Here is a 144179-nt window from a genome sequence, read left to right as displayed (position 1 = left end):
AACAAGGACGAGTTAACGATATCGTATATAAGATCGAACATATGATGTGGGAATGGGCAGGACAAGCAATGCCAAGGGACGATAACGGATGGCCCTGAGGGTAAGGAACTGTATTCCAACGGAATTTACATGTCGGAGCTGAGGCGAGGAAGAACCAGCTACGACAGCGTTGAGGTTCGAAGTCTATTTGTGCTGCTGCTCGCGCTGCGGCGACCTAGCCCAACTTCCTCTTTCTTGTCCGGCGCCGCGTGCCATGGCCTGCGAGCCGAGCGCTAGGGGCGCATAAGGGCGCCTCCCCCCCTCCCCCCCCTCCCCCCCCCCCCCACTTCCGTAGAGCGAAGCCACAGTATTCGCCCAGCGGATGTGCTTGGAGCGGGGGTAGGAGGATGGTGCTGTGTGTTCGAAGCCGGGTCATCAAATATGTCGGAGCTATGGCGAGGAAGAACCAGCTCCGACAGCGTTGAGGTTCGAACTCTTTATTTGCGCTGCCCGCGCGGCGGCCGCCATGGCCTGCAAGCCGAGTGCGGCGCGAGGGGTGCTATATACACATGGCAGGGGTGGCAGACAGTCGAATGGGCGGATGAGATTAGGAAGCTTGCGGATAAAGGACGTCCGCAGCTAGCGTAGGACAAGGTTAATTGAATATCAATAGGATTGCTGCTTACATTTAATCTGTAGCTGTCTGGATGCGTTGAGATAGATGTTATTGAGTAATATATTCCTTGAATTAACCCTGCTCCACCTTGTGGCATCCTCCTAAAGATTGTGGATGTACAGCAGGTCAAAAGTTTAGAGCCTTTACGGAGTTGCTTCTTAGCCATGCAGCACGGATCTTGTAGACACCGTAGAAACTTTAAACATTGGAAGTAAAAGGACGTCTGATTACGTTCCAGAGATTCAGAACACTGGGGATGCGTAACGAGCTGCACTGTGTTGTTCAGAAGAAAAACCCCTGGGCTTTAGGACTGTACACTGGAAGTGTGCTGTTCAAACGGCTTCCTTAACTAGTACACGCGGCACTTTAGGGATACCGGAATATTCCCTGCTCACCGTAAACATTGGTGAGCGGAAGCCATCGCTGCCTTTCCCTGCGCCAAATTGCTCACTATGGTAACTGTCCTCCTAACTTGATAATTTTACCAAGTGTGACCCTCGTTGGCACTGTAAGAGACGGCTGTAGGCAATCTCCACGGCTCTGCGCCTACTCCGCCGCCTCGATGTGGCAGAAACACCCTCGCTGCTTTCCTGTTGCTATTGCGCGCAAGCGTCCGCCCAAGCAGCACAGTTAATTGGCTAAATATTGAAAATCGATGGTTTAACTCTGCTCCTTTGTAGGACCGCCCTTGGCCAATACGTTTCGAATATTGGGTCGATTACCGGTGCTGCTTGGGCGTGATGTCTGCGACGCTCCACACGCGATGCAGGGTTGAGATTAAGCAAGGGTCGGGCACTTGGGGTGGATCGCTACAGCTAGACCTTGAGAAGAAATTTGGGAACAAGCACGCTCGTATGGGCACACCGAGGAGAGATGAAATGACGGAATCACACCACGGCGGTGGCCTAGGGGTTTGAGCGTCCGCTTCGGGTGCAGGTGGTGCGGGGTTAGATCCCCAGTGGCGTCGGGTAGACAGGAGTGATATAATGGGTGTATGATTCCTCTGGTCTGGTGCGATCGGCTTATCTGGGGTGAAGAGTTTTCTCAGAGACCTCCGGGCCCATCTTGTCGTGCTTCTGGTTGTATGCTTGTCTTTTCTGTCGTCCGTGTTTACGCGCATGCGCTGTATCCAAGTCTGTCGACTCATCTACTCTGCCACTACATATTCAATTTGTTAACAGGTCCGGGAGCCGGGCCGATCGCGACAGCTCGGGCACCACAGTGGTGGAGAGGGAGGACTAATGTGTGTGCAAAGATGCAGTGGTTTAAGTGTTGGTTTCAGGATGTCACCAGAGAGTTTGCTATTCGCGTGAGAGCTTAGGGTGTGGTGGAAGACAACACTGCCTAGCATGCCTGAGCCTTGTGCTGGATAGGAAAAGGTGGCTTGTTGAGCCATAGTAGAATCAGCGCACGGCGTCCATTTAGACATCGTACGCCCAGGTGAAATCAGACGTTACACTTGAAATTATGTCATCGACGCAGGCTTCGCATATAAAATACTGGAAAGACAGGGCTGATCCCCTTAAAACACCAAAGAATAGACAGTACCCTCTGGTAAAATTAGTTAATTTGGTCGTCGGTGTCATGCGGAGTTTGTGCTTTTTGTTCTCATAATGAGCTGCAAATAGGTTCTCTTACTAGTATAAGAGATCTCCGTTCTGCCAAACAAGTAAAAGAGTTCCTGCTCCACGGCCGGTGCACTGAAGTCCAATGTTTATTGTGTCAGCACTGCGCTCTTAGCAGTTCATCGCTACGAATTGGGTCCAGTCAGTGGTCCTAATGTGGTACTGCGAGCGTACATTCAGAAGCACTTGCGTAATAATACGGCGCTCAACCGACACGGCCACCAGATCTAACCAAATATCTTCCGGCTGGATCATGGAGAATTGTTCCTGACCACAAAAATCAGCTTCATAAACACAAACACCCAGAAAGCCACAACATGCAAGCGCAAAATGATAACCACTATCAAGGCCGCCAAGAAAGCAAGTAGAACTGCACAGAGACGATAAGGTAAAACAAATAAGATGACCCTATGGCTTAGATAGTTCACCAGAAGCCGCGGGTAGCCACAGTCTCCCATCGCGGCGGCTGAACTTCCTGCACAAAACCTGCGCAACACACACGGCGCTGCCGACCAACTTTATGCCAGCAACGAGGAAAAGAATGGCTGGTTTGGGTAACTCAGATCCACTATGCAGCTTCGACAAATGATAGAAGGGGACCGTACAGGCACCGAAGCAAGCAGTACTGAAACTGCTGGGTTCCTACCAATCCCTACAGTAAACAATACAGGGCATCCCTAATAAGTACTACATTTGTATTAGAAACACATTGTCAAGCTACGCGTTGAAAAACGCGCCCCAAGTCTGAACTGGAGCGCAGAAGGACAGGCCGTTTGAAGAAAAAAAAGATTCAGATATAAATGCCTACCGGCCAAATACATCAAGTTAGGAATAAAGATAAGGATCACAAGCCTTTCTAGATGGGCTCTGGAAAACACCATTCAGGAAGTAAGGACTCTAATAAGTAACTCTAGCTAAAAATAACGGCAGTTAAAAATCAGAACACCTAATTTTTTACAACGTTCATAATAGCGAAACACAGAACTCATTTCTATATACACGTTAAAGGCACTGGGGGGCTAATTGAAGGTCGCTGGCCCCACCCGGTCGTTCTGTGATGTCAGCAAAATGCTTCAGGTGGGCGTAATAGCTGACGTTCAGTACCGTGCACATCGTTTTGAAGTTATCCGACTCTAGGTCGTAGAGAACCGCGCAGCGGTTCGTGCTGTTCACGGCTAACTGCGGGGAACCATGTGAGAAGATGTTGAAAAGCGTCTCATGGTCGTGGAAAATGTAGAGTGGTGCCGGTGAAGATAGACTTCCAGGAAGCAGTGCTCTGGCCAGCACCAGGCACGAACCAGACAAGGTAGCCACACACGTTCTGCTTCCGCTGCATATGTCCAGCATTGACGCAGTGCCGCTGCGGCCGGTGTCCGGTGATGTTATGTTGGAGAAGCGGTAGATGTACGGGTCGACTCCCACGCGATGCGCCCCTAGTGCAAGCCACGGTGCGAGACTGTAGCCAGTACAGATCTTGTGTCCGTTGGGGTCCGCATGGAGACCATTTACCATGGCGATCACCCGGTTTGCCAGCTCTAAGCAGGCACCCGTGCTCCTCATGAGCGGCTGCAGGAGGTGAGTCTCGAGAAAAATCCACTCCACTCGGTCTGCGAGGAGTCGGACAATGGGATCGGAGATTCTGAGGTCCGGCGGCAGCATGACGGCGATGTCGCCACGCGCTCCCACGCTTCGGTAAGCATACCGAATGGCGCTGACCATCGAGGATAAGGTGGTGGCGTCATCCGCGCGTGCGCAGCCGGGTTCAGGGTGGACCCAGTGTATGGCCGCGCCATTCAATCCTTTGCCCAAAACCATCCGCATCAGGCTGCTGACGAAGCGGGCCATTACAGCGGGGTCAACGCCGAGCCTTGAGAAATGTGCGCTCTCTTGGGGATAGCCGCCGACAGTGAGCAAGACTTGCGTGTCAAACAGTCTTTGACTATTTAGTATTTTCTTTAGGTAGGCCACGCCAATAACATCATCCAAGTTTTCAAGGCGACTACGTACGACGCCATTGGCCACGCCCACCGACCAGTAGACGATTCCGCTGCAGTAGTGCAGGGGCAAATCGACGAGATTTAGGTCCTGTCGCCCTGCACGTCCCAACCGTGAAACGTTGAAGACGCAGAAGATCTTGCGTGACCGCACATGGAGATGACGCCTGACGTACCTTGATGTCGAGGGTGTGAAGTTGGTGCGAATGCTCACCGGCCTTAGGCAACTCCGCGGAACGCCTGGGAAGGGGTCTGCCGTGCTTACACTTGGCGTTAGTTGAGAACTGCCAACATAGGTGAACGTGGCTGTCGATGGTAGCGTCTTGTCGCTAGTGAAAGAGGAAAAATGTGCTCCATTTGCCCCCATGTAAGATAGAAAGAAGAGACCTACGGGTAGTGTGAGCGTCGCCATGGTGACGCCACAGAGCGTCCACACCTGCAGAAAAGTCACTGTTCCGCCTGGTTGGTTCCTTGTTTCCTCTCCCTCGTCGCTGTCCGGTCCTGGAGGCGAAAACACTGCAGGACTCTGTCCTTGACTTTGCAGAGGGCCGGCTATGTGTGCTGCGCGCCCCGGCGAGCGTCTCGGAGAAAAGAAGATTACACCTGGGGCCCCTACGTATGCCTGCACACCAGGAAAGCCAGTGTAGCGCTGGGCCGCTGGAGTCCGGGTGTTGGAGGCCGCCACTGGTCTGTTCCCGCGAATTTCGCCGAACTCGCCACTGCTCTGCCGCGTAAGAGGGACCGACTGAGGTCGAGAATGCAGTACCTTTTCAGGAGTAAGCCTGTAGGAAGAATTGTCCACATTCTTTTGTGGAGTCCGCGTCGGACTTCTAAGATTCTTTCCAGGGCTCCACGGTGGGATCCTTCGGCTCCTGGTGGGGCCCTCTTTCGGACTCACATGGGGCTTAGCATCGGCGCCTTCAATTCCTCCTGCCTTGGCAGGTCTGTCCCAAGGCGATGGCGCTGGTCGTTTCTTACTCGGATGGAGCACGTATCGTCCGTCGTTAGCGTGGTCCGGAGCCGTGTGGTTAGCTTCGGTCCATGGTTTGGTGCGTACCGGCGATTGGTGCCCTGTTCGCGCTTGTCCTTGACGAAGACGATTCACCTGCGGTCTTACAGGTCCTTCTGGTTTATGAGCTGCGGCAACACCGGTCTTTACTCCGGTGGAGGTTGCTTCACCTCGAAGGAATGTAGGGGTGAGCAGTCGAGAGCTAGGTGTACCTGACTCGTCTGGTGACAAGGCAACACTGCGAAGCTGTCTCGCTGGCTTTTCGCTCGCCATGATCACTCCCGTTGAAGAGAAGACGTGCGCGGTTCGTTTGCCCGTAATGGAGAACTTACATCTGCGGTCAGGGCGGGCGTAGGGTCACACGAAAGGATGTCTTGGAACGACCGAGCGCTCGCCGATTCTTTACCTTCTTCCTCTTTGGAACACATGACACGTGCCAGGGAAGTGGCTAATGCAGAGGGCGCACGTTGAGTTATATTCATATATTTTAGTGTTCTTTCCGCTCCCTTATAAGAACACTTCACCCATTTTTATTCCTTACCGCCATAAGCCCGGCTTTAAGGTATCGGCTCTTTGCTAAGCCGAAAAGGTTGTTTTAACCCAGTCGAGTTGGCGCCTGTCCTCTGGGAGTGACACATAATTATATGGTTATGAGCACGCGGTAGCTTCTTCCAAATTTTGTTAGTCTGTAGGTGTTCCCCAAAGGTACAGTTCTCTCCCCATCCCTTTTTACTTCAATTCCGAGCTCTCTTGATGTGACGACATACGTGTGTGTTGACTATATAGCTTTTTTTGGTGCTGCGAATTGCTTATATTGTTTCTAAATGTTGGTAGAGGGATATTTAAATGCCCTTGACTAAAGGATCTGAAATATCCACCTTGTCTTAATGTAAAGCAAATGTGCATTGTGAATTTTCCTGAATTCTCTTCTGGTAGACATCTACTTTGCCTACCGGCATCACGTGATTCCACAACTATACTTTGTTGAGTATCTCGGCATTACATAGAACCCGCTCTCTCTCTCTCTTGGCGGACACATGTAGATAAGGTTGCTGCGAAAAGAGTTCGGGTGGTCGCAGAACCATGTTCAGTAGCGTCTGCTCCGTTGGCGGAGCAGATGATATTAATACGTTTTGTGTCCTTGTCTGCATTAACAATGCATGCATTGCGTGCAGTTTGCTTTGAAGTATGCTGAGTACCTTTGAAACCTCCATGCCCTAGAAATGAAATGCCGTGCATGGCGGCTGTGTGTTTCGTAGGCCAGTCTCCATAGCCGACATACATTATCTTTTATATGCATGACACTGATGTTTGCACGGTGTTTGTGCAATTGCGTTTGATATTAATAACCCTCCTTCTATGCCCGTTCATTTCTACACTGATTCTCTACCTCTGCTTTCTGCCCTGTCTTCAGTTACTTCATTTAACCCGACAATTATTTCCATTAAGAAGGATCTGTATCGTTTGTCTTCTCTTGCCTCATTTCTTTTATTTCATATCCGGGGTCACTCCGGAATTTTTGGAAATGAGTTAGCCGACCAGGCTGCTGGTAGTGATGGGCAATATGGCCATTTTCACACTTCTACCCTTTCACGCCGTTGCTTGGGTTCCCGTTTACACCATTCTTCACTTCTTTTATGGCGAGCTTATTGGCAAAGAAATAATGGCGGCACAGAATTATTTAACTGGATCCCCGATACGCTCAATATTCCTTCCATCCGTCTACTTAGGAGTCCTCTTATTACTTTACTCACTGGGCATGGCCGATTTCCTTTCTACTTTAAAAAAATTGGCCTATCTCTTTCTTCAATTTGCTCATGCGGTGTTTTGTACGAAGATGTCAGTCATTAATTCCGGAATTGCTCCCTTACTGCTCCTTTAGTTTCCCGTTTAAAGACTCTGCTCATCTGACATTACACTGTCTACTTACCCCTCTCTTTTGAATAACCCTGCTGCTTGTGCTGTTCTGATTCAAATGGTTCATCTCATCAGCAGCACAATTCCTACACATTCCCGATGAGTACCTTCGTCACTATCATTTTACTGCATAAGCTCTGTACAGAGAAGTGCTCTGCGTTCCTTTGCTGGACAATGATGTATCTCTCTGTGGTCTGACACTGTGTTTGAACCAACTGTGCCTGTGACTTTATCTGTGCTGACATTTTCTGTGACTTAATCTGTGCTTCTGACTGTCTGTGGTGTCTGGACCAACTGTGCCTGTGACTTTATCTGTGCTGACATTTTCTGTGACTTAATCTGTGCTTCTGACTGTCTGTGGTGTCTGGACCAACTGTGCCTGTGACTTCATCTGTGATGACATTCTCTGTGACGTTATCTGTGCTCCTGTCTGTTCTGCGCCTTTGGGGTTTTATGTTTTTTGTTTGTTTATTGTTTCTATTTTTCTGGTTTTTTCTTTAAATTAAGTTTTTTTTAGCGTTTACCTCCTTTTCTTTCTTTATTGGCTTTAAGCCCGGTAAAGCGTTACTGGTCCGGGCTCCCTCTCTCTTTCATTTATGTTCTTTTTTATTTTTTCTGGGAGGACCAATAAAAGTGTAAAAGGGTGGCGATCCCGGCACCTGGATTAGCTCGTACGCGGCTGCACGACGCAGAGGGCATTCATCGAAAATGCTCAGTGAGGTCGAGTGCAGTCCACGACGCTGATATTCTCCGAGTGTCATCGACCTGGAGTGATCCATTCATTAACGCCGGCTACCTAAATGTGGTGCTATCGCAGCATGAAAAATCGGGGTCCGCAGGAAAGAGGTGCGTCTACCTCAGCGGGGAAGTGCGTCAGTCTTGTAATCATGGCCCCAAAAGAGTAAAAGATGAACTTGTGGTGCATTTTGACAAGAAATCAGCGAAAGGCAAGACGAACACTGCAACAATATACGGCCACAAACGCAGCTTTAAAGGCAACTCGACGAACTCGGCAATTCCTGTCTTTGCGCATTAGGCGTTCATCATTTATGACGTCCATGAGTTTATGGGCTGGAGTGTAGATATGTGCTTTCTCTGCCTCGCGAGAGTAACGTCAATGCTATTAGGTCGATGCTGGCTCTCAGATGGAAGCATGCATTTCTACTCATATGTTTGCGAATTCTGCTACACGGCTTTGCTACGACTCGGAGGAGCGAGGAGTAAAAAAATGATGTTTTATTGAAGAGACACTAGAAGACCGGCGCAACTGCCGAAGGTCCATCTTTCGGCTGCACTTAGGCTCGCATTGTGCTGGACCGAGAGTGCAAGCTACAACTGGCCCCACTAAATCGGAGGTTTATACCTGAAAGCATATTAAACGCATATGACTGGCCCCCAGTTTTACTCTACATAGATAGTCGGGCTAATGCAGTTACCTAAGTGGCATACGCTAGATTACCACCGGCCGTTCTCACTAGTGCTAGGTGTTTTGATTATAATCAATTATGAAACGCCTATTTCAACGTCATATCGTTCCTAATAATACAGTTTGGCTCCAGATGCGCTTGCAGCAGCCGTAGCTTCTACTGGAGTGCTAACGCATTATTAAACTCATTTTAAATATTGGAAAAAGGAATGACGGAAACGAGAGATACAGAAAGTTTGTGATGGTGGTTGTCATATAATTTTGACGCAGATGGCTGCTGCTGAGAGAACGATGACGCAGATGACATATTTGAAAGGAGGCGTCGCTCTATTTAATAGGCCAAGATCCTCTGCCAAGCTAAATGTTTAAGACAACTACACACGTACAGTAGTCGCATTGTGTGGCCAACCGTGTTTGCGTTAGTGTCGGCTACATCGTTCCATAGTATAATTATCGCTCTTTGTTTCCCGGAAAATCCCAGTTTTCCTCTATTCTTGCACCCCTAGCAGATTTCTTAAGGATCTGGTTCAGGACATATTGCACCCTTAAGTTTGGTTTAAAAAGGTTTTGTCGACCAGTCAGCAAAGCTGAACGCTCCGTAATTTATCTACCTGCGGTCTTCTATTTGCTCGCTTTTACAAAGGTATATTCGGTTATTTCTTGATCACTTTATGCTTTTATAATTTTTTGAGCCATGGCAGGGTGTAACCTAAAATGCTAAAAGAGTCACGCCCGAATATTCAACCGAAATGAAGACCGTCGAGGCATAACAGAAGTATTTTTTTGAAGTCTTACTGGCATCATTTGTATGAAGCGCTACTCCCTCAACGGCGTCCTGCTCAAAAGCGGTTGTGCGTGTCGAATCGCTCATGTGTTGAGTAATTGCGGTGTGTACAAAGGCAGGCCAGCCCAGCGGAGACATGTTAGTGCTATACATGACAGCGTGCATCGGAATCTGCCTAGGTGGAGTAGATTTGTACTGCGGAAGCAATTACGCATTGCAGAGGAAAGCTCTACAGCTGCAACAGAAACTTCGTAGTTGAAGTAAAATTCGTCCCGGTGGTTCGGGGTTCGACCCTGAGACCATCGCCTCAACGGGGCAGTCGCTGTACCAACCGAGCTGACCGGGACGGCTAGCATATGGTAGGGCGAGAGCGAATTGATCAACCAGAAGTGTGAACGGTGTTGGTCTAGTGTTTAGGGGGATCTCCCAAGGTGAAGGTTTGTAATAAGGAAGCAATTAGTGATTTGTAGGCTGTGCAGGCTGTACAGCTTTCCTTATGGCAGCGCTTGGGTGGATGCCGATGAGTGGATACTGGAAGGAAAGACAGGAAATGTTTGTAAGAAAGGAGGCAGAAACATATATGGTGGTGGTGGCAGTGGTGCTATTTATGTGTGGGCGAGATATTCCTGTTGGTGACATAATCTAATATCTAATTTGGGAAAGACTTGCTTTGTGCAAACTGCCATCTCTAGACTGTTCATGAAAATAATGTGCAAGAAATGAAGAATTCTTTATCCCGTCCTAAAATTACGGCTAATAATAAATACCTTTTCCTGTAAAAAATTTTAAGGAAACGAATAAATCTTCTACTTTAATAACCCTATTTATATCGGAATCGGAGGTCGAATAATAGCCCCTTTTTTTCTCTGCTTTCGGCAAAAAAAATAGAATAAAAAATTCGGCAAAGACAATTAAGAGTGCTTGCGTGTGGGAATGCGTAAGCATACGGAAGCGCTCTGCACTGACTCCACTGTTAGAGCCGTTTCCGGTGCCGCGATGTATGACACCACTCACACGCACGTATGACACCACCCGGAACGCTGTATGGCGAACGGTTGCTTGGCAATTCATAAGTGGTGCAAAGCACGATTGCTGCGGGGTCGTACACGGGCCATCCGAAAAAATTCATTGAACCTTTAAAGGTTACACTTTAAAGTTGCAGTTTCCTCTGTGCGTAATCCTGAAGCCTCGCATTCAAGCTCGCGCAAATTATAAAGGCCCTGAAGCAGCCGTTTCTCCTCACCATGCCTAATGTGAGACCTCATGGAGCTCATGTCAGTAGCTACGCCACGAATTTCTCGCTTAAACATCTCTTAAGCTGCGAATAATGGGATTCATGGTTAAACCAGATTCCAAAGCTGTCCTCACACGCTGCATGGAGTCTTCCTAGTTCAGCAAGCCATCCATAGAAAACGAAGAAGAGAGCTGTCGGGCTTTGCCGGCTCGTCTCTGCCACTCTTTGTGAAGCATTTCTTATCGGCGCTGAACATTTCTGTTCAGATAAGCTGCACTGCTACATCCTCGTATGATTCCTGCGGTGGGTGCGGCTCCGCTGCTGCCGCACCCTGGCTCAACACCTTATTGTTCACCTGGCATTCCGTCAGGCCTAACTCAGCAGGCCATACCTGGTGTGCAAGCCCTACTTGCTGCCTCAAGCCTGCTGTCTTGCAACCACTCTTCTGCTACAGCTGCATCAGGACCAGGATTTCCTGATCCTCATGGACAACGAACTCCTGATGCTTACAACTCAAGCCGTGATCTGCCACTACCTTCAGGTCAGGACGATTTTCCTGATTCGTCTGGTTCTTCTACTATCATCTACATGGACACTACTGCGAGGTCCGGAGAAGGGTCTGAGAGATTTATTCATGTGCCTTCAAAGCGCCGTCGCCGCTCAAAGCGGTCACTTATGAGTGCAGATACTCCGCATGTACCTCAAACTCCTAAGCACAACCTTACGGATGTCATCAAGCCACTAGATTCCGGGTACCGCATTACCTGCATTAATCCACTATCATTGAGACAAGGTTTAGAATCTGTGGCTCCAGACGGCGTTCTTCAAGTTCGTCCCAACGAGCGCCTAAACCTTCTGGCAGCTGACGCCCGTACAGCGCACGCAACTGAACGCCTGTTGCAAATAACAAGCATAGCTGGAGTTGCAGTTCAAGCCTACGAGCCTCGACCCAGCAACTGCGGCGTGGGTGTCATTAAGGGTGTCCCCTGGATCTCTTTCAATCAGATATCTAGTCAGCGCTGCTACAGAGAGCTCTGATTAAATCTGTCCGCCGACTTGGAAACTCAGAAAATATTCGCACTGTATTTGCGACAGAATCTTCTCCGCATTACGTGATTCTCGGATATACAAGGTACCGTGTGTACGAGTACATTCAAACACCACGGCTATGTACCAGATGTCAACGCTTCGGCCATGTGGCTAGCACTTGCCGACTTGCCTTGCGCTGCTCTCGTTGCGGTGGCAGCCATGACCGCAATGAATGTGCAAGTGATAACCCCCTTTGTCCAAACTGAGGCAAGCAGCATGAGGCGACGTTTTTCCGCTGCACTGCCTACCAAAAGGAGAAAATTATCTACAGGTACAAGAACTTAAATAACACAGACTATAATCAGCAAAAACTGCTCTAATTGAGCAAAACCAAATCCGGGGAAGTCGCCGCAGAAAAAATTCACCGCCGAGGAAGAAAGCTCCTCAATCGCCGGACAAAGACAAAGCCAGTCACCTGAGCATTGAGGACGTGGTTGAATTTCCTCCTCTTCCACCGCACCAAAATGTTGATCCACCTCCTGTGGCGAGTACAAAAGTGAACACCCCACGGCAGCCGCAGTATGGAACCTGGAACCACCCACGTGAAGGATCTATTCGCCAAAACTCCGATAGTACCAGTTCCCTACTGTGCTCGCTTGTTGCGGCTGTCCGTGCTTTCCTTACACCACACTCCTCGCCGGTGGGGAAGGCGATCCTAATGATCCTTGAATTCATTGCACCTCTTCTTGCACAATGGCGGTAGCACTCAATAGACCAGCTACTCTCTCTAGCGCGCAAATCATCCGCAACAAAGCCACCATCTTCCAATGGAATGCCTGCAGCCTTCATCCACGATTATCTGATTTCCGACAATTTGTTTCGAAGCCCCGTTTTCCGGTCATTGCCACCTCAGAATCCCGTCTGCGTACTACTATCCATCTTTCAGGATATACCGTTCTGAACTCGATGACAGTTGCTGACATCAGCAGAGTTCTTTTAGCGGTTCGGAAAGACGTCACCTCCGTTCCACAACCCATATCTGCCGACGCACGGAATGAATATGTCGCGGCCACCGTCAAGATCATGAACCTGTCCTTCACAGGGATCGTCGGGTACATACCGCCCCGTGTCAACTTTGACATCGACCCCCTTCAGGCTATCGTACGCAGTACCCCTGCGCCGCACATCAACGAACATCATCCTGCTTGGGAAGGCATCAGATCAACAGCCAGAGGACGACAGTTATTTGATTTCAAACAGTCCAACAATTTCACTTTCCTCAGCAACGGCCAGGCAACCTTTTATCTAGGTACAAGATTCAGTGCCCTTGACATTTCGATGATTTCTAATCACCTGTCGTCTTCAACAACCTGGAGTGTTGACAAAAAATCTCATGGCAGCGATCATCTTCCTACGTATATAGAGGCTGGTGGTGCTTCCTTAAGTACACAGCGGCGTGTAGCACGCTACACGAATTGGGAACTTTTCGCTGACACAGTTGAAAAAGTGGACCTCTCAAACCTCAATTACGAGATTCATCGATACTGTAGCACGTGCTAAAACGTCCAGCACTAAGGTTACAACGCTATCAAAAGTGCACTCAACTGCACATGCTGAGCGACTACGATCAATTCGCCGCCGAGCAGAGAGACGAGCATGCAGAACAAATTATAGAGAAGACATCAGAGTTGCTAGGCGCGCACAGACACATGTTCAACGTCATTTCCACAAGCTGGCAAGACGGGAATGGCGATCCTTTTGTGCAAAGCTTGATCCCAGAAAGCCTCTTTCTAAGATATGGAGCATTGTACGCAGCCTCAGTAGTCAGCCCGCCCCACAAAATCCTTTTGACTGCGTAGCTGTAAATGCGAATATTTCTCGTCTCGATGCGGCGGAGGCTTTCTGTTCTGAGATCATTGCTCGATTAATGGCCATATCGGTGCCATTGCCTCTCCAAAGATTTACCCCTTCACCTAATACTGCCCTCTTTGATGATCCGTTCACCACGGAAGAACTTATTGCGGCTTTGGCAGCTACCAATAAAAAATTGTGCCCAGGACCGGACGGTGTAAGCTACACTGCCCTTTCTCATCTGAGAAATAAGGCCAAGGTTCAGCTGCTCGCAGTTTATAACACCTCCTTGGAGACCGGCCGCATTGAAACGTGTTAGAAGTGTGCGCATGTGATACCTATCCTCAAGCCTGGAAAACCATCAATTGACCTAAACGCTTACCGCCCCATTGCGCTTCTAAGCTGCTTACATTCACAGCGCAAATACAAACACGGATTTGAGGGGAGACACCACAAAGCGCCGTGGTCGGAAAACTAATGGAGAAAATGGTACACTCCCGCCTTACCTGGGATCTGACTGTTTAAACAGATTTTTGCCCTTCGGCCATGTCCAGTTTCCGTAAAGGACGCAGCAGCATTGACAACGTTATTGCCCTCACAAATTGTGCTAAACTCAGGAAAACAGAGCGGTCTATGGTGATTGCTGTGTTTCTTGACGGGAAGGCAGCATTTGACAACGTCACACATGAAGCAGTTCTTTCAGCTTTACAATCAATTGGCATTGGCGGACGGATGTATAACTGGCTGTGCGATTATCTGCACGAAAGATCGATTTTCATGTCAACAAGTGAAGGTGACACAGCTTTGCATCAAATATCTCGCCGAGTCCCTCAGGGGGGGATTTTAAGTCCCACCCTTTTCAATATCTCACTTGTTGGCTTGGAAAATGCTTGCATCATACAGTTGAAATCTCCCTTTACGCCGATGACATCTGTATGTGGTGTTCCGGACGCAACAGGCGCATTGTGCATGCCCGATTACAGAGGGAAATAGGTTGCATAGGATCGTTGTTAGGTAAGCGCGGTCTCGTCATGTCGCCAGATAAAAGCTCAGCCATTGCATTTTCGAGGCGCGATCTTTCACGCTACGTGCTGAAAGTTTCTGGTACCCCAATACCATACATTACAAGCCATAAATTCCTAGGGGTGACATTTGTCAGGTCATTGTCATGGTCCCCACATGTACAACAGCTTAAATCAAGCTCTGCTCTTATTCCTCTATCTTTCGTATGCTCTCCACCGTAAGAAAAGGCTGCTCTACACCTTCAATACTACGGCTGTATGGTGCCCTGTGTGAAGGCCTCCTACGCTACAGTCGCCCACCACTTCAGGGTATCTCACAAACAAATATCAAACTCCTTGAACCTATGCAAGCTAAGGCCTTGAGAATCTGCCTCGGTCTTCTTAAGACCACCTCCACAATGGGTACTCTAGCAGAGAGCAGACGTCTATTTGCATCAGTACTGTTAACCCAGGAGTTGCTCCGTGCCCAGATGCGGTTCGTGGCTCCTGTACCTCACCATCCGCTCGCAGCGCACTGCATAGAGGAAGTTTCTGACATTCTCCCACTACACTACCAGCGCCCTGTCACGACCTCCTCCCCACCTTGGCTGTACACAGCATGGCAAATCAAAACAACGGTTCCTGGCATCAAAAGAAAAACAACCACACCCGGTCCTGCACTTAAAAATTTTGCCCTTGAACACATTTATAGATGCTACAGTGCGTACCGTCACATCTACACTGATGGCTCCGTCACCTCCGTCTAATCAGCGATTGGCGTCTGGGTTCCGTCAACACGCACCCCAATTTCGGCGTTACTCAGTCATCGCACCTCGACTAATTCTACCGAGCTGGCTGCTCTGCGAGCAGCATTCACTTACATTCTTCAACAACCCCCCCACAGCGTGGGTTATTTTCAGTGCCTCTCGGGCTGCATTACAATTCATAAAGTCATCAGGAAGCCTTAAAGAGCTGATCATCGATGACTTAAACAGATTCCACTCCGAGGCCTGTGAGCTTGGCCATCGTGTTGTGTTGCAGTGGTATACCCGCTGACTGTGGCCTTGCAGGCAACGATCACGCTGACGGTGCAGCGAGGTCGGCGCATGGCGACACTACCATGCCGTTTTCTCGCAGTGATGGTGCGAGACTTCTATCTATAAAATCCTGGCCCACGCAACGCTCTTTGCGGTGTGATCCGGAACATCAATACAGACCCCTTCTTCGTATTGACCGCACTAGTGTCTTTCGCATGCCACGCAATACAACTAGACGTGATCAAAATTGCCTCCACCGAATTCGCCTGGACGTTGCCTGCTCTAAATTCTATTTATATAAATTTGGTGCAATAAGTAGCCCTCTGCGCCCCACCTGTGGTGTGCCTGAGGGTCTGCCACATTTGATCTCCCGCTGCAAACTCTTCAAGAATCATCGCAAGACACTTAAGTGCTTTAGGACTCCTACAGGATGGCCCAGTGCTCATCGAGCATGTCCTTGGACACTGGAGGAACGCGGCTTCGAGTGTGCGCGGGACAAAAGCATTTTTAGTGTTTTTAAGAGACGCGGGTTTGGTGGACATTCTTTGATAATTTTGTGTGTGCGTGTGTGTTCGTGAGTGCATAAGTGTGCTTGTTTTCACCATTCGTCCTTTCTTTTTATCTTTGCCTTTTTGTTTCGCCATCCTCTTCTCTACCCTTCTCTTCTTTCACACTCATCTGGAGTAGCATGCCATACCGACAACCAGGCAGACATCTCCTATTCCATTAAAGTTCTTTTCCTTCCTTCCTTCCTAGTTTAGCAAATATGATTTAAGTTTCTACAGTGCCCACTACGGCTGAAACTTGGCAAGGGCAAATTCTCCAATCCGCGAAATGACCATGGCATAATCCGAGAAAGAAACATGCATGACATCGCTCGAAATGCGCATTTTATTGAGATCTGGGGAGACGTAAATCCGGTCCAGACGTGAATGCGAGGCTCTTCTAATAAATGTGAAGGCTAATGACAATCAGGCATCAATTAAGCCTGTGTTTTCAGTGACACCCGATAACATCCAGGGCCCTTAATGGAGTTTTCGCTTGGCCCTGTACGGTCACGTGGGTCGCACACTCAGGTAAAGTCACCAATTAGTGCCACCTATCGATCACAGTATAGGAGAGTAGCCAAACCCTGAAAGAAAGCTGCTCGCTGCACCCGCTTATATGAAGCACTTACGTTGATGAACCTCCACAATTCGTCATGCAGCCGAAAGTCGGGGCCCTTCTGTGTCAACCTGGTACATTAAGGGAGAAATAGACTTTTCGAAGAACAGAATCCAGCCTGCCGAAATGCCTACCGAGTGAGACGCTCAGAAATTGCAATCTATTAAAAAGGGCTACAGGGTTACTTCTGTAGCCAATTCACTTTCTATCTAGGTCTCTTGAAGAGCAACAATGCCCAGCCGAGTGGCCTTAAACAATCGGCGGAACTATACCTGTTCTGCCTAGACCGGAGCCCACAGATGTTCAGTTCTTCGACGATCAACTACTGCACGTTAGCCATGGTTACCAACGTGCACATAAGTCCACGATCAGTGATGTCGGGCGCCAATCCGCAAGGTGAGACATCCCTATAGAGCTGGCACCCTTTCTCCTCGCTCTAGAGCGCCTAGGAGATTTCTTAATCTTTGACTTTCGACGTCGGGACTTGTGCTTGGATGCAGGGGCAGCGTTCTCCTGATTGTAGGTAGAACTCGGCCACATGCTAAGCTTTGAGGCCGCAGTTGAACTCGGCACGTACGCACCACACTTGCCGTCAGGGAGAGTACTCCCAGGCTCGAAACCAGCCGCCTTTATGGCACATACGACAGCAGCATCAGGAATCTCATCAGTGGAAGTACTTAGATATTTTATTTGGACTACAACAACCTCTACAAAACACGCACGATGGACCAAAGTTGTGAATGTATTGTTTCTGCAAAAGACCATTTCAATAGAATGATTGTACACCTAAAAAAATTTTGCGACCAGAACAAGTTCGAAGCGGAGTGGCACTCACTTTTAGTGCTGTTCTCTCCGTTGCCTTTTTTCTTGTTATTTGTTGCTAAGATGTGCTGTATTGTGATGCCTAAGCTACGTGCTCTGCACTGACTCTTCTCTTGCTTGGTTGCTAAGGTGTGTTGATTTGCCACTGTTGTCTTAATGCTTGTAGACATCGCATATTAATGAATTTTTCTTTAACTGCCAAGTTTCTGATAAAGCTGTGTAGATTTCTATTGTAACCGTATGCCTGCGCTTGGGTGGATGCGAATGTGTAATTACTCCCTTATTACAAATTTACTCCACCTTGGGGGCTTCCTCTAAACATTTGACCAGAGAAAAAAAAAAAGCCGGCAATGGTCTAGTGCTCTCGTGCAGTGGCCAACGAAGGCGATCTGATCGCGCCGCCGTTGGTTCGAATCGCACTCGCGGCGATATTTATTTAATTCATTTATTTATGGTTTGCCCAGGGTCACCCTCAAGGTCGAGGTTTACACAGACCGGTGAGCCGGTTCTGCCCCGTGATTGCTCTCGCACTAAAATTGGAGGGGAGACTTAATCTCCGCCTTAAGAGACTTTGCATTCATAGGTCCCTTGAAGTCCTCATACCACTCCTGACGCAGCGGTTAAGCGATTCGCCACTGCCCTGCGATGGGAGCCTATCGGGACCAATCAGTCTTTAATTGCCACATGCATCGGTGGTCAGTTTGCTTCAGCACCCTTCCTCAGCACGCTGTACAGGATATACATAGACGCTTTAGAGTCGGTAACGATAACCCATCTGTCGGGGGTCAGGCGCAGGATATAGGAAGCAGTTTATTTAATGGCTTGAAGCTCAGTAATCGCGTAGAGCATGTCTTCCGTTGCAGCCGGTAAGAAAGGACATGGCTTGTTGAGGGCACATAAAGTCCACCGGAAGAGCTTTCTTGAGTAGTTGAACCATCGGTGAAGATGTGGGTGTGCAGCGTATATTCCTCGATTAAGTAGGAGAGAGTAGCTTGTAGAAGCGCCACCTGTGCTTAGGCTCTTTGTATGCACACAAACTGGAACAAACTTCTTCACATTTACAGGCGAGATTGCCCAGAGGGGGAAGGTCAGAGGTAGTAGTTTCTGTGGCTGACTAATAGTGGAGAGGGGCAGGAGCTGCACAGCTTCTCCAAAGCGAGACTTGCAGTGAGTTAGGTGGACACTGTGTAGGACGTGTTACTTCCCTTAGATGACACGGCGGAGGTGGATGCATATAGTTTCTTGGGTGGCTCTAGCTGCCTCTAGCTGCAGACAGCCTGCTTCCGTTACTGTTCGTGATGCAGAGGAACCCTTTGGGAGGCTAAACCATATGCGCAGGCAGTTATTCCGCGCGGCCTCGAGGATCTTCTTGCTTGTTGAAGATAATCATTGAAGCACCGCGGTAGCGCAAGGTTGCAGTGCTGCAGTGATTCTGTCGCGTAGTTTATTGATCTGGGGTGACCACGAGAGGTAGCTGTCAATCACAACATCTATAGGAATCGCTGTGATCGCACATAAGGTAGCGACCGTCCACCTAGGAGGAGCGGCTATGAAGCCATCGTTTTTCTTGTAAAAGCCATGGCAACGCTCTTTTTCTGGCGAGAGGCGAAGATCTCAGGGAGTAAGGTACATAGAGGTGTGCAATAACGCTCTCTGAAGACGTTGTTACGTAGTATAGCGCCATTGTGACCCGCTCCAGGTGCAGATATCATCTGCATAAATAGTTATGTGTACTTCTCGCGGAATCAAGAGCGGCCCGACCGCGGCGGCTGCGTTTTTATGCAGGAAAAACGTTAAGGCGCCCGTGTGCTGTGCGATGTCAGTGCACGTTAAAGATTCCCAGGTGGTCGAAATTATTCCGGAGCCCTCCACTACGGCACCTCTTCTTCCTTTCTTCTTTCACTCCCTCCTTTATCCCTTCCCTTACGGCGCGGTTCTGGTGTCCAGCGATATATGAGACAGATACTGCGCCATTTCCTTTCCCCCCAAAACCAATTATTATTGTTATTATGCACCCAGCATGAAGGTACTGTTCAAATCATGAGACGAGGGTGATAACATTATCAGTCGCAGACCTATTTTGGCAGGACCCGTTCATTTTTTGGGAGATACTCATTGCGGCTTTCGAAGAAACAAGTTATGCATGCGTTTGCAGCGCAGCTTAGTAGAGCGATGGGCCGGAATGACGTGTATTTTGTTGGCTGCTTACAAGGTTCCAAAACAGGCACAATTTCCGCCAGCTTCCACTCTTTGGGGACCTCACCGGTCATCCAGGAAGATGTGTAATATTGTGTAGCTTTTCGATGGCGTTATAGGTCACTTAGCCGTGACCCAGAGAAGCACGTCTGTTTGATTCCGCGATAGATGTGGATAGCCCTTAAATTGTGAAAGGCAGGTCCAACGCTGTCACTGCCGCCTGTGGGATGCTTGACTGACCATCTGCGGAAATTGTCAAAGGCCCTGACCCCGCTGACAGTAGTCTGCAGTATTCCCCTGATACTTCTTTTAGGGATTTACGTTTATGCAGAGGGAGGGCAGCGAAAGAGTGAACCTGTGGGAGTGGAGTACGCATACTTCTAACGATGCGCCTAATTTTGGTTACTGGTTGGCGCACACCAAGAGTAAAAAAGTCACGCCATCTTTGCCGACTGAGTTTATCCAGGTAGCGCCGAATGTGGCGTTGTGCCCGTTGGCAGGTACCAAGGTCTTCAATAATTTTTTGTGCGCAAAGCTTTCCTTTCATAGCGCACAGCCTTTGAAATGCATCCTCATTTGTAGAGTGCCTATCATTTTTAGCTCAAATTCATGCACTTTCCCTCAGGCAATGAGTCATTGTCGATACTAATTCTTCATTTCTGGTAGCGGCAGTTATTTCTCTGCTTGCAGCGTGTTTGTGTACATCCCAGCCTGTAGATTTTAGAAGGAATGTTTTTTGCGCCGTCTGGGCACGTACAGCTGATATGAGGACTGTGTAATGGTAACATCCACGTGTTTCAAAATCAGTGCACTAACCGAAGTTGTGTGCAATTGAATTTGTTACGAACGTCACGTCGATGCTGCTGGCAGCCGTCAGACCTCGGAGGTAGGTAATGCTGCCACCATTCAGCGGCTGAATTGAATGTGTTGAGAGAATTTCTACAAGCTTGGTACCTCGGGCATGTGAGCTGCCCCAATTTCATTGTGAGCATTGAAGTCTCCGCAAATAATATGCGGAGAGGGTGCCCTCGCTATCAAATTTTCAAGTCTCGGAGCGTCGAATGGCTCAAAGTGCATTCAAATGAGAGTGTACTCTTGTCTGACAATTACTGTTACGGAGCACACGTAATCGTCGCTGTGAGGCGCGACATCAGCCAAGGAGGCCGGGATGTCCTTGCGAAAGCCTATAAGCAATCTCCTGAAGTCATTGGTCGTTGTGAATGGTGAAAGCGGTATCCGTGCAGTCGAAAATTTTTCTCGACGCTCGGTTCAGAAATGACTATGAAAGGGAAGTGGTACGCTCGCACGAGCTCCCAGAAATCGGAGAGTTTGGAGCGTAAACCGCGAGCGTTTCGCTAAAAAATGGTGCATGTGCGAAAGATGTTGTGGATGGTCAGCTGTGGGAAAGATGTCGCTGCGGAAGCCATAAATATTGGTGTCTGGTATTACGCCCCACACAGCGCAGGAGGCCCACAGCAACGGCTCCATGTCAAAGACAGCCTCTGCTTCTGTGGGTCCTCGTGACGAGGGGCTTTCGCGGACACGAGCCTTGATGGCTGCAAACAGCAACGGAATCAGTATGCATGTGATGTCTTGTTCAGAGCTTCGATTCTGCTGCCTTTAGTTGATCGTCCTGTAGCTTTGCGGTGCCTTAGAATGAGAGTGAGAGAGGCTGTTTGTCACTACACTCTAAAAATAATTAGCCATATATGGGAGTTAAAAGGGAGTAAGCTGTCCTCATGAAGGAGGGGTGGATCATGAGGGATGTGCGACCGGCGAACATGAAAAGAATGCTATCAAGCTGCACAATTATACAGGTTTGACAAAGCAGGCCAAAATCGTGAAGGACAGCTGTCACCTGCGCTTACGGTCTTCTTTGCAGCTAAGACACGCAAGGATGACTGCCTGCTTAGGGTCATCATCTGGCAACGAGGTTCACGGCAGCATCACCTTGCACAACAAGCTTGTTAGTTTATACAAACAAGCCAACAGTTCTTATCACAAGAACTTCAGGGCTGCCCCTAGAAACAAGAGTTTCGTTGTGTAGAATACCAGAAGGGCACAGTGTGCAATATTCCGGTCTTGTACGGTTCAGTTCACGCATGTCACCCCTTTAATTTTCTAATAGAATTACCTGCTGCGCGGACAGAAGCGTATACGAAAGAACACATTACAACAAAGACGTGCCAAAAAAAAAACCTACACTGCTTGTCTTTGAAACAAAACGCATTGGCATTACATATAGCTGATAGAAATAACAATGCCGTGCTCAAAAACGATGCTTACACGAAAAAGTATGGAAGTTACTAGATGCATTACAAGTAGAAGTGCCATTAAAAGGCCGGTAGGCACGTTTTCCAGGACCAACATATGAATTATGAGTTGTTTCTTAGAAGAAGCGTTAATTATTTTAATATCAACGAACACCTATTTGTTAATGGCATACGTCGTTTTTTCAGACAGCACATTGCGAAGGACGTTCAGTATGCAAGCAAGAAGGAGCGGCATCCGCGAACCATACTCTAAACAAATCTTTGACTTCGTAATAATAGCGTAACTCTGGCGAAAAACGAACAAAAAGTAAGCAAATATGCATTAGTCGGAATTACAGGAGCGACGAACTTCATCCATATGTTCCTTACACAGGAGAACGAAAATGAATTAACGATTTTCGCACATCCCAACGCAACACACGACATGAATATCTTGAACACACAGGCGAACACAGTGGACGCTATTGCATCCCGTTGCACGGTTGAAAAATATCACAGGGTTATTTCGAAACCGCAGCCATACAAACAACGCAGGTACACTAACGGGAATGCAATTGACACTTTGGGAAGTCGTCGATTAAGTTTGTTTCCAGCATTCCCGGTGAGTTACGTGGCCGATGCGAGCCGAGGCCGGTGGGCAGACGCCGTCGCGGACAAGCTATCTCGATCTCTTGGCTATCAAGTTCCTCTACCGAACGGATATTGCTTGCCTGGAAGGGGAAGAGCTAATTGTGTCCTCATCAGAGAGGTGGGTAATCCAGGAGGGCCCATATTGAGGCGGTAGATCACTGTGTACTTCCCACAACCTCATAGGCTCGGCCAAGGTCAAGCCTTCAGTTAAGTTTCAAGAACTAGTGAATGGTCAATGGTCATACCAACGATCAAGCCATTGCAAAGCCCAAAGGCCGAGCTCAAAGTCATTTCAAGGTAAAGTCAAGGTCAGATCAAGGTCATCACGGTCGACAAGGTCAAATCAAGGTTAACGAAAATCGTTTCACGTTATCGACTCTTGGCTCGCCGAGGAGCCAAAACGCGGCGTTTACGTACAGGCAGAAGTTACTCCTTCAGTTATTGCTCCGACTGATCGACACGTGTCGACTTGGGGCGTTTCTTCCGGGTTCGCAGAACAGGCACCTTACGTGACGTCACCAGGCTGAACCGTCGTGAAGCTACCGCTTCTCCCTCGGCTTAACCAAAGCTAAATCACCGTTAATTTTTTCCACTTCGTTTCTACCTTCATAACCACACACTCGCGCACAACACCTCGCTCCGTCCCTCGGCGTGAAACAGCCTAACGCCTGATTGCTTCGTCACTTGCTGTGACTAATTTCACGCCGAAATTTCCAAACAGGCAGCCCCTAAAGATGCACTGGACACTCATGAGCCCATGGCAACAAACACCGTTTCTGCATGCAGAAAACTCTTCCTGTCACAAAAAGCATAACGCATGAGAACTTATGTACACCAAACTACTAAGAGACTTTGGGCTGGCCCGATTCAGCAGTAACATGGCGGACGGAAGCAGCTCCAAAACCGGAAGTGGGCGCTGTCCAATAGTATGCATCGGCGTCGTCGTACACGTTTCCGGTAATTAGCAAAGCTCAGTTAGGGACTTTAGTCTCACTATACCAAACAGCGCTGATTCAATACATATGCAAAGGTGGTAAGCAAATTGTAGGGACACATAAGCTCTGCCTTATGGGGTAAGACGCGATAGCGTAATGGGTTTATTCTCATATATGCACAATTGGTCATTGTCTACTTCGCATTCATACACCCCTGGCAGCCGTCGTACCATGCACTTCTGGCGCAGTGGTGCAGTGGTTAAGCGATGCGCCACTGCCTCGGGGATGGCAGGGGCTGCCACAAGTGGGCCTTGTGCTACCCAGGTTTCTCTTCCCGAGCGACCAATCATTAATTTAACTGGCACCTGCCACGGTGGGCAGTTTTTTTCACAATCCGGTCGGTAGGCTTTGATAACACCGCAAGGTCACGTGACCTAGGTGGCTCACCTGCCTCTTGGGTTGCATCTCTGGCGATTTTTTGTAGATTTTTCGCTCGCGGCCAATGACGGCGATGACGCCAGTGCCGGATTTCTTGCGACACGAGGTCCTTAACGCTGCCGCGTTTAAATTAATTATCTTTATGCATTCAATGCAAGGCTTAACAGAGAAACTCTACTCACTAAACACTTTTTCAGCTTGATAACAGAAAAAAATGTAGAAGGAGGGAAAGGTAGCAGGCGGAAGAAAAATCTTCGGCCGCATTGGCGCTTCTGATGTCATAACGTGAAGAAAGAAAAAAATTCCTTCAAAATTTCAGGTTTTTCTGCGTCCCCGCATAGCGAGAATGCTGCTATTCAACGGTTACAGCACTGCCAGTTGTATTCAAGAGTTGGACTGATATATTTCGTGATGTAAAAAAGAGTTACGAAGTTCCAGTCGGGTAAATGTGTGTAGTGATGCCCTTAGTTTATTTGTCAGCAATTTGGTTTATAATATTTGACAATTGAACGATGAGTGGAAAGATTTTGGAACTTTGCTTCACAGCTTGGAACTTCACCATCGTTCTCAGGTAGAGTGTTCAGGACGTAAAGTGCGTAGTGAGGTGTGCCTGCAAGGAGGGGAGAGAAATCGATCTATAATACGAAGTTAACAGCAGCGTGATTTCTGTGGAGGTGTCAAAGTGCGACATATTTGACATAATTTGACTTAGCAACAGTAGGAGGAGCCAAGTGCTGCTTGAAATTAAATTGAATCAAAGTGTCTCCACACAATTTGGCCGTTCCGGGAACGAAGGGGTGGCTGACACTATACAAAGCTGGCTCGCTCGCCAACTCAGTCAATGAATGAATTAATCAGTCAGTCAGTCAGTCAATAAGTCAGTCAGTCCAGTCGCTCTATCATGTAAATCCTAGTAACTAGTTAAAGGTCTAGTAACCACGGTGACCACATCCGGCTCACGCTTGTGCCCTAAAGGGCTTCAGGCTGACGAAGATGAATTTAAATCTCGTCGTCGATTTTTTATATAAACGAGATTTATTGCCCCGCCGCGGTGGCTCAGTGGTTAGGGCGCTCGGCTACTGATCCGGAGTTCCCGGGTTCGAACCCGACCGCGGCGGCTGCGTTTTTATGGGGGAAAAACGCTAAGGCGCCCGTGTGCTGTGCGATGTCAATGCACGGTAAAGATCCACAGGTGGTCGAAATTATTCAGGAGCCCTCCACTACGGCACCTCTTTCTTCTTTCACTCCCTCCTTTGTCCCTTCCCGGCGCGGTTCAGGTGTCCGCCGATATATGAGATATGAGACAGATACTGCGCCATTTCCTTTCCCCAAAAACCAATTATTATTATTATTATTATTTATTGCCTCAGGGCATCAACGGGCGAACATGTGATGAAGGATGCAGTAATGATTAAAGTAATGGAAAAAAGTTAGCTGATCTTCTGAAGTCCAGTAGTCAGCGGTGCTATGGTCCCTGCGTCCGGGCATTATATAAAAGAAGAAGGGTTGCTTGGTGAAAGACCCGCTACCTTTAGGCGTCGGATCCTTGTAGGCGAGCTGCGCAGTTCCGCAGTAAGCGGTGAATGTTTGCAAGTTCGCAAGTGTGGTCAGATATGCGGTTATTTATATGCGCTGTTTTTTAGGCTACCTCCAAATATATTAAGATATACTTGGATTCGCTCAAACTATGAATAAACCATAAGCAAACAGAAAAATGCGTAGTACTTGTTTAAGTTAGCAACTGATCCGTTGACAGCAAGCGATTTGAATAACATTATTTCCTTGTGTTTATGCATGCAAAGCCTCTATACATATGAATTTTCTAAAAATTGATGCTATTTGCACTCACCTGTAAGGTGGAATTTAACAACGAAACATTTCTCGGTAGCATTCCAGAAAGAAAATCTGTAAGTGATGTTTTTGCGATCTGTAAAGAAATAAACAACCGTGAACACACACACACACACACACACACACACACACACACACACACACACACACACACACACACACACACACACACACACACACACACACACACACACACACACACACACACACACACACACACACACACACACACACACACACACACACACACACACACACACACACACACACACACACACACACACACACACACACACACGCACGCACGCACGCAGACAGACAGACAGACAGACAGACAGACAGACTTGCTGCAATGTTGGCTAAGGAAAATGGGCTGCACGTCAGTACCACTTGCGGAATTTGAAGCAAGCTAGAAGCGTAGTGCCTCGGTCGTCTTAACAAACATTCGGTGTGATTGATACCTTCAAGAGACCGCAAATATCTAGGTTAAATAATGTTCACTCAATGAGTCCTTTTGCGAGATTCATTTCCAAGCTAAGCTTATGAGCTGTCTTCCCCCGATACTTGTGAAGCGTGTTGAATCGCAATGAAATTAGAATTGTTCTATGTTTTACGGCGTGTAGCAGCTAATGCAATTGTGGCGTAAACATGATTTCTTTTATTGGGCGAATTCACCCTTTGGCGCATATTAACGGTAAACGCACAGGCTGGTTTCATTAATGACTGCTAGCAGAGCTCGATGCTGAGGCCCGCGTGTTGACATACATATGGTCTGGCTGGCGGCCTCGGCCGCAGCTAGCCCAGGCTGCGTAGATGTCCGCAGTACACTGCCCAAAGTCAAGGGCAAGTCCTAAAGAAATGATTCAGCGTTTGCTTCCGAGGCAGGTGCGTTGCTGGAGGCAATTCAGTGCAGCGGTCTTCAACTAAGATGTACAGGCTGCCGTGACAGCAGGAGCCAGCCCAGTGCCCTCAAGAATTCTCCGCAGCCAGACCTTCTCACGGCGAGTGTGACCACATTGAAGGTTGCAGATGCGCGGTGAAATTAATGCACGTGTGAAGCACGGCAGATACTCTTTCTGTAGAGGGGCTGTGTCTCAAAAGGAAGCGTCACGATAAGGAGCAGGCGTGTGCTATTCAATGGATAAGAAACATTATCAGCTTCACTGGGGCTGGGCATTGTACGTCTAGGCCACACAACACAGACATGGTGCGAAGATAAGCCCACGATGTGGCGCCCATCGCCAAGAGTGTCCAGGGTTACCGGGGCAAGTGGCGAAGCGGCCAAACTGCTTGTGTGGAGTCTGTATACAGGACAAGTCGGGTGGCGTAGGCGTAGTGATGCGATTTGCCAACGTGAATAAACAGTTTCGAACGGCTGCAAGCTCTGCCAGAACAGAGGAACGAAGTGCTTCTGAGGTATCAGCAGTTCTGGCCCAGACCGCGCAAAGCTGGACAGCAAGACCATTGTGTCTTGCTGTCAAGCTTTGTCTTTGCATTGACTTAAGCTTGAAGCACGTCCACCAAGTCAGCCGGGCGGGTGAGGTCTTCTTGTGCTTGTGCGATTAAATGGTGGGCATTGCGCATGCGACGGAGCGATTTGTTGTGAAAAAACAGGGATTCCTTCATAGAGGTGTGCAACCGAAGGTTTTGCTTGGAGTATCGGATATTCCGGGTCCATTCAATACGTCCATGGAGCTGGCGCAGGGGTACACTGAAGCTTCAGACGTTACGCACTTGGACGCTGCTGGACGAGTTTTAGATTAAGTTCTGATGCGCTTCCGCTTGTAGCGTAGGAATGGGTGTCAAATGGGGAACACCGATGGTGTCTATCATGGCCTCCCGATTCACTGCTTCCAGACGGTACCGATACCTCTAGGTAAGGCGATGAGACTGGGCTTGGGAGGCTAGTCGAAGCAGTAGAACCTAGTGCAGTAGTGCTCAATCTATTATTGTGCACGCGCCCTGCTTGCTGTGCAATGCGACGCAGTATCGGCCTTTTGCTGTGCAAAGTGAACTTGCAGTGCTGAAGAGCCGGAACGGTGAAGTTGAGCTCCCGGCACGAGTAAATGGGCAAATGAAATGGTATAGAGGTCTGTTGGAAGCAAGCATGGTGTCCAAATGTCTGTTTATGCTACAAAGGGAATAAAATGCGTCTAATGTGCAGATTGCCTAAATGTTTCCTTCCTTCAGGGAGCTAGCTGAGTACGATGAATATGCAAGTGCGTTTTGTCAAAACAGTCAACCCATTTGAAAGGTATGCATTCATCGTAAGAAAGAGGGAAATTCCACATATCTTTACCCCGCATTCTATATCCGTCAAACTTACCCCTCATCCTGGTCATCACCATAGAGGGGCCATCACGTTTTCTCCCAAGCACTGTCCCATACCAGTAGGAGAACTCAGTTAGTCTTCGGTAAAGTCTATTAGAGGGTGAAAAAACACAACGAATAGTGATGACAATGTAGCCCACAGTCTTTAGCCCCGGTTTAGACACATTGTTATTGATATACAGGAATTTAATGGGAAGGTGCTACTGAACTTCTTACATTTTCCTGCCGGACATATTGTTTATTTCCCAGTGAGTTGCTGCGCCCATGTCCAACATTCTCGGACAAAACTTCGAATATTGAAAAATTGTAAGGTACTGTTATCGAAATATTGAACGGAATGGTACATTCTTCCGATGTGTCGCGAAATCTTTCTTCTGCAGTATTTTCATCGCTCGCATCGAGGAGCGGGAAACCAATGGGAAACGCTTTTGATGATAGCAAAAACATTATTGAAAAAAAAAATTAAAGCCTGCTGACGGGAGATCTGCGGACAAAGGGTTGTTATAGTGAATCTTGTAATATATTAAAAAAATAGCGTTCATAGACTGGTTCCCATTGAGAAATGCTTTTGTTCAGAATTTTTGGGTATATTTCGCTAAGGGGTACGTAAAAAATTGGCAGTGGCTTAGCTCGGCTATGCCAGGATATACGTAGCGAAAACTAAGGCATAGCTTGGTTAGCCTTGGTTAATCTTGATTGCAAGTCCAGGTTAGTCTGGTTGTCTGGCTAGTTGTCACGCGGTTGGTCACGTGACCAGTCACGTGGATGGTTACATGACCAGTCACGTGGTTGCTCACGTGGTGCGGTGTGACCACGGTGGGAGTGGGAGCTCGGCGAAACTGCGAATTCGTGGCCAATGTAGCTTTCGATACAAAAGGTACACGTACGTAACAGCGGATTTATTCCCACTTTCTTGGTTAGGAGTTTGGGTTCGCTGGGTAATAAATTTTATCAAAGGAATATTAAGAGGTTGTTTCTTTTAGGAAGGGGGATGGCGCAGTACCTGTCTCATTTCTAGGTGGACACTTCAACCGTGCATTGAGGGAAAGAAGAAAGAGAGAAATAGGTGCCGTAGTGGAGAGCTCCGGAATAATTTCGATCACCTGGGGACCTTCACTGTGCACTGACATCCCACTGTGATCGGGCGCCTTTTGCGTTGTGCCTCCATCGAAAGGCGGCCGCTGCGGCCGTGTCAAGGGTGGGAAAATATATTGAATGGAGCTTGCCACCGTAACGTTAAAGAACATTCGTTTGGCTCTCTTACTTAGAACTGTTATTTTTTCTCTATAACCTTTTTACAGCGCGAAAGCATGGGCGCCGCATATTGACGCGACAGGGTTCAAGTGTGTGTTCGGTGGAAAAGCCTTACAAGTTGTCACGCTACTTGAGGATCGGCTGAAAGGGTTGTGGCGTCACACGTAAAGGTGTGGAATTAAAATGGTCTAAACTCAAGTTAAATTGAAAAATGCGACTATCAGGTCGTAGCATAACTGAAATGTGACTGTGACTTAAAGATATGTGAGGAGAATTAATTAGACTGAAAATAAAATTTGCGCAATTATTTGAGGATATAACCCATGACATACTGTCGCAAGTTAAACGCGCTATCCCTTGGCGACTGAGGCATGTCTTTTGGGCTCGGTTAAGGGGAGACCCGCTGTGTCTGGTGGTGTATCATGTGTTCTTTAGTATAACTACTTATGCACATAATGAGTGTGCGTATTTTGAAAGGCACTAATAAAGAAAGTAGCAAACAACCATTTACGCTGTCGCGGCATGTCCTTAAAGCGCAGATTAAGAGTCCTCATAATTTTTGGTCACGCGATCCCGCCGCCATTGCCCACATCCTGGTTTGAGCGGCTGCCTTTGCAGTGTTGCTGTCCGGCAGCTCTAAGTTACAGCTCTCGCTTGCTACATGACGTTTCGTAGCGCAAAAAAGCAGGGATAGGAGAGAACACAAACCCATGTGTTCTGTATTGTGCCCGCTTTTTGCGCTATGGAACCTCATGTGAATAACCCACTAACCCGCACAATCACCCCTATTGCTTTTTATAAGGAATTGCTACTAAATGTTTCATCGTAGCATGTAATTAACTTGTCTCTTCCTGTTTGCCGCGATCACTCCCAATGTGCCGAAAAACTGGACAGCTTGGTATGATCTTCTGTCTTTCCCTTTTTCCCCGTTCAGCATCTGACGCTCATGGTGGAAAAACGAATTAATTTTGTGTGTGTTGTGTTGTGTCGGGTTTAATGGCACATAAGCAGCTAAGGCTATCATGCGCCAGGCTCAAGGTATATGAACACTTTTCTGTAGTTGGGAGGAACATGGTTGTGTAGAGGACTTAAATTGCTATTTCGTTCTGGTAGTAATAAGAGAAAGAAGAAATTTTATAAATGGCTAGAAATAAACGCTTTCAAGAAGGTCATATAACCTCAGTAGCCATCCTTGGCTGGGCGAATTAATTTTGAATCGGTGTATTATATAACCACAGTGTATCATGAGAGCTTTCTTACCGCTGCTCGACATTTTGCCCTCAAGGAGAAAAGTTAGAAGACTTCTAATTTTCCAGGGTACATAATTTTCTCTTCGGCCTCTACATGCTCATTGCCTTGCCACACAATCTGGACAACGGCTTGGCGTATCCAAGTGCGCACAATTAGTTTTCTTTGACGGCATGGTTTGTTCTTGGTACAGAGCACATTTACTCGCCTCCATGTGCGCAGAGACGCATGTACCATGGGAAGGAACATCGACTCAGCAAGGAATAAATGAATGCTTATCAAGTTTGTTACCATAGAATAGGTGTCATAACCGAACTTAGGTTGCGCACATCTAATGGGCCTAAAGTTGCAACTCTATTGGCAAAGGTCGGCCCGACAAAGGACCGTATGGAAGTCATGCTATTCCAATATTGAGCCGATTACCTGAGCTGCTTGGGATAGCTAAGTTGTCTGTCCTGGAGGGGCTGTTCATTTATTTGTTCCTCAAAGGTCCTCAAGAGATATTACATGAGGGGTGGGCTGAGAAGGCAATTAGTTTGAATACAGATGACCAGTTAGCCAATTATTGGCATTTTGTGTATTCTGGACGAGCGCCAGTCTTGGTAAGAATGGTTTCCATGAACTCTTTCCTAAAAAAATTGCTAAGCATAATTATTTGTTCCATTTTGTTAGGAGCAGCTGAGATTCCAATTCATTGTTCGACATATTCCACGCGTGTCTATTGCAGTGAAGAACCACCAACGTACTAATCGTCACAAATCAGCAGGCATTGGTTCATGTTGCCAGGTGTCTTAAGGGTGCTTTATTTTTACGCGTCGAACAATAAAATTGGGCATGCTTATTGAAACGTTCACAGAATGCTTAAATACGAAGTTTCGCTCACACGAATTTAGCAATTTTGAGATTGTAAATTTTTGTTTCCTTCATTGTTATACGAAGCTTTCAGAAAACCTGGCGTGCCAAGAATAAAATTTAGTACTCTGTAGTCACACTTTTGTTTTACAGAAAGAATTTGTTGATGCACTGGAATTCTACAAATATTGTTAGCAGCATGATATCTTTCTATGCTGAATGTTACGTGCATGCTTGGAAGATGCACTCGTTATCTAAATGTTATTTGAGTAACAAATTAATAATGAGAAAGTAATAAAAAATTATAGCATATTACAGATAAAAGAATTTATGAACGAAGATATTAAAACCAATAGTGTGAAAATCAGTGAAGCCATTGTCGGGCTACGCTTTCTGCAACAAGAGCAGTCAGGTCAAAAAAACACGAGAAAACAGGCGTTTTCACTGAGATTTAGGCCAGTTTCTTGCTTCACAAAAACCTTTTCTAAAGTCACTTCTGGGCTTTTTTCGGGATAAAATTAGACCCATCTTTTAGGTACGCAATCTTGTGTCTTCTAAAATTCGATTTGTTTCAAGATTGTCGTCTTTTGAAAGCTGCCCCCCCCCCCCCCCCCTTCCTTAACTTGCGTTGACATCAAGAATTCTAAAAGCGACGGCCAACTTATTTTTTTTTCTTGCCTATATGTATCTAAAAAAATGGAGAGTATACCCTACGCCACTCAGCCCCTATGTTCAATCAAAGGCGGCGCTGTGCTCACGGCAACAAATGTTTTAGACGTTTAACACAACGGAAAGGTGATGGTCAACTCTAGCCAGTTCGCGAATTAACGCGCTCCGAGATTTAATAAGCTACATTACCGCAGAGGGAAAAGCCAAGCGGAGAGAGCGCGGCTTATGCTGGAATGGCCAAGCATACATATTGATAACACGCGTGGTTCAGCAAGATTGTTACAAAAGAAATTAATATTTTGAAATAGCACACATGCGTAAACTCTACTTTTTCCATCTTGCGAGTTAAGCCAATTTGTTTTAAGAAACGCACTCACGTTTGGTCGTAAACCTCATATGCTTCAGTAAATAAGGGATTCTTGACTTCCAGCATTCCTTGACGTTCATTCTTCCTTGGCTCATCCTTGACTTTGTCATAGCGGAAGCATACTGTGTACATGGAAGGCAGGTATGTTGTCTTGAATACCCAGAAAGTTGAATAACTAGCCAGGACCTGAAGTGAAAGCATTAATGCAGTGGTTTAGCCAGCGTTCACAAATTCACCACATTTCTGTGTGAATGCGTTAATTGCATTTTATTTTTAATATCAAGTCGCCTATCTTTCACAGAGACATTTAAATTAAATATTTCTTCTAGGTAAGCCACGTGATATACTGGCAATTACGGCAAACAAGAAGAGCTCCTGCCTTTTCGCCCTTAGTGCATCAAATGAGAACTGTGGCAATATCTGGGACGAAATGGTTTTCATTCGCGATCTCGTAACTTCGGGCGAACATTCCATGGAAGCCACAGCGAACTTGAGGCCGAGCACGAAGGCTAGCATCAAGTCGAAACTTTCTTAAACATCTCGAAATTTTCCGCCTGAATGATAACAAGTATAAAATAAAATTTCACTTAATTAAGGCACAGAGAAGGGTTCAAACCGGAACTGACGCAAACACCCAGTATTGTTTCTCGGGGCCCCATGGCCATTCCCGCAGTGTTTTGTATGCATAGAAAAACACTTTTCGCTGAACCAGTTTATGCCTCACATAACAGCGTCGCATTATGCGATAACGCCATACGCTTTTACATTGCCGCGAGCAAGCGCATCAAAATTCTGAGATGGTATGCAGCATTAATCAAGAGGAGACCGACAGATAGATGTTTGCTGCTGCACTTAACGCATAAAAGCGCTCTGCTCATCGAACAACGTTCGCTCAAGCGAAGTGCTTCAGCATGTGGGTCCATCAGAACAGTTGCAGAGACTGAACAGTCCCGTCAACACAAAAAAATATTTAAAGGCGCAAACCTCAATCGACAAGAACTTGATAATATAGACTGTATAAAGCCTTCACGGTACTGATGCAAAAGAGGCACTAAGCCGCCATTTTGCGATGCCGATGTCAATGAGCTGTTGCTGCTGTAGTTTAATTTTCGTATTCGTATGTGACGCACAGGTCATATTTAGAAGATTTTTCCTGGACAGAAGATGCGCGTTAGAATCGAGTAAAAACGGTATGTTTTGTGAAGGTGTGCCGAAACAAGGCTGAAGAACAAGCGCAAAAAGTGCGGCACACAGAAGTAGAAAAGACGGGGCATGCCACGGAGCGCATGTCCCGTCGTCATTACTTCTGTGTGCCGTCCTTTTTTGCCCAAGCGTCATCATCTAAAGCTATGCATAACTCACCCAGCAACATGTTTTACTGCGAGTTGGTAGTGATCCATGTTAAAGCAGCCAAAAGAGATGACACAGAAAAGAGAAGAAAAGAAACCCGGACCCCAGCCTCTGTCCTGTTCTCTTCTGTTACCTGTGTCGCGTCATTTTTAGCTCGTTTAAGATGGGTCTGCCTAAACATGCAACGCATGAGTAACTGTGTCTGATAAAATGCGTGCAGAAAAACACGTTACCTTTTTTACTCCCTGAATGGTCATATCTTTTGTTCCTACAGTGCATACGAAGAGCAAAGCAAGAGTGAGACAGGTCATACAGCTTACAGAACCACTTGCTGATTTCTGTGACACGGACTTCATATTTGTTTTGATCAGTATATTCCTAAGACCAGCTGGGATTTTAATGGCTACGAAAACTGGTCGAGCAGTCAGCCGACCGCCTTATATGCTGCCTAAAAATAAAGAATTCATAGCATGACCCTCCTCGTAGCGTTGCTTCACTTGACGTCGCGGTCTTTGTTTCTATTGTCCATTAATTGTGTGCTGGTGATGATTAACGAGGGGTGTCATACCATGCGAAGAATTTTTTTCTACTTACTTTCTTTGCGAATATTTTACATATCTCACAATCTGCATGCAATGTTCTCTTGCGCGTAGGAGCGACGTACAGGAACGCTTTCTTCTCCAACTTATTGTCATAAAGTTAACTGAACCCTGTCTTTTCTCTTTGTAGTGCATGTACGTGCAACTGCAAGCGTAATCAATCACTTTATGCTAAAATTGTTTTCTCTGCAAATTTATAAATTTCAACACAATTTATAAACTCTAGAGGTGATGCTTCTGATGTTTTGTGCGCCAGATATCATTGTGCACGCAGGCCCCTCATGCAACACAGCACTCGATGTCGTGCGTTTCACGTGCCCTTTTCTTGCTCGCCGCCCGCGTGTGGGTGTAAAAACAGCACGTGATACGCACGCCGTCATGCGATGTCAGCTTGCAGGTTTGACTGTAGATTCGCCAACCGGCTGGCTTCGGTTCGTTTTCTGCTCCCGGTAAGTAAAAAAACCAACAAACCACTGCATGACGATAGAAGAGCGCAGGAAAAAAAAACAGCCCGACGGCAAAACAGCACATCGGAGTACGGTGCAGCGCTGCTGAAGGGGTGAACTATCATAACGGTAAATGACAACAGATGCGGTAGCGGCCTTTGGAGTTAATGAGTGCTTGTTTTACAGGCTCAATAATGAACAGGGCAGGGTAATATTCGGGATCTCAAATGCGGACTTTCTTATGAAGGGTAATGGAATTAATTTACGTTGAAGAAGTTGTTCCGGAAGCATCGATTCCGTGGGTTGACCGTAATGATGCTAAATGCATGCAAATGGGCCCGACGTTGGGCTCTCGGTGCACAAAAGTTATTATTCTTCAAACGTCTCGCTGTCGGCAATTGAATAGTCAGCAATTTTTTTGGAGGGAGCTACAGGGCATTCATAGACTGAAAATATCCAGTAGGCGCGATGCTTACTTTTAAAGATGGCAGTGTTGCCGAACCAACCTTTTCTGGTTGTTTGTTGTTTAACCCGGACGCTGCACAGTGGTTGTCCGAGGCTGACCAGCGGGTACATTTTCTCTGAAATGGGCTACGCAGCCGACCTGAAAATCCATGCATCAGCGTGCATTTGTTAAGTGTAATTTTATATTGAAGCCCCTTTTTTAACTTTAAAGAGAATTATCTCGAAACATCTATTTTCGGAAGATTTGATCAAAGCTACTTTTTTCGCTTGCAAGGCAATGTTATTAAAACAGGAATTTTCGCCAATTTTTATCCTTCTGCTTAAGAAACACAAGAAATATCTAACAAACACACCTAACCTAAAAAAACACAGGTGGGAGATTACTGAAGCAGAGTTGTAGAATGACCGCAGAGCAGATGCCTGGGACACTATGTCTCGGTTGGCCAGATTCCTCTTGCATAATACAGAAACAAGGTCATTGGCGCTAAGCAAGCAAGGATTACATACCCACCAGTTCTGCCATATGCACTGCTCAAGCAACGCTGTTCCTTAATGAATGAATGCGCCTGTCATGTTTCTTTATGAACCAACGAAATGAGCACTCGCTAACTCCAAAAGTCGCTGCCGCACTTGTTTTGATTTACCGTATGCGGTTATGGCTAATAGTTCACCCCTCCACCAGCAGTCCGCCTTACTCAGATGTGCTGTTTTGTCGTCGTGCTGTTTTTTTTCAGGCGCTCTTCTGTTGTGCTGTTTTTCGATGTACCGTTTTTTCCGGCGTGCCGTTTTGACGCGTGCGGTTTTTTCCCCGCGCTGATTTGTCACCATGATGTTTCTTACCTTTGCTGTTTTGTCGCTGTGCTGTTTCGCCCGTGCTGTTTTTGTGTGCCGTTTTGACGTGTGCGGTTCTTTCGTGTCTCTGCTGGCGACAATATCATTCAATCTTTCGATCGTTACTGCCCACAGCGCTTTACTCAGAAACATTTAATCACCGATTCCACATTTCTCTTTGAAACTTCCTGAAAATAAAGGGGGAAAGACGGGTGTGAGAATTCAAGGATGCGCCATCTCCTATAAACATCGTTAGAGCTCTTTCAAGGAGCACAGTTCTTTACGCGATTAGCATTTGTCATTTATACCTCTGCCGTTTGCATTAACGTGGAAAAGTGCTGCGACATAGCAATCACAAATGCAGTATTTTTCACAAAGGTGCGCGCGCGCACGGACGCACGCACGCACGCACGCACACACACACACACACACACACACACACACACACACACACACACACACACACACACACACACACACACACACACACACACACACACACACACACACACACACACACACACACACACACACACACACACACACACACACACACACACACGCACGCACGCACACACACACACACACACACACACACACACACACACACACACACACACGCACACGCACACACACACACACACACACACACACACACACACACACACACACACACACACACACACACACGCACACACACACACACACACACGCACGCACACTTTGCAACTGTTTAATTACTTCAAAAGTGTGCCACATACTACACGGTGAGAGAAGCGGCTGGTATGAACAAATCAGTAAGGTTTCGGTTTTGTTTTCGCAAAAACAATGCGGTTTTCAAAGCGCCATGCGGTTTTTAAAGCGCGAGTGGAGAATTTAAGTATATAAACCAAATGCCCTCTGTGGTCTTGGATAGCAGATCAAGCTATACACGGCAAGAGCGCGAATGGTAGAGATGCGACCGTGAAATGGGTTTCTGTTTTAAGTTTTACTTATCTTGCCGGGATACGGCGGAAAATCATTCGGGCGGCAAATCTGTGTGTGCGGATGTGTAGGTGTCATCGGCGGGTTCTCTCGTGGATTGCGTTTTCACTGAAATCCAACTTAATCGTCCACTTACGGTAAGTCTACACGATTATTTTTTATTGGTTTGGTCTCTTTAACCGCTATAAGCAGAGCTGTAGGTGGAGAACCGCCGCGATACGGCGGGAAATCATTCGGGCTGCAAACAACTGTGTGCAAGAATGCGTTGTCGTCGTGGCGTGTTCTCTCGTGGATTACGTTTTCCCTGAAATCCAACTTAATCGTCCACTTACGGTAAGTCTACACGATTATTTTTAATTGGTTTGGTCTCCTTAACAACCCTAAGCAAAGCTGTAGGTGCAGAACAGATTATGTGCGCAGCGACAAATTTCCTATCCCCGTTTGTAAGCGCCCTTATAAGCAGCGTAATTCCGTTTATGTCGGTGCCGCTATGCCTTTCCTATCGCGCGGAAAAACAGTCGGTGCGAAACCCGCGATGACAATCCGCTCCTCGCGAGCTGTCTACTGGCGTTTTCGTGTTGCAAGGTAGATGCGCGGCCACAAGTATCGGTTAGCCCCTGAATGACGGCCGAAATGGAACTGTAGGTTGGCGCCGTGTGAGCTCGATTTACTTGGCGCCTCCGGAAACGCACACAAGCTTTCTGGGGTGGATTACGTTTATTTTTTTTAATCTTTGCGTCATCGCCTATCCGGGCCATGGAGTGCTGTTTATGGAGGTGTGCATTGCTTGTTACATAGACGCTCGCTCGGCGTGCGTCGTGGACAGCCTCGTTTCACCAAAAAGATGTTTTATAACGCGATGAACTAGATCACAGGACGTTTGTAAAAGTTGCAGTCGAGCGGTGCTGGACGAATGCTAATAGTGTGATAGTTCTACAATATTCGTTGTCGGCGCGAACGATCAGTGTGTACAAATACCGCGAAGAACCGACGAGCTGCATCCAGTCTGCCCTTATGTTGCACATGCATGGATTCGTCCAGCCCTGTTATCCCAGCCGCTGGCCTCCGCATCTGGCCTGCGCTTTCATTTTGAAAGCTGAGTAAAGGTAGCCTCGACAAGAGATGGCTTACATTTACTTCCGAGAGGCTAGTTCATGAACCCCACTCACACGTGCACAAATTTCTCTAATAGTATTTGCGTGAGAAGCACAGTATGCGTTTCTGTTATCAGGCTGCTACATTACGAAAGCGCCAATTTAAGTCTGCGCTTATTTGCACAAAAGGAATCAAATGAACTCGCTCTGTGTTATGGCAGCACCTGAGGTTGAAGACGTTAACTGTTTCATTGAAACATTTCGTACTTGGGACGTTTTCGTTGCTTTCGTTGATATTTCTATCAGCCATAGGTTAGGGTACCTGTATATAAGAACCACCTCTTTACTACGGTGTTCGGGATGTATTTGAAGGGATAACTAAGTGAATTTGAGACGGTATTGATGGTAATGCGTAAGTTGTCTCAAGCTCACGCCGGGTTTTGAAACGCAGCAGCTGCAGTCACTATGTGCTGCTCGAGATTTTATGGATAATGCGTTCGGCGTGGAAGCGCTGCAACCCGTTTGTTTCCAAGAGTGTGCGCTGATGCATGACAATGATATTCTGTATTTGTGTTTGAAGTAGTTGTGAACGCAAAACTGTGATGAACCGGTTCGCATCTGCCTGGTAGGTATTGTATGGCTTGTGCCCGTATAAGTATCGGCGGACAGCTGAAACAGAAAAAGGATGGCACAAGTGAATCACGACCGGAGCGAAAAAATCGGGACAGGCGGCGCTGCTGCTGCCGAGCGCGCCCATAGCGGGAGTTCCAGGCATATTCCATTCACCGAAGCGGAGGTGGCCGGCAGAAAGCAACACAACCCCGCGTTTACCTATCGTAAATCCAACATCGAACTCTTGTGCATTTCTTATCGGGCGAGCCATGCGCCGACATGGCTGCGCACATAATTTCGCTTTATTTTTATGCGCTGCCATTGCGAGTAACGGTATATTTTCTTTATCGCAGTATTCCTTTAAAAAAATTGCCTGGAGATGCACTGTTGAAAGTAACGTGTGCTGGTGCGTACGTGACACGACAGCGAAAGTTTAAAGGCAGGTGTAGTTCGTATGAAATCTGCCAGAACGACGTAAGGATGCCGCGAAACGACGATGTGACAAGGGTCCAAATCTTAACCTTTGTTCAAGCACGTCGGACAAGTAGGAGCGTTGCTGCGGAGGTTGTGTGCTCGCTCGGAAGCGTTACGCGCATTGTTTGGGCTTTTCTCCGTGAGGCAAGGTTTGGAGACGCTCAGGACGGACCACCGAAGAAGAAGACAGGTTGATTGTGGCCGCTGCCTGTTGTCACTCATTTATAACAGCCGAGGAGATATACGACAGGAACTTGACCATCAGATGTCCTTGAGTATCATAAGAGCACGCTTTCATTCAGTCAGGCTCCGCAGTAGGATGTCTTGCCAGACGTCACTTTTGACTCGAAAAAACAAGGCGCTCAGTTTGGATTTTCCCACAAGACATCATTTGAGGACTACTGAAAAATGAATGAATGTGGCGCTCACCGACAAAGCTACCGTCAGCTGCAGATGTTATTTACCTACAATTGTGTTCTTGTACAGCGAGCTGATTGGAAGTGTGTCCGTGAAGAAAACTATGTATAAAAAACTGGCGCTTGCTTGAATTGTGCACTTATGTTGTATTTACTGCACTATGTTTGTGTTGCTACAAAAAAGTCATTGAATTCTCACCCTGTAGCGGCCCAAAATAAGGGCTAACAGTATCAATAAATAAATAAAATAGAATAAATAAATAAATAAGTGTGACCAACAACGTCGTCTTTAACGGCCAGATTGCGCCCGGTAGGTCATGTGCTTCCGTATCCTAAGAGAACACGAAAGCAGCACTTGCCTAAGTGTGCTTTTTTCTCGAACACACCAAGAATAAAATGGTAGCACGTTTATTACACCAGCTGCGGTGGCCTTTTAATTTTGTTGCATTTATAGGCCTGGTTAATTCTACAACCTGTAGCTAAGGAGAATACTTTTCGTTTAAGGGAAGATGGGGTTCTTGAAATGAACATTTTTATTATTAAGCATATCGTAATGAAATTAGGTGTGCATATGTATTTCCGTTTCCTGCTTTCAAAAACATTATTTTTTGAATACCTGAAATATTTTCCATATGAATGGAAAAGAACAGAAGCCTGATTAGTTAAATGCTTACGGGTCATTAAGACACTTTCCATCTACATTTTTTGGTTTCCATTGAAATGGGGCTGCAGGCAAAGCTGCCACCTGGAGCTATGCTAATTATATTGTTGAAGTATGTCATATAAAAATATTTTTTACAAGCACCGAATGATGTGTACAGTTAGGTGACATTATGGTTCACAGAAGTTGAAACGTTTCTGAATTCAACGGTATTCAATGCTGTTGGCGTACTACCGATACTTTCTGAGGTTAATGAACTTGCGATTGCTTTCATTTAATGTTTTTTTTTTTACTTTTACCTACTTAGCACGTTCTTTTCTGGCTGATCATTCAAGAAAGTTGTCATTATCATTTTTTATGTTTCAAAAATATTACGTTCCAAGGCTCTTACTTTTGCCAGGCGTTTGCTTTCGTTCAATTTTTAAGAAAGTAATACACCGTGGCGGTTACACACAATAGAGTTAGCTTTCATTTATTGCACCCCCAATACTTGTGCTGTTCTTTTGTTCGTGCTACGAGAAAAACTTTGCAAGCTTTATGATAAATTTTTTTTTAAGGATAGTGCGGGAGAAGTTTCAGGATATTTGCATTCAGGAGCTTCCATGACCTCTAAAAGGAGCGGACTTTAATATTATTTAAAATGTCTGGGGCGTCATGCAGCACCATCTGGCAAGGGTAAATTCAAGCGATTGTCAAATAGCGGGTATAAGAATCAATGCTGCAATAATCTCCTGTCGGGATGCCTGTGCAAGGAGCATTGAATGTGCATTTTATTGGGATCACATTCGCAACAGCTCGTATGGAGTCAATGATATGTGGCGCAATTCTTCGACGTCCTCTGCTCCAATGTAAGCGAATGCTCTGCAGAGTCAGTACTGGCAGCAGGTATTTAGTGCAGATGGAGATTGCTCCAAGGATTATGGGTGTTTGTTACAATGTTTTATGAAAAGCATTTAGAATTTGTCATGTTTTTATCAGAAATGATGAAGCCGGCGCGATGGCTCAGTGGTTATCGTGATCGTCTGCAGACCAGAAAGACGCAGATTCGATTCCGGCCTCGGCGGTCACATTTTGATGGAGGTGAAAGGCTGGAGGCCTGTGCACTATGCGATGTCAGTGCACGGTGACGAAGCCCAGTGGTCGATATTACCCGCAGCCCTTCACTACGTCCCTCATAGCCTCAGTCACCTTGAGTCTTTGAACCACATAAAAAGCAAACCAAAGCGATCATGATTACCGTTGCAGAATGGGATAGCCAAGATGCGCCTTGCTTTGTACAGCACATGCGCAGAGATGGAGCAGAATTTTTTTTCAGTTCCTCTTATATTTTTTCGTTTGAGCTGTGCACGTCACATGCCTAGATGACTGACTGCAGACAACAGGCTGCAAGAATGTCTCTTAGGAAACTAATCAGACCGTTACTTTCAACATTTATTTGTATAATGTGGCGCATTGTTATGGTGCGTGTATTGCATATTCCTAACCTGGATAGCTAGGAAACGAACAAAATTTGTAAGTATATTGATCGTCACGTCATTTTTGAAGACCATATGGTTACCTTTTTCAATGATTGTAGACTGTCTATAGACAGTTTATAGACAACGGTTTTTGGAAGATTTAGTAGACAGAGACCTATAGACTGTCTATAGACAAAGGTCTAGCATTGCCAGGTCATAAATCTATGGCATCTCTATAGAAAGTCTTTAGAATTATGTCTACTGGACCAGCAGACTTATGTCTGTATACTATCTATAGACAGAAATCTACAGGAAGTCCACGGCCATAAGTGTGTAATCGTCTATAGACTGTCCATAGACCTGTGTCTATTAGACTCAGTAGACCTTTGTCTATAAAGAAAAAGCCCACTAAAAGTGTATGGCCTTAAATCTACAGACTGCCTATGGACTAGTTAAAAAATTTTGTAAAAGAAGCCTGGTTTCTCTGTCTTTTGTGAACCTGAAGAAACGCAGATAGAGAACAAGAACGAGCACAACAGTACCAAGCGCGTTACCGTTTTCCTACTCGTGGTGGGAATGGCTGGTTAGAATTTCCAACAGTCCCCTTGCGGCACTTTCTGGTAGTCGCGCTGTGACAGTGACGACCGTAACTCGAGGTAAATTACAGCGGTCGATACGTGTATACCACCCTTCGGGGACGGTTATTTACAATCGTTTATGAACCGTAAAAAAACTCAACTTTTGTGGCATCCGAAGGACCTTGTTTAAAAAAAAACTTTCCGGTTGGGTTTTGAATCGATTAAGGAGCAGTGAAACCATCCTCCCACCCATATGCATGTAGGACCAGGTGGCTTTTTCGTGTGAATGCAGTAGTCATCGCGAAATAAGACTGGTCAGTGCTTATGATCCTATTCAAACTGAGAATACAGGCACCCGTAGCTAGTTCGTTTTATTGTTACCTTTTACTGTAGCTTTAGAAAATTTTCGCTTCTAATACTTCTTTTCCGCTGCAGTTATGGCGAATAACAATACCGGGAGCGCGGCCACAGGAGTATCTGTTATGAAATAATTTTTTGTTATCCCAGACGAGTTGCTCAGGAAGGCGAATTAATTTTCTCCCCGAGTATCACAGCAGCCATTTTCGAGCAGTGGAACGTGCGAATTCCCTCCGCTAATTTCTCTAATAGGCTCGTACATCGGATTCCTGGTATTTAATTTCTTGATGCGCTAACAATTCTTCGTATTCTGTTGGCGCCAATACGTCGTGAAGCCCAAGTCTCCCAAAGGTTATAGTCTCAAAGAAATTGGCATTATTCCAAGTATAAGCCTTCCCCTAATTTGATGTCAGAAGCTTCTGATCGATAACCTTAGGTGCAAGAACCTCATTTTCTAGAAGTCGACCCAACCTCTCGCGCACTGTACTACGTCAGTGCTCTCAGAGGTATTGTTCTGGTTGTTAAAGGCAGTACTTGACTGAAGCATTTGGTTCGTACTAAGCTACAGAATACACAGAGCACAAAAAAAATTGTAGTATATCTCGTCATCTACAGTAGGTGAAAGCAGGAGCTACATTGCAGAAAAGGCGCAGAGAATTCTGTATGGCGGTTCATAAATCATGTGCTTGACATCATGAGCTCGGCCACGTCCCTTGCATGCTCAGGACGTTGAACGAATAAAATGCTTTAAGCGAAGCTTGAGAATGAGGAATGCTTTAAGGAATAAAACTGAACTGAACTGAGGACGTGTCGACATTTTCTGTCGCTTCGAGCTAGGCAGCGGGCGTGTTCTCCATAGCTGCCTTCAGGGTTTGAAGAGCCACTGCTGTGAGCACCATTTTCTGCAGCTGGACAGCGGGCTTGGCGTTCCTCGCTGTTCTTAGCGCATTATGTGCCGCCGCGCCCCGCCACTTGTCCTGTCCATACTAAAGGGCACACTCAGTTTTCCTAGCTGCTAGGCGCGACGTAACAGCCGTACAATCTTCTTCGGCGTATGTGCGAACGACGTGCTCCCGTTGCCGAGCCATTTTGTCTCTTGACTTATCTGACTCTACTGCACAGCCGAGCATTTCGGTGCGTAGAACGAACGGGTGATTGTTAACGGCGACGGTTCGGGCGTTGCGAAGTCATCATCATCACCAGCTTGACTAGACCCACTGCGGGGCAAAGCCCTCTCCTATGTATCTCCAATTAACCCTGTCCTTTGCCAGCTAGGTCCAACCTATGTCCGCAAACTTCTTAATCTCATCCGCCCACCTAACCTTCTGCCGCCCCCTGCTACGCTTGCCTTCTCTTCGAATCCACTCCGTTACCCTTAAGAACCAGCGGCTTTCTTGCCTTCGCATTACATTTCCTGCCCAAGTCCATTTCAGTACAAACGGATGAAACATATTGAATACGATGATTTAGCCTCTAGCCTTTGCTATGTACTAATTCTAACATGTATATAACGAGACGCCGCGGTAATGTCTACGTGGTCAACGACCTAGAGAAACGGAACTGCTTGAGTAGCGTTTCGTTTGAATCCGGCTCGAGGCTATGGTATGGCAATTTTTTTCTGCTGAATGAAATGCGGACTTGAAATTTCGGTGAGGTTCGGCCTAAGGCCCGCTGCGGTTTCCGGTTGATGTTCGATTTAGTTTATCGCGAATAGGAGCTTTGGTTCTCAAAATTGCATTTCATGGAATTTCGTGCTAAAAACGTAAAGACGCTTACCAGAGTTACCGCCAATAATAGTTTCATGAAAAATACAAGAATTTATGTGTTGCAGCAGAAACGATGGCCTTGCGATGCATGAAAAATGAAAATAAAATATTTGCGGCCTTATACGTGGTGTTCTGAGGGATAGCTGTGAGAACTAATTTGAAAACCCTTCCTTGGGAAGGGGTTCGTTGCAATTCTAGAAGTGGTTATAAATGCTTTGAGCCGCACTTTTTTATTCGATACCGGACCCGTATTTTGGGAGGCGTTCTTCTACCCGCGGCGGTGGCTCAGTGGTCAAAGCGCTCGGCGGTCGGCGGTCGAAATTATTCAGGAGCCCTCGAGGCACTACGGCACCTCATTTTCCTTTCTTCTCTTTTCAGGTGTCAACCGATATGTGAGACAGATACTGCGCCATTGCCTTTCCCCCAAAATAAATTTGATTTCAAGGTAGGTAGGTAAAAACTTTATTGATGAACCAAGTAAGGGAAGGCGTTAGTGGAGGTTTGGTTGGCTTGGTTGTTAATCCCGGTTGGCGGCCATCAGTCCATCACTTCTGGCGACCTTCTGCGCCCATTCCACGAGCCTCTTCTGTGAGGCCGGCTCTGAGCTAGCGACCGCGATCTCCCAACTTGCTAGGTCTGTGAGGTTCCAGCGAGATGGTGGTTAGAGTTCCAGAACTCAGAGAAACTAATGCTTCCGGCTTCCCGTGGGTATTTTAGTTATGCTCTTTAGCAGCAGTGTCATGCAGGAACTAACAGATACAAAAAATTTTCTCTACCTGGGAAAGACAAGACCGCTAAAATATTAATCACAATGACCATATACAGAATGATGAAAATAAACCTTCACGGATTTTTTTTAAATACGCGCTCATGGTAAGACAACTAATTAACTGAAATCGATTAATGAACTTTTCAGCAGCTGCAGTAATCGGATATATTTTAAGGCGCACCTTTTAGTCGCCTGTTCCTAGATGACGCGTCGTTGTCGGCGTAACACGACACCTGACAGGTGGCGTATTACGGCGTGTGACAGGTGGCGTGTTGGCAGGAGGTAGGAGGGTAAAGCGCCACCTTCCACGGCAAGAGCAGAGGGATGGGAAGCGGGAAGGCGGCTGGCACGGGAAGATCCCAGAGGGCGGCGAGGGTGGCGAGCAGCGCCACCTGCCAGCGGTGGCATGTGGTACGTGAAGTGCTGCGCTCAAATTCCGCATTTCCGACGGTCATAATCGTCTGTCAATCTTTTTATTGGAATCTATGGGGCATTCGTATTAATATTAATATTAATATGTACTTGAATATGCTTCAATAGTGTGGGACCCATACACGAAAAAAGACAATGATCCTTGAAAAAGTCAATAGGAAAGCGCTTAGGTTTATATACGAAAAATACAAATGGGAAGACTCTCCCTCACCGTTACTGATTTTAAATAACGTTAATCTACTAGAAACCCGCAGAAAGTTTAATACATTCATATACTTGTTTAATAGTTTAGCAAGAAAAAATAAACTCAAGCTTCCAGAGTGCATAAAGCGTACTCTAGTGAGGAGGAGTCGGGGCGTTCATGAGCATTCGTTTGCTCCCCTTTTCGCCAAACCTTACAGTTTTGAATATAGTTTTTTCCATAGAACAGTGCAAGATTGGAATTCGTTACCGGCATCTGTTTTTTCCAACCCGCCGCGGTGGCTCAGTGGTTAGGGCGCTCGACTACTGATCCGCAGTTCCCGGGTTCGAACCCAACCGCGGCGGCTGCGTTTTTATGGAGGCAAAAACGCTAAGGCGCCCGTGTGCTGTGCGATGTCAGAGCACGTTAAAGATCCCCAGGTGGTCGAAATTATTCCGGAGCCCTCCACTACGGCACCTCTTATTCCTCTGTTCTTTCACTCCCTCCTTAATCCCTTCCCTTACGGCGCGGTTCAGGTGTCCGACGATATGAGACATACTGCGCCATTTCCTTTTCACGAAAACCAATTATTATATTATTATTATTATTATTATTATTATTATTATTATTATTATTATTATTATTATTATTATTATTGTTATTATTATTGTTAGCCCTCCACTACGGCACCTCTTTCCTCATTTCTTCTTTCAGTCCCCATTTATCCCTTCCTTTACGGAGCGGTTCAGGCGTCCAACGATGCATGAGACAACGATACATGAGACAGCTGCTCGTACCATAACCTTCGCAAAGACAATCGACCCTAGCCGACCACTCAAGAACTGTGAATATTACCGTTATCAGTTGCATACAAACTAAAGATTGCTCAAATAATAAACACAGTAATAAGAACTAAAGATCCAATTCCTCTTAGACTGTTTAGATCGCCGCTGAGACAAACAAGAGCCGCCACTAATAATAGATTTAACCTACCGCCTTTTCATAACACTTAGTCAAAGGCTATTAGAATACAATGGTGCCCAGATATGGAATGAGATTCCCGATGACATCAAACTCAGACATAATTTTTCGGCCCTATTAAAAAACATTTTTCTTGTCTGCCCAGAACTGTGGGACTAAATACGTTTTTGCCTTGTTTTGTACATTTATAAACCTATTTTTTGTTGCTTTTCAGAATATGTATGTGCTTAACATATTTGCAATGCCACTATTGTAGCATCTCACGTCTTTTTGTACATGTATTTTGAATGTCTGCTATTTCTTTAGTGAATACCATGTATTTGGACCTTTCACTAGCCGAGCTGGCTACGGGACCAATCAAGTATTGATGTATTGGTTTTATAAAATAAAATGATGATGATGATGAAAAAAAAGTTAAAGCGATCAGTTGCCAGAACAGAATAGAGCTTAATGGGCACAACAGGCTCATGTATATTTTATTCAGAAATGCCGATTGAGACTTCCCGGTTGAAGTGTTCCTTCGCTATAAGCGAAACACGTGCGCTGGGAACAACTTAGTTAACTGTTTCTTGTATGCGGCATTCCGTTGTGTCAGACGCTGAAAACAATGGCTATAGCAAAACGTTTATGAAGGATTTCGAAGGTAAAAAAATTAAAGAATGTCTGCCAGCCTAACCAGAGCCCCTATCTTACACGACTGCGCACGAATAATTCGTGTACAATTGTTATGAAATGTAAGAGAGTGATTACTCATTGGCATCCACACAAGCGCAGACATGCGGCTACAAAGGAACAATGTGCAGGCACTTTCCTCGAGCCTATCGCAACAAGGCAAGAAACGGCTTTCCCCTACTGCAGCTGCTTTCTGGCGGCATATTACGCGCAATGCCTCGATAGGTCACTTGAAGCGGCGGGTGGGAAATGTTGATAATGCTAAATAATACTCAGCTGATGCGAACAGGTTTCATATTCATACAACCGACAGGGCGCCTGGGGACCACGTGACAAGACGATTACGAAGTGCCGGAGGTGCTTCCTGCTAAACATGTTCCGGGCGCGGTGGTACAATTAGAAAACAGATGTTCCGATGACAACCGGCTTAAGTTGTCGTTCTTGATTAAATTCGATTGCTATGTGCCTGCACTAACGCCGATCGAAAGCGCATTCATAGCTCGGATTCGCCATCGAATCTCGGCCGTATTTCTCAAAGACGTGCGTGTGCTGTGCGGTGGCAGTGCACAAAAAAACCCAGGTGGTCTAAACTAATGCGGAGCCTGCCACAGAGGCGGTGCCTTTTTTGGACGTTAGACCCAAATATGCTACATCAAACCTGGGAAATTTCGACTTAAGAAATTGGCAGTGGCTTAACCTGGCTAACCCTGGAATTGAGCGACAAGCAAGTTGCTAAGCGTCTGAGGCTCGTCCATGGCAGCTCGGCTACACGTTCGCAACAGCCGTTCTATACATACCCACACGACCACGTGGCTATGATGTGCTATCACAAGGTCTTAGACAACCTCATCGGATGTCATCACGTGGCTTCAAATCACCCCACCAGATGTTGTTAAGGTCAAGGTCAACCCAAAGGTCATCCAATGTTAAAGGTCAGAGGTCAACTAAAGGTCATGGGTCAAGCTCGGAGTCCAAAGGCTCGACACCATAACTGTACCGCATACGGTCATACATGGCTATCCTTGGTTGGGCTGAAGGTCGTTCAAGGTCGTGTTGCCTACCCGAAGACTGCTTTACATAGAGTAATGAAGCTTTTCGCTTCAATACGAGTGATGTTGGTTACGATACCGGGGCTCTTGTGAGTTCATCTTGAGAAAGAAAGCGAAAGACTTGAAAAAAAGAAAAACAATACCAGCGCTGAGTGGCCATTTTATTTCGTAAGGCGATAAAATTTAGGCTTCAAAGGACTTGCAAGCAAAAGGCGCAAATGAAAAAGGCAGAACTCAGCATGCGATGTAGAGAAGGAAGGCAGGCGCGCAGCTCGTCAGCTAAGAACTGTAAGAAAAAAACAAATATAAAACAAAAACAGAAAGGTTCGCGGAAAAAAGTATGTAAACAGTGACAACAAAAGTCTAACTTGCGGCTTAGCGGTTGTCAAGGAGCTGGTGATTAAGAAGAAATTTGAGGATGTTTAGCATAGCTGAACGTGGTATTCAGCGCAAGATTCACAGCATGATTACACTTGCATGGTTACCCGACGGGTAACGTCATGGCTGCTTCCATCGCATGATGGCGCGACGTGAAGTCATCCACACGACTAATAACATGACCCCTCTCACCCTTAGACTGAAAGGCCACCCAAAGGTCAAAGGTCAAGGTGAAAGGTCATGACGATGTGGATCTACATGAAGATGGCCCGCAAGTTTAGGCTGAAGGGCTTAGCTGTGGTGCGACTTAAAGCCATGCATGACCTCTAACTCGGCGAAGGTGAAATTTAGTGCTTGCGGAGCCCAGCTCTTCCTAGCGTAGTGAACCTTTTGCTTCAAGATTATTTTCTTCGGGAACACGACGAGGGATGGCGGGCTGACACAGGTTTGATTTTTCTGGTGAACGATGAAGGCTTCCAAAAATTTGCGCGCGTTCTGGTCGTGTTATTTCCTCAATATGCGTGTTTGGTTAATTAATAAGCAGAGGAAGGCAATCTCTAGAACGGGTGCAATGAATATAAAGGTTAAAACCTGTTGCTCGAGCACCCGGTTATCCATGAGCGACATAATTTGAATAATTTCAACTTTCTCCTTCTATGAAGATAATCCCCGCTTATAAACGCACGTATTCGGGTCGAAGCTACCCCATTTTGTTCGTTCTGTTTTTTTAATAGCTGCCTTTAACCTTCCCATGTAGTCCTAATGTTTGGTTGCTTTTAAAGCTAGAATTAAGCCTGCTAAGCGGCATCATCCGGACCAACCATCAGTGCAGTAAGTCCGCTAAGAAGAAGCCGAGAAAGAACGAGGGAAGAGGATGAGAGGAACAAGAAGGCGGAAAGCGTCACAAAGCAGTGATTGTGCACTGCACTAAGGAATGAACATGCAAAGAATTAAAGAATTGATAACCAAACACCAAACTCTGTGTATGTCCCATCATCAGCCAAAACAGATACGAACGTTAGATTCCCATGATGTCCTCTCGTTGAATTAACCGCGTCAAGGCACCGCTTAAACGGCGATATTTTTATTTTTATTTTTTTCCCGGCTACAAGAAGAGTATTCTGTTGGATCGTGGCGACAACGGTCATTAAAATTTGCCAAGGGTTGGAATTGTGTAAGAAACCACCTAAATTGCTTCCAATATAAAAACAAACCGATAGCCACTCCGGCGGTTCTAATCGCCCTGCATCCTAGGTCTTTTTATGAGCTCAAGCCGCTTTTGGTGGAGCCGCTTTTGGAGACGCGAGCGGATGCTGTTGAGGGCGTGGACGACGGCTGTAGAATCACAACGGGCGGGGCCGCCACAGCGTTCTGCCCGATCGTGTCCGGCTGAACGCTGTGCCCCTGCATCTTGGCGAAGGACAGAAATATCTGCTCGAGTGTGTTTTCGCCCACGAGGGCGTGCTCCAGCGCAAATTCCTTTTCCAGCTGGGCCAGCTTGGTGAACAGTGTGCTCCAGGGTATGCGCTGCTCGAGGTGGTAGCACAGCACGTTCTGCAAGAAGCAAGAAGATTGGACGACAAAGACCGTTTACGTTTCAACAAGTAGCAAACAAGTTGGCGTGGTCCCTGAACTTAAAGTGATTGGATCCAAAGCCTTCTATGGGCATTCTTCTGTGACATGAGTTTTGTTTCATAATAAACGAGAGTACCCGGGTTCGAACCCAACCACGGCGTTCGAACCGGACCCCCCTTTTCCCTTCCCTTACGGCGGGGTTCAAGTGTCCGCCGAGATATGTGAGACAGTTACTGCGTCAATTCCTTTCCTCAAGTCAGTTCCTTTCCTCAAATCCAATTTCATTTCAGTAAACGAGCAATTCGCTCCACTTCCCGCTTGTATGCATGAACACTATTTTCATTGCATTTCCAACTTTATACTATTAATTGGCTTAGCCTGTACTGAATATTCCAATTTAGCGCTTTACTATGCGCACGAAGGCTATAGGCTCCGATTGGTTCCATTGGTTCATTTGCAGTTCTTGTTTTCTGTGGTCTTTCATTTAATTCCAGTGCGCATGTTCACCGAAAAGTTGTTTTTGTATCAAGGCCACGCAACGTGTCAGATGATTTCTCAAAATTTCCAAAATAAAGCGCTTCAAAGTTGTGCCGTTTATGAACATTGCGCCACTGATCATGATGGTGAGTGTTTTGTTGATAACTCCATGAGATAGGCCTTAGTGCAGCCGGCGCATTACTCACGAGCTGTGCTAATCATTGTGAGACTTGTTTTTCTTAAATACAACCAGTTCGGCAGCCGAAATTAAGCTTCATGTGCGAGAACTCGCTCCAACCGCACCAACAAGCATGCCTCAAGAGGCGGCTTGCTGTCTTAACTTGGACGCTTGGCAGAAGAATATGCGGAAGTATACGATATCGATAGTCGTAGAGGTACTGTACCGAGTCTACAGAGTAAGCTACGCATGTATTCAGCAGAGGCATTGAAACGGGCTACGCAAGGACGTTTTCATGATCCAAATGGTCATTGCTGCCAGCGGCTGAAGCGCTTGCTTAACCTCCACGATAAAACAAATTTTCATCCAGGCAACGTAGCCAGTTGGGAGGTGGCGATGCTGTGCGTCGCTGAGTATATCCAAGCAGCGCAGAACATCGGCCCAATACTGTAAGTGTGTTGGGAAAAAGCGGGCCTATAAAATACCAGCCTTTGCCAACATACTTCCAATCTTAGGCCGATGCCATGTGCTGGTGGCGGACTGCCACGCGACCTTCTGTGTACCGGCACTGCGCTGCTCTCTTCTGCTCGTTGTTCCTGCCTGCGCGGGGCAGAGAGGGTCACATGGCACTTGCGTCAATAAGTGACGCAAACTTGCGGGCGCCGCATCGCAAACGCGCGCTTTTCGAATTGCGCAAGAAATTTCCACAATTCGTTGAGCCGTAGCACCTAGGTTAACCGCGTTTTCGAAATTCTAGAACCTGAAAAGGCTATCGGTAATGGGCCGCTACTCATTTCTAACTACAGCCAGGCGCCTGTACTGTACAAAAGGTTAAGAATTTGAATTTGGCTTTGCAGTTTACTAGTTATGATTCCCTGTTTACTGATGTCTGCTAATACTGGTATTACTATAACACAAAATAAATCTTATCTGATGAAACCAATATATTTAAATATAGGGGGAGGGGGAGGGAGGTGCTCCCCTGAGACCCTAGAATATATTGGCAACGTGGGCCTGGGCTATAGAGTATTACCGTGAGCGCCGGCTATATGTATTTAGCTTGTCATACTGTACCTGGCAGGAAAGTGAGCATGATGGCCTGACTAGGGTTAATCACATCCCATTCGATATCGAGGACGAAACGGGCTTGGGCAGGGCATGTAATGCGAAGTCAAGAAAACCGCTGGTCCGTAAGGGTAACGGAGTGGATTCCAAGAGAAGGCAAGCGTAGCAGGGGGCGGCAGAAGGTTAGGCGGGCGGATGATATTAAGAAGTTGGCGGGCATAGGGTGGGCGCAGCTGGCAAAGGACAGGGTTAATTGGAGAGACATGAAAGAGGCCTTTTCCCTACAGTGGACGTAGTCAAGCAGCTGTTGCTGATGATGATGGCCTGAGAAGCGTTGGGGATGAGGAATTAAATGCTGTCACAACTACGTCACTGCGATGCCGTGCCACCTAAAAGTACTGACACTTTTGTGAGAACTCATCGGCCACGCCTGTTTCTCTACATCGAACACTGATCTAGCGCTCATTCTTCTCATGACTTATCCACAACACTACCTCGTGCCAGTCTGTGAGCCTGATGCCAGAGAACTGCTGCTCCACGGCTGAAGCCAACCTCCCAGCGTCGGCGGTGGCGGTGTGTTTCAGCATGAACTCCATCCGGAATCCACGCCCAAACTTTTCCCGCAGGTGTTGAAGTGTGCCGAGACACATCATCTGACCTCCCACCATGATAGTCAGTCGGTCGCACGAATACTCGCACTCGTCCATGCTGCATGCAAGGGAGATGAACGTCAAATGCAGCGTAGTAATTCGGTGGATTACGAATGGATTATGTGGAATTAAGATGGAGAGGGATGGATGAGGTTGAATTACTGTGGATTCAGATTGGTTTATATTGGATTAAATTTTATTACAATGGATTGTGCAGAATTAAGAGTAGATTATTTGGAATAGGTTGCAGTAGAGAGATTAAGTTGTATTGTGGCGAAATGTTGTGAATTAGGAGTTAATCACAGTGTAATAAGTTGCAGTGAGGTTGATTAAATTTGGTTACATTGGATCGTGGTAGGTAATAGACACTGGCGGATTGCGGTGGATTAAATGTGTATTCCGTTTAAACACGGTTAGATTAAGAGTAGAATATATTGAATTAAACTGCAGCATGATGAAAGTTGGATTACGATGAATTGTGATGGATTACGGAAGTATTCTGGCGAATCGTGGCATGTACTGTGTGAAGCAATTCAATTAAATTCTCTAAGGTGGATTGCAGTGGAATAAGAGCAGATTACACGGGTTTAAGTTGGAGTGGGGGATTACGGTGCATTAAGGTTGTGTCATAGTGGATTTGTGGGTGGAATAAAATAAGTCGATTCTTTCGCCTTCATAGCACTGAGTAGTCTCAACTGCCTCTCCGTAATTTTTTCATACTCGCATCTCTCGTGTCACGTAAGCATATATACCATGTGCGTGATTTTAAAACACAGCATGGCGCCTAGCGGATAAACTGAAAATTGTGGCTGCAAAAGTGCATCATTTTTAGAGATAAATTCATTTGTTACAAGCCTATAATCTTCTAATACTTGCTTATTCTCCTATTACGACAAGCAACTGGTGTGCTGCTTGTAAGCCGAGCTTCTGGTCCGACAACGCTAATGCAATTCCTGAAGGGGATATATCTCTTACAAAAAATCTTTAGACAGTCTATAGACGGTCCACAGACTTCTGTCTATAAAGTCTACACACTCTATAGACATACTCTTGAGAAGAATCTATAGGAAATTGAAATCCTATAGAAATCCTCTATAGCTTTATGACCATACACTTTTAGCAGACTTTTTTCTAAAGACTATAAATATACTAAAAACAAATATCTATTGGAAGGCAATAAAATCTATAAAGATGTCTACAGACTGTCTATAAACCATTTTTGTGAGGGAACAAGAAGATCTTTAAAGATGAACATCTTCGTTCACATTGAAAATTAGAACGGCGAATTATCCTGGAAGGACGCAACGCCACATTGTGGGATAATATTGAAGAGAAAGCAAGCGCGTGCTCAAAGAGCCCGAGTCTTTTTTAAGGAAGATATTCAGAAACTTGCGTGTTCACGTAACTCACATCTGCGCTAAAAAAAGCAACGAAATGGCGTCAGACGCTTCGTTCAGTTCAGCGAGATGTAGGAGTATGGTTACGTCACAGATCACGGAAAACCATTTACCGCAACCACTTACGCAAAAATTCGACTCTTACGTGCGCAAAGGCCCGGGAAAGATAGTATTGCTCAGACTTAATAAATATAAATGTGACGCTATAGCTTTTTGTTGCACGGTGTGTAGTCACCGCTATTTCATCTTTACACAAGATATATTCCTCCACGTCATGTGCAATCTCATTCATTCATCTAACAGTGATATAATGGCAGTTTGGTAGCGATCGATCTCCGAAGAGCCGTCGATAACTTTTGTTGTGATCTGTTGCTTAGTAAATTGGCTGCTGAGGCAATTGTTCTCACATGTGCCGGCAAATACGCGGCTTCGTACATTGTGAGCAATCTTTCGTCCCAAAGGACGAAAGGTTGTTCCCACGCCCAACATTCCCGGACAAAAGTTTTGAACATAGGAAATTTGAGATCCTGGTATGTAGAAATTGAAGGTAATGTCCCATTCTTTCGAACGGTAGCAAAATCTTTGAAACTGTTTCCGTTGCTACGCATCGAGCAGTTAAGCTTGCGGTAGAAAGCCAATGGGGAACGCTTTTGACGATAGCAAGAACGCAAATAAAGACGCCGCGGTGGCTCAGTGGTTATGGTGCTCGGCAGCTGACCCGAAAGACGCGGGTTCGATCCCGGCCTCGGCAGTCGGATTTCGATGGGGGCGAAATTCTAGAGGCCCGTGTACTGTGCGACGTCAGTGTGCGTGAAAGAACCCCAGTTGGTCAAAGTTTCCGGAGCCCTTCACTACGGCTTCCCTCAAAGCTTGAGTCGCTTTGGGGGTGTTTATGGTTATGAACTCCAATAAACGAAACAAAAGCAAAAAACGCAAATAGTAAAAGAATGCAAACCTGGGAGATCTGCTGATATGTTCTGCTGATAGTGACATCCCACAATATATGAAAAAAATGTGTTCATAAACCATTTCCCGTTCAAAAATAATTTTGTAAGTAATTGTTTGGTAGCAACCACTAGTCCTTCTCGAGAGAGATTGCAGAGGGGATTAACTGCTAGTGTGTTACGAATTATTTTTTGGGCACACTGCCAGTGCGAAATAGCAACATGCAACACGGCGCAACCGTTCATCTGAAGCGAGCAACAGCTGAAACCAGAAGAAAATTTCCGGACCCACGCCGTGACATACCGAGCAATTCTAGCCAAAAGAATGTTTAAGTGATGAATAGTTTATGGGTGCAATTTTTTTTCATGCATTGTAAGATTTCACTATGACAATGAATATATCCGCAGATTTCCCACCGGTAGGTTTTCAATTTTTTGCCATTAATGTTTTTGCTCTCCTCAATAGCGTTTTATGGCAGCCTTAACCATAACGCTAAAAGAGAATGATTTTGCTAAATATCAGAAGAATGGACCATTATCTTCAATATTTCATATTGTTACGAGCAATTCGAAGGAGAATCTCCAAAGAAGAGACGTAAAACTGCGGCGGTCTCTAAGTGGTCCGAGCGCGCGAGCGGGAGAGAGACATCTTCTTTCACCACGGATGCAGGCGCTTCTACTCCTACAGTGGCACGTACCACTGCAGCATCGCCACGATGTGGTTAGGAGGGAAATGTCCGCGGAAACACAGCTGCAGTGAACCGCTGTTCAGTCAGGGAGTCTGTCGTGGTAAGGCTTCATGCGAACAATGTGCACGACTGCCGTACGGGGCGACCGGTGCGATGAGCAAGCCGCTTGGGCGGAAGCAACTGCATACGTCACATCACTGGTGCGGCGCAGTACTTCGTAAAGGCCGAAGCATCTGCGACGCAACTTTTCAGAAAGGTCGCGGCGAAGAACAGGGGTCCAAACCCACACCAAGTCGCCACGCGCGTAGCTGACAAAGCGGCGTCCGAGGTTGTACCTAGTGGCGTCAGTCTCCTGTTGACGGTTAATTCGCTGGCGTGACGATTGCCGCGCTTCCTCAGCACGCTGAACGAACGTGCTTGCGTCGAGGTCAGCGTCAGAGTCGCAGTAGGGGTCAACGGGCAACATAGCATCCAACGGAGTGGTCACTTGCCGATCGAAGACAAGCTGAAAGGGGGTCAGTCGGGTTGTCTCCTGCAGGGCGGTGTTGTAGGCAGACGTTACGTACGGAAGAATGGTATCCCAAGTTCGATGCTCGACGTCAACATACACAGAAATCATGTCGGCTAGAGTGCGTTGAGCCGCTCTGCCAACCCGTTTGTCTGTGGGTGATAGGCCGCAGCACGTCGATGGCTGGTGTGCGTCAGAGTCATCACGGACAGGGTTAAGCGGGCAGTAAAAGGAGTTAACCGGTCAGTAACAACAACAGCGGGGGCTACATGACGCAGGACAATGTTGTGGACGAACTGTGCCACTTCAGCAGCAGCGCCTTTGACAAGTGACGTGGTCTCTGCGTAGCGTGTCCGGTAGTCGGTGGCAACGACGATCCAACGCTTTCCAGACGAAAACTTCGGAAAACAGGCAAGGAGGTCCATGGCCACTTGGTGAAAAGGGCTCTTCGGTGGATCGATGGGGTTAAGAAATCCTGCTGGCTTCAATGGAGGAGACTTCCGACGTTGGCAGTCGCGGCATGTTTTTACGTAGGCCCGCACCGATGGGCGTAACCTGGGCCAATAATACTTTTGTTTAATCCGCGCGAGTGTACGACTTACTCCGAGATGGCCAGCGGAGGGTGCATCTTTGCAGGCATTCAAAATATCTGGCCGCAACTGCAATGGTACGACAAACAGGAACGCTTCTTTGTTGCTGGCAAAGTTGCGCTTGTAGAGAACACCAGATTGTAAAGAGAAGGTGTGGAGCCCACGACGAAAAACACGCGAGGTGCGAGCGTCGACGCCTTCGAGGTAATCGATGAGCGGCGCGAACTCCAAGTACGCCCGCTGAAGCTGTGCCATATGGGTGGTACTAACAGCGCCCAGGAAAGGAAAAATCATCGGCGGGTTTTTCGGGACCGATTGTGATAGGCGCACGCGACAAACAGTCCGCACCCTGATGCTTACGGCCCGACTTGCACACGGCTGTTAAGTCGTATTCTTGCAAGCGTAAGCTCCATCTAGCCAAGCGTCCTGAGGGGTCTTTGTGGCTCGCCAGCCAGCATAAGAAGTGGGGGTCGCTTACCACACGGAAGGGTCGCCCGTAGAGGTACGGTCGGAACTTGCTGATGGCCCATATCACTACAAGGCACTCTTTCTCTGTCGTAAAATAATTGGCCTTGGAGCGCGTAAGTGGTCGACTGGCATAACTGATGACCCGTTCTGCACCGTCTTGCCACTGGATCAGTACCGCACCAAAGCCGACATTGCTGGCATCAGCATGGATGTCCATGGCGGCGTGTTCATCGAAATGGCCGAGTATCGGAGTACGTTGTAGACGGCTTCTAAGCTCGAAAAATGCAGCCTCTTGGTCGCTTCCCCACACGAAGGGCATGTCGTCGCGGGTCTGAGCTTAACGGTTCAGCGCTTTGCGAGAAATTTTGAACAAGGCGCCGATAATACGAGCACAGACAAAAAACCAAGCGAACGGCCTTCTTGTCAGTTGGGCGTGGAAAACCTGAAACGGCAGCGGTCTTGTAAGGGTTCGGGCGAACACCTTGTGCGCTGACAACGTGACCAAGAAAGAGAAGTTCTTCAGAGCCAAAATTGCATTTATCGGCTTTCATGGGGAGTTGTGCGGATATGAGTGCTTGTAGCATATTGCGCAACCGCTCCAAGTGTTGGCCAAACGTGGTCAAAAATATAACGACATCGTCCAGGTACACCAAGCAGGACTGCCACTTCATGCCGGAGAGAACGGTGTCCATCATGCGTTGGAACGTGGCCGGTGCTGAGCACAGACCAAATGCGAGCATCTTAAAGTCAGAGGCCGTCGGGCGTCACGAAAGCTGTCTTCTCCCGGTCTCTTTCGTCCACTTCGATCTGCCAGTACCCACTTTTAAGATCTAAGGACGAAAAGTATCGGGCGTCCCGCAATCGGTCGAGCGCGTCGTCTATCCTGGGCAGTGGGTAAACGTCCTTTTTGGTCACGTTATTAAGTTTTCGATAGTCAACACAGAAACTCAGAGTGTTGTCCTTTTTTTGACAAGAACCACAGGCTATGCCCATGGGCTGGTGGACAGCTGAATGACATCGTCCGCAAGCATTTCGGCAACTTGATTTTGAATGGCTTCTCGCTCTATCAGCGAAACACGGCAGGGGCGCTGGCAGACGGGTCGCGTTGTCGCGTCAGTGATGATACGGTGCTTGGCGAGTGGAGTGCGGACGACCTTCGAACACGTATCGAAACAGTCCGCAAAGTCTGCCAAAAGGTCCGACAAAAGATCCTTCTGAACCGATGGCAGGGCCGGATTTATTTTGACTGACTGAAGAACATGATATGGGCCAGCATTGTATGGAGTGGGGCCTCCCACGGTGCACAAATCTGGGACCTCAGCAACGTTGTGGAGGAAGGCAATAGCCGTGCCTTTGACGAGGTGCTGATATTCGTTGGAAAAGTTGGTCAGGAGGACGTGGGTACGGCCGTCACGTAGTCGGACGAGATCTCGGGCAACGACAGTGCCCCGCTCAAGCAGCAGTGGAGTATGGCCGTCCGCCAAGCCCTCGTAGTCGCGAAATAGGTCGTTTCGCACGAGCACCAGGACACTGCACCGCGGCGGCACTGTGACGTTATTCTCGACAATGCGCAGAACGTCGCTGCAAGGATCTCAGGAGCCAGAGCGGGCCACGGCCTGTTTGGTCGAGAATGTGACACGTGCGTCTCTAAAGCCAATCACAGCGCCGTTCGCCTGCAGGAAGTCGATCCCCGGAATCAAGTCACTGGAACACTCAGAGAGCACGAAAACTTCACCACCGTACGGGAAACCACGAATTCCAACTCTTGCTGTGCACTTGCCAACAGGGAAAATTAGGTTGCCACCAGCGGTGCACATGTGGGTCTCCGTCCACGGTGTCAGAACCTTTTTAAGGTCTCCACCAAAGGCACTGCTCATAACAGAATTATCAGCACCGGTATCGATCAGCGCGGTAATTCAGTGCCATCAATTGTCACCAGCAAATAGGATGCAGCGTATCGGGTACTGTCGCTGCCGCTCTCTGTCCAGGTATATGAGTACCGTATAGTTTTTCAATATTCAAAATTTTTGACCGAGAATGTTGGGCATGCAAAACCGCTGTGCCGTCGTTTGGGAGCCGGGCGATGGGAGTGCCTACGTTTACTGCAGGTGTTTTGCTCTTTAAAATAGCTTGTCCGGGCTATTGAAGCAAATATGTAAAGCAGCAAAACACAGCGGCTCTCACCGGAAATTTATGGGTTAAGTAATGAAGCTCAGACTCGCTTTTTTTCTTTTTTACTGATTGCGTCCTCTCGCAGACTTCGCTTACAAATAGCTACAATCTGATGAGCAGCAAACATCGATATCAAAGGTGGTGACTTTCAGTGCAGAACAGCAAGAGTGTGGGGAGTAGAAATAACGTTGTTCGCTGCTCATTCCGACGAAAGGCGAAACATTTAGTCTTTGAAATGTACACAGGGGTGCCTCGTGCCGCAGTTAGCCCTTTCTCTGGGAGAACTCCATCTCTAGGGTCTAATGGTCGTCCTTACTGCCGACAAGTCAATTGTTTGGGTGCGGACCTACTCAGCTCTGTTCCACCATTGCTGTTTCTCTTTCCCTCCAGGCTTTCTTGCCAACAGCAGCTCACTTCAAGAGCGTGTTTCACTCACCCTCCCCTCACGACCCTCCTTTCGACATCAAATCTCTATCGCCACCGCCTTCTTTGGTAAAAAAACTTCTGCTCCGACTGTCTAGAATTTGCGCTTAAGGTGATCCGTGCCGCTCTACCTCTACATCCGTGCTGTTGGTCCACATGCAACCTGCTTACGTCCACAAGGGCCGCATCATATCCGCCATCAATTCATCGCACCGTTTTCCCGCACCATTCACGCTTCAGGCCAGCGCTCAAGCAAAGCAAACACTGCGCACATTTTTACTGAGTACCAATAGATAATGGATGTAATCTGCTTTAATCCCTGTAGCGGCGTCAAGAAAATACTTACTCCTCGTACCGCACCATACACTCGTTCACTCACGCCGTCCTGTGGCACATTGCACATCATTGTGTTTATCACCGAAAACTCAAGTATGATGTGAATTGTGTGCAGACCAGTCAAAATGAAACTTTGGTCCTCGGGACGGGACACAGTAAAGAGACACCACGAGCGCTGACCATCAACTGGTTTTACTCGAAGAAGCTCAGGATCAAACAGTGTTTCCTGGCTGCGTCCCGTCCATGCGACTGTTTTCAATATGGTCGGCAACCAACAAGCCCAAATCGCAACACTTGCGCGTGTGAATAGTATGTTGGATAAATTGAAAGTAAGCGATCAGTCTATGGTCCCATCCCGTGTCACCCCTAGCAGTATCGCCCAACGCATACACTACTCTTGGAACACGCGTGCTACTTGGTGCGGAGGAATCCGATTTGATTCGAATGACCTCCACGTTAGTCGCAAACAGTATAGTGCAGATGCCACCCACGTGGTTGGAGTTTGACCGCCACTCCAATCGTCTGTGCTGTGACTGGAGACTCACCATGTCATGTTACTCACATAATGAACCATCGAACCAGCCATGTTTAAAAACCTCAGCCACATATTACCCTAAACAAGCTAGACAGAGTTAATAAGGCTTCACGGGATGCAAGCTACGGTAACGTTAATGTTTACAACAGAAAAGGGCATTGATAATTAAGTGGTTTTCCTTTCCCTATTGTCTCCTTACTCTAGAATTTGGAATCTATATCGGTCGTACAGCTCCTTCAATCTGCCAACCAAAATATGTCCGCATTCTCACTGCTTTAAAGCATGTGCTACCAACACTGTGTCGCCACTCTTCCTGAACCAATATATGTCTGAACCAATATATTTCTGAATATCAGGTCCCGCATGCTACACCTAAGAGCATGCTCAGGTGCTAGCCCTAGAACGCTCTTGCCTGTGAAACCGGGAGAGATATATTACACTCATGTTCGCAGTTGTGAGCTGGAATACAAAATATTCTGTGCCACTTTGAACTTAAGGCGCCAATCTCATGCCAGTGTGTACCCCACGGTTGACAGTAAGGCACTTCAGGGTCTGTTTAATGCTAGCGATCGCCGTCAAAATCAGTGAGAACAAGGGCGGTAAGTACAGCGCCTGTCCTGTTTACAATGACTATCAGTCAACAGCTCAGCCTAAAACGTGTAGGCGTCACTCACTTGTGCGAGGTCAGCATAAAGGATGTCTTCGAACGTTTCTTTATCTCAGCGATGGCTCGGAAGATCTTGTTCCGGGACACCACGTCCACGCCGGCGTAAGGCTCGTCAAGGAACACGAATGGCTGCAGGCCCAACAACGTGGCACCAATGCACAGCTTGCGACGGTTGCCTCCGCTGCAGTGAAGACGAGCCTCATCACACACGGTCAGTCGCGACTGCGGAGAGTCTATCCTTGGCGATAGGGTGCAATATTACAGCTTGGAATAAGTAAGCTTCACTGCTGTGAATGCCCTTGCGAGAGTCATTTGGTACCGTTTATTGCAATTAACCCCAGTTGGGGATAAGAGTTAATTGAGAATACTTAAATAATCTGCGCTTCGGTGATGACATTGCCTTGCTGAGTAACTCACGGGATGAATTTCAAAGCATGATCGATGATTTAGACAGAGCAAAACGCTGAGTCTAAAAATTGACATGCAGAAAACCAAAGTAATGTTCAGCAACCTAGCAAGAAAACAGCACTTCACAATTGGAAGCGAGGTGCTGGAAGTGGTAAGGGAAACGTTTACTTGGGCCAGGTAGTGGCAGCTCATCCGGACCATGAGAGGGAAATTACTAGGAGGATAAGAATGGGGTGGAGCGCATATGGCAGGCTCTCTCAGATCATGAATAGCAGTTTACCAATATCCCTGAAGAGAAAAGTACACCAGCTGTATATTGCCGGTACTCACCTACTGGGAAGAAACGTCGAGGTTAACGAATAGGGTTCAGCTTAAGTTAAGGTCAACGCAGCGAGCCATGGAAAGAAAAATTATAGGTGCAATGTTAAGAGACCGGAGGCGGGCAGAGTAGGTGAGGGAAGAAATGCGGGTTAATGACATTCTAGTCAAAATCAAGAGGAAGAAATGGGCTTGGGGAGGGCATGTGATGCGAAGGCGAGACAACCGCTTGTTCTTAAGGGTAACGCAGTGGATTCCAATAGAAGGCAAGCGTAACAAGGGGCGGCAAAAGGTTAGGTGGGCGGACGAGATTAAGAAGTTCGCAGGCATAGGGTGGGCGCAGCAGGCAAATGACCGGGTTAATTGGAGAAACATGGGAGAGGCCATTCCCCTGCAGGAGGTGTAGTCAAGCTGATGATGTTGATGATTGCAATTAAACTGGAACTTACCGTTTCGCAAAAGGACAGAACCAGAGAGCGCCCCGAGTCGCGACAGAATCTACTAGGAGGCGACCTTAGCTTAAGGTTTATAGGGTGCCTCGATGCGCGCACCCCAGCTTAGGGTGAAGTCGCCCTTTGAACCACTCGACGCCGCCTAAAGCAATTTTCGCGCGCTCCCTTTGTCATTGCGTTCCCCGGGTCGACCTCGCCGCTCTACTGTCGTGCGGGCGTCACTGCTGCGCGCCTGCATTTGCGCGCCTTTCATCGCCGTGCAATGCCATGATGTTGTGTTCCTCGGTGCTCCAACCAAATGGTTGGAGGATGTTCCACTTTCGAAGAGACCCGAAAAGGAGGCTTCTGTGGCTGGTCCGGATCAAGCGTGACATGTGGCAACCGACGAACTCATGTGTCTGTAGTGTAAGTGTCGCATTTTGGTTCAGTGCTGTTTTTGTTGCGATTTACCGCTTTTTCGTTTTTCAAGTGTAGCACAACATTTTTATTGGTCAGATGTCATTTCCGCACTATTCGTTTTTCTCGGCGTAAAAAAAAAAAAAAAGGCGGGCTTCAGCGCCGAATCGGCCATTGCCTGTCGCTTGCCTGTTTGTATCCGAAATTGCATGCCACAATATTGTCGCTCGTGATTGCGTACCAAACGTGCTTTCGCCGCTTCTGTTCATTAGAAAATAATTGCCTGTACGAGGCGCTTGTCAGCGAACCGTGGCCGGCACGAATCAAGGCACAGAGGACGAGAACAAGCGAGCGCACATACGCTGTTGCAATTACTGTGCATCTGGGTCGTCTAGGAGCCAATACGGATTAATTTACTTACGATTTTTTAGTTTTTGACACGTATGCTGCGTTGGGTAGTGTGTGCTGACTGTTAGTCCGATGCTTTGTCCAACGACGCCGCATTAAGTCCGTAAATGAGATTAAGAGAATATGTTATGTGCAGATTGAGGCGCTTATTAGAGTAATTCGACTTATATATTTGGACTATTTTGTCTTCTTGCGTGCTTTGTTTGTTGTCTTCATTCCCGAGCAGGAAATGTGGGGCTAATTCTAATAAAAAAATTCATCTGCAGGCTCATTTCGAAGACAAGAGCTTCGACCAAAACCGCGCGGACGGACGGAAGAAGCTCAAGCCCAATGCTGTCCCAACGGTGTTCCCATTCAGAGGTCAGATACCTGTTAACCTTGGTGTTTGTTGCCATGTTCCTTATCGCCTCGTCGTCTACATTTGAAAATGTTGAGTGAGGAAGTGGTTGGTGTGCATGCATATTAAATTTTCTGGCGCGTCTTTTATGGACCCTTTTCAAAACTTTGGAGGTCAGCTTCTTGGCCCAACAAAATTTCTTCACCCTGGCCGCGAAGCCAGCTTTGGTGTAAAAAAAAAGGTGCAATGCTGCAGACATATATAGCCTGAACAATGCCGCGTTCCTTTCCTTTACACGACACGCTGTCGGAATAAAGGGATTAGCACCAGCTTTGCCTAGACACTCCTTTTGTTGAAGGGGGTGAAAAACAGCTGCACGTGACGTTTAGGATGGGCTGCCATAGTGAAGGGTCCTTTGCAATGCAGAAAAGCTTAGTTTCAGATTTTTGCAAAAGGACAACTATTTTAATATGTAATGTGCTATTTTCGCTTATTTATCTGCTTCCAGAACTTGCTAAAGAGCGAAGGCCACCAAGGGACCGAAGTGTGCATGTGCCTGCATTATTCAGTGATGTCGCTGCCGCACAAGGTTCTTCAAGTGAGGAACGTCCTTCCCTTAAACACGCAAGAATATCTTCCAGCAGATTCATCGTCTGACGGTGTGATAAATGAGACATTCGTGGGCCCAACAAGCAGCAATTCTAGTGATCAACTTACTTCGACCACCACAGATGTACGGCCCCAAGAAACTGCAGTGGTTCGTGCGACCCAACCCTTTTATTATGAGGTAGCAGAGCTAAGGAAGAAGACAGTAGATCTCACAGCAGCCAATAATAATTTGCAACAACCTCACAAATAATCTAAGAACACTGTCAAAAACTACAGAAGCATAATCGCAAGCTGCAGAAAGAGGCAGCTAATTTATCACGAGTTTTTAAATCAAGACCAAATTCGTGCCCTTTCTCGGAACAACAATCGTGGTAATTCATGGTCAGCGCAAACAGTAAAGCAAGGCCTAACAATTTAATTTGCTTGTGAAACCACTGGGTATGAAACGCTCAGAAAGATTGGCTAGACTCTCGCATCAAGCAAAACGTTAGTAAGAATAATTCAGAGCCTGAAGTTTCTGCCAGGTATCCTGCATGAAGTGATCTACGTAATTAGCTCGAAAGCGCAGGGAATGGAGGACGCGGAAAAAGACTGCGTTCTCTTTCTAGATGAAATGGAGATAGCACCCGGATTTGAACTCGACCGTGGAGAAGACGTACTTTTTTGGCGAACGACCTTGCCATCGAAGCCTGAAGAGGCAGCCAACCGTGCTTTGGTGTTTATGCTAGGTGGGGTAAACCAAAGATGGAAGCTAGTGATAGCCTATGAATTTGCTAATAGGCACGTGGACGGCTCTGTACTCAAGACATATGTCCTGGAAATAGTCCAGATATACAGCCGGATTTCTCTAAGAGTACGGGTCACGTGTGACATGGGTGCAGCAAACCGCGCTATGTGGAGAGAATTTAGCTTTTCGAGTCACCGCTATTCGACAACTTCGTGCTCAATACCCCACGCTACCTTAGACGGGAAGGAACTTTTTTCATCTCTGACCCAGCACATGTCCTTAAGAACCTGAAAGGACAGCTTCTAAGCTCTAAAGTTTTCACGCTCAGTGATGATACAGTAAGCAAGAACGGGTTGACTTCCTCGAAGGTGAAACTAGAGCATGTAGAGGCCGTCTTGGACTATGACGCTGCCAACGAACTTAAGGTAGCAGCAAATTTATCAGAAATCCCCATTAGTGGTGGACACTTCACCAAGATGAAAGTCGGAGTCGCTGTCCAGCTCTTCCGCGAAGCCCCGCCAGCTATTCGGTTCCTAATAAAAGAAGGAGTGACTGAACCAGAGGCCGAAACAAGAGCGTGGTTTATGGACCTCGTTTCTAGGTGGTACGCCCTTATGTCATCGCGTCATTCCACCATGGCGCTAAGCCGCAGAAACATCACTAAATATCATGCCGCCTTGGAAACACTGCGTATGGCAATAGACAACATCAGAGAACTGAAAATGGGCACTGGGTCTCAGTGGAAGCCATCGCAAGCAGGGGTCCTAATTGCAACAACGGCTGTCCTTCGCCTTCAAGAAGTGCTTCTTGGCAGCGAAAGGGATGAATTCCTTCTGGCGAGCAGGCTGTTGCAAGACTGCCTAGAAAACCTTTTTTCTGTGGTGCGGCTCATGAAGCCTGTGCCCACTGCGTATGACTTGGAGTGTGCACTTCGACTCATCAGCGTCAGCCACTTTCTTCATACTCCCAGGTAGACAAGTTACGAACTTGATGACCGTGAATACCTGGTCGATATGCTTGCACACGTCATGAAGGAAGGTACAGAAAACGAAGTCGATGAAATCAGTGATTCATAAATCCTGTTCATTGAAGGGCTCACGTCAACCGAGTGCCGTATCTTATTTTACCTTGGCGGTTTTATTTTGAAAGGAATTCTAGAATTCATAACTTGTGCGCAGTGCAAGGCTGCTCTCCTTGGCAACCCTGACGATGAGTATGCTTCCCTCACTGCACTCAAGGAATATGTGAGGGATGGAAAAACCTCATATATCCCAGCAGGCAGGTAATAAAAACACTGAAAAACTATAAAGAGCGTTTTACAGCCGTCAATTTATGGTGTACTGGCACATTTTTCACCATAAAGTCGCCACTTCGTTCTTTGGTCGCATATCTTGAAGAGATAGACAAGCCTTCTGTGAAGACTTGCATGGCTCACAGAGCGAATAAGAAAAATGTTGACTGCTGCGTATGCCAGAGTGAGGCTCCGAATTCATCTTCGCCAAATTCCGAGCCCTCATTCTAGTGGCCACGGAAGCAAACCTTGTGCTGGAGTCAGCCTTGTGTAACTGAGTCAGAATATGAAGTCGCGAAACTTTAGCTTCGAAGCCGGAATTCTGCATCTATGTATATATGCAGGCACAACTGTTTTGTCAATTACAGTCATCTATTGAACTCAGATGTCTACTTTGAAAAAGGCCAATAATGTTCACGTTCCCATGAACAGAAATAGTGGTAACTTTATTGCGTTTTCATAACCACGGAATAAATGATTTCATATTTGCTTGCGTAACAGTTTGTTTTATCTAGGTATACCGAGATAAACAGGCAAGTGCTTGTATTTTATTAGCGTTGCTGATAATCGTTGTTTCTTCAAAACGTGAAAAACGAAGACGCTGTGTCATTGACCGCGTCTGCTCAGTTTCTTACCCATCCATTGCACTCACTTGTAATGGGACATTTATAGCTAAAATTCTGAAAAAGAACCCCAAACAAGCTTGGAAAGAAATAGCCCGTTGCGTTTCAGCAATCTATTAAACTGGTTAGTTTGGAATTAACTACGAAAGAAGTCAGCAGAATTAACTAATTTCAATTGAGGTAGGTGTGCTCTAGATAAATTTTCAAACTCCCCTCTCCACGCAGTGGTTTGTGTCATTTGTCGAGTGTTCTGTTCGCCCGGAGATTAAACATGCGTAGAAAGGACAGCACCAATGGGTCTGCGAATACCCGCGGTGGTATGCAGAATACGCCTTGACATAACCGTCATCGCGATTTAACTCACCTTAAAAGCGGCTCAAAACTTTTTATTGGATGCTCCTCTGTATAGTAACAGTTCCCTTCATCCTAATCTATCGCAAAACTCGGTAAATAAATGTTTTCAGGAATTTTTTTCCTGTCCTTCTCTTGGAGGTAGGTAGCTTGAGGCGAGTAAGCTAGCTGACGACGCAAATTTATGTTAAGGTTGAGTGCTGTTTAGACGCACCAACGGGGTCAGTGCATAATTAGAGATAGGTTTTGAACTATAGCGATAGATTCGAGAGAAGCTTCACGGACATAATTGGCGCATATCTTGCATACCCGCTTTCCTTGTTACCGTCGACGCCTTGATGTTGGTTGCTTGTCCCGTTTTTAAAAGCAGAACGCTCTCCAACAAAATTTAGTATTCTATTCTCACGTTAAACAGAAGCGAACCACAACACTCCTTATTTTTCTTATTTTAAGCGCCCGCGGCAAGCGAGAAGCGAGCAGCCCTCTCCCCACGAGAACGAAACCTGCATGTCGCGGGAGCGAGAATGGCGGCCGCCGTAGCGGGAGCGAGAATGGCGGCCGCCGTAGTAGGCGACGCAGATGTCCTCACCCTGAGCGGGGGCGCCCGCATCGAGGCACCCTAAAGGTTTAGCCAGGAGAGCTCATGGATATGCTCTATATCGATATTTTCAGTTGCCTGCTTGTAGCTTAGCAAGAAATGCTTTCACTTGAGGTGAACGTCCACTTTTTGAAGTTCCTGCTTTTTATGCCCCCTCCTTCCGTCCCCTGACTCCCTCTTCCTCCGGCTTGCAATGGGCGCTGAATGCATTGTCTCCACAGAAATTTCAATATGCACAAAGCACCTCGGGATCAGGCTGCGAGAAGCAGTTCGTTCTTTCAGAGCATTCTATAGAAGCATTAGGTAGCATCCAACACTGGGAGAAATGAGGACAACTGCTAACACGCCTAAACCACATTCTCTGTAAACACTTGCCTGCAGCATAGCTTCTACCTCATTGAAAGTCCCCTTTGTTGCGGGTCTGTCACATTATGTACATAATTCTTTAGTAGCACGAAGAAGGCGTGCATCCTTTCGTCACGATACCGACAGATTAAGGCGCTGCCTCAATCTTGAGACGCCTAAGTTCAAGGCACCCGAACCTGTACACGCCGCATTCCTTCCAAGCGTGCTCCTGCAGGTCGACCACGTTCACGATGCTGGCAACCATGGGTTTGAGGTCGGCATTGCTGATTCCCCGCAGTCGGCCGATAAGGTAGAGGTACTCGTATGCGTTCATACTGTCGATCAGCCCTCCTGTCTGGAAGCAGTAGCTGATTTGCGACTGCCACTACAGAAACAAGACGAAAAGCCGCGAGAGAAGTTTCAGAATAAAGTTCACTGTTGTACGGGAGTAGACGTGCAGTTATTCATCTACATCTCGCACCTACCACTGCTCAAGGGAGGGGATTAGCCAAATTATAGTGCAAGGCAACTGCAGTAACTGTGCCGGGAAACAGCAGCGACAAAGGTGCTTTAGAGGCTTAAATACGAATGAGCACTTTGAAACAAGCATAAAAGAGACATAAATATAAAAACTTTTGAGTGTGCTTCTGTGCTGAAACCTCGAGTTTGTGAAGGATACTGGCTTTCATTTGAAGGAAGGGGTTGCGAAGAGCTCTGTGACGTCATTCCGCCGTAAAGTGACAAGAGCTGACCGTTGCGCAGCTTAATAGGAAGAAAGCGTGCGAGTAGGAACGGGAGGTGAAAAATGTGCAGCTAGGCTCAACGTCATATCAAGGACCTGCACGCCATCTTTACGCACTCGCGTGAACTACTGCTTGCGCAATTTTCACCCTGGAGACTTATTTCCAGCTGCTGTCACAGAATAAAGAAAGTGACGTAAGATATTATGGGAACCGTCGACAACCTCTACCTTTTCTAGCCCGTAAAAGCAGTAGTGTTTTTCTCTTCAAAACGTGCATAGTGTGTTTATCTGCCCTGACAGTCCCTTTTATGGTCACTCTTGTGCATCCTCTCTCACCTCGCGCACGTTCTTGCTGAGGAGCGCGGTTTGCGTCATGGCGTCACCGTAGGACACGCTCTCTAGCCCGGCCAGCATCTGAAACGTGGTCGTCTTGCCGGCTCCGTTCACCCCCAGGAGGCCGAAGCACTCGGAGGGCTTCAGAGCCACGTACACTCCCCGCACTGCGCGCACGTCCCCGAAGCGCTTGTGCAGGTTCCATGCCAGCATGGTATGGTCGCTGAAATTCTTCTTGTCTCGAAGTGTGGCGATCACTTTCTTCTCTTCTTCGACGTCCTCGTCTGCTGAGACCTCCTTTCCCGCGAATGCGTCTCCCGGCAGCAGGAAGCCTGATGTGAGGAACGCCATTGTACCCAGGCACGCGAGACCAGTGGCCAAAAGGGCGAGGATCTCGAAGCCCATGGCATTGTATTCGAGGGCGTAGAGCGGCTTTGCGTTGCACACGTCGAGAAGAGACTCGAGCACTTCTTTCGCATCTGCAGGTGTGAAAGGAGTCCTGTGAGTCATTTGGAGCCGTTCAGACGTCCCTGTTTCCATCAACAAAATAGCAACAAACTTGTTCGTGCATGGCCCGTGAGTTTCGCTGTCTTGAACAGCAGCATTCTGACATTTTCAGGGCTTACCACTTTCTGTCAAATAGGGCATATATATTTTCGAAGACCTGAAAGAACGCACTGACGTCGTTTCTGACATCAGGGTCCCTTTAATTTTATATTTCTTTCTTTTAAACATATACTGTATCTTTTACACATCACATACAAAATTACGAGGAGAACGGGTGACCTCGAAACACGATAGCCCGTGTTCGTATCCACCATGACTGGCTAATAAAAAGCTGTCCTAAAGTGGTTCGTCACTAAATTTCTCACACATCGAAGAGAGAGAGAGAGACTGCATACTTCATTACAGTATCACTGCAAATACAAACTTGTAATTGTGAACAAACGAAACTGACTGAAATTGAATGTATTATAGCATAATTACAGAGTAAAAAACTAATAAGCGTTAGAATAAGTACATTTTGCGTAAAAAGCTGCAGCGTACTCTCAGGCGTAGAGGCACTGCCTCAGCAGGAAGAGAAGCGTTGGGCCATATATGTATGTTGTCTATACTTGTTGCATCCATTTATCACACCACTTCTTTGCTTCCCACACTGCGCTTCTTGTTGCTGTTTTGTATTTCGCACTAGTTTAATACGTAAGCCATACTTGGCTCATGCGTGGCGTTAAAAGAAACTGAGAGCAGCAAGTGTGGACACATACCCGAGCTGACCCGAGTTACTCGGTAGTAACTCGAGTAAGGTCGGTTAAGTTCGGACGAGCATCGCGCAAGCTGCAGCCAATGGGAGGAAGCTCGGCTGAGCTCGGTTAAGTTCGGAGGAGCGCCGAAAAGCTGCAGCCAATAGGAGCTCGGGTACGTTCTGAGGAGCGCCGTGTCAGACGCGAGACACGAGAGAGTCGCTCGGGAAGAGCATCATGGGTGGCACAATCCGTACGGGTGGCTGTGACAGGAACAGACACCTGCCAGTGCAGTGGCGCGTCGCTTAACCGCTGCGCCACTGCATGCTCTCGTAGTGGTATGAGTACTCGCCGCCAGCTGTGAATTTTAAGTAGAGAATGACAAATTCTGCATAAATGGGCATTGACCCACGTATCTCTGAATGGTGTGCGGTTTGATGGCGAGCGTGAACAAAGGTACATAAACGCAAAAACCACAAACGGAAAAACCACAATAATAATAATTAGTAATAATAATTGGCTTTTTGGGGAAAGGAAATGGCACAGTATCTGTCTCATATATCGTTGGACACCTGAACCACGCCGTAAGGGAAGGAATAAAGGAGGGAGTGAAAGAAGAAAGGAATAGGTGCCGTAGTGGAGGGCTCCGGAATAATTTCGACCACCTGGGGATCTTTAATGTGCACTGACATCGCACAGCACACGGGTGCCTTAGCGTTTTTTCCTCCATAAAAACGCAGCCGCCGCGGTCGGGTTCGAACCCACAAACGCAAAAACCACAAACGCAAAAACGGAAACAGTAGTAGTGGACAATGCTTTCGCATTCAGAGCACGTAAGCAGATTAAAATGCCTCCGTTATTTTCGCGCTCTGTTTTTACTTTCTATTCGTGTACATCCCGGGGTGCTGTTTGCGTGCTCGTGTTTGTTCGGTAATTTTGGCTACGTTGCTAACGCGTAGCTGGCATTTTTGCTATAACCATGCTGCCGCAACCTAGCGGTTCCAGCATCGGCCTCGCATGCGGGAGATGCGGTTTCGGTCCCCAGTGCCGCCGGGTACCCACGGTTGATACGATAGGTCTGTCTCGGGATCGGCTTCTCTGGGGTGAAATCCTTGGGAAATGGGCCTTCGACCCCACATTGAGTAGAAGAAAAAAACCTTGTGTCATGGCGCTCTTTGACCGAAAATGCCCTTGCGCCGTAAAAATTCACAGTCATCATCGTCATATTGTAACCATGTTAAACGATCTCCTTGCCTCTGAATTGCCTCGCAGGAACGAAGGATTAACTTTTCCCCCCCAAAAAAAGGCCGCCACCGTCTGCAAGACTTTGAAGTAACAAGCGTTAGCTTTATTGGCCGTGCGTGAAACGAAAGTTTTTCCGCATCTAGCGGGACCAGTGAAGAAAACCCTGAGCGGTTCGGAAAAGTAAACCAACTTTTCCACCTAGAGGAGCGATCAACGCCTAGCGCCATCTATCGGAGAAATTACGATGCACGTCTACCCGTTGTTGAGTTGCGCCGACAGGTTCACCCCCTCAGCATACATCCCAAACATAACTTGATTCGTTTGGCGGGTCAATGCGGTCCCAAAATTCGGCTTGCGGTGCTATACGGTAATGCTTCAATTAGTAATTGCATGTATACAATGTGTGCCTGTTATTTAATTGTGGTTTTATTTCTATACCACAACCCGTAGGGCTGTATTTGCCTATTAATTATTTACACAGAAGCCCCCGGATGGATGCCCCTTGTTGTTGGAGTATATATATATAGCGGAACGAATGTATGCATTGCAGATGGCGCTACAAGTCCAATGCGAGATTTTCTGTTTTCTACTTGCTGCCACTGCTGGCGCTGTGATCTCAGGGTTGCAGCGGACCCCACGAACTTTCCAAATGTGATGAGTAAGAATTAACGCTGTTAAAATACATTATGAAAAAATTTACGAAAAAAATCATAGATGACAGTCAAACGCTCACCCTCATTCGGTGATGCCTGAGGGAAAAAGGCCCCGGTTCCGAAGGAGACGGCCGATGCGCTAACAGGAGGTTCTCTTTCGCTCCCCTCTTTCTGCAGCAGTTCGCACTCCATCGCTTGAGCGTCCGCCACCCAGATCTTCTGGAAACAGGAGAGTAGTGCGTATGGCGGGAACGCCAGGAAGATGTAGTGCGCCTGTTTGGGGCCAAAAGCTAATGTTCCGAGCAAGCTGAGCGGCAGCGACACCAGCCCTGCATGTACAGCAAGACTCTTTGAAGCGGCTCGTGGGATGGGCACGCAGATGAAACAGCAGACACTGCGGTGGAAGAAAAAACTCACAAGACGGTTACGACTCTAACGCGATGTTCATCGATAGCTGTTTGCCGCGTTTAGTTTTCGGGAGATATTCCTGGCGCACTGATGTAGTGGTCAAGTGATGCACCCCTGCATTGGCAGGAGGCTGTTCAAAAGAGACACCCGTAGGCTTACGCAACCTTAGGCTTAGGCAACCCAGGACATTAAGGTGATTAAGGTCACGGCGGGCATGTTAATATCACTTGGCCGTGACATCAGACAGTTTTAGTTTCACGTACATAGAAGCTTCACGTACGTAGAGCTCTTCCAAGTGACGAGTGCGCATGCGCAGAACGCAGAGGGTCTGCGTGATTTGCACTGTTGTTCATGAAATTCGGATTTTTACGTTGCGGTCTTTGCGTTGCTTGCGTACATAGCGTTCAGACCATGGCGGTGCCCTGCCCGCCCACTTCACAGCTAGGACATGTTCATCGCAAATCCCTCGACACGATATCGTGTTTCAAACTGTTGTATTCGCCTTCAACTTGCGCATTTTTACCCTCGCATGAAGTTTCAAGTTGCAAATAGCTTTTGGTTTTCGGATATAAATACGATTTCCCAGCGGTTAAGCCAGACGAAGCAGTGCTCCGACGTAGTTTGACTCGCTTGGTTTTGGCTCGTCTTGTATTAGAGTGGCTACAGCATGTCTGCATCTGTCAGTAGATGGCGCTAGGAACAACGCGCGGCGTCTGTCGCCTACGTGCAACTAAAGGGGTTTCAAACGATATGCGCGTATCTTACGTAAAATTCTCACGTTTGCGCATGTCAATTCCGTACGTGCGTGAAACTAAAACTACCCATTAACGCACCCAAAGGTTACGCCGACGACGACGAGAAAGCCAGGGGCTGGCGCCGAACAGCTATTGCTGGGAAACAGTGAAAAATCTTTGGTGTGGGCGACTCTAAACGTGACGCCTTGACAACTAATCCTCAGAAGCTAAGAAACCACCATTGTCAGTCGTGCGGTTCCTGCTAATGTATAAATGCTCAACTACCACAGAGTCGCTTAGGGCACGCTAATAGGCGCCTTCTTGCTTCGTGGAATGATGACCAACTATTCTGGACAAAAGGTTTTTGTAGCGTGAGCTACACTGGCAGAGGTTGAGCAGTTTCGCGCGATTCCTGGAGAGCCGTGCTGCGCATGCGCGAGGAGCAGTGACGTCACACGGCGCACAGCTGGCGTGCCAGTCACCACGCACTGGAGCCGGCGCGTGCCCAGCTGTGCTCCTCCGTTGCGCAGTAGCCAAGTCTGACGGTGCGCCAGAGCCGCTTGATAGCGCCTCTCATTTTGTGCGCATGCGCAGAGGTATCAGTGGAGGTGTACATATAGCAGGGCGTTTGCCAGTGTGGTATAGACATGGAGAAGGAGAGCGAAATTGCTGCTCAGCGGCAAATGATGCTCAGCGTATCTCACTCTACGTATATCCTGGCGTAGCCGAGCTAAGCCAATGCTAATTTCTTTGAGCGGGAAATCGCTTATGAACGCTATGTTTTCAGATAATTTAAGATTTAACTACAAAAATTAATATACCTGCAGGTCATCCACCGGAAGTCTTGCATTTTTTGTCTATTAACCGTTTTGCTATATTCAATAGCATTCTCCATTGGTTTTCCATGGTAGTCTTAACTGTTCGGTGTGATCGATGGAGATACTCTAAAAGCAAAAATTGACACATATCAATACAACAGACCATTACCTTCAATACTTCCGCTACACTTTCGTACAATTTTTCAATTTTTTCTCTTAAGGTTTTGGGCATAAATATTTCGTCTCAAACTGTGCTGGGCAGTACTTAGTGGTTCAGCGCTTCGTAAGGTGTTTTGCTCCTCTGCAGGAATGAGATAGATCGATGCTTTGCCTGCCCTGGATATCCCATGCAGTTGGTAGCAAACTGAGAAACTGATTTTGCAATGTATTTTCGACGTTCAATAAAACAAGTTCCAGCGGCTCTGCTAAATGTCAAGGGCTGGTAATGACATCAACTTCAATGTCCTCTCTGGTCTACTTGTCTTTAGGGGCTGCAGGAGCTGCCAGCTATTTTATCTAGGCATATCGGAGCTTTGAATTAACTGCCATATTTCAAAGGGTCTCAACTTCGTTTACTTTACCTCGCAGCTAATTACATTGAGCATGGGCTTTCACCTGAATTTCTACGTTCTCACAAATTTCAGCCTTGTTTGAAGTGTCACCCAGTAACACCTTTTCTCAATTTCTACGGCTGCGAAATGTATTGAAAGGAGAAGGCTTGACAACCGATCGGTCAGCATCAATTGACAGTCAGCAACGCCGTACGATGCTCAAGTGCATCGATTATCCTATGGCTTATTAAGATTTGTTACATAGCACAGTGGGCAAAACGCTTTTCTAGAAACGCTCCGGACGTGTTTCGGGCTGAACACGCGATATCTAGCGGTAACGGTTTGTTAAAATGTTTTGTATGTAAGCATGTGCAGTGAAACTCAGGATTTAATCGTCATTTTTTGTCTTCGTTATGACAACGTCTTTGGGAGCTGCAGAAATTACTGTTCCATTTTTCTACACACGTCATTTGCAATCTGTTCGTTTCCCTAATTATTTGCACGATATGAGCCTCATACTCCAGATCAGGGAACACTTTCTTATCTTTGCCACAGTGTTTCATGTTTCCGGAATTTATTTTTGTAGCCGCTCGCAAAATCTAAAACAAAGTCGCAAGAAAAACCTACTACGATTCTGTTTCTACTGGGTATTAAAAAGTTGCGTTAAATACTTTTATTTATTTATGTTATTCACTGACTTATTTGTTCCGAAATGAGCATAAATCTCCCATCGCTTCATTATAACCAGAAATAGGTGGGAAAGGATCCATGGCCTCTTTTTTTACTCCGAGGCCGATATGCCCGGCATATGATAATAGGTTAAAGCAAGAACTCTTTCCATTAGTGGAGGCAAGGCATAGTTTACGTAGTAGCTCTCTCTCTCAGACTTTCCAACGACAGCAATTGGTTTCAGTGCATCTGAATTCGTTCTGTAATCTCCCTTGGCAGAAGATATTGCCCTAACTTCATTTTTAGTTCTTTGTGAGAGATTTAGGATCTAGCTTGCAACCACTGCGTTATGATGAGTGATCCTGTAAAGAATGCAAATATTAGTGACAGTGACATTGGCATCAGGAAACCACAAGTCGGGTATGCTACAGCTACGGTTTGTTCGGACATATGCTGGACTAACCCGTTGGTACGTGCCGTAGTCTTCAATTCTAATTTTTATGTTGCGGCAAGCCGATGAAAACAGAGCGACATGAATGAAGGTCACTGCATGATTTAATAGCTGTGGGCCAAGAGCGAGCGCTCCTATCCGCGCCTCTGCCGGTTCGTCTTCTAGACCGGGGACCCAGCGATCCCCCCGATAGCGCCTCATCGCGAACTAGAAGGGCGGTGATGACGTGAAGCATGTGAAGCATGTGAAGGCTTGCCGCCGCGATGGATAAGAGAATGATCGGGACGCTGGCCAACGAAGCCTCTGAGCTTCTGGGAGAAGGTTTTAACCGGCACAAGATCTGCTTTAATGGCCGCCGGAAATGCTGTTTTTATTTCATACAGACATTTCACAGGCCTCCAGCGGTTACCACAGCGAAGCGTGCTGCCATTATTGCGCGACACTGAGCGTCTAGATTTCACTTGCTACTATGAGCCACTAATACCTTTCTGTCTGCTTTACTATCCTTCGGAAATTTTCAGTACCTATTACACACCACGCAGTATTCCACCACAGTTCTTTACTTACCTCCAAGGTATATCCACAGCAGTACACTGGAGATCGCACCGCCAGTTGAAAGCGACCTTTCTGCTATCAGGTAAGTCATGCCGATGACTGCAGGCCCGGAGGAAAGGAAAGCAACGTAGTAATTTCCTGCAAATTGATAACATTACTGGGATGCTGGGACCACGTAAATATGAAGTATGTGGCAGTATGGCAACGAAATGTTTCAATAAAAGCAGAAATGCAATGATAGGTCACTCAGGTCAGTCTAGATGATGTGACGTGATCTAACCTCAAGCTGCATGCAGATGCCGTCCTCACCTCCCGTCATGAAAACGAAGTAGTTTCTTCTGGTTTTATACAATCCCCGCTCGCTATGGTAACGAACATCATCTTCAGCTAGACGGCGTCAACTTAAGACCACGGCTAAGATCATTGATCTACAGTAAAGCTTTCAGCGCCAGCTCAAGCAACCATAGCCCCAAAACCTACCAAGTCGCACTAGCCCCCACTCAAGGTGTGCACATACCAGAAATCCATAAGAGGAATGTATCATCGAGCAACATACGCACCTACTTTCTCCATTCTTAAACAAAATTAAATTCAGGAAGCCTCTACTGATTTCCATTTGCGTTTCAAGAAAACAACAAACTATTCCAGACAATTGCTACAATTGTAAGTTACTGAGCATTTATATCGCTATCCTTCATAATTCTAAAATATGAATGGTAGCTTTGCTTGAGTGTTTTTAGGAAAGAATAAGATTTTCTGTCCATCAATGAGTGCATTTCCTTCCCTTTGACGCTGGGTGAAAGTGATTTGGTCCCCCTCATGCGTTTTTGTGAAAGTATTCTTTTTTTCGCCCGTAGTAGAAGTTTTGCACTACTTTTCTTATAGTAATACAGAAAAAACTGATCTTTCGCTGTCTATCTGTAAGAGCTATATGGTATCGTATCAGACGGCCTGATCGGGGGATTTATTTCTCTCCGTTTGCCCCGGTACCGTGGCAGTGCTGCATTTTTTGTCGAAATTTTGGATAAACTCAAACCCTTCACCAGCTTCCACCCACCGGATCCTTACGCTTCCGTGGAATGAAGCTCATCTCCATGCTCCAGAAGACTTCATCCACAAGTGCATGAAAGGAGCCCAGTTTCCACCAATTCACACATATTCACTCTGCAGTCATCTGTACTCTGCATCTCTGCCCTCCAAATGCCTCCCTCCACCAGATGTCCACGCAGCCGTAAATGCTAACCCACCTCCACGCCCCATAAGGCTTCACCTACCAGAAGTGCAAGAAGTGAGTCAACTTTCCATTAGCTCACACAGATTCAGTCTGCACTCATCTGTACTCTGCCCATGACCTCCACCTATCTCTGCTCTCCAGATGCTTCCATTCACCAGATGTTCTCGCAGCCGTAAATGGTAACCCACCTGCACACCCCAGAAGGCTTCACCCACCACAAGCACATGAAATGAGCCAAATTTCCCCCAAATCACACACGTTCACTCTGCCCATGGACTCCACACATATCTGCCCGCGATGCCTCCTTCCACAGATGTCCACGCAGCCGTAGACAGTAACCCACCTCCATGCCCCAGAAGGCTTCACCCACAAGAAATGCATGAAATGAGCCCACTTTCTAACAGTTCACATATATTCACTCGGCCCTCATTTATACTCTAGAGTGCCCATGTCCTCCACCAATTTCTGCCGTCCAAATGCCTCCATCCACCAGATGTCCACGCAGCCGCAGAAGGTAGCCCACCAGCATACTCCAGAAAGCCTCATTAACCAGAAGTGCATGAAAGAAGGCCACTTTCTACCAGTTTTCACATATTCAATCTGTACTCATCTGTTCTCTGCCCACCTGATGCCTCTGTCCACAGATGTCCACGCAGCCGTAGATGGTAACCCACCTCCACGCCCCAGGCTTCACCCCACCCACCAGAAGTGCATGAAGTGAGTCAACTTTCCACCAAATCGCACAGATTCACTCTGTGCTCACCTGCACTCTGCTCACGAACTCCACCCATCTCTGCCCTCCAGATGCTTCCATTCACCAGATGTCCTCGCAGCCGTAAATGCTAACCCACCTGCACACCCAAGAAGGCTTCACCCACCACAAGCACATGAAATGAGCCAACTTTCCATCAACTCACACACGTTCCCTCTGTCCATGGCCTCCACCCATCTATGCCCCCCCCCCGCCCCAATGCCTTCATCCAAAGATGTCCATGCAGCCGTAGTCGGTAACCCACGTTCACGCCCCAGAAGGTTTCACCCACCAAAAGTGCATGAAATTAGCGCAATTTCTAATAGTTCACACATATTCACTCGGCACTCATCTAAACTTTGCCCAGGACCTCCACAAGTCTCTGCCCTCCAAATGCCTCCATCCACCAGATGTCCTCGCAGCCGTAAATTGTAACCCATCTGCACACCCCGAAGGCTTCACCCACCAGAAGCGCATCAAATGAGCCAACTTTAAACCAACTCACAGACATTCACTTTGCCCATGCCCTCCACCCATCTCTGCCCTCCAAATGCCTCCATCCACCAGATTTTAACGCAGCCGCAGAAGGTGGCCCACCTCCACACACCAGAAGGCTTCAGCCACGAGAAGTGCATTAAATGAGCCCAATTCTAGGAACTCGCACACATTCACTCTGTCTATGCCTTCCACCCATCTCTGCCCTCCAAATGCCTCCATCCACCAGATGTCCACGCAGCGGCAGAAGGTAGCCCACCTCCACGCCCCATAAGGGTTCAGCTACCAGACATGAATGGAATGAGCCCACTTTCTAACAGTTCACAGATATACACTCGGCACTCATCTATACTCTGTCCATGAACTACACTCATCGCTGCCCTCCGATTGCCTCCATCCACCAGTTGTCCACGCAGCCGCAGAAGATACCCCACCTGCACACTCCAGCAGGCTTCACCCACCAGAAGAGCATGAAATGAGCCAACGTTCCACCAACTCACACACATTCACTATGCCCGTGGCCTCCATCCATCTCACCCCCCCCCCCCCCCCGATGCCTCCATCCACAGATGTCCACGCAGCCGTAGACGGTAACCCACCTCCACGCCCCAGAAGGCGTCAGGCACCAGATGTGAATGAAATGAGCCCACTTTCTACCAATTCACACATATTCACGCTCCACTCATCTGTACGCTGCCCATGACCTCCACCCTTCTCTGCCATTCAAATTGCTCAATCCATCAGATGTCGACGCAGCCGTAGACGGTAACCTTCCTGCACACCCCAGAAGGCTTCACCCACCAGAAGCGCATGAATGAGCCAACTTTCCACCAACTCACAGACGTTCTTTTTCCCATGCCCTCCACCCATCACTACCCTCCTAATGTCTTCATCCACCAGATGTCCACGCAGTCGTAGAATAAAAGAGTGAAGGGAAAATCCAGCTCAAAGACGCATTTGGGAATAGACCAGTGAAAAGGAAAAGGTAAATGCTCGCTCTTGTCGAAGCTTCTGCATCACTTCGTACAATCGTTCTGTTATTTTTACATCGAGCCTTGAATGGCGTCTGAAATATGCTACCACATTTATATGCATATGTGTGAAAGAACTGAAGATAAATACAGACTAAATAAAGTTTACCAGGTAGACTAGGTAGGCGAAATCGACAGCGCACTTGACCTTGTTGTAAGGCAAAGTTTGGCGACAGCAACGGTAGAGTGATATACTGATGATTGTTTATTGGTGGTGAGTAGGGTACATTATGTCTGCTCCATTTATATTACCCCACAGGCATTTGTAGCAGCTGAAACTCTGAGTGCTTGAGAACCCGGCTGCAGTAAGCATTCTTAGGATGTAGGGGTGCCTACATGGTGCGCGGGGTGTGGCGCGTGCGCACTACACCTAAGGAATGGTTTCCCCAAACATATCATATTTAGATCTAGCTGCAAAGGTACGCCGGATGCAAAGAAACCTAGCAAATGCTGATGGAGTAAGCAAACCACTCAGTGTAATAATGAAGATTCTCACCGGCTGCGGCTATTGAGTAGCTTGAAAAGGCGAACTGGATGAGGGACCAGGCACCAGCGAAGGCCGCGTGGTGCAGCATGTCAAAGACGAAGTGCGCGAACACAAACTCTGCGCCCCACATTCCCGTCATGAGCTGGACTTCGCGGGCGCCGCCCAGACGCTCGGCCACCGGGAAGGCGGCGTAAGCGGCAAAGCCCAGGGAGTAGCTGAACGCCGACAAAGACGCCCAATGGAACCAGACCCACAGACGGTATAAAAAGATCGTGAAAGCCGCGGGCACGTATTCCGACTGGATGTACGCAATGGTGGCAGTGATACGCGCCAGCGGCTGTCGTGTCTGTTCTAGCAGCCTTGAAGTGATGAACAGGTTGAGCAGGATCGGAAGGCTGACCGGGCTCGTCGGGTTCGGCATCAGCGTCACCCTGCAGGGTGAGTGTTCGCGTTAATGACATCGTTCTTGTATTAGGCGTACCGTCAGATCGTTTGTACGTAATGTTCAAAATGATCTATCTCCATAATATGAATCTCCTAATTTACTCTCAAACGGTGATCCCAGAGAGAGAATTAACATTTAACAGCACCCGTCAAAAGGTTGACGGGGATACGAGGGGCAGCTCAGACCCAACCATGTCCTGCCCCTCAGCCATCGACTGGATCTCCTGGATCTGAACAGCTGCCAGGGCGAGACGGATGACATTACTTTATACCTGTTCTTCCTGTTCAGGAAGCAGTGCCTCCCAGGACTCAGTTGCTCTTTCGTTTTGCAAAGCTAGGACACGTGTATATAGGGATCATGTCCGCTATGCATTCGCAACGCTTGCACCTGGGGTGGAAAATCTCCGGGTGCCACTTGCACTAAAGCTGGAGTACATAGTACTTTTCGGTCCTGAATTGAGTTGCTTCAATCATGTGGCGGGAATAAGGTCCCATATTTTTGTTCGATTTTATGAGCAATGAAATTTTTCGCTGCTGAAAATATCTACATCGGCAGAAAAATACACACAATGACTATGAACTATACTCCGTTTCATACATCAGGTGTAACGCTGTGAAAGGTACGGAAGTAGCCCGGGCGGAAAAATAAAGAGAGGCGTGTTACTCTGCGCTTGTTCTGTGCCGGAGTCGTCTATGACACGATAAAGCGACAGCGTGTTGTCAGCAATAAGAGTGCGTTTAATCAAGATGATGACAAATGTGTCATGTGGTAAGCCTACAGGCAAAGCATTTACTACGTTTCACTCACCACAAATAACGCACTACTTTTTGATCGAGAATACAACTGCGCATACGTGAACGCTAGCCTTGACAGCTTTGCACTTGATGTTTGAAACGGAGTATAAGCACAAAAAAAGGAAGGGAATGACATTTGCTTGATTTAAACATTTGATTTTTTAATGCTTTCTTAATTTTTGCGCAAACCTACCCCTTCCCACCCTCCCCCTTCAGACATAGGATAAATAGTTTTCTTCAGGCTATAATTATTCACTACAACGTGAATTTCGAGCTTAGAGTTTTTATAAGCACCATACTAAGATATGAGTGATACATACATACATTCCTCCGTGGCAACAGGATATTCAAACTCCTTAGAATTTTTGTAAGGACCATGCTGAGATATGAGTGGTACATTTCCTCGGGACGAATTGCGCGCTTATTTTAGGCCTTTATGGTCCACTTTCGAACCCAAGACTTTTCATTTTCTCAGTTGCATTCCTTTTGACTCAATACTATTAAATGAAGTGGTTATGCAAATAACACATTTTGGGCATTTTAAGGCGTTTACAATGGGGAAATAAGCTAAGCAAAGCAATTATTTATGTAGCCCTAATACCGCTGCCATAAAACACGGAGCCATCCAAATTTAGCTACAATTCCTTGCGCTCTGTTCACATTGCTGGCTTGGGTGTTCTTACACTGTTTTCATATGCGAGCCCATTATGCAGGCTGTTCCGCATTAGACATTACGTCATAATTAGAAATAGGCTTTTTGAATTAGAAGAGCGCGTTTTTCGGCATGGCATTGTCAGCGGTGTTGTACATCAGAACACAGCTAATACGTGCTAACGCGCTGGTTAATTGACACTCAATATTCAACTTTTTAACTTTTACTCTTAGGATCCTTAATTATTGAGAGGCGTGTAGCCCACCGTAGGTAATATCCATATCTGTTTTTATAATATTGGAAACTCAGTAACCCCGGGCACTGTGGCCTAACGAATTTTGGCTATTTCGACGAATTGCGTGCACTAAAGAGGTTGCTTTGCCTGCAAGCTTCTCGAAAGCACATGTATTTTGGCGCGATGTAGCCAAAATTTGTTGGGCCACAGCCTCAATGGTAACAGCGTTTTCAAAATTATGAAGACTGTTATACGTATTACTTATGCTGTGTCGCACGCCTAATAATAATGAGCCTAACAGTAATAAATAAAAAGTAAATTATTCAATATGTGTTAACCAGCTTGCTATGTTAGAGCACATCTTAGCTCTATTCTGATGCACTACACCATCGACAATGCTGTACCGAAAACAACGGTCTTCTAAATTAAAAACCCATTTTAAAAATTGTGTAAAGACTAAGATAAAACACTCTGTATAACATTTCCATTTCTGGCCACATTAAAATATGAAAATCACAGTATTTAAATTCTATCTCAGATACTTCGATAGGTCGTCCTGGTCAAAGCATGCATATAATTCATGTCACATCAGCAGTTGCCTCCGCAAATTTGGAATCCGTGCAAAACGGGTTAAAATGGACGAGCTGTGGTTTAAGCTTGTTGGTCTTGTTGCACGGCTAAGGGAAGCTGGGCCGAAAAGATGAACGCCCACACAAGCTAACAGGACCGGCACCGAATTACCAACATTCACCAACAACGAACAACTACTGAACTACCAACAAGAAATCCGGCTTCCTCGAATGGTGCTAATTTTGGCACAGCTCTTGCGGTAAAGTATCAACTTTGCCATTCCGTTATTTTTTAGAAGCGAAAACCTTCATTATGCTTGGTAAAGCAGTCTTCGGGTAGTTCGGGTAGGCAGCACAACGACCTTAAACGACCTTTAGACCAACCAAGGATAGGCTTGTATGACCATATATGGTGCAGTAACGGTGTTGAACCCTTGATCCCTAACCTTGGCCACATGGTCGTGTGGGTGTATATAGAAGGCTGCCGCGAGCGCGCAGCGGAGCTGCCATGGACGAGCCTCGGACGCTTGGCAAGCTAGTGGGCTTGCTTTTCGAGGAATTCCACTGCCAATTTGTTTGGCTCGTTTTATTTAAAACTGCCCTGTTTTTGTTGCTGTTAGTGTTTTCCAGTGTCACGTGGGTCCTGACTAGAATTTAAGCTCTCGCTCCGCTTTGTTATCTTTGTTAGAAGTGTTTTGCTTTTGTTATATTTTACCTTTGACTTCGTGATTCGTTTTGGCTCCTGTTAACTTTTACTTTTGACTTTATATATTGTTTTTGACACTGCTCTGACTAGCGCTTTTATTTTGCCTCTCTTCACCGTCTTCTAGTTTTCCTCTGGTCTCGATTTCGGCTCACAGGGCCTGCTGCGTGTTGAATTCATGAAGTACACGAGCAATACGTTTGATAATGCTGATGGATGGTCTTGGATGTGAAGAATTTTTTTTCGTGTGGTGTTAGTGTTTTCCGGTGTCACGTGGGCTCTGGCTAGCATTTCAGCTGCTCGTTGCTATCAGTGAATCGTTGGTAGTTCGGCGCTCGCTCTGTTAGGTTCTGTATTCGTCCTCATCCGTTCGCGCTGTTGCCAATAGCTGTGTCAAAATGGACACCTACGTTTTGCGGTTTTTTTTTAAACAACGCTTCGTTTATGCAGCGTAAACGTCATGGAAAGACACAGTGTGCTCCAGTGTAGTCGCGTTTTCAAGAACAGTGTAGAAATAGAGGGATATTGAGCGCAACTTCAACTTGGCTCCTATGTTGAATATTCTACCTGCTCCAAGTGGCCAAATGAATCTAGTTTATCATGTTTTGCAATGAGATTGTATGTGATTTGATTCATCTATGTAATCTGCCGAGCTTATTGTTCGTTATGCACCATAGCAAGTTTTCGCGTGTTTCCCAAGACCAAGAGACTGGTAGCTTTGACCGTGAACTAAGGTCAGAGAAATACTTTATGGATGCATGTCCTTAAATATGTGTGTAGAAATGTGCGAACAGCCAACTTTGACAATTATATGTATGTATATTGTTTAACGCTGACAGAGCAAACATCCCTTGAAGACTGAAGAGGAGATGCAAGTATATATGAATTTTAGTGGTTACATAACTGCAAGCGTGTGGGTCCCAAGCAACATAATGGGATGTGCTGGAAATCTAACCTCGACATAGAGCACTGCAAGCAAGAAAGGTCCAAGGTCCCTTGGAAGTATTTCGTTTGAAGAGCAAATGACGCATGTTTAAACATTGGTCCGCCCGCTGGGGCTGCTTCCATGTTTCCGTAATGCGAGCCATACAAAAATGTTCCTTGCTAAATGTTTTTTGGTTTCTTTGAACCTACTCCGAAGGGACTGACGTGAAGTGGTCTGTGAAGACCACCCTAGCTTGTTCAATACAGCCGCCAAAACACAAATAGAGCGAAGCTCGGATACTCACGTGTCTTTTCTGAACTCGAGAGCCATCGCGTAAGTGGACATGTAGTGTGGCAAGTCCTCACTGGCGATGGCGTTCAGTTCTTTCCTAACATCCGTTGCTCTTTGCACACTGCTTCCCTCAGACTCCACCAGGACTCGTACTTTCTCGCTGACTCTGGTGGCCGGCGACTCGCCGATCACGACCACTGACCCCGGGCAGTGAACTGCGAGGCTCACAGGAATGGTCTTCATATCGCTGAGGAAGGACTCTTGCTGGCTCGCCAGGGATGGCATGGGCAACTGCCAACTCATCAGGGCGAGCAAGCCTAATGGCAGCACGACGCAGCCTAACAAGATGCCCCTGCTGCGTACCAGGTGGATTAACCGTTTGATGAACAAGGCGATGAACACGCGAGCCGCTGTTCTTTGCTTGTTGATCGGTGCGATCACAGCGTCGATGTCCTTTTCTGCGATCGGAACAGTTCCACAGCGAGATCATTTCACTGCACCGGATAACGTAGGCAGCCGAGCATTGTGGCGCCCAGCGTCGAAGAGGAAATCTAAGAAAATGACTCGCGGTCATAAAATCTGGACGAACACATTGAGTCCGAAGGGCTACTACCCCAAGCCGCGTGCTGCTCCACAGCCACAATAAGGGCGAGAATTTTAAATATTTCCAACACGTGACGTCAGTTTTTCTCGGATATAAGAACGGACTGCCAGTGTGAGTGTGGGAACCAGTCTGACAGTCGGATTTCGCAGCAAGCACCATGAGTAGAACATCTCAGTCAATATGCTTGCGGAGTCTCTAGCTTTACGTTTTACTTGCTGCTTACCGGTACAAACGCAAAATATACCCAGAGAGTTAGGCATTGATCGCTACTCAAAGCTAAACGATGGTTCAAGATAGAAAAGACCAGGAAAGCTTGGGTTAGCCCTGACATTCGTATAAGGCATAGTTAGATAAGGTAACAGATCAAACAAAATCCAGCGAGCAGCATCGGTCAAAGACCTCCCACTGATGGTTGCTTTTGCGAATAAAATGTTATCAGGATACCCTATGCTCCACATTCCTCGCGCAGGGGCCTTAACTCGACACTTTTAGTTTGAACGCCGGCAGATGGGCAGCGCGTTTATTCCCTAGATTACTTTCACTCCGGCTTTCTCTGATTTGTCTCAATTTTTGTTGCTGTTTTACCTAATTCTTTTCGTTAGTCCTTTGCTTCCACTCAGTTGCAATCACCCATTGCTTGTTTGTTTACCATTGCCATTACGTCGTGTATAGGCCACTTTGTTTCAGGGCAGTCTGGATTTTAATCTAATTTGCTTCCTGGTTTTGCGGTTCACTTTTGTACCCATCCCATTTTGCAACCTGGCTTCGTTGGGCCACCATGGCTTCTCTGAGTAAAAACAACCTATGATCGCGAAATATATTTGTCTGCAGCGTCGCACTGAAAGCTGTTGCGTGATATGCTTTAAAACGCTACTTATATCACCGATATAATTTTGAATTTCTGAAAGAAAAGATCAATAGGGCAAAATACCGTTAAAGCTTAACTCGACTGAATTCAGTGCCTTGATTTGGCTCATTTCGAAAAAAAAAATCCTCAGTAGCTTGCTTTTAGTAACAAAAATATCACGGTTTTTGGAATTTTATTACTGCGATACTATTAGAGGTCCCATTCACGACAAAGGACAGCGGCCATGCGTCCGTGACTAAGCTGCCATTGAGGGTAGGTGGCAAGGCCTTTCACCATATTGTTGGCACCTTGCCCATCATTACATGTGGCAATAAAAAAAGTTGGGACGACTCATAAGTTCCGCCTTAAGGGTATGACGCGATATCTTAGTGGGTTAAGCTTTCCAAGCTGAGTAGTTTTATACCTTTGAACGCATTTTTCATATTTTTCAATTGTATCAATTAAACAATTCATCAATTACGCACTCAAATTTTTTTGTTAGCATCATAAAGCACTGGCATTTCAATCTGACCATTTTGAAACCTTTTGTTCCCCCCTTTTTCAATTTCATTTTTTAATCATTGATTTGATTGATCATGATTTCTTCAACTTATCATCGCCTATCACACACCAATCAGTCAATGACTGGAATCACAGGTTACCATGATACGACTTTTTTTTTACGCAGCGCTCATTATTTCCGACACGCGTTGTCGACTATTACTACGCCAACGGCTTTTCGACCGAACGAGTTGTATGCGCTTTCGTATAAAATAATTCAAATAAATCCAGTTCAGTTCCCCTCGGCCCGCCGCGGTACTGCGTATCAGCTCACTGGCCAAAATGTAGACAGCTTTCCTATGAACTGTGAAAGCTGGGAAACAGCAGCCTCGTTCTTACAGGCCCCACCAGTGGCCGTGTCTGCAACAGCCACCTGCCGGGCCAGTGGCCCATCACTCAACCGCTGCACGCTGCGCCAGTAGTTGTATGAGTACTTCTCACGATCTATGAATACCAAAGCAGCATAGATAATCGGCCCAATATTGGAAATATATTTGCAAAAGACGGTCATAATAAGGGCCAGGGTAAAACCATTCATGTACAATATCGGGCCAGTTGCCTGTGCTGCTTGGGTCTATGAGAGGAAAGGAGTGCTTGCACTGGAGGGATCTCTGAGGCGATAACATTGTACTTGTGAGGGCATATGTTAAGGGGTTTAAGTTTTCGAAGGCACAGTAACTCTCGGAACGGTGGCTCAACGAAATGCAGGCCTTTTGCTCGACTTCAACCACGGCTAAGTGCGGTGACAAAACCGGTGCCTATCAATACACGTCACTCAGCGGCGCTCCTGCCACTCTACATCCTCTCCGGTCCGGGCAAAAACTCCTCGCTGAGGGAAGCAGCATCACGAGGGCGGGGCGAGTAAGAGGAATTGATACCCTTAGGACCTGCAAGCCGTGCCATGCTGCCTCAACACCATTAGGCGTGACATAATGTGCGTGTTGACTTGCACAGCGCTCTCAGATACGCTTGATAGCGACTCATGTCTAAATGGCCTAACTCCTGATACTACTGTTCACATCCCACGTACCGCCACTACATGCGAGGCCAGGACTAAGTTGGTTGACAGCGCTTCATACGCCCTTCTATGAGACACAAGCCGAGGGCGAGTTTTCTTAACAGCCATTGCAGCGATGTGGAAAACGTGGAGGTGGTTCGACTGGCGAAATTTGCAATGTAAAGCATAAATCCGCGAAAGAAAATGGCCATCATTCAGCCATTCGTTCTTTTCATACCATTCTTCTGGGGTCCTGTACTAAAAATGCAGAAAATAGAACCTGTGTTTGGGGAAGCAGATGTAATGTTTCCATCGGCACTCATATTAACGCGACAAAAAAACATGGGCCTCAAACGGCTCTGCACACTTTCTTTTCCACTGTGTGGATAGCGGTTTCCATGTTTACGAGGCGTAAACACATAAAAAAGAGTTTCGTCTTCTTATTCAGTAACTCGCATCGTCCGTATGAGACACCTTTAGCACGCCGTGTATCGTGTGAACGTTACCGGTTCCGCAGTACCGGAAGCCTGCGCGTAGCCGAAGCGCATGCGTATACCGCCTTTACGGTGCCAGATGGCGCCAGGAATCAGGCATCAGTGCGTGCGCACCGAGCAGCAGATTCTCTAGAAAAATTGTGATAGAGATTTCTGCAGGTCCAATAGAAAATTTTACAGGGCCCGTAGGAATATCTATAGGTCTGATAGGGGGTTCTACAGGTCTGATACCTCTCTGCATTTGACCCATAGATATTTGCAATGCCCTCAGGAGCATGCGTATCAGGTACCATACGATTTTTTATTACACTGAATGAAGTTTTATTGGCCAATTGCTCTTAGTGTATGGGTGTATTTGGCTGGTAGGATCTATATATATATATATATATATATATATATATATATATATATATATATATATATATATATATATATATATATATATATATATTTGTCCTATAACACTGCGCGATAGACTGACACTCCTCGAATGTGAAAGTTTTTCACTGGTACAGCGCTTGTTTGTGGACCACCGTCAGATGCCCCGGAAGGATTGAGTACATATATTTGACATTATTAAATTCAATAGTCTGTAAGAGTTAGTTTTGCAGTGTTTGTAGAGCTGGATATAAAAGTCCTCATTGATAAAATCAGGAAACTCCTTATTCTTGCAAAGTTTGCAATTCCTGCACAAAAAATTCACTGTTACTCATGTGAACTTGCATGTCAATCTTGATGCATGATATAAAAAGAGTATCACACTCCATGCTCTTTTCATATCCGGTGGTAATTTAAATTTCCTAAAGAAAATACACAAAACTGCTTTCGTACAAGTGCATGTTGTATGTGACTGCTAGCCAAATGTTTTGTTAGAAATTCATGAGTAAACACCAGCATATTGCAGTAGCTGCGCACATGCTGAGCACCTCGACATTTGGAAATAGAGCCATACATTTGGAAAGAAAAGTGAAATTGGTGCAAACATGCGAGTGCACAAATAGCTCAGTGCAAGTTTACAAACCTCTCAACTGCCTGAACAATACTATCAGAAGCATAGCGTCAACTTACGTGCAGAAAATTAGAAACAAGCACGTTTCAGAGCGCGTCATTCTGCAAGAGGTTTCAGTACTTTTACAAATGCTCGTGACAAGCATCTTATTGGAGGTTAGCTGCTTCATTCTTTACGTGTTGGCAGTGTTGCCACAGAGTTAGAAAATAGTAAACACTAGCCACGAGCTATGTCAAAACAAAATAAATACACTTGAAAACAATTATCTGCCATAGCAGCAGAAGCTACCAGTGCAAACCACCAGCTTCTACACTTCTGTGATTACCTAACCAGCGTGTGAAGGAAACCCATCTGTGAACTGTGAATAATCGCCTTGTGTCCATAGATTCTAGAATAGTGCCCCAGGAAGTTGTTCCGTAGACGCCCTTCTATGAGACACAAGCCGAGAGCGAGTTTTCTTAACCGCCATTCCAGCGATGTGGAAAACGTCAAGGTGGTTCATCTGGGGAAATTTCTGAAGAATGTAAGTTCCTTCCACAAGCAAACTGAACTGCTTGAGCTATCACTCTAGCAAAATACCATCAAGGCATGGTAAGGAATAGTGCAAGATCCACCATTTCCATTCGCTAGCTTTCTAAACTTCAATGTCTGATAAACTGCGAGGCAAGCGAGCAAACCAGTTTGGTAGCCTAATTGACCAAAGCCTGTTGTTCAAATATGCGACAGTTGATTTCGAGCCTATTTGATAATCAGAACCCGAAGACTACAACCACAGAACACAAATTAATTTGGCAACGCCTTCTAGAACGATATGCATGTACTCTGGACATATTCCCCATACTAGGTCATAGCCCTCAAGCTGCGGCAACACAGTTTCATCCATTCAAAGTGCTTTGAGAGTGCCGAGCTTTTCTTCCATCTACCTTCCTACCGTTTGAAGTCCTTTTCACAGCAGGTACACCGTCAGCATCAATAACTTAGTTGTCATCAGTTAAGATGTCATCAGTTATGCTTTCTACAGCGACACTGTCACCCACACTTGGCCAGTTTTCGTCACCTGCAAAAACTACTCCTTCGGTACTTAACTCAAGTTATGCATACATGCATACGTGGACTAATCAACAACAACAAGAGCTTGACCCTATTTATAAATCAGGGCCAAAAATGCGACTCCACTTGAGTGCCCTTCAATTCGAGACCTTGAGAAGCTGCCCAAAACATGTACAGACAGCAAAAACAAAAAAAATTGGCAGTGGCTTAGCTCGACTATGCCAGGATATACATAAAGAGAGGTACGTTGCCCTGGCTGAGCTTGTTGTGGTCACTGCATGTTCAGCAATAAGGTACTTTGGGTGTACACATCTTTTATTCATTTTGCTTGACAGAGACGAAGACTGCCCGATGATCTGTGAAGTAGCTTGCAGCAGTCTCAATTTTTCGATAATGTATTTCGATTCGGTAGAGCCTCATTAGTATACAAGCTCTGTAGTAGTTCCCAATAGCATAGGCTGGACGTAAGCGGCCGAAGCAGAAGTCAAACTTTTCTTTCATACACTGACTAAGACAGTCCTATTTTCTCTTGAAATCACTCAAAGTCACACACAACTGTGAAACCGTGCCGTAGTCTGGTATACACGTGGCAGCCACGTCAATCGTCTGCCACGTAGACTCCTTGGATGATAATACCGCTTTCCAGAAGCCGTACACAGCAGGCTTCACCATTACTCACCGCGATCTAAGGGAGACGTCTGACAGCGGTGATACCTTGTTTCAGGTACGCACAGACTCCAGCGTTCTTATTTGGTTCAAGCCAACTGCCAGGCGACAACCTCAGGATCGGAAGAGTTAATCTTCTCTTGTCTATACCGCCGTTTAGCACCGGCTCGACTCTCCTTCTCTGCATGCACGTAAAACGTTGTGATACAGACGCCCACTACATCTCCGCCTCTTATACGCAATGCTACGCATGCGACGCGGGGTTCGGGTGATAGAGCGGCGTGTGGCGTGGCGGCGACGAAGAACGTGGAGCAGCTGTGGTACAGTGAACTAGAATAGGGGTATTGTGCTCACTGGCCGGGCTTTAGTGAAGCCGCCGCTGTCGCAAAATGGTGGCGGCGCCGTGGCGGCGCTGCTGACGTGTTTACTGTTCCTAGACAGGGAAAGCGGTCCAGGCGTATACGGGATAAAATGCCGTGTTACTGCCAAAAGATCGTGCCTGCGCGGACTAAACTAGTTTGCATCATGTGTGTCGTTCAACATTGGCGGATGAAGGTTTAATAATATTCTAATTCGCGCGAAGGCAGGGCAGAGTCAAGCGCATGGAGTGCAGGTGCACAGCGGCCGCTACTTTGCAAATCCTTGAATTCATCAGCTGAAATAGCGCACTCAACGCCCCACATCGTCCGACCAACGCGAGCATATGCTTTGAGCACAACAGTCCGGCTACGGCGCGTCGCTTTATTCCCAATTTTAAATTAGACAAATATCGCTTCAGATCAAGGCTAATGGCGGCTGTGAAATTTCACACATCCAGGATGCTACATCCTTACTTTGCACGTTCATAGGAGACTAAATAATAATCCAAGCATGCCACTGAATCCCCCAAAGCAAGCACAAAATGAGCACAAGACACAACAATGACCAAAAAACGACTCTCAAGCCCGTCACTGCACCTACTTAAGGGCGGCGACTGCTGGACGGACGAACGGACGGACGAACGGACGGACGGACGGACGGATGGATGGATGGATGGATGGATGGATGGATGGATGGATGGATGGATGGATGGATGGATGGATGGATGGATGGATGGATGGATGGATGGATGGATGGATGGATGCATGGATGGATGGATGGATGGATGGATGGATGGATGGATGGATGGATGGATGGATGGATGGATGGATGGATGGATGGATGGATGGATGGATGGATGGATGGATGGATGGATGGATGGATGGATGGATGGATGGATGGATAAGGCTGAACCCTTGAAATCGGGCGGTGGCTCAAGCCACCTAGCCATGACTTATGAACTTTTACTCTTGTCTTGATTTTAGCCGCCAATCAGATAACCTTCGCTTGGTTACTTCTACCAGCTTAAAATCTACTTTCCCTGCACTGTCCTTAAACCCCAATGCCTTGGATAAATAAGCCCCGCTGCTTTCCACTGCAGGTTGAAGCCCTTTACAGAAAAGTATCAAGTGTTCAGCCGTTTCCTCTTCCTCTCCGCACGCAACGCGCAACGTGTCTATCTCGCGGTACCTGACTCTATACGTCTTAGTCCGCAAAGCTCCCGTCCTGGCCTCAAACAACGAAGAGCCCAGTGCCAATTTCGTCAGCATCCCTGTTTTCCACAGAACTCTCTGCTTGTTTAACCTTTTTCTTAACCGATAATTGCTGATTTTCCCCCTACGGCTGTTCAGATATTTGCTTGTCAATTTTCTAGCTCGCTTTCTCCATTTCGTGTCAACATTCCTTACGTAAAGGTATCTGAAAACTTTCCTAGCCCACTGCTTTTTTTCCATTTTTCTCAGTCGCTCCTAAAATGCTATCTTACTGCCAGCTTCTCTGCTCTCGAACAGCGCCCATCCCATATCACCCTGTACCCTCTGATTTGGTGTATTGCCATGTGCTCCCAAAGCAAGCCTCCCTACGCAGCGTTGTTTAGATTTGTAACCTTGCTTGAACATCTGGTCTCATGCACAGGATCGCATTACCGAAAGTCAGACTAGAAACCACCACCACTTTCCACATTCCTCCTACCACTTCATAGCTATTGTATTGGTGTCCTATTTTTCATGACAGCAGCATTCCTACTAGCTTTGTTCATTACATATTTTTCATGCTCTGCCAGATACTCAGCACCATTATTTATCCACAGCCCAAGATACTTGTACTCATCCACTACTTCTAGTGTGAACTCCTGTATTCTATGCTCGCCGCTCTCATCATTAAATATCATGACCGCAGATTTTTCCTTACTGAACTTGAAACCTAATCTATCTCCCTCTGTACCACATATGTTTATCAACTTCTGGAAATCTTCCTTGTTGTCAGCCATTAGCACTATATCATCCGCGTATATTAGTCCCGGTAATGACTGTTTAATCCATTCTCCTTGCTTAAAAAAGTAACGTTGAAGCCTAGTCCGCTCCTCTCTAGCTTGGTCGCCAACCTTGCAAGTACAACATGAACAAAGGAGACAGAGAACATCCTTGCCTAAGCCCCCGCTGTATCTCTACAGGCGATGATACATTTTCTTCCCATTTTATAAGCAATATATATCTTTTAAAAGATTAATTACTCCATCTTCCGCATCCCATGTGCCCAGTATGTCCAACAAGTACTCTTGAATAACGTTGTCGTAGGCTCCCCTAATACATAGAAATGCTAGCCATAGGGGCCTGTGTTCCTTTACAGTAATCTATATACACTGCGTCAATGAAAAGAGATTGTCCTCCAACCTCCTTGGTTTTTGGAACTCATTTTGTAGCTCCCCTAGCACCCGCTACATCTCCACCCAAGTGTTCGGAGCGGCGGCGGCACCTAGCGGACATGAGGGAAACTATAAAATGTCGACACCGGCGGCTTCACCTCGGCCTATGGAGACGCGGCGCAGTGAGAACACTACCCAATATGCTAGTTCATTGTAGCTGTGGGGTCTCTCTGGTTACCATGGTATCGGCGCATGCGCACAACTGCTCATCCACGTGACGTCACGCTCGTCTTTGAAGGTGGAGTGGGTGCGCGGCCTCTCCCATGTACAGCGAAATGCTCAACTGGTAGCCCAGTGTAGCTCTCGCTACAAAATTTAGGCGCTACGGAACACTACACTAAGCATTTGCAAGTTGTGCTCAAATGCGTACCCGAGTAACGGAACAGCAGCAGAATAAAATATTGGGGCAGTTGGTACTTCCTGTTCCTGTAGTTCTTTTTTCTTGCTATTACCATTTTGAGTGGATGTGTCAATTTTGCTGTCCCTTATTTTATCCCCTCTGCGTTTGCCTTTATAGGCTCTTGGACCTAAAGTAGTTTTTTCCTTTACATGCAGAATGTACTGCGTACTGAACGTACATGTGTCGTTCTATGTACTGAACATACGTGTTTTTTTTTCCTTACATTTTGTTTGAAGTCCTTTTCTGCCGCCGTCAATGCTGCACTGTAAGAGGAAGCCAGGACCTTTCAAGCTGTCTATACAGCTTTTTTCCTGGCTGTCCTCGCAACACCTAGTTGCGGAAATAAACCTTCAAACCTTCCTTCCTTCCTTTTTTTATATCTGGGGTCCCATGCGCCTCCGCTATCGACTGTCGCAATAAAACTGCCTTCTGCCCCATAAATTACAAAAACATGGGTCAGAACAAGGTCGTACGCACCGGTAGTCAGCTCATCGCACAGTAGCTGCAGCACGTCGGGTCGGGGGTGTCCTCATTGGAAAAATTGCATGTCTCACGGGAGTGACAATGCGCGGTTGATGCCGCATTAGTTGCAGGAACAGTTGCTGCGTTTCCACCAGTGTGTGACACGAGCGGCGATCGCGAGTTCATTCGCCATTTCGTCGGCCGCGGCATACTTAAGTCTGCGGTCAGGCTCGAGGTACAACTTCTGTCTTTTCGACTGAACGGGAGACTTGTCGCCGGTAGCAAATTGCTGAGTGGCCATTGCAGCGATGATGTAGCACACGAGCAGAAGCGAAAAAAACATTAATCTCCTCCAGTGTTTTGTGTGTGTCGGCGGCTGGTTGGAGACAGGCGTTCATAAGGGCTGTACTGTGCGATGCATTTTTGGTTGCCCTCTGCAGATCACGACTAAAGTGACGATTCTTTTTTAAGCAGTGGGCGATACAGCAGGAGCTGCTAGAAGCGTGGTGCGGCTTCGGAAAGGATCGGACTGCGCTAACTACACGCCAACATTTTTCTTCCATGCGCGCCAAGCTCGTCCTCGCTATCGTGCTCATTGTTTCCAGCGGCGGCTTCGCTTGCGCCAAACATGTGCTGTTTATGGCTGAGTAGTTTTGTGACGAGACTAAATTAATTCGCTCCTGTCAAATTATTATTTACTTTTGCGTTTTTATTTAGACATTTTTTTACATTTAACATAAGGAATTATTTGCGGTTAAAGTCGCTCCTGAAACGACAGATCCGAAGCTGGGCATGCTGCGCATTGGCTTTGTGGCGGCAATTTAGGGACAATACAGTTAGTTTCTTAACGTTCAGTACTTTCGGAATGGAGATGTGCGGTCGGTGCGGCATTATTTTTCTACGGTGCGGCTTTGTAGTTTCTTTTTTTTTGTCTGATGGCCACCAGCAAGGTCGTGTATGCTTATGTGAACTTCTCAGACGACAACGAGCGGCACATCGTTACAATCGGAGACATTTTTTGCTTTCACCCATCATCATCGGTTAATTACTTCACGCCGGGGAAACTCTGTCATGTCAAGTGGACGGACAGCGTTCAGCACAGGTATATCCGGGACCAAATTTTGGAGCTGTTAGGTAAATCCGATTGATATAACGTTATAAAAAACATATACTAGCTGCTTTTCAAGATTTCTCGTTGCTAGCATATAATTTTTCGGTCCTTGTAATGGCGCCGCGGTGCCGAGTTTCCATGTTTTGGACTAACGATTGTGAATGCGAACTGCGCTCAAATACCTTTTGCCGCAGACATATAAAGTTCTGCCAGCTTTATGCGCGCCTAACTAGCAGCAGGCATTCTCTCCGGCAGTGCGCGTGCTCCATGATAAAGTTATGATATTTGAAACTGTGAATGGCGAAGTTGTTCTTGTTCGCACTTAGGCTTTATTTTCTACATATTGTTGCACATTGTCCCTTCTAAAGTAGCGACCGCCAAATTGCGCGTCTTCACAAAAACGGGAGACCGCGCACGGCCGTGGCTTCTGCGTCTTTTGCAACACAACCTTATTTTATCTTTGACTTCATTTTTTTTTTGCCTAATCTACTTTCTGTGCTTTTGCTGCAATGCTTGTACGGGGCCCCGAGTCACCCCTGATGAATGAGCCGAGCCGGCTTTGAAACGTTGGGTTTCAAATTAAAGTTTTTGGTTGGACATGTGCAGTTTATTATAAGGGGAAAGCTTGCACCCAATGTATCATAGGTGGGTATCTGGCAGCACTGGAGATCGCCAAGCTGTGCTGTTATTTGATGTCAGCTGTGGCTGTGTGGGCTGAATATTGCTTTGATATCATGAAAATTTGACGGAGTTTTCATTCTGCATTTGGAAGGGAAGTATGTACAGTTTGCTTTGAATTTAAAAAATACATCATAATACAAAATGCAGCTATGTGCATTTTTTAACGTTATAGAACTACATGCCCACAATATATAGAATGTGCTCGTCATACATGCACGCCTAATATGCAGATAAGGAGGCCGCCGCGGTGGCTCAGTGGTTATGGCGTTCGGCTGCTGTGCCGAAAAACGCGGATTCGATGCCGGCAGCGGATGTCGAATTTCGATGGAGGCGAAATTCTAGAGGCCGGTGTACTGTGCGTTGTCAGCGCACGTTAAAGAACCCCAGGTGGTCGAAGGTTCCGGATCCTTTCACTACGGCGTCTCTTATAGCCTGAGTCGCTTGGGGGCGTTAAACTCTCACAAATCGCAGAGAAGGGGATATACAGATGTATACACCAGTCGAAGTCAATACAATCGAACTTATGCACCAATAGAAGCAATAAAGTTATAGGACCTATACAATAATATAACCTATCGATATATACCTTTACATCGACCAATATAATCTGTATCAGTGTATAGGTCTATCTTTTTATTATGCAATACAAAGAAATAGCATGTTTTTGTTTCTTCAATAAGAATTTTCGCTAGGGAATTGGCCCAAGATTGGAAAAAGATGGCTTAACACTGGCCATTTGTAGAACGAGCATTTGCTAATTCATTTCCAATATTCGGCCGATTACCTGCGCTGCTTGGGCCTTTAGCATTGAGACCAATCAGTGCGTGCTCACCGGTGATGGGCGAGCTCCCGGTACATCGGTTACGGTAACACTGTACCCGGTATGCTAAAGGCGTGTATTAACGTGGGTCGTATTAATGGGCAATGAGTGTACAGTACTTCTAATGATTAAATATAGACATCGTTATCTTTCTTTAAAAATGGTTACTCTTATGTGCTCACCATCAACTGGAACTTCCTGTGCCTTTCCTTCCGGTGCCCAGTCCAGGTTTATTCTGAAAAGGAGGATGGCTGATATATAAAACATACATTCAGACAGAGCATATATTTAACTAGTTGCTAACGTACTTGCAAAATCACAACAATTTCTGGAAACAGCTGTTATGCATGTTTAGTATCGCGTGTTTACATTTAATGTAAATGTGCCTAGCGCCTCCGCTCGCGATATAGAAGAAAACAAATACTGATATAAATGCCTCCTGATTGTGGCAACTTTGAGGCGGACAATCTCGGGATAGGAAACAAAACGCAGTTAGCAATACCAGTGCTATCCCTAAGTGCACAAGGCTGACATACTGGATTCAAGAAATTGGTCACCATAAGCTAGAATTAAGGGACGTAATTATTCGCACGAACGCACCCGCATGTGTCTAATAAACATAAGGCGCGCTGAATTTGGAATGCTTTTACGTGTGCATCATCGCAGATTGAAGACTCAGTTAAAACCTTTTGTGCGTCGTAACAACATTGCCCGAGAGAGCTCAGAAGAAAGAATAATGAATTATTCGTCACTTGCTATATCTAATTGTTGAAGTTGTTCGAAGAACGTATGATTCGTGTAAGGAATTCAAGGACATAACACCCTGGCAGATATTACCCAGGCAGCACAGGTAATTGGCTCAATATTGACAATGGTTGTTTTTCCACTCGTCCTTTGTAGCGCCATTCTTTGCCAATACATTTCCAATATTAGGCCCATTATCGGTGCTGCCGGGGTACATTATCTATGCTATGTAAAGGATACGTCTCGACGAGCTCGCCGTAGCTCGCATGTATAGCGCGGAATTGGAAGGTGCTCAAGGAGCGTACCGAGCTCTGAATTTCTCAATAATGCGACAAATTATTTTGATTAAAAATTTCGTACATACACCTTTGAATCAGGTGCTATAACTGAAGTTCTTTTAAAAATGCTAATTCTATTGTTATTATTCCTCGATGGAATACCAAGTTATTAACGCAAGCCGATGGCAGAGACCGTTTTGCAGTACCGTTTCCTTTGATGCAGTGCCCGCCCTGTCCATCTTTCTGTGTGTTGTCTTAAATGTAGCGCTATTTTTACCTTTCGTTAGACAATGCTCCACTAACTAGCCAAGCAAGATGTACTCTTAAGCATGCACCCAGGCAGCACAGGTAATCGGCTCAATATTGGAAATGTATTGGCAAAGGCCCGTCCTACAAAGGCCTTAAGTGAATCCATCCATTACCAATATTGGGCCGATTATCTGTGTTGCTTGGGATTAGGTTGCACAGACTGGACCGACCTATCTATTAGGAAAACTTCTGTTTCGGTATTCGTACACTCGTTGACCCACTCATATTGTAGATCTACAACTTACTTCAGGTAGACGTCCTTCATGGAGGACACCGAGACTCCAATACTTCCGATCCCCAGCTTCTGTGAGGCCCCCTCTAGCGTCTCGAACATGACCGGGAAGCCACTGTGGTCCAGCGTCTTCAAAGCGATGGTCACTTCGCCTTTCTTCTCGTCTTCCACGGTGGCCGTAGGCACAACCTTCTCAACCACCCCAAACACTTTCTGAAGGTTGAATGCCTTCGGAACCTTCTCCAAGATCAGCTTGTAGCCGACACCTGCATGGACGGCCGTCGTTGCCTCCTATGTGAGGCATACTGCCTTTCCGGCTATATGCCGCTCTTATGATCTCATGCTCCTGTTTTGTTTATACTGCGTTCATACGCTCTATCTTAGAATGGTCGTCATTTAAATCGACTATTATGAATGGAGTCTTTGTAAAGAAGCTATTTGGTTCAGGCTAGCACTGCAGTAAGCCTTAAAAGTCATGCTTCAGCTTTAGGGAAGATAATAGGCTCATTATTTCATTTCATTTTTATTTCATTCATAATCTTGCCATGAAAATTATCAAAACAGTGACTGAACCCATAGCCAGAGGCTAGTGTGGGGTTCAGAAACAAAATGCATAATGGCAATGACACAGCACTTGTGCAAAAAAAGCACAAAATCAACGGCGAAACACCAAAATACCGCATACAATGAGAAGAAAACAAAATAATGTGCATTTTACAGCAGAATGAGTAAAGATCTGTCAAGAACAACACTGTACAAGAAATACAAACCGAGAACGGCTACCACTGAGGTCAAGTAAGGCTCATAAGATATGTTCTTAATGTTTTATTTGTTTCATAGGACTGTTGTATTTCTGGGGGTAAAGCATTCCAAACCTTGCCTCCTGAAAACTGCCCCAGTCTTTCGCTGTAGATGTTATTACTCGGTGGCAGAAGGAAGTTACTATGTGTGAGGTTTCTTGCGAGTCGAGGAGGAGAGCGAAACAAGGAGGCATTGAAAGGTTTATTATATTTTACTATGTTGTTTACACACACCGCTATCTTTAAAGTCCGCATGAGGTCATAAGGAAGGAAATAAACTGGAAAAGTGGCCTACTTGGCTCGTTATGCTTGCTTTGTAGTTTTATAATTCGGATGGCCCGTTTTTGTAATCGCCGGATAGGATCAAGGTGACCGTTGTATCTCAAACTCCATGTTTCTACACAGTATGTTAAATGATTGTTAATAAGGGCAAAATAAAGGGTACGCAGTATATGTGTATTAAAACAATCGCGGGCCAATAATAAATCATAACAGCCAGAAGCCAACTTGGAACAGACGGAGCTAATCTGATTTTTCCAGTGAAGGCGTTCATCTAGAATGACACCAAGATACTTAAAAGAGTGTGTCCGTTCAAGTGAGTGGTCGCTAATAAAAATGTTAATTTCGTTGCTGTCAACGACTTTTGCTCATGAGCTGAATACTATATATTTGGTTTTGCTTGAATTAATCGTTAGCTTGTTGGTAAAAAACCAGCTTGAATTTTTTTTCTGTTCAGCGTTTGTTTTTGCTTCTAAATCCTCATGGTTGTCAGCTGTAACTATGATCGCAGTGTCATCTGCATACATTAAAATATCAGAGCAACTTAGGGCCTTCGGCAAATCATTCAAGTATAACGAAAACAACATGGGCCCTAAAACGAATCCTTGAGGTATCCCGGTGTGCAAATATTGAAGTGATGATATAATGTTATTCATAACTACAGCTTGTTGACTGTTTTCGACGTAACTAGAAAGTAAACTAAAGACTTCACCGCGGAATCCATTATGATTTAATTTGTGTAGCATAATAGCGTGATTCACGATCAAACGCTTTCTTTAAATCAACAGATAAAACGGCGGCCGGTTTGTTTTCATGTAGTGCTGTATTAATTAATTGAGTCAAGCTTAGGACAGCAGATGCCGTTGAGTGATTTTTTCGAAATCTATGTTGCTGTTGACAGAGTAAGTTATACTTTCCTAAGAATTGGCAAATATTGTTGGACAGAATCTTTTCGTAGATATTATTAATAACACTTGGGAGAGAAACGGGTCTGTAGCTTGACGGATTGGATCGGTCTCCATCTTTGTATACCGGGACAACTTTGGAAATCTTTAGTGCGGAGGGGTACCTTGCACATTTTATTTAATGATTAAAAAGTTTGCATAAGATGGGTACTTAGATATCAGTGTTTTCCTTAAGTATGCGTGGGTAAATTCCGTCCAGTCCGGCAGATTTATTGCCTGGTAAGCTGAGAATAATGGATGTTATTTCATCGGGTTCGATTTCAAACATTCCAAAAGTATTGAAAACTGGATTAGATGCAGAATTTTGTTGTGATTCATGGAGTTGAGCAGCTAAGGACGGGCCGATACTGGTTAAAAAAGAATTAAATCTTTCTGTAGTACTGCCATCTATTCTCTCCGAGAGAACACGGCGCAAACTGGTTTTGCCAGCGACTTCATTTATTATTTTCCAGACCTTATGCGAATTGCCGGAATCCTGTTCAACGAGACGAGTGTAATATGCTTTTTTTTTCGTGCCCTCATCATCGACACGGATCTGTTGCGCAGGCTCTTATATTGGTTTAGATAGTAAACGTTATCTTTGTGTTGGGGCTTCCATTTGCGGGGCAATGAATCTTTTTCTTTTAGAACGGCGAGGATTGGCTCAGTCATCCAAGGGCATAGTGGCGCTTCATAAGAGCGAACACTAATATTTCAGCTGCAGTTAGTAACCATTTGCGAAAGCGTGTCTATTAAGTTACTAAACTCTGTATCGACCTCGTCATGGTATATTACACTGGGGTCAACGGCCAGTAGATTTTCACGCAGAAGGGCATAATCTATTTTAGATATGTACTTCTTGCTCTCCCGCTCTGGTTTTATATCAGTGTCAACAGCAACAAAAAGTGGGAGGTGATCACACATGGGTTCGCTATAAACCACAGCGCGTATCGCAGTCGGTTTATTTGTTAATGCATGATCAATAATAGATGAAGAGGAGGTAGTTACATGCGTGGATGTGTTAATCATGTTTCGTAAATTGTACGATGTTAACAGGTTCACGTAGTCTTTGTGGCATTCAGCACTTGTATCAATATTGAAATCGCCAACAATAATTATGCGTTCTGAGTGTGTAGTAAGCGTTTCAAAAACTCCTTCAAGTTTATCAAGAAAAGACAAAAGGCGTGAATTTGGTGGACGATAAATAACTCCAACAGTGAATGACCGGGGCAGTTTTATGAACAGTGTTTCTATGTCTGTATTACTGAGGGTGACTGGTGCCGAAAACCAGAAAGGCAGACTATATTTAAGAAAAAAGGCAACACCACCACCACAGTTTTTTTTATTCTCTCGGATGAGATAACATAACATAGCCGGGAAGCATAACGTTCTCATATTTTTGCATCGAGGTTTCTGTAAGCGCTACGATATCAAAAGATTGGGAATATCTCGTCAAAGAAGCTACTAGAAGGTTGAGGTTCTTCCTTACACTGCGGATATTAGAGTAAAATATTGACGTATTTTTGTCCATGCTTAATAGGTCATCATCTTCTATGTCCAAAGACATTGTAAGAGCAAACAGGTATAAAAACACAAGAGCATTGGTATTTAGACATTTTTTCCAGGTCATCTTCACAAGTTATGTGCATTATTTTCGAAATTTCCGTTTTTCTCATCAAGATTTTGCCTTCAGACACTCATGCGGATTTCCAGCCTCTGTCACGCTTTGCTACAATAGCTTTGCCGAGCAAAACCTTTTTTCCGGAGACAAATGTTCGTTGACAAAAACGGGAGCGTTCTCTGGGAAGCCAAGCATGGAAGTATTTAGCCTGATCTTTTTTGCAGCTTGCAAGATTCTGTCACGTGGGGACCTTAAATTAAACTTCAAAATTACATTGGAAGGACCCTTAGACTTGGTTGGAATACGGTGTATCACGTCAATTTCCTCAGGAGAAAGCTAAACTTGTAGGTAGGAAGATACCTGTGTCATCATGCTACCGAGGTTCGCATTATCAGTTTCAGGGATTCCTTTCAATTCGATGTTATTCGTTCTGCTGCATTGCTTCAGTTCAACCAATTGTGTCCTCAGCTCCTTCACTTCGTTCGTCAGCTTCTTGTTTACTTGCTGAATTTCCAGACTATTCTTTACTTCGGTGAGTTCAAGCCTCATCGTTTTAACTTCTGTTCTGAAGTCCTCAAAGGCAGTGTTCATGAAACCCATTGATTCCTTCACGGCTGCTATTTCAGTCTACAGCATCGCTAGATGAGTTAAACTTGTTTACTGTGACCTTGATTTCAGTCATGACCTCCATAAATTTAGAAGTCATCCGTTCAATGAATAGACTGGAAAGTCAGCTGGTCAGTGTGTACTAAAGGGCGAAGTACAAGAACACTGAACATGAAAATGAGTATGCGCACTTATGCATTGCGTGAGTAAGTGGTCTTAGTGTTGTGTGCATTCTTCTACTGGAGGTGTGGGGGGGTGTCTTCTGACGGAATGATCAGGTTGCGTTCTGTTCTTCCATTTACCATTTTTTTCTTCTCTGTTTATAAACTGCATTTCGGCAACCGGAAATGTATATATCGGTGTAGAAAAATGGGGGCCTACAAAGACTTGTACGCTTTAGCTGGAAATAATTCCTTGAAACGTAATCGATATCTAGACGAACAACAATGCTTTTCCCAACTTCTCGCAAGCGCAGCCCACATAGCACCTTACAGGTAGTAATATGTTTTTTTCATGAAGGCCACAAATGTTCTACGCAATCAGTTAAGAGGCCCAAAATATCGACAAAGCGCAACAAAAAGCTTTGTTTTTGGGCGACAAAGTGACCAAGCAGGGCAATTTATGGACCAATATTGGAAATAGATTATTTTACTCCTGTCCTTTGTAGAGCCAGCCTTTGCCAATACATTTATAATGTTGGGCTGATTACGTGTGCTGCTTGGTAATTACTCAAGTTCTGAATATCCAAAAAGTCTTGAACTTTAAAAACGAAAGTTATCCTTTCTCTACACACATTCAGAGCTAAATAGGTGGCGTATTAAACTCATTACACTGCTGAAGAGCAAAGCATAACGGGTCACCGCGTTCGCCCTATCCAGATCACATGGCCAGCATGCCTCTCGGCTCCTCTGAGCATGCCCCGTTTGCACACAGGCTCTCTCAACCAGCGTGCATACGACCCCGCAGAACGTGCGTACAGCCTCGGACAACGTTGCCAGCATTCTCAGAAAGAATTCAATTCAATTCAATTTACTTTCCAATGTACACATGGTGCGGCTCGAGGGAAAAAAGCCAAAAATTTTGGCTTGACATTCCCCTCGGCCCGTACATTGCAGGGCACCAGGTAACATGCAAATTATATACACAAGTAACGACGAAAAATGCAAACAATTGTTGTCAAGAACAATTTGTGCATTATTAGAATTAAAACAATAAGGAATGAAGCGTGCACAAAAAATGAAAACAAAAATGCAACAGAAAAATTTACTTCATAGAAAAACATGGCTGGTTATTCAAATCAGGTCAACACTATGTTACTAAAGCGATAAAGAAGCAGTGAAAGCAAGGTGAAATCTGAAAAGTAGCACATACATCCTGTATATCTTTGTGGTATGCTCGTGATACACCAACTTTTGCAGCATGACGCTTCTTTAAAAGATGAGGCAACGAGTTTGCTATGCTATATGTACCATATATAGTGCGGCATGATGGAATATGCCACAGTTCGCTGTGTCTGCTATGGTAAACTTGTACATTTAGTGAAAGGCGTGTCGTGTCACGCAAGCAATTCACATTTTGTTTTATGTCCTTCTTATATCTTTCAGCCAACCTAACGTTTTACATTGCAGACACATTTAAGGCATTCAACTGGCGGAATAAGTCGCATGTGTTTATATGAGAGCCGACGTTTAGTATTGCACGTAGGGCCTTCTTCTGCAAAACGTAAATCTTATTTTCATTGGTACCTGTAGTTGTTCCCCAAGCTAAGTGCGCATAGTTTACTTCGGACATTAAGAGCGAATTATACAGGAGAAGTTTAACTTTGCATGGAAGTAAATTTAACTTTGCATGGAAGTAAGTGGCGATGCCGGTTAATGGTACCTGTGACACGAGAAAGCTCACTGATGACAGCGTTAACTGATTGTCCCAGCTTAGCTGACTTTGGAAATGCACCCCTAATATCTTAATATTGTCTACAACCTCTATCGTTTCCAAACTAAGCTTATGATCGCGTGGTAGAATAATGTTTTTTTTTTGTTTGAATCTAATAGCTTTAGTTTTAGAAACATTAATTTTCAGCTGATTATTTAGGGACCATTGATGATGGAGTGTACTTAGTGTCCTATTTGCCTCGTTTATCACATCTTCACATACGCTTCATGAGAAGAACAGTGATACGTCATCTGTATACATAACACACTTCGCATGAAGGCATTCATTAACGATATCATTTATATATAAGTTAAAAAGAAGCGGTCCAAGAATACTACCCTGAGGTACGCCAGCAGTTACTTTCTTTACTGATGATCGAAAACTATTGATACTTACAAACCTAAAGCGGTGTGCAAGATATGACGAAATAAGCGCATGAACACGACCCCTAAAAGCCGTAGACGAACAGTTTTGCCAAAAGTATATTATAACTGATGTAGTCGAAAGCCTGCGAAAAATCTATGAAAACACAAAGGGCAAGTTTCCTTTCCTCGAAACACTGTAAGATATACTCTTTTTGGCTTAGTAATGCTGTCTCGGTAGATTTATGTTTGATAAAACCAAACTGCGAGTCTGTTATTATTTCGTGTCGGTCAGAAAAGCATGATATTCGCGTGTGGATAACTTTTTCCAGTCCTTCAGAAAAGATTGGCAGCACGAAAACTGGCCTATAATTGGAAACACAATGCTTATCGCCTTTCTTATACAAAGCTGTCACTTAAGCAATTTGCATGCGTCGTGGGAACACTCCATATTCAAAACTTAAATTAAACACAAATGCTAAACTTGGGGCTATAATATCTAACACATGGTTCACAGGCCGTATCTGCAAATCATCCGCATCGTGGCATCTGCTGTTCTTTATGTTCAAAAATGCAGTGAATACTTCAAAACATGTAGTAAGACTTAGACACTCAGAATAGCTGCTTTGCCTGATGCGAGTATCATATGACATGTTTGACGAACTTAGGTATTCTCGGGTAACGAAATATTGATTGAACGCGTCTGCTAGTTCCTGCCTATTTACGCTTCGTCCTTCAATAAATATTTCTTGACGAGAGCTAGTCTGCCGTGTGCGTAAAACAACGTTGTTAATCTGGTTCCATAACTTCCGGGAATCACCGTGGCATTCTTAGAATTTGCTGCAGTAGTACCAATACCTAGCACGCCTTAACATTTTTTTAGCTTGTATCCTTGAATTCGGTAATCAGGCCTGCATGAAAATGGCTAACGTGCCTACGTACCAATGTTGCTTTAGCGATCATAATGCCGCATCTGCCATCGCTTAGGCCACATTGCACGCCAGGTCGAAAGTTACCTTGAGATTTAGGCCCGCTTTCATTCGTGAACGCAACTGAGCAAACCAGCTATGCACTCAACCGATCAACAGGCGTACCCACCTGCTGCCCACATCGGTCCCTTGTCGGTTACTGAAGCGAAAAGCTTCACTATGCTAGGTAAAGCATTCGTAGCGTAGGCCGGAGAATCACCTTGAACGACCTTCAGCCCAACCATGTTAGCCGCGTATGATCATACGTGGTACAGTGATGGTGTCGAACCCTTCACCCTTGACCTTGACCGACGACCTTCTCCCAAGCAGCACAGGTCATCGGCCTAATATTGCAACATGATGGTCCCATCCTGGGCCTTTGTAGGGCCGGCCTTTGCCAATACGGCTCCAACGTTGGGCCAATCACCTGTGCTGCTTGGGCTGTTTACCTTTGACCTATGATCTTGACTAGACCTATGACATTTGATCTCCGACGTAAAGAACATCCACTGGGGTGATGTGAAACCATGCGATGACATCCGATGGGCGTGTCGTAAGACCATGTGACACCACGTCATAGCCACGTGGTCGCGTGGGTGTAATATAGAACGGCTATCGCGAGTTTGTAGCGGAGCTGCCATGGACGGGCCTCAGATGCTTACCAAGCATGCTTGTTTTCGCTAGTTCCAAGCTTAGCAAAGTTAAGCCATTGCCAATTTTCTTAAACGCGGGTGCAAAATATATCAATCTCAGGGATTTCAGGACTAATGAAACATAACAGCGAGCTCTATGCAGAAGAAAAAGCAGCAAACACAAATGGCGGCCGATGCAGGGCCACAGACTGCCCCATTTTGGCCATAGCGGGGATGCACACACACATCGACGTACCTGCATGCTATCATGCATGCCTTCTTTCATTCTGATAATTTGCATTATGCATGCTTATAACCTGCTCTTACAGATGATTTGTTTAAAAATTTTGTACATTTTAGTTGATTACAAAAATTGCTAAATTATCCCTATTGCAGTCATTTAAAGTGTGGAAAATGACCAGAACTTAATGGGAAATTACTCTGCCACCTAACCAGGTTGCGCTGAACTATAAGAGACCCTCCAAACCGTTATTTCGATCACACATATGTGGGCTGCTTGCAGCATGCCCAACATGAAGTCTGTGCGGGCAGCTCAAATTGCCTACATGCCCTAATATTTTGGGCTGCTTGGATCGAGCTATCATGAAAAAATAAAAAAAAATGTTCGATGTGGGGCCTAAGGGTCCGATGGGTTCAAATGAGTATGGGACTTCATCAACTATCCATATTAGTCCCATGTGCGAAAAACGTGGGTAAACTCAAACTGAGCCTGCCCCTTCAGAAACAGCATCGGTCCCATGGCGGTATTGGAGGGGCAAACCGATTTTTTATCATGAGGGGCTGCCCACACTTGCTCAAAGTACGACCAAGTGGAAAGCTGGGTAGGCAGCCCGCATTGCACAATGCATGCTACATGAGGTCAGCCCCACATAGGCTGCCTAAATCGGTCCCAAGTGGAACCGATCAGGATGTCTGTGGGCAGCACACTTGAAGCCCATGTGGACCCCCGTCGCAGAACCCACATTGAGCCCACAGCGGCCGGCCTGCATTGCCCACATCGGACTCGGAGGGATCTTCACTTCGTAGCGCACTTGGTGCTGCTAGTGTACATGGCAGCGAATAACTGAATGACTTGCTAATAAATACAAATGTCAAAGGAAAGAAACCTTGAAAAGGAAAGCAGAGCCCTCATGAAGTACTCAATGGCGAAGAACAAATGCTGAACAAAGCGACGCTGGTGCTTTGTAGGACGCTTGTATTTAACATCACAAGGAAACAAAGTGACAATTCCAAAGAGATACGTTCACTTTTCAAGGCCAGAGGTGGATGCTTGAGGAAGAAGTGTTGCGGGCAAAAAAGTTACACCGCGGATGGCGTTTGCTGTTGCTGTATGCGAGGCAGAGAACCGAGATGACATTAGTACGTAGTGTAAGATCCTCCAACCCTCACGATGGAGCCGCTGAAATCCGCGAAGCGCTAGGCTTTTGTAATAGCTCGGACATGCTCGATTTACAAATAATAGAAACAAGAGACGACTGGAGTATTGGAGGAGAAGATCAAGAGAGTACTTTAAAATTTTGAAAAATTGGCCGTAATCCGAAGATATTGAGAGGCTAAAAATTTTCTGGAAATCATTAAGCACTAACCCAACTGAAGCACCACCTTTCGGCTGAAAATGAGCTATTCCGGCAAAAAAATATTTGCTTCAGATGAAACCCCAGATATGTTCTTGAAAAGCACATCGTCCTAGTGTGTCTGTACTTTTTAGATATTAAAATTGAACTTTTTGAAGCGAAAATCTTCACTACGCTAGGTAAAGCAGTCGTCGCATAAGCCGGAGAATGACCTTGAAGGACCTTCAGCACAACCACGTTACCAGTGTATGACCGTATGTGGTGCATTTATCGTGTCGAACCCTTCACCCCTCACCTTGACCCGCGACATTTACATAGCCTTTGACCTTTGACCTCTGACATTTCACCCCTGACCTTGAATTAACTTCTGACCTTGACCTTTGACATTGTGTGGCCTTTAGATTGGCGTCTGACCTCAAGAACACCCGACGCGGTGATGTGAAGCCACGTGGTGACATCCGATGAGGGTGTCGAACGACCATGTGTTACCACTTCATAGCCAAATAGCCGTGTGGGTATACTAATAGTAAGGCTGTCGCGAGCGTGTAGTGGAGCTGCCGTGGACGAGCCTCACACGCTTAGCAAACGTCCTTGCCTTTCGCTGAATTCTAGGGTTAGCCAAGTTAAGCCACTGCCAATTTTTGTAGCGATAGCTACATTATGGTAGCATTTCGAGCCTTCACCGTGGCGGCGCCGTGGCGGTGCCGCCAGCTGCCACCCTATGGCTGCGCCACTACGCTGTCACGGGGTTCGTCACGTGGTGCGGAGCAGCTGCCGGCGGCACGGCGCTATGGCTGATCACGTGGTTCTTCACGTGGTTGGTCACGTGACCAAGTTCCACGCGACCAGCTGTAGCTATCACGTCATTCAGGTTTAAGCAAAGCTAAATCAGCACCAATTTTGTAGCCATAGCTACATTACGGTAGCATTTCGAGCCTTCAGCGTGGCGGCGCCGTGGCGATGGCTGCGCTGCCACCCCGTGGCTGCACCGCCACGCTGTCACATGATTGGTCACGTGGTGCGGAGCAGCTGCCGGCGGCACGGTGCCATGGCTGATCACGGGCTTTGTCACGTGGCCAAGCTCCACTCGGACAGCTGCAGCTATCGCGTCACTCCAGGTTTAACCACAGCTAAACCACCACCAATTTTTTCTGCTACGGTTGGAACACGCTATACGTAAGCACATTCTGCGTCTCCAAGTGACCGCAGCGATAAAGCAGTGGCTCACCGCAGGCCTTTTTGAGGAAAGCCGTGGAGCCGCTGCAGATGGTCTTTCCGCTGGCCATGACCACCACCTGGTCTCCGATGGCGTCCGCCTCGTTCATATCGTGAGACGAGAGAAGCAGTGTCCTCTCCTTGGCCACGACCTGTAGGGTGTCCCACACGTGCCGCCGCGTTTCGGGATCCATGCCGGCCGTCGGCTCGTCAAGGATGAGTACCTGAAGATCAAGCAGCGGTTTTTCACGGAATACCGATTACTCTTAACACCTGTTTTATGCTGCCTGATGAAAAAAAACAAACATACCCGACAATTCTAGACAAGAGAGAGAGAGAGAGAAATAACACTTATTAGCACCCCTCAAAAAGTTGACGGGATCCCAGGCGCAGCTCGATCCCAGTCATTTCCTCCTCCTTAGCCGTAGACCGGGATCTCCAGGATCTCATTAGCGGTCATGGCGAGACGGATGACTTCGCGTTATCCCTGTTCTTCTTCTTGGAGAGGCAGTGCCTCCCAGGTTCTCCAAAGCTAGGACACGTCCATATCATATGGATCATGTCCGCAATGCCCTCGCAACCCTTTCCAGCTGTGGCGGAAAATATCCGGCGGCAAATTGCTATAAAAAGGTGGCGAAACATTTTTCAACAAGAAAACATTTATGAGCCCAATTTTTTTCATATGACGTAAGATTTCACTAAAACAGTCAATATATCCGCTGATCACACGACAGCGGTCTTTTTTGCTATTAACGTTTTTACGGTCTTCAAAAGTGTTCCCCACTGGTTTTCTATAGCAGTCTTAACTGTCTGATGCGATTGATGGAAACACTTTAGAAGAAAGAGTTTGCTACATATCAGACGAATGGACCACATCAGTATTTTTATTTCGGCATCTTACAATTTTCCAATTGTTTTTGTCCGAGAATGTTCAACATGGAGTGTAAGCGATAACTATGAAGGGGCTATTATTACGTCTCGCCTGGTTCCCCTGTATTCTGGTTCACTTCTCAAATTATTTTAAACGTTGCTCTCTCTAAAATTCTTGTTTATCTTCTTAGGAAAAGCGCAATGTTTGCGAGCATCGAGTTCCCACAGAACGTCGCTATTAACTACTTGTAAAATCAATATCGAAAATTTTCTGCGTATGCAAACATTAAATTCAATGCTAACAAGGCAGTTCTAGCCTTTAGTAGAACTAACGGCTGTGCCCGACCATCATAACTCGCCAGATTCATGAGTGCACTCATATCACCTCACTCACACTCACTTCTGTGGGAGTGGATGAGTGGTTGCCAGTGTGAGTGGACCATAGTGTGAATGCGAGTGAGTATATGTGAGTGTGGGTGGCAGTGAGTGAGTGGTTGTGAGTGTGAGTGAGTCGATGTCAGTGCGAGTGGCCATGAATGTGGTAGAGCCGACTGTCGTGGTGATGAGGCATGCAGATCATGCAAAAAATTAAAATTGGTTTTTGGGGAAAGAAAATGGCGCAGTGTCTTTCTCACATATCGGCTGACACCTGAAAACCGTCGTGAGGGAAGGGATAAAGAAGGAACTATGAGCAGAATGGATGAAAGAGGTGCAGTAGTGGAGGGCTCCGGAAACCGTGGCTGCCGCGTTTTGATGGAGGCGGAATGCTAAGGCGCCCGTGTGCTGTGCGTTATCAGTGCACGTTAAAAATCCCCAGGTGGTCGAAATTATTCCGGGTCCCTCCACTACGGCCCCTCTAAATCTCCCTTTCTTCTCTTAGTCCATCCTTTATCCCTTCCTTTACGGTGCGGTTCAGGTGTCCGGCGATACATGAGACAGATATACTGTGCCACTTCCTTTCCATAAAAACCAATTTTCAATTTTTTTTTGTACGGTCGGCACACCTCAGCACCACGACAGTTGGCTCAATCACACTCACGGCCACTGGCACTGACATCCACTCACAACCGCTCGCTCATGCCCACTCTAAAGCACCTCCATGACGTTTTAGCGTCATGGAGGGGCTTTAGCCCACTCATGCTCACATCCACTAACTAGCATTCACACTAACATCCACTCGCACTTATAATTAGTTTAGATTTTGTACGAAGCTACCAGCAACAAATACACCTGGCAGTGTTGAACCCGTAAAGGCGCACAACAGCTCTAAAGTATTTAATACTACATAGTAAGAGCTCGAGTTGCAAGCACATTGTCAACAGCAGGGCATCTTAAAAAGAAAATATTTTCTTTCTCTTCGTGGTAGGTCCTGATTCCCAGCTCTTGCAGTGCATTTTGATGCCAGCCTATCATTTTAGTTTGTAAATATGACCTTCACAATTGTCACTGGGCACCGTCATCTTATCTCGCCACTACTAAGCTGCCAACCACGCGTATACTCGTTTGAAGCGTCTAAAAAGTTTGAAGCAAGGCTTAAATGAGACTTCGGGCTGAAAATCGCCATTTGGGTTTACTCATAATGAAGACGCCAATCACAGTGAGTCGAGTGCCATCGGCACGTGTAATGACGGCGTTGGGCTGATGGATATGAAAGCTTGTAACGAGTGCTGAGTCCGCTACTGATTTCAGACATCTTGAGCCGACACGTCGCGGTTTGGCGATCAGACTTTTGGTGCACGCTCCACGGCCGTAAGGTGCCAGCGTATGCTACTGGCAGCTAAAACCTTACCCAACCTGCACAGGTAATTGGCCTAATATTGCAAATGGATGGTTTCACTCTGGACCTTTGTAGGATCGGCCTTTGCCAATACATTTTCAATATTGGGCCAATAAGATGTGCTGCTGGGGTTAGGCAAGGCGTCATGGCGGTTACTCGCACCAAGCGAGCGCACCTGGGGTTGAGAAACAATGGTGATGGCGATGCTTAGCCTGCGCTTCATGCCACCGGAAAGTTCGTTGGGCATAGCGTATGCCTTGTCCTGCAGGTCCACCACCTCCAGCGTGGACGCGATGGACTGGCGTAGCTTGTTCATTGGTACTCCTTTCAGCTGCGCACAAAGCAAGAAGAAGTGTAAAAAACTAACTACAGATTGGAACACAACTTCTGTGCGGTTTCAATCCGCTAAACATCATATTGCGCAAGAAAATTAGTGTACGATTACTCTTCTCTCGAATGCCATTTTTTAGCGCAGCTGCTGTTCTACTCGAACTGTAGACGATCGCATACGGAACACGAAGTGACGACGGTAGGCGTATTTGGGTTTCGACATAGGCAGCGGGCACAGCGTCCTGCCAGCGACAAGCCCGTCTCGGGGGAACGGCCACGTGCGTACACAATGCACTACTCTAGCGCCATCTCTGGGGAGCAAAGAATACCTTATCGGCGACGTCATCGGCAAGCAGACGACGGTGCGTGCTACTATATATATACTTTTCACGTGGCCGCCGTTCCCTCTTTCTCGGCTTTCCGCCTCGCGCTTTCTTCGTTGTCGCAATCTTTCCTTCTCCGCTGCGCTCCATGCTCGGTTACGCCGAGGCCGAGTGACTACGCCCAGTGCGGGAATGGGCAACTCTAAGAGCTGCGCGCTAAAAGCATCAGCTAAAAACTCGCAGCCAACCCTTGCTAGCCCCCTCACCCCCCCCCCCCCCCCCCAAGAAAGGCGTTATGAAGTCAAAACAGCACTACACTACGAACTTGACTACGTCTGTTAGAAAAGAAGCACCCCAGACGTACCGATCCAAAGTAGAGCAAGTTCTCTATGACGGTCATGTTGTCGAAGAAGACATCAGTCTGCTGGCAAAAGCTGACTAGTTGGCGTACTTCGTTGCGATGCGTGGTCACATTGTACCCACAGACTCTGGCTACCCCACTGGTCGGCGCTTGCATTCCTAAGTAGACCGAAATAAGAAAATCATTCGAAACTGTGACAGTAGAAAAGGTTCAAGAAAGTTATTGTAACTTTTAAGGCCATACTTAAACCTCTTGCAGCAAGAATGCATAATAGAAAACACTGATTATCTTTTTTGACATAAAAGAGAAGTTTTTTGTTGCTGCTCGAAGTGCTGAAATGAAGGTAAAGCGGGTTTTCGTAATTATGTCAGGACCTTGTTGCTTTAGGCAGGCCATGGTGGTGGTCTGTCATTTAATGATGGCACCACTAGCTATCGTAAATAACTGTACAGTGCACAAAACAGTGAAGGTACCCATGCGCCTTCCACAGATAAATTTGCAATCGAGCTCCTCACCACCGTACAGGATTCTCCTGTCATTGAAACTTCCGATAAGATGTCTGTCTGCTTGTCTCTGTAGATCTATGCCGTCTCACAACCATATATGTCTCCGTAAGAGGTATATTTAAGCGTATTCTTGGGCACAGTATTTTACAGCTGAAATTTTCGCCATTTTGTTCCGGTAACACCGTTTTCAATTGCGAAGTGCAGTGGAGCACTTGTGACATGCGCACAGTCAAAAAATGTATATACAACTGGGAAAACAAGGATTCCCATCAAACTCCAGACTTATAGCGCTTGGCGGGCATCACAGGTTGTTTTGGCACACGTTTCAAAAGTAAGCGATCTGGAATGGTCTCTCAACGATTTTACTCAGGCAGGAGAAAAACTGCGAGCAGATACACAAATGACAGCCCGTAGTTTAAACTGTGTTTCCTAGCCTTATGCTTTTCGTTCAACTCACCTGTCAGAATGTTCATGAGAGTCGACTTTCCCGCGCCGTTGTGTCCCAGGAGAACAGTAATTCTGGACTGGTAAATTTTCAGGTTGAGGCCATCCAAGGCCGTCTTGTGCCCATACACCTGTGATGGTGGCAGAAAAAGTAACAGTTTACTCCAAATAAAGGTTACTGGTTCAGATCCAAAACGGAGTTTTTGCTGCTCGGAGAAGTTTAATTTCTCTGCACACAGAAACTTGACCGGATAGCATTTCTTCATTGTCTGGTCGCTGGTATTTGGACTCTGTGGCGATGAGGAAATTTGTCAACCTCCAATGGCTGTGACGCATGGCCAGGCGCTGGCCAACGCTTTGTGGGGGTTGTGATACAAATTGCGTTGTTAGCTGTTCGCTCTTGGTCATGGAAATAGGAAAAGTACCGCGTTCTGTTGCGATAGCTACATTAGGGTAGCATTCCCAGCTTTCGGCGTGGTGGCGCTACCACCCTGTGGCGGCGCTGCAACGCTGTGGCGGCACTGCAACCCCGTGTCGGCGCTGCAACCCTGTGGCTGCGTCGCCACGCTGTCATGTGGTTGGTCGCGTGATGCGGAGCAGCTGCCGGTGGCGCGGCGCCGTGGATGATCACGTGGTTCGTCACGTGACCATGTTCCACTCGGCCAGCTGTTGCTTCGCGTCACTCCAGGTTCAACCAGAGCTAAGCCACCGCCAATTTTTTTTTCTTTTTGCAGCCGCAAAACGCATCGACTGGTCTTGGTCACGTGGCGAATTCGCTGCATAAATGGTCCACAGTGATCTAGGGACTTCAGTGCACACTTCCCTCTGCCTCGCATTGTATACTATGGGCGGGTCGGCATGTACTTAAGCAGCACAGGCAATAGAACTAATATTGGAAATATTGGCAGGACCACATATTGGCATAGGCTGGCCCTGCAAATGAGCAGAGTGAAAATTTTTATTTCCAATATTGGGCCAATTACCCGTGCTTCTTGGGTAACCACGCGTCGCTATTGTTTTTACAACTTGCATTTTCACGACGTATTGCTAATTCCTCAAGCGGCACTGGTAATGGGCCCAATATTGAAAATAAGTTGTTTCACACTGGTCCTTTGTAGGACTAGCCTTTGCCAATACATATTACCATTATAGGGCTGATCACCTGTGCATCTAGGGTTCTTTTTCGCTCTACACCTACGTTATGAGAGTGAGGGGTCTTCTGGGTTTAGTTTCTGGGTGCATATCTCGGCAGAAGGTCAGAGACCTGTTTTCGCGGTTCTACACAAGAAGACCGGGGAAACGCCCCCCCCCCCCCCCCTCCCTAGATAGAACTCCTCATACGGATAATACGGCTGTGCTAGGTAGATTTGCAGGCCCGGCTATTACGCTGTATGCAGGCCGCTTATGTTTACCCTTAATGCAGGCTTTCCTTGTTATGATGGTGATGTGAAGCGCAGCAGCTCCTCTTAAATTGCTGCTAAATTTAGAGTTTATGAATGTTTCGCAGCGCTTAATTTCGCGAAGTTCAGTCCCCTCGCTGCACTGATTGCAGCAGAAAGGGGATCTATTATCCGATTCTTGCCCGAACTTCAGGAATTAAAATAGAAATCAGATTATCTTGGGTTACCAATTTAATTTCACCTATGAATGCAGAAGAGTTCTTTTATCGATGAAAATAATTTTCTCGACATTGCCTTTTGAGGCGTCCTACAATGTAGTATACTAGGCAAATGCGCAGGCTATTACTTACGGTTAGGCTTCAAACATTTTACACTGACTTTAAGATCGTATTTCTAATCACGGACGGTGGTTTTTTTTAAGAAATTCACGAATAATTTTTTTTCTTGCCATATCACAATGTGGCCAATGCAGTCATATCTTCTCACTGCTTCCAGAAAAGGCTGGTGAAGCTCTCCGAACATAGACAACGCACAGAACGCAAAGCTGGCGCTGAAAAAACAGCCACTCAGCGCGCACTCCGTAAAAGCGGAACCGCGCAGTAGAAGTGATTCGCGCAGTACAAGATTCCAGGCCGGTTTTAGTACCGCTACTGCTTCTTAACTTCGGTGTCTGCCTCTTTGAATAGTAAGGCGAAAGCCTTTCTTAGCTCATGAGTGGCGTAGACGGAAGTTGCAGACGGAAGTTGTCCGCAAAAGTGTCTGCACCAACTGTCACTCGTAAGATGTATGGCAATCAAAATCAAATGTGAAAGTTGTTTAAGCAACTGTTCATAAGTTGGTTAAGCAACAGTTGATCAGCAACATATGTGTGATGATTGTAGTGATAGCTAGTAAATGGATTGTAAAATAGTGATAGCGAGGGATAATGATACCTACTGATAGTGACAGGTAGTACTATAGAGAGTGGTAGTGATGGTAGTGACAGTGAAATGATAGGTACTGATAGTGATAGTGCTCTAGATAGATAGTAATGATGATAGTGATGATACCAGTAGTGATAGCGATGATGATGATAGTGATAGTGACATCTGGTGAAGCAACGATGATAAAAGTATAAACAATAAAAAATCAAAATAAAAATGAAAAGGGGAGGGAGAAAGAGAGGAAAGGCTTTCGCATTTTCGCTCTTAAGCAGACTTAACAGCAATCCTGCAATTTTGCACTCGAGGAGGAGGAGAGCTTTAATAAAAAGCAGGGGGCTCCCTGGCTGTCGGTCTGGCACGCTACTCCAGGCGACGATGAAAGAAGAGTAAAGAAGAGTGTGATGAACAGCAAAGGAAACGAGAAAAAGGGTGAATGGCGAAATCAAGCACACTCACGCACTAAGAAACACACGCGCGCGCGCACACACACATGATTGTCAAAGAATGTCCACCAAACCCGTGTCTCTTAAAAGCACTAAAAATGCCGCGTCCCCCCAGGGTCCAAGGACATGCTCTAGGTACACGGCGCTGTCCTGTTGAAGTCCTAAAGTACTTAAAAGCGCTTTGCGATGATTGTTGAAGAGTTGGAATAGGGAGATCAAATGTGGCACATCTTCGGGCACACCACATACGGGGCACAGAGGACTACTTCATGCTCCGATTTTATGCAAACTGAAGTGTAGGCTACGTCCAGGCGAATTTGGTGTAGGCAATTTTGATAACGTCTAGCTATATTGCGTAGCATGCGGAAGTCACAAGTGGGGTTGATACGAAGGAGTCTATATTGATGCTGCGGATCACACCACAAAGAGCGTTGCGTCTGGAAGGATTTTGTAGTTAGAAGGCTCGCACCATCACTGCGAGAAAATGGTATCGGTAGGAGCATGGTGGTGTAACCATGCGCCGACCTCGCTGCACCGTCAGCGTGATCGTTGCCTGCAAGGCCACAGTGAGCGGGTAACCACGGCATTACAACACGGTGGCCAAGCTCACAGGCTTCGAAGTAGAATCTGTTTAAGTCATCGATGATCGCCTGGTGAAGACTTCGTAATGACTTTATAGATTGTAATGCAGCCCGAGAGTCACTGAAAATAACCCACGCTTTTGGCGGTTGTTGGACAATGTAAGTAAATGATGCTCGCAGAGCAGCGAGCTCGGTAGTAGTAGTCGAGGTACGATGACTGAGTAACGCCAAAAGTGCGGTGCGCGTTGACGGAACCCAGGCGCCAATCGCTGATGAGACGGTTGTGAATGAGCCATCAGTGTAGATGTGACGGTACGCACTGTAGCATCCGTAAATGTGTTCAAGAGCAAAATATTTAAGTGCAGGACCGGGAGTTTTTTTTTTCTTTTCATGCCAGGAACTGTTGTCTTGATTTGCCATGTTGTGTACCTCCAAGGTGGGGAGGAGGTCGTGACATGGCGCTGGTAGTGTGGTGGGAGAAGGTCAGAAACTTCCTCTATGCAGTGCGCTGCGAGTGGATGATGAGGTACACCAACCACGAACTGCCTCTGGGCCCGAAGCAACTCCTGGGTTAGCAGTACTGATGCAAATAGACGTCTGCTCTTCTCTCTGCTAGAGTACCCACTGTGGAGGCGTCCCTGGGAAGGCCGAGGCGGATCCTCAAGGCCTTAGCTTGCGTAGCTTCAAGGAGTTTCATATTTGTTTGTAAGATACCCTGAAGAGCTTGGAGACTGTAACGTAGGAGGCCCTCACAGAGCGCACCATACAGCCATAGTAATGAAGGTGTAGAGCAGACTTTTCTGGTGGTAGAGAGCATACGTAAGATAGAGGCGTAAAACCAGAGCTTGATTTTAAGTTGTTCTACATTTGTGGACTATGACAGTGGCCTTTCGAATGTCACCCCTAGGAATTTATGCCTTGTAACGCATGGTATTGGGGTAACAGCAACTTTCAGCACATAGCGTGAAAGATCGCGCCTCGAAATTGCCATTGCATCTGGCGACGTGACGAGACCGCGCTTACTTAAAAACGATTCGTTGCAGTTTAGTGCCCTCTGTAATCGGGCATGCACAATGCGCCTGTTGCGTCCGGAACTCTATACACAGATGTCATCGGCGTAAAGGGAGATTTCAACTGTAGGAGGCAAGCATTTTTCCAAGCCAACAAGTGAGATAATGAAAAGGGTGGGACTAACACACTCTCTGAGGCACTCCGGATGTATTTGATGAAGAGCTGTGTCACCTTCACTTGTTGACATGAAAATCGATCTTTCGTGCAGATAATCGCACAGCCAGTTCTCCATTCGTCCACCAGTGCCAATTGATTGTAAGGCTGAATGAATTGCTTCATGTGTGACGTTTTTAAAGGCTCCCTTTACGTCAAGAAATACCACAATCATCATAGACCGCTCGGTTCTGCTGCGTTTGACACAATTTGTGAGAGCAATAACGTTGTCAATGCTGCATTGTCCTTTTCGGAAACCAGACATGGCCTAAGGGTAAATTACCGTGTTCGTCAATTCCCACGTTAAGGCCGGGGTGTACCGTTTTCTCGATCAGTTTTCCGACGCAGCTTAGACGGTAAGCGTTTAAGTCAATTGATGGTTTTTCGGGCTTGAAGACAGGTATCACACGCGCACGCTTCCAACATGTTTTAAGGCTGCCAGACCCAGGAGGTGTTATAAACTGCGAGAAGTTGAACCATGACCTTACTTCTCAGGTGAGAAAGGGCAGTGTAGCTTACACCATCCGGTCCTGGGCACGATTTTTTATTAGTAGCGGCCAAAGCTGCAAGAAGTTCTTCCATAGTGAACGGTTCATCAAGGAGGGCAGTATTAGGTGGAGGGGCAAAGCTTTGGAGAGGCAATGGCACGGATATGATTGTTAATCGAGCAATGATCTTAGAACAGAAGGCCTCCGTTGCATCGAGACCAGAAATATTCGCATTTACAGCTACGCAGTCAAAAGTGTTTAGTGGGGCGGGCTGACTACGGAGGTTGCGTGCAGTGCTCCATACCTTTAAGAAGAGGCTTTCTGGGATCAAGTTTCGTACAAAGGGATCGCCATTCCCGTCTTTCCAGCTTGTCCAAATAACGTTGAAGATGTCGCTGTGCGCGCCTAGCAAGCCTGATGTCTTCTCTATAATTTATTCTGCGTGCTCGTCTCTCTGCTCTGCGGCAAATTGCTCGAAGTCGCTCATATTCAGCATCTGCAGCTGAGTGCACTTTTGATAGAGTTGTAACCTTAGAGCTGGACGTTTTAGCCGTTGCTACAGCAGCGATGAAGCTTTCATAATTGAGGTTTCAGAGGTCCACTTCTCAACAGTGTCAGCGAAAAGTTCCCAATTTGTGTATAGCGTACCACACGCTGCTGTGAATTTCAGAAAGAACCACCAAACTCTAGGTACATAGGTAGGTGATCGCTGCCATGAGATTCTATGTCAACATTCCTGGTTGTTGAAGACGGCAGATGATCAGAAATCATCGAAACGTAAAGGACACTGGATCTTGTACCTTGATAAAAAGTTGGCCGTTGTTGAGGAAAGTGAAATTGTTGCCGTGTGCGAAATCAAATAACTGTCGTCCTCTGGCTGTTGATCTGATGCCTCCCGAAGCAGGATGATGTGCGTTGATGTGCGGTGCAGGGGTACTGCGTGCGATATCCTGAAGGCGGTCGATGTCAAAGTTGACACGAGGAGGTATGTACCCGACGATCACTGTGAAGGACAGGTTCATGATCTTGACGGTGGCTGCAGCATATTCATTCCGTGAATGGGCAGATATTGTTTGTGGAATGGAGGTGACGTCTTTCCGAACAGCTAAAAGAACTTTGCTGATGTCAACACCTGTCATCGAGTTCAGAACGGTATAGCCTGAAAGACGGATAGTAGTACGCAGACGGGATTCTGAGATGGTAATGATCGGAAAACGGTGCTTCGAAACAAATTGTCGGAAATCAGGCACTCCTGGACGAAGGCTGCAGGCATTTCACTTGAAGGTGGTGGCCTTGTTATGGATGTTTTGCACGTTAGGGAGAGTGCCTGGTCTATTGACTGCTACCACCATTGTGCAAGCAGAGGTGCAATGAAATCAAGGATTGTTAGGATGGCCTTCGCCACCGGCGAAGAGTGTGGTTTAAGGAAACCGCGTACAGCCTCAACAAGCGAGCACACTAGGGAACTGGTACTATCAGAGTTTTGGCGAATAGGTCCTTCACGTGGGTGGTTCCAGGTTGCGTACTGCGGCTGCCGTTGAGTGTTTACTTTTGTACTCGCTACGGGAGGTGGCTCAACATTTTGGCGCGGTGGAAGAGGAGGAAACTCAACCACGTCCTCAGTGCGCAGATGACTGGCTTTATCTTTGTCCGGCAATTGGGAAACCTTCCCCGGCGATTAATTTTTCCTGCGGCGACTTCCCCGGATTTCGTTTTGCTCAAGTAGAGCAGTATTTGCTGACGTATAGTCTGTATTATTTGAGTTCTTGTACTTGTAGATGGTTTATTCTCTTTTGCTAGGCAGTGCAGAGGAAAGGCGTCGCCTCATGCTGCTTACTGCAGTTAGGACCAAGAGGGTTATCACTTGCACATTCATTTCGGTCACGGCTGCCACCGCAACAAGAGCAGCGCAGGGCAAGTCGACAAGCGTTAGCCACATGGCCGAAACGATGACATCTGGTGCATTGCTTGAATGTACTTGTACGCAGGGTACCTTGTATATCCGAGAATAACGTATTGCGGAGCAGATTCTGTCGCAAATGCAATGCAGCTATTTTGTGAGTTTCCAAGTCGGCGGACGGATTTAATCGGAGCTCTCTGCAGCAGCGCTGAGTAGATATCTGATTGAGAAAGTTCCAGGGGGACGCCGTGAATGACACCCACGCCGCAGTTGCTAGGGCGAGGCTCGTAGGCTTGGACTGCAACTCCAGCTATGCTTTTTATTTGCAAGAGGCGTTCAGTTGCGTGTGCTGTACGGGTGTCAACTGCGAGGTTTATGCGCTCGTTATGACGATCTTGAAGAACGCCGTCTGAAGCCACAGATTATAAACCTTGTCTCAATGTCAGCGGATTAATGCACGTAATGCGGTGCCAGGAAACAAGTTGCTTGATGACAACCGTAAGGTTGTGCTTAGGAGTTTGATGTACATTTGGAGTATCTGCACTCATAAGTGACCGCTTTGAGCTGCGACGGCGCTTTGAAGGCACGTGAATAAATCACTCAGACCCTTCTCCATACTTTGCAGTAGTGTCCATGTAGATGACAGTAGAAGAATCTGACGAATCAGAAAAATCGTCCTGACCTGAAGAATGAATGCGGAAGATTGCCGCCTGAGTTGTAAGCATCAGGGGTGCGTTGTCCATGAGGATCTGGAAATGCTAGTCCTGATGCAGCTGGAAGAGAAGAGTGGTTACAAGACACCAGGCTTGAGGCAGCAATAGGGCTTGCACAGCAGGTATGACCTACTGAGGTAGGCCTGACGGAATGCCAGGTGAACAGTCAGGTGTTGAGACAGGGTGCGGCAGCAGCGGAGCCGCACTTACCGCAGAAATCATACCAGGTTATAGCAGTGCAGGTTATCTGAACACAAATGTTCAGCACTGATGAGAAATCCTTCACAAAGAGTGGCAGAGACGAGCGGGCATAGCCCGACCTTTGCGCTCGAGGATTCCAGCAGGTAACCTAGGCCGAAAAAAGAGGCCACAAATGCTGTCGTATCCCCACCGGCATCAAATAAAACACCGCGCTGCAGATTCCGGAAATTCTTCCGCCGGATGTTTTTGGGAAGCCGGTGTCGTCATCGTCAGCGGGGTTTCTTCACCAACAGTAATGCAGCGCTCAGATTGGCACACGCCACCTCGCGGACGACCACAGAATGATGCGTATGCGCTGCTCCCATGAAAAGAAAATTATTAAAGGGGGTTTGAAAATGAAGTAGGCGCTGTTTTTAGTTTTTACCAACCCGCGACCCAACTGAAAGTTTCCTTATGACAAGTTCCATGATTCCATACGTCTCCACAAGAAATTTTATGGAGTGAGTATGTAGCAAATGGAGTAGTTTTGGACTATATGTAAGCACGTAGATTAGCGTACAGGCTTTGTATGACATTGTAAACTGTACAGAAATCGTACGGAAATTAAGAGGAATGCGTATAGACTCCGTACAGACAAGATATAGATTTATATATAATTCTGCATGTTTTATTGACTCCATATTTAAAGAGTTCCATACGAGCGGCTCATATGGAACGTTTCAGTAGGAGATTACCTACCGTAATTAAAATGTTTTACTTTTGGGAAAGTAAAAAAAAATTAATTACGGCCTGCAACTAAAGCGCCTAAACGGCATCCAACTAAATCTGCTTTTGAGTGACGGCTGTGATGTCATCTATACAATTGTTGCTGGAGGTCTTGCATCCCTATGCGCACATTCACTTTCTATCATCGTAGTGGCTCGTCTGCGCATGCGTGGTAAGAGGCGTTTAATGTTTGGAAGCTTCGCGTGGGCTTTAGGAGGCTCCAAACTAAGGAATGCAGCTGATTACCTACTGCATAACCAAATCTAGGATGCACTAATGTCGCACAGCACTCGCGGTCTATTTAGCGTCCACATAATCATACCCAACTACTCCGAACAAAAACATTTTCGAGCAGAAAACTTTTGATGAACACAGTTTGTTCATATAATGTAAGATTTCACTGTAACAATCAATACATCCGCAGATCACCCGACGGCAGTCGTGCATTTTTTTTCTATTAACGTTCTTGCTATCGTAAAAGCTTTCCCCTTTGGTTTTCTATGGTAGTCTTAACTGTCCAATGCAATCAATAACACGCTTTGAAAGAAAAAATATTGCTACATATCAAAATACGGACCATTACCTGAAATATTTCCGTAACAGTCTCTTACAACTATTAAGTTTCAAAATTTTTATCCATAATGTTGGACATGGGTTCCGCCGTGGCCAGAAGTCTTGCCGCGAACTAGGGCGTAAGCGACTAATGCCACAGAAGAAGGTGCAAATACGGGCATGCATTGATACCAGGTCGTGTTATTAGTCCAAATCTCTTAGCCCATAGCACTCTCTCAGGCCACTTGCGGAGCTCGGGCAAAAGGTTCAGAGCTCCTTAAAATGCAAATACGTTGCATGGTGCCAGCAATAGCTACCAGCCCCGCTCATAGGTAACGCTACCGTATCTTAAAATCCTGAGCCGAGCATGGTGGCAACTGCCATGACACCATTTCAAAGGGGACGCTCCTACCGTCTATCCATCCATCCATTCGCAAAATGGCCACAACTAATAGTAGGATTTCGAAGTAAAATTTCTCAATTGGTATGGCCAACAACCTTCTGGCATATGTTCAAAAAGTTGCATAAATATATGATGCAAACAGGCTCTTCCAGTTTTGCATGAATTCCCCTAGCAGCAGAGTGCATCGACCCAACATTGGGAGTGTAGTGGCAAATAGTGGCCCTTCATAGGAGTAGTGTTTGCCAATATATATCCAACATTGGGACGATGCTGTGTGCTGCTTGAGAAGCTCGTCTTTCTGCATTCGCAATCATGAAAGCATATTCTTAATACTCGGGCTGCGCTATCTCTACACGTATCGACGTGATTACCAGAACTTGAAAACGCTGTCCCGAGCCTAAATTTGAGCCGCCGCGGTGACTCAGCGGTTACGGCGCTAGGCTGCTGACCTGAAAGACGCGGGTTCGATGCCGGCCGCGGCTGTCGAATTTCGATGGAGGCGAAATTCTAGAGGCCCGTGTACTGTGCGATCTCAGTGCACGTTAAAGAACCCCAGGTCGTCGAAATTTCCGGAGCCCTTCACTAAGGCGTCCCTCATAGCCTGAGTCGCTTTGGGATGTTAAACCCCCATAAACCAAACCAAACCAAACCAAACCAAGCCTATATTTCGCGCTAACCTTGGTGAGGTTCTTTGCGACAATAACGGTGGGCGTGTCGGCAGGAAGCTCCTCGAAGCGAGCAGGATCTGCACTGTCCGGATTGGCATCCTGTGTTTTACCTCCGATCGGCTTCCAGTAGCTTGGCTGAAAGAGTAAGTCACTATCAATATACACTTGGGATTCAGGTGAGAACAGCCGAAAGCTGTTTTACAATGCGGATTGATGCGGCGGCGGAAGGGAGTTGTTCTTTATTTATTTATGGATACTCTGGCACCTTGTGTACAAGGTCATAGCAAGTAGGAAACATTTAAAAATACAAAAATATAGGCACATACCAAACAGAAGAAAACACTGCAAATACAAGCCCCAATGAGATAAAAAGTTCATAGTAGGTGAGAAACGATTTTGAAATGAATAAAAGGTGCAAATACAATCTTTATTCCAAAGAACGAGATTTGCCGTGCAGTTGCTAAGAAATTTGTTTCGAGGAGATTTGCTTGGTTAGACTGGATAACGCAAATAAAAAATGCAAGAGCAAGTGTTAGGGATTTATAAATGAACAGTTACGAGTCCTGCAGCTTGTTTTCTGACTTATGTCCCGATAGGCGGACAGGAATATCAAATTTAATTTCACCACACAAAAACAGTCCCTTTGGGTTGTGGTTGCTAATTATATCCGAACTACTGAAAACCCCGTCCATAAAATTTCTTTCTATAAATATGAAACAAGGCACTTGAAGACTCACTGTAGACGTGAGTACTGCGGATGTCCCGAGAACAGGCCGTGAAGGGTACTTTTATGCCGCTCGGAGAATCAGGCGTGAAGTCATCGCGTGAAGAATGCCCATTATGCGAAGCGTCGTTTGTCACATTTTCTGCTACACGGAAACATTTGCCGCAGAGAGTACATGGCATTGTTCGCATTGTTCATCTCATGCAATGCGCATCGATTAAGACTGGTTAATTTGAAAGATATTACGAACACCCGATTTATGGTGTTCAGTAATTATTGCTTTCTGATATGCTTGGAGTTCTGTTCATGCCATTAACCGCCCAATTACGTCCTGAAAATTGCACCCTAATCAGAAAATTGTTTCATAGTTTTTGATTAAAATGCGTGCTAAAGCGCGAAACTCGTTTTTAATAGAGATCTACCGTCCTCTAGTGTTGAAAATTACAAACTATGCAATTGCCGACCACAACTCCTGTTTGTCGGTGGGAGCGGCAAAACATGGAGCCGGGCGAGTATGACTCGCCATTGTCGATATCGCTGCGATTTGCCATGACAAGTCAGCTCGGTGTTGGTGTTTAAAGATTGGACTTCCTTCAAAGACTCTGCTCCAGAACAGATAGAACAAACTCAATGTTCTGTCTCCGTATTTTCGTGATGTTGGTCTCAAAACTGTTTAGCGAATCAAAAAATACAAAGTACAGAAAGCGCCGCCACGGTGGCTCATTGGTTATGGCGCTCGGCTGCAGACCCGAAAGACGTGGCTTCCATCCCGGAGACAAGGAACAAAAAGACAGGACTGAGCAGCAACAAGACAGGACTGTGCAGCATAGTCCTGTCTTGTTTGTTCCTTGTCTTCTGTGTGCGTTTTATTTGTGCTGCGAATCTTGTCTGCAATATGAATAGCAACCATCTAGCCCAATCCACCATGCTACTTCCATCCCGGCCGCGGCGGTCGAATTTCGATGGAGGAGAAATTCTAGAGGTCCGCGTACTGTGCGATGTCAGTGCACGTTAAAGAACCACAGGCGGTCGAAATTTCCGGAGCCCTTCACTACGGCGTCCCTCATAACCTGAGTAGCTTTGAGACGTTAAACACCCATAAACCAAGCAAAGTATAGAGAAGGGATCCCAAAGTCATTTTAGCCGCCTAAAATTTGGGGTGCTTCAAAGCACCGCTTGAAAAAAAACTGCTTCTGAAGCAAACCTTGAGTTGCAGAACTATCAGCTTGTGAGGCGATACCCAGGCTTTCGAATCCTGAAGGTCATTTCATTAAGTTCTCATTCCTACGCTATACCAGCAGTCTTCGCAAACCACCGTTCCAATGTGTAGATGGTAACGCAAAGGGTACATTTTCTGGAAGCACTTTTTAGGCATCAGTGAGCATCTTTTGCCAGTTTCTTAAACGGTAATGTTTTTTAATGTTCCTTTAGCGCCAAAAAAATTATAACTTCACGGTTAGAAATTTTATATTTCTATGAAATTTTCATCCAGATTTCAATAAACAAGATTTTAATAAACAGATTTGAATAAACCCGCGAAACTGTCATCATGTGGACGAAAGTTTCTTAATTATTGCCCTCACTTTATGTTTTAGTACATTCATAGCTTCACAAGGGCGGAGAAACACAGAGCAGGTGCATTATATGTCGCGGTATCAAGGCTGGATAAGGCGATATCAAGGATTAAGTCATTAACCGCAGTAAGGCTACCTTTCTTCAGATGTCTCCGGAAGTTGACATGATGTTTTACTTTGAGGCTAGTCACTAAATTCTATGAGAAGCTGCCAATGACGCCACAATGCTAGAAATTCACGTATTCATTGTCCAGAATTCTGCTGAGTAAGCAGCGAAGATAAATAGTAGGACACTGTTGATAACAAGGTGCACCTAGATATTCCACAGGAATACTAGCTTGTACTGGGGAACTGCCTATGCTACAGCGCATTACTCGCAAAGCCTGCTCAAATTTTGTTTCGACCGGCTCCACTTAACCAGCAAACGTTCCTGAGTGTCAATAGAAAGTGTGTCTCAGTATTATCACGAAACTTAAAGTATCTCTATAATAGACGGAGTAGATAATACGCTTTGTATCTCGTGTATTTACAGATAACCTGAACAGAACGATTAAAAACGTCGAGCTGCTCTCTAAAAACCATTCTGAAATGGCGTATTTCTGGCGACCCAATACACCAATCAGTGTCGAATCCATGCATCATATTACTGATATTTCAATTTCATTATTCAATTCAATTCATGATAACACCTTCTGTGTTCACACTTCAAGCGCAGCCTTTCATGAAGTTCTTTTACAGCACACCAACTGTATGGCACGATTCAGTTCTTGGTATTCAGTTTACTAAGCAAGACAATGCGCCATGACGGACGCAGCTAATGCTTCCGGTACAATTTTGATCGTCTGAGGTTCTTGACCCCGTAACGAAATCTCGGCGCATGGAGAATTCAGCATTCCTTCTTTAGCGGATTTGCTGCTGCCGCGTTAGGGGCCAATCACCAGAAATAGTGTTTAACAGCAGGCGTGGTGGCTCAGTGCTTATGGCGCTTGGCTGCCGACCCGAAAGTCGCCGGCTCTAATCCGGCCGCTGCCATCGCACTTCGACAGAGGCGTATACTGCTGGAGACCCTTTTACTGTGTGATATCGGTGCCCGTTAAAGAAGCCCACGTAGTCGAAATTGCGCCACTCTATCACGGTGTCCCTCATAGCCTGAATCGCTTACTGACGTTCAATCTCATAAATAAAATGAAAACGAAACTACCGGGGCAGGAACCAGCCATCGATAGGGGCAGGAGAAAAAAAAAGACTGGAAAGAGCGTGACGTTGCGCGGCCAGCCTTCTCAAGTCACGTGCTCATGAGGCCGTTCGTTATCCGGCTTTTCGCTCTCAGAGGCAGTCCCTATTGTTTTGGTGTCGGTATATGTCCCAGTGCTCGCGTCTGCGCGGCCCATGGCGTGAGCTGAACGGCAAGGAATTTCCGCTACACTCAGTTTGCCGCGCTGATCCGCGCATGCGCGCGCGCGCAGCGGTGGTGGATGTCACCGCAAGCTATCACGTGGTGGGATCACGGGAGAGGCGACTCTGTCCTTATTACTCTTTATGACAAGGCTGCAAGGCTGTCACCGGACGTTCCCTCATGAATGTTTTTTTCCTTCACTGATACGGGCGACGATGATACGTACGCTTTCGGATAGTTTGTTGCTCCGAGAGTAAGCTGGATGTTAATAGCTACGACGGCGGCGTGATACCCAGATATATAAATCATATACTATATCCGGTTAAACTGATGTCACAGTTCATTTGCATAGAATATGTCCTAGCCAAAAATGCCGATAGTCGAAAGCTTCGGATGTAAAAACCATATAATACACCTCGAGACGTTAGGGACGTGCGAATACTGCAGTGGATTATGAGGACCGCATGTCATTTGTAGCGTTAGGTTCAAGCTTCCTAGTGTGGGACCGGACATGACTGAGCTAGCATTGTGCTTCGTCCTATCACTTCATCCCTTTCAGGCCAAGATTAAGATTTTGCTGCTTCATGCGCGTCTCTCAAAACTCTGTCGCGGACATTTTTAGGAAATGTAGTGTCTGGGAAAATTGTATAAAAGACGAGGCAACAGTCTATTAATAAAAAAACAACTTCCGCGACCTGATGCCAAGGCGTTGAAGTAGCTTATAGTCAATGCACTTACCGTAAGGAAGAAGGAAGGATTTTGCGGATTGCCGGTGCTCCAGGGCAGGACTTTAGAGAAGTACCAGGCCGCGAATGCCTTGACAATGTCGGTGAGCAGCATAACTGCCCAGATCTCTAAAATAGTGACGGTATCTCTCCCTAGTGCTCTCTTGGTGACAACAGACCATCCTCCGGCCTCTACGACGTACAGCAAGAAGGGGAGAAAGGGCAAACATGGTTATTTGAGGGGTGGCATCACATGTTTTTTTCATAGCCTATCCTTGAGGACCGATACCACATGTGTTTTCTCTACAAGATGGGTGCTCATGGCGTTAAAGGAACCCTAAGATTATTTCAGTGGGTATATTCTAGTGCAACCGATCAGTAGAGGTGGTCTTTGTGGGTATTCGAGTCAAATTTGAAAGCTCTGCGTGTGCCCTATAATTTGGAAATAATTTTTAAAAATCGAAGCTCACAGTAGCTCGCAATCGATTAGGGCGACACGCCTCACCATGTGTCCCCTACACCGCGTCCCCTACTGCGATGACGCCAGTGGGCAGACGGGGCGAGCTTGAAGGCTGGCTCTTCTGCCCACTGACGTCATCGGAGTAAGGGACGCACGGCGAGGTGTGTCGCCCTAATCGATTGCGAGCAGCGATTTGTAAAAATTATTCATAAATTATAGGGTCCTAGCAGAGCTTTGAAATTTGATACGTATACCCACAAAGACCACCTCTACTGATTTGTTGCACTAGAATATAATAATAATTGGTTTTTTGGGAAAGGAAATGGGGCAGTATCTGTCTCATATATCGTTGGACACCTGAACCGCGCCGTAAGGGAAGGGACAAGGGAGGGAGTGAAAGAAGAAGGGAAGAAGGAAGTGCCGTAGTGGAGGGCTCCGGAATAATCTCGACCAGCTGGGGATCTTTAACGTGCACTGACATCGCACAGCACACGGGCGCCTTAGCGTTTTTCCTCCATAAAAACGCAGCCGCCGCGGTCGGGTTCGAACCCGGGAACTCCGGATCAGTAGAATATGCCAATTCAAATAATTTCAGGGTACCTTTAAGCATCCAGAGGCGATTTTTATATCAAGTAGTACGATTGAAACATGCTACTTGTCAAACAAAACTATGCAATGTTGAGTTGTGCCATATGGGCATAAATTTCGCATATTAGTGTCCGTCAGCGCCAACGCACTTTTGACACCTGTGTACGAATCTTTGCGTGCTATGGAAACTAGCGTTAGCGTTTGGCTACTGCAACCACACGCCGTGCAGCTGACCTCGGCGGCGTGATTCGGGAAGGAAAGCTTCACGAACAATATAAAGCGCAGCGCAATTCTTTGGGAAAGAAGGGTAGATTCCTCAAATTACTAAAACAAATCACAACAGAACCACGTGCCGCCGGTGACATACGAACTCACGACTCCCGAATATCACGTCCGGCGTTCTACCAACTCAGCTACAGGGCCGGGAGTCTTGCCTTCTCCTTTTGGGTGGTATTGATGTGTAGTGTAAACGTCACCTTGAGAGTGCTCATCAGAGCCACCCTCGCTAATAGCGGCGGACGTAGTACGCCCTGTATTACCGCAAGTGCCACGTAGGAAAGAGGTCGAACGGTGAGGGCGGAAGATGTATGATTGCCCTCTAATGACATCAAGTCTGCCAGAATCGAGTATCTAGTTAGCTGTTGAGCAGAAAACGGAAGGGGAAATAGGGGCTCGTTATGATATACATGACAGAAGCCAACAGTCACCGAAAGCTAGAAGCATAGGTTTTTTAATTTTGTGGTGCTCATCAATGGCACAATATTAGGTGAATTATTTAAAGAATTGATTAGAAAGCACAAGAAAAAAAACCAGAGAATATTTACAACATTAAAGTGTAAGTACACTGGTATACAGTGCGAATGCACGGCGTAACATGGCAAGTGCTGCCACCGGTGAAATTTGTCGATCCGAGTTGACATCTGATCGATAGACAGACAACCAAACGTTAGGCGGCTTTTCTCGGGTCATAACCACCAGACTAGTGCTTTCGCACTAAAAACGACCGCAATGTCGCCTGTGGGATACAAACTCACGATAAACAAATTTGTTTTTCACTCGATATTTTTACGGTCAAGTCTAGCCGCAGGATCCCGGAGCAGTGCTACGTACTTTCGTAATCCCTGCTGATGGCGATGATCCTCAGCACACTAAACAGGGCGTAAGGTGGGAACACGCCAACTAGAAGCTTTTCCCATTTCCCGATAAGGAAGTATCCAGCCAAGCTTGCTCCTTCCTTGGATGCGACTCTTGTCACGTTGGTCGGCACGATCCTCCAGAGTAGAAAGCCCACAAGAACAGCCATCATCCCTGCAAAAAGAGACAAGTACAGAGAGCAGCTTTTGGGAATAATATTGCGCTCTTGCTTTTCAGTTATATCTTATACCAAGCGCAAATAGAGACACGTGAACATGTTAGCTCAAGTCTGTTCCCTGGGCAAAAAAAGAAAATAAAGGAGTACACTTTCACCATGCATTGTGAGAAAGGATGACTTCTCGAAGACTGACCAATCGGTTTCGTAATTCTCGCTCTAAACTAGTCAATAAACGACAGACAGTCTCTACCTCCTGTACGTGCCTTTTTCTGTCTTTGATTTTGTCTAGTTGTCTTTGCACCTTGCTGGTTCGTCACTGCTAGTATTCCCTAATAGAGATTTAACTTGCCCCCAAAACGTCAGTCCCAGCCAGCATTCGTGGAAAAGCACAGTTTTCAATAGGAAGTTTTTGATGAAATCAATTTTTTCCATAACCTAAGATTCAAAATCCGTATATCCGTAGATCTCCCAACAGAAGCTTGTGGTCCTCTGTTAATTATTGTTCAAAACGTTCCACATCGGTTTTCCAGGACAGTCCAACTGCTCGGTCGGAGCGCAGAAAAACAAAAATTAAAAGGAAAATTATCCCACACATCGGAAGATTACGCCTTTCACATCAATACGTTCTTAACATATCGTACAATATTTCGCATTGCCTCACAAATGAAAGTAATGCACAAGAATGGTGGGATTTTCTGTAAAATGATGAGGCCGCATTGAACTATAAGTCAGTGCAAGAAAAACCAGGTGTACATGTTTTACAATCACAAAAATCTTGTCCAGCCTGCTCCACCCACAAACTGCCAGGAGAAAATCCTGATATATTTTGACAAAGGCACCGGTATTGCCGCAAATAATGAAAGCCCGCATAAAGTACCGCTCGGAATTACAGCACCTCAAGTGATGCTGAAGTGATGATATTAAAGTGCACTTGATGTCCTTTAGAAGTAAACCGCAACACGAGCTCTTTTATTGCTATAACCTTCCCTCCTGTGCAGTTTTCGCCTGAAGTCTTCACGTGACGTGGTTTAGCGATATCGGCGAACTAATAATATCTCAATGAAAACTGAAGTTCCACAGGTGCACACGCTTTCCCCTTTTAAGATCACAACTACTGCCGAATATTATCTTTTATAAGACGCAAAGAACGTGGAATTTGCCAATGTAAAGTGGAAGCACAATCATCGTATTCAATAAATAGATTTTTTGTACTCTATCTTTAAAGACTAGTCAATACCACTGTGTAAAGTTTTGTCTATGAGGGAGGCGCTCAAGAGATCTTGGGACTGCTCGTACTGCTCTGTCTAGAACCTAGCACTTCACCTCTCACATAATTGCGGATATATAGACATGTCAAATTGCAGCAGTATCTCTACTTGCCTGGTTCCCGATGTTTCGAGTTGTCGTCGGCGTCTTTTGCATCCCATCCACTTCTCCTCTCCCCTTTTTATGCTTATGCACCGCTCTCGGAGTACCAACGTTAAAAAATAAAAAAAATTCACCAACGCAGTGTCGCTCCAGCCGTTTTCACAAATATGTGGATCGGCCAATGTACTCCCGTCTTCAGCCTTCAGTGATGGGCATCTAGGGCAAACGAATTCTCAACTGCAGCACCCAACCCCCACGGTGATAGAAAAGCGGCCAGCTAACGCGGGCAAGGAAGTGCAAGTGGTCCAGTGATCTCAAGCAGTACCGCGGTAACGTTATTATGCTTTGTAACTGAGCGCCAACCATATTTGTGAAACTTGTTTCACGCTGCCTGCCTCTTGCCGTCAAACCGATGTGCTTGAGGAGTCTCTCAGCCTGGCTTTCAGTGGAAAAGCCTCCGCTTTTGTGGTGCGTGTCTAGAAACTGAGGGATTGTCGGCAAGGCCGCGATGTCACATGCACATGTTCACGTACGGGCTCTTCAAACACCCGCAATAACAACACGGTACAACAGTGTTGACGTCACTACACATTTCATCACTGGTATACACTATCGTGACGACATACTCCCACCGTTACGTTGTGCCGTGGGCTGGGTGCGTTAGTGGCAACGTAATACAAGCAAAACTTCTCTTGCTCGCTTAGCTTCTTGGTGAGTCACCCCACGAACATGGGTGGCAAATCTCGGCAACATTTCAGTCGTCATCTTAAGTGCGAAGGCCCAAAAACATATAAGGGGACACTTAAGCTCTGCCTTAAGGCTGGCTCACGTGCAAGCGAATGAGCGATTGAGCGGCGTGTCGCAGCGAAAATTAGCATCTTGTTGAAACCTTGCGGCTCTCCGCCGCGACGAATCAAAAACAGGTTTTTTTCCCGCGGCGGAAGGATTTATTACCTTGTGTTTTCGCTGGCATGTGAAACAGGCTTCTAACTTATGACGTGATAGTGTAATGGGTTAATTCTCATATATGCAGAAGGTCATTCTCTACCTTACATGAATAGATCCCTGGGAGTCCCCATACCCCTCCTGGCGCAGTGGTGCAGCGGTTAAGTGATGCGCCAGTGCCCCGCAATGGCAGGTGCTGCTAGCGGCTGACCTTGCGCGGCCCAGGTTACTCTTCCCGAGCGGCCAATCATTAACTACCGCCTGGCACGGTGGGCAGTTTGTGATGACGCCGCAGGGTCACGTGACCTAGGTGGCCCACCTGCCTCCTAGGTTGTTCTCTGGGGACCACCTGCCAGAGCCACACTCGTGATTTTTCGCTCACATCTCCGAAACCATTTTTTTTTCTGCTGAAAGAGGCCTGTAACTCTATCGCATTAAAATTTAGCGGCACCGCCCGATTTTTACGCCTTAATAATAATTGTTTTTTTTGGGAAAGGAAATGGCACAGTATCTGTCTCATACATCGTTGGACACCTGAACCGCGCCGTAAGGGAAGGGATAAGGGAGGGAGTCAAAGAAGAAAGGAAGAGAGAGGTGCTGTAGTGGAGGGCTCCGGATTAATTTCGACCACATGGGGATCTTTAACGTGCACTGACATCGCACAGCACACGGGCGCCTTAGCATTTTTCCTCCATAAAAACGCAGTCGCCGCGGTCGGGTTCGAACCCGGGAGATTTTGACTCCTTGAGTTTCTCACCGGAGCTGCGCTTTGTAGTGCTCTGTGGCAGCCGCCTTAACTGCACGTTGTCACCCCTGAGCTTGTGCTTCAGTCGACCAATCCGAGGTTTGAACTTTTTCCTTTGCGGTTCAGGAAGTTGGGGGTCAACCTATAACATACACCGACCGATATGAAAGTGAATATCGTATTGTGCATGGTTTATGGGTTAGGGGGGTTTGAAGTCCCAAAGCGACTCAGTCTATGAGAGACGCCGTATAGTGAAGGGCGGCGCAAATATCGACCACCTGGGGTTTGTAATGCGCATGTATGCCTGACTATGGCCTTCTAAATAGCTTCATACATTACCTGTACTTTCTCGATATTATTAACTGCGTTTCGGATTTCTCTCAACGTTACGTAGCACCTAGCATAAATACCCTCGAACGCGGTCGACTGTAAGGCCCCGACCCTAGCTGTGTCGCTAGAACACAGCACATGTTTATGCGGAGGTCCTGGCTTTGTATCTGACCAGCCGCATGTGTTTTTTTTCTTGTACTGCTTTCGTATCAATCATCTATAAGGTAAAAAGTGGTTACACCACTAATTCCTAATTGATGAACACAGCAATTAAAAAAAATATAGAAATATTCTCCTGAGCTTTCCACGTGATCAGTCCTCGCTTCGTTCATATAAACTCTATAATGTGTACCTTGTTTCCGCCGGCAGCAGAACAGGGGCTTAAGAAAGTATATAGCAGTTTGCACGATGAGGAATCATCTGTGCTTTCCGCGTTCTGTTTCATTACAAGAGCACTAGAAAACAAGAGGATCGCAAGGCGGCGGATGATAACACCGCGGAACAATTAAGCACGCAATGGGAAACAACAACGAAATAAAAGAACAAATAAATATGCCAGCTCCTCTTGCGGTTGTCTTACCGAAGCACGCAGAATGGATTTCGATTGGTTCTCACCCTTGGGAAAGATCCAAGTCACCATGATGATTTCCAGCGTGAAGCCGACTGCAAACAGCAAGAAGGAGAATGCTAACAAGCTGGGATCCGTGTCGTGGGCCCAGGCTAACTCATTCTCCTTGCTGTAGTACAATACAGCCAGCATGCTGGAGCTCTCCACAAGACAGGTTATCATGATTGTGAGAAAGTGTCCGAAGAAGAATTCCGCTTCCGCCAGTCCCATAACACCTTGGTGTTCCTGTAGAAAAAGAAATACCGGCACCAAAAAGGAAAGGCCTATTTTGTGAATATCTTAATTTATTGAAGCGAAAAGCTTCACTACGGTAGGCAAAGCAGTCTTCAGGTAGGCAGCCCAAACAAGGATAGCCATGTATGACCCTATGTGGTAAAGTTGTGGTGCCGAACCCTTGTCCCCTGACCTTGACCTATAATCTTAAGTTGACCTTTTGCATTGGGTGACCTTCACGTCAACATTTGACCTTTGACCTTAAGAACATCCGATGGTTTGATGTTAAGCAACCTGATTTCATTCGATGGGGATGTTGTAAGACCACGTGATATGACGTCATAGCCACGTGGTCGTGTGAGTACATATAGAACGGCTGTCGCGAGCGTGTAGCGGCGCTGCCATGGGCGAGCCTGATACACTTAGCAAGCGTGCTTGCTTTTCGCAGAATTCCAATGTTAGCCAAGTTAAGCCACTGCCAATTTTTGTTTGTGTTTCTGCTTTCACTGAAAAGTCAAGTACCACGTATTGGATTGGAAACAACAACAAGCCTTTTTAGGTCGCTGATTTTATGAACGCAAAGGTAAATGCGTCCAAATACGTTTGAACCATTTGGTATTACGACAGATATTCGGATGTTACAACGGGTGTGCAGTGCATTATATGATCGACTGTACAAGGAATGTCATCTGGTTCTTGCGTTGTCTGTTTCAATCAAATGTACCCAATGCAGTCTTCCTGTGGCACGATGCACTGGGACCACATGTACAAACACCACAGGATAGAATTACGCTGCTGAATTCATTTTTGCATCAACTGCGATAGCCATATCTTGCATGCTTCTGTGTAATTACCGTCAGCGGCCAAAAGTTATGCAGTCCAGCTTTATTTAACAACATAAGAAAAGAAGTGACCATACTGTTCTTTGATGATATTGCGGCGTTTTCCAAAAGACCTAGGATACCCAACAATTGTGTTCAAGAAGGATTTTTGAACACGAAAAATTTTATTAGTGCAATTTTTCATACATTCTAGGATTTCGCTGTAAGACTCAACATATCTGCAGATATTCAACCGGCAGGGTTGTTTTGAATATGTTAAATGCATTTTTGATGGTTTATATCACTCTTCCGATTGAGGATTTGACTTTTTTCAGCTCCTGAACGACACTCTAGAAACGTTATAAACAAGTCTTCAAACTATATCATTGTTTCAGGTGGCGGCTTCATTATCACACTGTCGAGTGGTCATCTTTATTTATCACTTCTAAAAACAAAATAATCGCTTTTAAAGTTTTCTGTGTTGTCAGAAGCGTTCCGCGTTGTTATTTTATCGCAGTCTTAACTGCTCAATGCGAGCGGTGGAAAAAAATCTGCACACCGGAAGAATAGGTCATTAGCTTTGAATATTTGCATATGGGTGCCTTACAGTTTTCCAGAACTGAAAATTTTTGTCCGATAATATTGTACATGTCGAGAATTCATTCTCATGGTATGCTAAATGTTATAATGCATTCGAAAGGAATCAACCTTGGTAAGATCTAGTATCAATAAATGTATATAGACAATGTATTTTTTTCACCTTACGTACAATGCAACATAGGTGCATATATAATCGTTCTCCTTCGAAGCTTATGAACTAAAACAAGCTTTCAGATCTCTATTCAGAATTTCAAAAGTTCATTCACTGTGCATAAAAGGAAGTCCAGAGTCATTTCCGCAGCTTTGTAGCGTGCGCCTTTTGTCTAAAGGAGTATAGAAAAGGTTGCTACGCAGGATATGGCCTAGTAATTAGAAAGCCCCCAGTTATTTTCTAGCCAATTTGTGGCGTAATGCCATCGGGAAGGCTGAAAGTGACAATGCCCAATTAGTACAAGGCACAGTATCTAGTTACACGCCATAATAAAGGGGAAAAACGCGACAATTACTTGACGAGCTTTCACTTGAAGAAGTGGAAAAATTTCGCCCCTCAAGACGCTGCAGAACATGTTAAGACGGAAGAGAGAGAACATCACTGCCGCTGCGTACTTACCGCAAGACCCGACGAGAACTCGCGTTCGATGGCGTTGATCCTCCGTACGAAAGGAATCAGGAATCCAAGCACGAGAACACTACTAATTTCGGAGTTGTACTTCTCGTTGTGGTTTCCAAATATCCAGCCAGGAAAAGAGCCAAGCTTGGTCTGCGTAAATAAAAAAACGCTTTACACAGGGCGCACATGTAGCGTTCATTGTATGGACGTTCTAATCTCGCAGCTAACACTGCGCTCGAAGCTTTGCAAACCGAAATACCCGGAAGTAGACGCGTGTGGAGGTGGGTGATTTATGAATTGCCTACTAACTTTTCACGTTCCCTCATCGCAAATCTTCTTTTCTCTCCCTATTTCTTCCCCATTAAGAAGCAATGATTGGTCAATATTCTGCAAACACTCAATTGGTCGAGCAATCATCAGCGCTTACGTCTTGAATCAGGCGCGCAAAATTGCGTCCACATCCCCGGAAATGTACATATCAGCATTATTTCCAGAAACGTGTCCATCTCCTTATCGATCGGCAAATCAACTCCAAAAGGATGCAGGCTAAAAGGCTGAGATCATAAAGCCGACGGCAGCCGAGTGAGGCGAAGGTTTAGAAATTTGAAATACGTTTGCACCTTAGTCCTCTGGTCAGCATCACAGACATTCCCTTTAGCCTATTATGGGACATGCACACGCAATCCCGTCCAACTTCCCGCAGAAGGCAACGGTGCTACAGGTACGGATCGAGTTGCCGAGAAAAACACTGAGCCATTAAATGCTGCATTCACGCTTGTATCCCGGCGATGGGCAATCGTCCAGCCAAAACCGCCCATGGTGGCCAACACTTAAACAGAAGGGTATAAAAAGGGAGTACCGCGGTGGTGGCTTAGTCGTTTGAGCATCCGCCTCGCATGCGGGAGTGCGGGAGGTGCAGGGTTCGATCCCCAGTGCCGCCGGGTACCCACCGGTGACACAATGGGTACAAGCTTTCCTCTCGTTTGTTGCTCGGCTACTTTAGGGTGAAATGTTTGGGAAGATGGGTCTTTGACCCCACCTTGAGTAGAAGAGACAAACTTGTGCCATGGCGCTCTTTGGCCTCAGGTGCCTTTGCGCCATAAAAAATATAATCATAATCAAAAAGGGAGTGTGCTCGATTTCTGCAACTGTTTGATTTCTTGGCATTTTCAAATGGGTACCGTAGATTATTTTAAAACTCGCGGGTATGAAGAAGGATACGAAATCTCCGAACACAAAGTCGAATGTGCATATATTTATCGGGATTCGATAGAGTAAGACGGGAGTGGGAAGGGAAGGAGGTGCAGTACTAGTCACCAAAAGGCTAGGACCAGCAGAATGATATTACGGCGAAAGCCTTTAATTAATGGCTCATACTCGCGGTTTCTGTCCGTCCGTTGTACTCTTCAACTCGATAAGAAAAAAGTCTTTGTGCACGATGGGATTCGAACCATCATCCTTCCGCTCCGAAGGTGAGCGTGCTAATGACTATGCTACTTAATTCCTGCCAACGCATATATAGTTCCCCTTGTCTAGGACGCTGGAGAGTGGAGAAATGTGTGTCTAATCAGATAGATGCCCCCCCAAATCCCCTCGTCTCCCCAGAATTTAAGATTCACACATAATTGTGTACTTAATTAACATCTTAAACACACATCAGTCAGCAACGCAGCGCTAAAGGCTTTCGCCTCACTGCAATTTGGGTCAACAAATGCCCCCTGGATGTTACCGTGTGTAGGCACAAGAGCGACATTGCTCTCTCTCCTTCAAGGTCCTTCGATGTCTGATTTATTTTAAAATTTGCTGTTTGCTGTTCATGTCAGATTTTTGGCTCCCGGCCTGTTTCTGCGAAACGATGTTGCCTTTGTTCACCTTCTCCTCCTTGTCATCCTTCTCTCGCCTTCAAGCTTCACCCTAGATAAGCGGCATCCTTGCTTCAACAAAATTCAGTTGTGAGTTAGCGCTTGTGTCTCGTCTTCGCTCTTCTCTTGTGGTTTGCAAGGTTTGGAGCTGGTTTTTCTGAAATATGCACCAACTAGCCCCAAAAGAGGTGTCAATGCACCGCCGTTGAGAGCATGCTGATTGGCCCTAATGCTGCAGGCGCGCGCAGCTGCCCGGTACGTGGCGCCATCTGTCGCCATGAAGGCGATTTCCGCATGTACACTGGCAATGAGCGGGCTCCAGGTACTCCGGTACCGGTAAGGGTAACATGGTACACGCTATGCTAAAGGTGTCTAATAGAGACTTTTAGAGCAGGGTGACGCTATAGGTTAGGGGTATAGTGGAATAGCGCGGGCCAGTGCGCGGGCGTAGCACAATAACACCCCATCCTCTGGGTATTGTCTAAGTAACCGATAGCGTCACCCTAGTCTAAAGGTCCCTAATCAGCCCTACCTGTGCTGCATTACTGCACGCTCCTCGCCACTTCGCAGCTCCAGCGCGAGAGGGGCGGAGAATATAACATTCTACATGCGTCACAGGCCCCGCCGCGGTGGCTCAGTGGTTAGGGCGCTCGACTACTGATCCTGAGTTCCCGGGTTCGAACCCGACCGCGGCGGCTGCGTTTTTATGGAGGAAAAACGCTAAGGCGCCCGTGTGCTGTGCGATGTCAGTGCGCGTTAAAGATCCCCAGGTGGTCGAAATTATTCCGGAGCCCTCCACTACGGCACCTCTTCTTCCTTTCTTCTTTAACTCCCTCCTTTATCCCTTCCCCTACGGCGCGGTTCAGGTGTCCAACGATATATGAGACAGATACTGCGCCATTTCCTTTCCCCCCAAAACCAATTATTTTTATTATTCATGCGTCACAGAGTGTCGCGATTTGGTTTATTTCGCTCTGCACCCTCCCCGCAAGCACGGGTTTTTTTAATGGTGCGAGAAATGGTCCATATTAGTCGAGCCGCAGCGGTGAGGGTAGGAACGTTTTCAAAATTATAAAACGTGATCTGGCTATTACTAATGCCCGGCTGCAAGTATCCAGTTCCACTTAGACGCCCATCCGAAATAGTTAAAAAGTTCACTGATAAAATTTAGCGATTAACTTTACTAGTTAACATGAATCCCCTGTTTTTGACGTCCGCCATCACCGGTGTTACTACGCTGCAAAAAACTTTAGTAACGAAAAATCCCTATTTTTTAATTAATTGCCTGCTTCGCTGAAAGAACAGGCATATTTGCCGAAGCAAGATGGAACAATGTATGGTGACAGGATTTCAGAGTCACTTCCCTTTCAGCCGCCGCGGTGGCTGAGTGGTTATGGCGCTCGGCTGCTGGCCCTAAAGACGTGGGTTCGATTCTGGCCACGGCTGTTGAATTTTGGATGGAGGTGAAATTCTAGAGGCCCGTGTACTGTGCGATGTCAGTGCACGGTAAAGAACCCCAGGTGGTCGAAATTTCCGGAGCCCTCCCCTACGGCGTCCCTCATAGCCTGAGTTGCTTTGGGTCGTTAAACCCCCATAAATCATCACTTCCCTTTCAAAACTTGTTTCATTACAGTCTTGTTTAAACGTAAGAAACAATGCCAACAACAGTATTTAGCAGCAATAGTGATATCACTCATGATTGTTACGAAATGGCGACGATTTCTGATGCCGAGCTTTTGCTCGTTTTAAGAAAAGGTTTGTTTCTTCTACACACATACTGACATTCATGACACACTGGTCGAAAGCTGTACGATAGTAACTGTAATAGAATAGGTTCCACGGAATGAACTAACCTCGGGAACAACGATTTTTAGCAGCGTTAGCTCTAACTAGTAGCATACGAATGTTTCTTGTCCGTCCCAGATTTCAAGATGGCAGCGGGAATACTCAGGTCAGCAAAACTTGACCCCCACCACGTTACCGCGCGCGCGCAGTCGTCATGACGGCATGGCAGCCGATATACCTCCTACGCTGGCGTGCCGCTATATACCTACCGCCTCGCTGGTCCTGTCATGTTTGTTTTTCTTATGCCGCCGTATTTCGTGCCATTTTCTCTGTGAATCACGAACAAACTAGCACATACTAGAGTTCTTCATGTACCGCCTGAGCGGATGCCCAATCAGGTGCCACATGTGGTCGCCATTGATGACAAAATTGTGGCCCACCGGTCTGGCGCAGAGGTTTCGGAGAGTGGCAAATGAGTCTACACAATTCTGCACACAACGTTGTTAGTCGAGTTGAAGCTTTGTGTGTGTGAAGGATTCGTACCGACGACTTTTGTTCCTAGAAACCGTAAAGGGGGCGACCTCCGGATTGCCATGGCTGACGAACCAGCGGACGCATAGGGATGCCAGTGCTACCAAACGAAATGTCGTTTCACGATGTACACGCTGGCATCCGAATTTGTCGAAAGCATAGGTGAAAACAACTTAGCTAACGCTATTCATTTGATTTCGCAGTCGCGAATCATTCAGTTTTTTTTTTCCTAGCATCCAGCCGCCGCGATGGCTAAGTGGTTATAGCGCTTGGCTACTGGCCCGAAAGACGCGTGTTCGATCCCGGCAGCGGTGGTCGAATTTCGATTGACGCCAAATTCTAGAGGCCTGTGTGCTGCTCGATGTCAGTGCACGTTAAAGAACCCCAGGTGGTCTAAATTTCCGGAGCCCTTCACTACGGCGTCTCTCATAGCCCGAGTCGCTTTGGGACGTTAAACCCCCATAAACCAAACCAAACCAAGCCAAACCACCCTTTCCTAGCATCCACCGAACGTCGGCACGTAGCTAAACACTGTGCCCTACCGGAGACGAAGGCGCACAGAATATGGCAGCGAAAGTTAGTAGACGGAAACAAACGGTTAACAATTCAAACATGCTATTGCGTTGCCTTTGTTATCGTTTGTTAAGTTTTGCAGACATTTATTCTGTATTTATTGTTTGGGAAGAGAAAAGAAAAGATGAGAAAGTGGCGCTGGTGGGTTGTAAGTTGAAGCTAATGGCGAGAAATGGGTAGTCTGATGAAGGATAGGCCAAGGCTTGTATTTTTTTTGTACCGATAGATCCCACACTGAAAAATATGAAACAGGTGTTAGGGCTCCAATCAGTGACAGCCCGCAGAGTAATACGGAGAAAAATTATGCGGCTCATTATAGCGGATTTGGGATTACTTACAAGTGTATATACGGGAGTACGAAACACTTTAAGCCCACAATTGTGTGCACTTCCACATCTGCCGAGTACCGCACCGTTTGCGTGTAACCACGATGGCTAAATGTTGCATGCTGTAGGGACTACATGAATCACTCAAGGGTAGCCGCATATGCATAGATTGCAGTAGTAAAAGTTGAATTTCCGCCGCCATATGCATGTTATATTTTAAAGGACCATATGCACGTAATTTTAGTTGGACGTTTTTTGTAGCGAAAGGTACATTGGCCATGAACTCGACGTTTCGGTGTGCTCGCAGTCCAACCGTGGTCACACCGCACCACGTGACCAACCACGAGACTAATCACGGGACCTACCGCGGGACGAACCACGTGACCAGCCACGGCGCCGCCGGCAGCTTCTCCGCACCACGCGACCAGAGACGTGGTCGGTGGTGGGAGCCACTGAAATCCCCTCACACTCACTGAATAAAAGAGAGCTATGTCGAG

The 144179-nt window shown here is 46.3% G+C and overlaps 2 protein-coding genes and 1 pseudogene across 2 annotated transcripts; 1 reads left to right on the top strand and 2 right to left on the bottom strand.

Moving 5' to 3' along the window:
• Positions 1 to 11319: 11319 nt before the first annotated feature.
• On the top strand, positions 11320 to 12053 carry LOC144103585 (uncharacterized; annotated as a pseudogene).
• A 38351-nt stretch (positions 12054 to 50404) lies between these two features.
• On the bottom strand, positions 50405 to 77193 carry LOC144103584 (phospholipid-transporting ATPase ABCA3-like). Its single transcript, XM_077636261.1, has 7 exons — positions 77094 to 77193; positions 72976 to 73224; positions 69760 to 70235; positions 68879 to 69066; positions 61826 to 62056; positions 52934 to 53147; positions 50405 to 50698 (listed from the first exon to the last, which is right to left on the bottom strand). Exons 1-7 carry the CDS (start codon positions 77170 to 77172, stop codon positions 50405 to 50407), a joined length of 1731 nt encoding a protein of 576 aa, XP_077492387.1. The 5' UTR covers positions 77173 to 77193.
• A 2225-nt stretch (positions 77194 to 79418) lies between these two features.
• Positions 79419 to 136373, bottom strand: LOC144103583 (phospholipid-transporting ATPase ABCA3-like). The gene is made up of 13 exons (XM_077636260.1): positions 136349 to 136373; positions 132144 to 132341; positions 129999 to 130177; positions 125576 to 125701; positions 115319 to 115436; positions 114359 to 114513; positions 113517 to 113672; positions 110708 to 110918; positions 99754 to 100006; positions 98360 to 98412; positions 85707 to 86151; positions 81089 to 81510; positions 79419 to 79522 (listed from the first exon to the last, which is right to left on the bottom strand). The coding sequence occupies exons 1-13, from the start codon at positions 136371 to 136373 to the stop codon at positions 79419 to 79421; spliced, it is 2445 nt and encodes an 814-aa protein (XP_077492386.1).
• Between the last annotated feature and the right edge of the window lie 7806 nt (positions 136374 to 144179).

This window comes from Amblyomma americanum, chromosome 9 (genome assembly GCF_052857255.1).
Source record: "Amblyomma americanum isolate KBUSLIRL-KWMA chromosome 9, ASM5285725v1, whole genome shotgun sequence".
Classification (NCBI taxonomy): Eukaryota; Metazoa; Arthropoda; class Arachnida; order Ixodida; family Ixodidae; genus Amblyomma; species Amblyomma americanum.
Note: the sequence above shows the minus strand (reverse complement) of the source record. Positions and strands in the feature narration are given on the sequence as shown.

What these genes read in the sequence shown, in the direction of transcription:
- LOC144103584 (XM_077636261.1), bottom strand. Translation starts at nt 77,172, where the DNA reads ATGACTTACCTGATAGCAGAAAGGTCGCTTTCAACTGGCGGTGCGATC. An exon ending in TCAGCAAGAACGTGCGCGAG is followed by an intron (nt 69,067 to 69,759) that starts GTGAGAGAGGAT and finishes TTGTTTCTGTAG; the next exon opens with TGGCAGTCGCAAATCAGCTA. An exon ending in TTTATGCTGACCTCGCACAA is followed by an intron (nt 53,148 to 61,825) that starts GTGAGTGACGCC and finishes CCTTGCATGCAG; the next exon opens with CATGGACGAGTGCGAGTATT.
- LOC144103583 (XM_077636260.1), bottom strand. Translation starts at nt 136,373, where the DNA reads ATGGTGACTTGGATCTTTCCCAAGG. An exon ending in CATCAGCAGGGATTACGAAA is followed by an intron (nt 130,178 to 132,143) that starts GTACGTAGCACT and finishes TGTACGTCGTAG; the next exon opens with AGGCCGGAGGATGGTCTGTT. An exon ending in CCATTGTTTCTCAACCCCAG is followed by an intron (nt 110,919 to 113,516) that starts GTGCGCTCGCTT and finishes CTTGATCTTCAG; the next exon opens with GTACTCATCCTTGACGAGCC.